Source organism: Dipodomys merriami, unplaced genomic scaffold (genome assembly GCF_024711535.1).
Source record: "Dipodomys merriami isolate MVZ:Mamm:240054 unplaced genomic scaffold, mDipMer1.0.p SCAF_116, whole genome shotgun sequence".
NCBI lineage: Eukaryota > Metazoa > Chordata > Mammalia > Rodentia > Heteromyidae > Dipodomys > Dipodomys merriami.
In genome coordinates, this window is record NW_027202449.1 from 3,140,945 (window position 1) to 3,285,123 (window position 144,179).

The 144,179-nt window shown below is 42.3% G+C and overlaps 1 long non-coding RNA gene across 2 annotated transcripts; it reads right to left on the reverse strand.

Moving 5' to 3' along the window:
• Positions 1 to 28,603: 28,603 nt before the first annotated feature.
• LOC138822804 (uncharacterized) lies at positions 28,604 to 102,253 on the reverse strand. Of its 2 annotated transcripts, none has more exons than XR_011370635.1 (4): positions 102,179 to 102,253; positions 37,165 to 37,227; positions 30,731 to 30,759; positions 28,604 to 28,725 (listed from the first exon to the last, which is right to left on the reverse strand). It is a non-coding gene; the product is annotated as an uncharacterized lncRNA (long non-coding RNA). The 2 variants fall into 2 exon arrangements; XR_011370634.1 differs by lacking the exon at positions 102,179 to 102,253 and adding an exon at positions 80,105 to 80,169.
• Positions 102,254 to 144,179: the final 41,926 nt, after the last annotated feature.

Here is a 144,179-nt window from a genome sequence, read left to right on the forward strand (position 1 = left end):
CACACACACACACACACACACACACAAACCAACTTCTTCCATGTGACCTATGTATTTGGGGCAAATGACTCCATCCAGGAACTCCTGGATTCCTAAATAATCATATTCAGCCTTGTGATATGAAAACATTGGTAGAGATAAAAACGTAGGGTTCTCCAAGCTGTATTCATGGAGTGTTGAAGAAAAGGTAATCATATGTCTAAGGGATGGCAGTGCACAATAAGGTTTGTTACCACTAGTCAGTGCCCATTGAGTGCCACCAAGGGAAGGAGCATGGCAGAGCCGTGACAACACCACATCCCAGCACTGAGGAGGATACTGACAGCACAATGCCATTGATATTGGACAGTTCTGTTCGTACACATCTATTTTCAAATGCCTGCTAAGTACCTGACACACACTCAAACCTTCCACACATATTATTTCACTTAATGCTCCGTTGAGAATAATATCAATTTGTATGCATCCTTTTTAATACTTGGGTTGATGTATTAGAGGATTTTATTCTATACATTTTATTCTAATCAATACTTATTGATGTTATTTCAGCATTTTCTACATGTATTTTCTACATTTTCATCTCATTTAATACTGAAATTGATATCACCCAAGGATTTATTTAGATTGTTTCATGCATTTTGATACTTTTTATTTCATGTACTACTCAAATTACTATGATCATTTCAGCTTTATAGTATAGGCGGTATGAGTTAGTGCTCAGAATCTCTCAGAAGTGAGCCATGGAGCGGGGCTAAAACACAGCCTGTCTCTTCAACCAGCTGTGCTGGTTGACCTGCAGAAGTCCTTGCCTCGTGCCACGACTAAGCACAGCGCTAACTTCCCTTGTGTATGCTTTCTGCATTTGATCTTCACAACTCCTGCAAGTAGCTTCAGTTTTCAAACTCTGTTTTGTTGACTTCATAAATGGTTCCCTATCTGGGGAACAAGTAGGTCATGCCTGTTATTCTAGCGACTCAGGAGAATGAGATCTGAAGGTCATGGTTTAAAACCAGAAATGTCGTTGAGACTCTCCAATTAGTGAGCCAAAACACTGCAAGTGGAGATGCAATTCAAGTGATAGAGTGAGAAAGTCTAGAGTGAAAAAGTCTAGTGAGACTGCAAAGCCCTGACTTCAAGCTCCAGTAACACACACACACACACACACACACACACACACACACACACACACACACACACAAATACAATTCCTCGACAAGGTATAATTACAGGAAATTTCTACTCTCTATGTTGTCTTCATCTGCTGGGGTTCTGATTTGACTATGTCTGGACAGATGCTGCATCTTCTCACACAGTGAGGTGACGGTGGCTAAGGACATGGCCTGGGCCTAGAAAGATGAGTTCAGATGGAGTGGTCATCGACTACATAGAAGTTATGATTTTCCTGAGGTTCTCAATCCTCAGGAAAGAGAGAGACCAACAGCAGCTGTGGCTGTTCAGTGAGGGAAAGTAGCTGTGACTCCCTCAGCAAACCACCACTGCCAAGAAGAACAAAGAATGGCTGTGTGGTTTACACAAGGAAAGCCCGGACATGGAGTTTGGTAAGAGATGTAATTTCATGATCTACAAGGGCCAGAAGATTCTAAAGACTGGGAAGATGAAATCGCAGATTCCCTAGGGAGGAAAGAAAGGGGGTACAGCAGCAAAGCAGACTCTGGTCCTCTTTAAGCATCAGGCCTTACAAGACCTACTAACAAAGGCAGAGCACTGCTTGTGACCAGAGACAAAGAAGACAGGACATTCATGCGGATCCTTAAGAATGATCTAGAGAAGGACAAAGTCCAGAATAAACACAGGCAACAGCCTGGCTTTTTTTTTTTAATTTTTTAAAATTCTTTTGCCGGTCATGGGGCCTGAACTCAGGGCCTGGGCTCTGTTTCTGAGCTTCTTTTTCTCAAAGCTAGTGTTCTACCACTTGAGCCACAACGCCACTTCAAGCTTTTTTCTGTGTATGTGGTACTGAGGAATGGAACCCAGGGCTTCATGCATGCTAGGCAGGCACTCTACCACTAAGCCGTATTCCCCGCCCAACAGCCTGGGATTTACAACACATTTCTTGGGAAGGGCTGAAGAGGGAGCTACCATCCCTGTGGCAGGAAGTTGGCAGAGCTGAGTTGGAATCCTGATTGTGTAGAAATTTCCATAGTGGCTTCCAGATGTCCACAGGCCAACTCCTTTGCTTGCTTCAACTCTTCATCCCTGTCCTCTGTCTCAGCATGATCTGCCATGACCTCCTTTGTTCCCCCTCCCAAATGCAGCATTTCTGACTCCCTTTCCTTGCTCTACCCGTTCGTTTTCCGAAGCAGTTATTTTCTGACATAGTAAACAGTTTTGTTATTATTACGTGTCATGTTTATTATCTGACCAAGCCCATACCTACACTTAGGATGGGAATTTCTGTTGATTGTGTTCAAAGATGTATTTCCAAGTTCTGAATGGTACCCAGCATGTGGTAGTGTTTAATAGATACTTGCTTAGTATTTACCCAACTTTTAAGTAGGATTATTTGTTTTCCTGCTCATTTTTCAGTCTTTTTGTTAAGTCTTTAATGCATTTTGAGTTGAAATGCATTAAATGTACATGGTGTGAGATAAAAGTCTAATTTCGCTTTCCTGAATGTAGATATCTAGCTCTTCCAATGCCATTTGTTAAACAATCTGCTCTTTGCCCATTGTGTACTCTTGGCATTGTCAAAAATCACTTACCATTAAATGTGAAGATCCATTTCTGGGCTCTCTTATTTATTATTCTCTTACATTGGCCTATGGGTCTGTTTTTATGGCAGGAGTGTGCTGTTATCATTCCTATAGTTTTGTGGGACCTTATTGTTGTAATTGGCACATATTAATGGCCTTATTAAGACATTTTCATACATGTGTGTAATGCACTTTGACCATATTCACTCTTCCATTATGCTATCTTGTACCCTCCCCCACTCCCACTGGTCTACTTCCTTGCAGGTAGTGAGGCCTAGCTTTGTTTGCTTTTGTCAGTATCATTTTGGCTATTTGGCATTTCTATGATTCTAGCTGGGAATCATTTTTTTTCTGTATCTGTGAAAAAATGGAGACTGCTTTAAATCCATGGACTGTTTAGACTGTATGGACATTTTAATAATAATAAATTAATCTAACCCACATACATACATAGTATATCACAGAGCTGGGAGAGATATTCAATATAATGGATGACAAAGTCAAGATCTGAAATCTGGCTAAGGATTTAACATGAAATAATCTAAATGAATATGGTTCAAGTTAATGCCCAAAAGTGTATCATCTTTTGATTAACAAAATATCAACAAAGCTTACCTACATTCCAACACAAAATAAAGGGCAGACTGGATTTGAATTTGGCAGTAATTGCTTAAAAACAGTCAAGGATTGGCCATATGCTCCTATCATTCATTCATTCATTTATTCATTCGTTCACTCATTTTGCTTTCAAATACTGAGCCACACTGTTCACTGGAGCCTCTTCAAAGTGCAGAAAGTGGTTTTGACAAGAAAAGCTCTTTCTTCATTTATTTTGTGGGGTTTTGTTCCCCAGCAACTGAATATTATAGCCAACAATGTAGCAGGGCTAGAATCTGATGTGAAGCTAAAAGAAGCAAATACCTTGCTCTTTGGGTTTCAGGAATCTGGACCACAGCCTTGGGAATATACATATGCAGACAGGTACATTACAATACAATGTGGTTTACACTGTTTGTGTGAGAAATACAACTCAAATGCTGGCTGTGAGAACAGAGAAAACGAAACAAAAAATTTGGCCTAGGGTAGTCCAGAAAACTCTTTAACATTTGACCTGTTTCTGGACATTGTATTAGGAGTTTTACTGTCTTTAATGTCTTCCATGTCTTCCATGCCTGGTTACAAGGAAAGAGCAGTGTATATGCTTTGCTTAGCGTTCTAGTTAATAAAACCATTCCTTAGGTTATTCAAAACCACAAAACAATATTCTTCTGATAATGTGAATGGTGCTTAAAATTTGGCCAACTCCCCCTACATAAATTTCAATTACTCTTTTAATCTCTCAGTCACAGAAGCACTCTCTGATCAAAGCCTGAGATGCACAATATACTCAGGGACTTCTTTGGAGAAACGGATGGTCAGTCCAAAAGGAACGTGTTTGAAAGCTGTGGGAAAGAATGGAAAGTCTTGCCCAGAATTATCCTGGCTGAGGGGCAAGAGGGGTAGCCATTCCTGTATACCTGTTTATCACTTAATGGGGGCCCAGAGGAAAGATGGGGGTGGTTTGTTTCAAGGCTCTTGCCTTGAGATGGTGGGTTCTGGAAGCCCAGGTATGCAGTCTGGGATGGGAGGAGCCAGTTGGGGGTAAGGGGAAGGAGCTGTAGGCACCTGGCTGAGACATGAGCAGAAGCTGCAAGGGATATCTGTGTTCTGAGAAATTTTCAGATACTCTCAAGAGCAGACAAAACATCAAATAAGGTTTACAAATGACCTTAAAACTCACTAAAATATATTATAAAACCACATTTCACTCATTGTTTCATTATACTTCTCTCTGTACTTCTGTTTTCTAGAGTTACCATTCTGAGTTTTTATTTCTTCCTACATTTTGCATTGTAAAAGTTGTTTTTTTTTTTTCTGGCATCTTTGGGACATGCCCACAAGGTGCATCCTGCTAGGCTGGTAACACACTGCCTTACCTCCTACGCTGTTGTTTCAATTTATTAATGTTGCCTGTTAGCATTATTAAAATGCATACATTTCTACTCACATTTTGTTATAATCTGCACAGCTTTCTAGAGGACTCATCTCCTTGGAGATGATCAATTACAAATGTGGACTCTGCGCACTTTGGCTAATTAATGAGTTTGCAACACTGGGCTGCAACCCTCCTTCTACTTAGCTGCCAATACATGCCATCAGCACTGACCTGTCCTGCCTGAAGTTTGAAAATAGTCTCATCTGTTATTTCTGTAATTAACTGACTTCTGCGTGTTTGTCTAGCTTATTCTTTCTTAATTTCTCTGATGGAAATAAGCACAAGTTTGTATTTCATGTAAAAATTATTGATTAAAGAAAACAGAAGCGGGTGTAGCTTTGTGATTAAGTACAGAACTTGGAGCCAAATGGCCCGCATTCAAATCTGAGCTCCCCGACTCACCACTGTGTGACGATGAAAAGGTCACTTCATCTCTGGGCTTCCATCTCTTCATTTGTAAAATATGAACCTGCTTGTTTTTTGCAAATATCATATGAGTTATTAGGGAATGGCACCTGGAATGTAGGAAACCATAGGTAAACATTTGCTATCATTATTTGTACTGTAAAGATTATGGTGTGACACTTTCTCTTATTTATTAAGATCAACTGAGGGGTTCTGCCAATCCTACTATTTTTTACCTTGTCAGTCTAAAATTGCTTAATATACTTTACAGTAACTTTTCTCTGTGGAGGAGCATTGACTCAAAGCTTCTTTTGCAGACATAATTTTACCCAACGGATCATAATTATTACTATTTTCCTTTTATTGATGCTCAAATTGCTGCACCTTTGCTGGCAGAAGTTTCTTTACTCTGGTTCCTTTGCCTGTGCACTGAATTCCTAACGCAAACTTGCTTTGTGGCAACAAGAGAATATTCCACAACTTTTCTGTCTTTCTTCCACCCCCCCCCCCCCCCGCAAATGTATTAAATGAGCCTCTTGGTGTTTGTTGTGTAATATTAGTAGCTGAAATCCAGGCAAGTGGGTTTGGTGCTGGGTAAGAATGGGAGTCCGTTGCTGCTATCAATGAGTCTTTCTTCATAGTGGTACTAGGGTTTGAATTCAGGGCCTTAAATGTGCCTGTCTTGCTGGCTCAGCTGTGCTCTGCTACTTGGGACACATCTCCGTTCTGATTTTTGGAGATGGAGTGTGCCTAGCCTGGCCATCTTTGGGCCTCCGTCTCCTGAATGTCTAGTTTAGGTGTAAGCCATCAGCACCTAGCTTAATGATTTTTAACAATGGTAGAACAACATTACTTAAAATCACACATTTACACTTCTCTTTCTTGATAGTACAAATTTGTTTGTGATAGCCTGCTTGTCAGCCAGTGTGTGGTTCCTTGATTACAATGATTTTATTTTAACTTGATAGCCAAAAGGAGGGACTGGGAGAGATTGGGAGGATACGGAAAGCAAAGAGAACAGAATGTACAGAGGCAGAGTAGGAAAAGGCAGGCCATGACCCAGAACTTAATAAAAAGGGGTGGGGGACAATGATTGCATGAACTTTAGACTCCGGAGAGACTTCCTTTTACCTCTGTGTCCAAAGCAAATCCCACTTTCATAACACTACAGGACTCTCCTTGTACCTCCATATCTCAGTAGAAAACTTTTCAGGGATGTTTGATTGATGTTTGAGCTTTCTAGCAAACTAAAAGTTCTAAGGCATGGTTGTATGATTCACAGCTGGTCCTCAGCTGGTGGCAGTATTTTTGGAGGAAACTTTGGTAAGTGAAGATCAGATGAAAGAAGTGAATCACTGGGGGCAGGAAAGAGAGGGAATGGCCAGGTACCTGGTCCCAGGGTCTTCTCCACCATAAGATGAGCAGCCTCTTCCTCCACATGATCCTGCTGCCAGGATCTCTGCCTCACCCATGACCCCAGAATCAACAGAGCTCATAGACTATGGACTGAAATATCTGAAGCTGGGAATTACAACAAATACTTCCTCCTTTTAAGAAGTTTTGTAAAATATTTTGCTATAGCACTGAGGAAAGTAACTAGCAGATGTGGGGATGTATATATTAGGGAAAGTGTGCAGCAAATAAAAAAACAAGGTGTTTTCTCTCTCTCTCTCTCTCTCTCTCTCTCTCTCTCTCTCTCTCTCTCTCTCTCTCTCTCTCTCTCTCTCTCTCTCTCTCTCTCTCTGTGTGTGTGTGTATCTCAAAAATATAGTTGGGCATTTGGGAAAAACCATGTATATACAGGGACCCGGTGTCTCCCATGCAGTAGCTATACTATCTCCTTGGACTGGGGTGTTATTTGCTATATCCCCTGCATTAGACCATTAGAGGAGGGAGAGCAGAGGATCATGAATAGCACATTTTAATAGACTAACCCAGTGATGTGTTCGTCATTTCTATATTGTGTCTATACTATGTCTATACTACATGTCAGGTCTAGACTATGACACTGGCCTAAACATAGCCCATGTAAATGCCAGGAACGCTGGAGGACAGAATCTAGCTGGGATCTCAGGAAGAAGAACATGAAGGGTTTTACCCTAGAGAGCTGAGCCTGGCCTTCTTAATACCCTCAGAGCCTTCTCAGCTCTACAACCTTGAGTAAACCTTTGTGAACCACAGGAGCCGTGGCTAACACAGGGCTGAGAAACAAGACAGGTTGGGGGCTGGCTTTCCTGGTGTGCTGGCCACCATGCTACAGAGCGTAGCCTCTTGTGCCAGCACTGGAAGTCTTCACATGAATAGTGTACCCCGGCTGCTGACAGAAACCCAGGGCCCAAACTTTATCTACTGAGACAGAGAGGATGGTCATGAACTGAGGGAGCAGCTGCTCACCACATACAGCATTGTCCTCAGTTCTGGAAACCATCTTGTGGGAAAAGACTAATGAAGTAGAAAGCATTTGAAGGTCACCAAGAAGATGGAAAGAGAAGCTGAAGATTATTTCCTCTGAAAGTAATGGGGAAAAAATAGACTACTCCCCTAAGGGAAGGGGACAATCTGGGGCGGGGTTGGAGGGTGGGGAGTGGGCGTGGAGGTAGCTGAGGTTTCAGGCATGAAATCTCTAACTAAATGAAACTGTCTAGGAGACCCTTGACAACCCGGACTGAGGGGTAGGAGTTAGAAGCCTTACCAGATGACATAGCAACTGACTTATCCTGTTAGCATCATGGCTTTGGACCACTGCATGCCATAATACTGAATAGTATTCCCTTATATGTATCTTGTTCCTGTATTTATTTTTTGGCAAATATTTCAATAGATTCCGTCCTTTGGAATATATACTGCTGAACTATACACATAAATTGTGTGTTTAAGTCGGGTGCCGGTGGCTCATGCCTGTAATCTTAGCTACTCAGGAGGCTGAGATCTGAGGATCACAGTTCAAATCTAGCCTGGGTAGGAAAGTCTGTGAGACTCTTATCTCCAATAAACTACTCAGAAAACCGGAAGTGGCACTGTGGCTTAAGTGGTAGAGTGCTAGCTTTGAGCTACCATATCCCTGGTCCCCCGTGTGTCTTGTCTGGAGGTCTCTCTTGCTGGGCTCTGAAATATGGGTCCCTGTACACACCAGACCTGAATGTGAGGGGGTGTCTCAGAATTGCTACTAAAATCTCCAGAACTCCAAATCTCTAGTCTCTTCTAAGATATCTGTGAATTAAAACCACAGCTTGTGATTTTAAGTTCTGGTGTTGAGATCAAACAAACCTAGGTTTGCAAACTGGCTTCTGTCTTCACAATCTGTGTGTTTAAAGATGTTAATTTGCTTAGGCCTCAGTTTGTGTAAGTTCTCTCCAAAGACTCTTCTCCAGATCTTTTCTCTCCACCCTGCTCTCTGCCTCTGGGGACCATCCCACTGATTCTCAACCAGGACAATGCTGCCTTGGGAACATGTAGAAGTGTTCTGGCATCTGGTAGGTAGAGGCTAGGGATGCTGTCAAAATACCCTACAATGCATTGATGGCTCTCTACAACAAAGAACCATCCACCCTTGAGTCAATAATGCAAACCCTGGACCTCACCAACAGATGCACTTACCCTCTGGCTTCTGGTTAGCCTAGGCCAATGGCAGATCCAGCCACTGGAATGAGGAATTGGAAGTCAGACTACTCCTTTCCTTCGCTCCCATTCTATGCTGTTTCTGTAGGCTAGCCGAGTCCTTTCTCCAAGGTCTTTATTCCACTCAAGGCAGGCTCTTCTTCTGGGTCCTGAGTTGCTCCCTGTCCCATCAGTGTGAGCTCTAAGTTTCTGTCACCTGGCCTTCCCCTGAGGCTCCTGTGTGCCTTGTCACATCTTTGTAAACAGTCCCTTTCAAAGACAGTCTTCCCCAGTTGTCAAAACTTGATGGCATCATTCATTTCCTTTTGGCACTCTAAGTGGCAGTAGTACCAACTTCACAAGCTGTTTTAAGCTTTCAATAAGATAATAGAGAGAAATGCCTGGCACAGGACAGGGCATATGGCAAATGTCTAGTAGATAATAACCTTTCCATGGTCCAGGCCCAGCCCTGCTGCCACCCTGAGCATTCTCAACAGATGATCCTCCCTTCGCATGAGCCACCTGAAAAACTTTCCCTGTTTTTAATTTACAGCTTACTTGGACCTTAGAAGCAGATTCATTTTTTTTATAGTTATGCTCCAGAATCTTGAGGGATTCTGCTGTTCTGCTGCAGAGTTCAAATATGGCATTAAAATATGTTGTGAGTTGGAAACCCTTTGCAGAAATTCCAGGCCTTTCTCTGCTGTCAGAATGCTAGATATTTGTGTCCCTGTCACATAAATTTGAAAGGAGTGTCCACACTCCTGGCTCAGTAGTGGCAATGGATGAGCCCAAGTTTCATTTCTGGTGGCAGGAGTGGAAGTGCAGGGTCATGGCATCTGCAGATATACTTGGATAAGATGCAGACAAGGCAAGGGAAATGGCTATGCCCCCACCCATGACTGTTGGGACTGAGGTAAAATCCAAGTACAGCATCCGTGTGGTGGTGTGGGGAGTCACAGACTAAGATGAAAGGAGGAGGGGAGTTGTGACCTCACACCTGCTTCCTCATCCCTTTCTCCTTCCAGCATCTATTTTTGCTTCTCCTTTGGCCTGCAAGGTCTTCCTCTTACCTCTCACAAACCTACCTGTCCCTTCTAATCCCTTAAGTCACCGACGGCTGAGACCCCTTTGGGATGACAAGACTGGCTCTGCTCTGGGCTGGCTCTCAAATGTATAAGATCACTTACATGTCTCCTATCCTTCTTCTACCCTTGGTGTTCAAGGAGCATAGGGCAGCGTGTCTGGACAACGCCAGGAACATAGCAGCTGGGAATCTCAGTACAGCTTTCATAACCGAATAAAATAAATCGGCCAGAGGTGGAAGGCAAAATCAAGACTGGAAGTCCAAGAAATAGAAGGCAACAATGTATTAGGATCAGTGGGACCGAGGACACAAGAGAAAGGTTTGGTTCAGTCAACAAGACCTAAGGCCACGTGCAACTGAGAGAAACCTGAGTTTCCAAAGAGGACATGACAGGTGTGACCTCAGGGATATAGCAGCTTTTAAAATAAAGCCAGACTAATGAGAATATAAGCTCCACTATGAAAACCGTCTTTAGAGAGAAGATTTTTATCTTCACCATTCACTGCTGTATCTTCAGAGCCTTATACACTGTAGGCACTCAATGAAGATTTCTTAAATGGATAAATGGACTGATAAGTGAACTTACCTTCAGCCAGACGACAAGGCAGAGATGTGAGCTGCATATGAATGGAGGCTGGAAAGCAACTCTCTCCTTACCACCAGACAAAAAAAGATACGCACCTCTGTGGCCCTCAGCATGGAGCCTAGCTCACTGAAACTTGTATTTCCAATGTCTAGCATAGCCTGGTACCTAGTCATGCTCAATACTGTATTGATTATTTGTGATTATTGTTGTGAAATGGGCATTGGTATTGCTTAGCTTGAAAGGAATTAGAACTCAGAATGCCTTTAGCATCTTCAGGGAAAGTTCCATGTGAGTTCAGTATCTGAGTTTTCTTTTTCAGCTCTGTCGTTAAGCATTGAATGGATTCCAACATATCAATCAAGGTCAGATTTGTCATTGGAGCATCTGCTTTGCTAACATGAGTGTGTTTGCATTTTATTGAGCTTTCTATTTTTACTGTACTATAGAACATGCCAGTCTGTCTCCAAATCACGAAATCATAAGTGGAGCACCAGTGTCTTGTAAGCTATTAATAGGTTGTCTATGAGGGGGAGAGGAGAGGTTCCGAAGAAACATAGTCTTGACAAATTCTGCATTACAGAGAGTTCTTCTATGCCTGATTGCTCAAAGCCTTTGTTATGTTAATGTGGGACTGAAATTCCCTAAGAGATGGTATGACAGCTGTGGTTCTCAAACATATGCACTGATAGACCCTATTTTCCTTTTAGGTGCTTCTTCCTGGGAAACCTTTTTACAATCCATAGGTTGCCTACTTCAAGGACATAGTTGAGAAGAGCTATTTTTCAGAACACAGAATCCTGAGGAGTTTTGCACTTTCTTTAGCACTCAGTTGTCTAAAATGACTGCTCTGTCACAATGAAGGAAGGCACACCCTCATCTATCATCCCTCACACCTCCTACCAGTAGAAGCATAGGAAAGAGGCTGGGCTTTGACACAAGTTTCACTTGGTACCAATTTCAGTTCAGCCACTCACCAATTATGCGACCTTCTGCAAACTAATTACCCCTCAGCCTCAGATCCTCATCCATAGAAATTCATGAAGGGATCTGTCACAAGGTAGGTGATATTTCATCCATGAAATACCAGGCACTGATAGAGCCTCTGTAGAGGGAGACGTAAACAAAGCAGACGTAAATCTCTCCCTTGAGAGATTCTAATACAGCAGAGGAGGAATTGGGCTCCCCAGGTGGTCTTAAGGTAAAACCAAAGGCAGGCACCAGAACTCAGGTAACTGCAGTACTATTCTTGGAGTCTGTCGCCGAGTTTCCTAAAGGAGAGGAAGCTGTGAACAGTGAACAGTCCTGAGTGCTGTGTGTGTGTGTGTGTGTGTGTGTGTGTGTGTGTGTGTGTGTGTGTGTGTGTGTGTGTGTGTGTGTGTGTGTGTGTGTGTGTGTGTGTGTGTGTGTGTGTGTGTGTGTGTGTGTGTGTGTGTGTGTGTGCTGCAGCCTACCCAGCAATCAGAGAACATCTGTTTAGCCTTACATAAGTGCCTTGGGACATTCGTGCCAGACATCCTGGGGACACAAATGAGATTTGGGTCACCATCTCTTATCTGAAGAGGTGTCCATGATCTACAGTGGAGATTGGTCCCACAGATACTTGTGGGCTACAAAGCCTGGCCAGGTGTCCTGGAGCAAGCAGCAGTCTGGAAATGACGGCCTGCATCTTGATGAGCAGAAGCCCAGTGCTCTATGTTGTAACTATGGCTCCCAGTAATGGAGCCAAATGATGAGTGAGCCGCCTGCATCTTCCCCATCACCTACCTCCCAGGAAGCTGGGGGAGTCAGTGTCTAATTGTCCTGGCTTTTGTCCCTCTTTGCTTTCCTCCTTCCCACGGTAGCTTCCTTACAGGCATTAGGCATTTAATTGTGCATGCCACTATTCATTGCACCCATGGCTTACACCCTGGCTTCTCCACTCTGCCGGCTGAGCTGGAGCTGATTCCTATCCTGTCTCTTTCATGAATCATAGTTCAACCTGTTCTCATAATCATCTCATGTTTCAGGCTAGCGAGTAAGCTCAAGAAGAAGGAAAAATATTTAATTTGCACAAAATGAAGAATACAACCATGTGTGATTCTTTTGTACATCAATTAGAGGCATATGGTGAGAGCCCAACACACTGATAAAGTTATAAAGAAATACAAGGGTTCAGGAGGCAATCGCTTCCTCATAGACACAGGTAGCGCGTGCTGCTAACATAATTTCCCAAACAGATTGTCTGAACACCTGCAGATGTTCAAGGGCCCTCCTACTCTCAAGTATTCTCCTCTGTGTCTCTTTCAATAGGATTGTCATAATTCAGGAAGAGGTACGGAGTTCATATTGGAGGGACTGTGACAAGCAAGCTTCATCCTTTGGGGGGGGGGGCTGAGGCATTGTATTGGGGATTCAGAGGCCATGATTAGTTACACTGCTGCCCCCAAAAGGGGAATAAATAAGGCAGGGAGCCGTAGGTGCTCCCACCTGACATGCTTGATAGCAAAAAAGGGAGCCTTCACTGAAACTGAACACACCACGGTCCTGAGGAAGTCATACATGTCTGTGCTTAGCCTCAGTTTCCTGGTGTGTAAAATCAAGATGGTAACTACATTTCCCCTTACGGGACCTTGGCAAAGCCTGCTTTGAGAACAATACGCATTATACAATACATAAGGTGATGTTGTTGTAGAGTATCTATGCTCACACGTTGTGTGTTGTGCATACACCCATGTGTGTGCTTTGCTAGTATTCTAGAGAACAATTTCTGAACACTGGCATTGTGACATCCAGGACCAGATGGATTGGGACCTGGGATGGGAAGCTAAAGGCATTCCAGGTCTGACTGTGCTGGATGCCAGGAATGCCAACACATCCAATCAGTACCAGCATCAGAAGATGTCTCCAGACCTTGTCACCCATCCGTGGAGTGCTGGATGTTTCTGGTGAGTCTACACCAGTGGCTTCTCCTCCGGCTGTACAGTGGGGAAATTTAAAGCAATGTCAGTACTAGATGCTAACCACCAGCAAACAGAAGGCTTATTTAATGAGTGGGTAGGGCACAGCATCTATCACCAGGAGATTCTCACACACGTTCCAGACACCCAAGAGCCTTTCACAAAGCTACATGGAGGCTCTCAAAGAGACGCGGCTCTCCTCTCCTATAAGACCCAGCCCCAAGTGGCCCTCTGGTCTGCAGACTGGTCTTAGACCAAGGGTCCTCCAAAGGGAGAAAACAGGGAGAAAGTTCCCCATACTCTAACCCAATGCAATTTCCTTTCCCCATTCAGTCACAGGAACTCCATTTAATGAGTCTATGAACCATTTATCCTTTAACAGATGATTGAGGGCACGTGATGAAGGAGATAATTAAACGTGATGGATATCCACGCACGTTCATCTTAAAGTAATTTTTCAAAGACAATGGAGGCCCTAACATTCCTCTGGTGAAACGGAGCTAGACAGAAACATAGCAAGTAACATATGACTGGGTACAAATGGTAAAATTAAAGGCAAACATTGTTGATGAGCTCGCTAGAGCCTGAAGTATTGAAGCACAATATTAGCCTTGGTGGAAAATAACTTCATTGAAATATGTCCTTCCTGGTACAAGGCTTTCCTAAGGCTCTGAAAACATTCTGTCTCTCTCAGCACCTCGCTCTCTGTCACTAGGCATTTTCAATAGAATGAACAGGGAAGAGAGCTTGGGAAGAAAAGCAAAGGATAATTGAAGTCTTGCCTTGATCTATTGTTACAACTGAATAGGCAGAGAGACAAATACTCAGTCCCTGCTTAGACTCTTGCAGAAGCCCTTCTGCTCCCGGGGCTGGTATACCAGCCAGTCAATCAGCATATACTTACTGAACACCCACCATCAATAAGTCCCCTGCTAAGCTTTCCAAGGGATACAGAGCTAGATAAGACACAGATCCTGCCCTCCAGCCGCTTGTCGTCTAGTTAGGGACCGAGAAAAACATAATCAATAATTCTGAGGAGTCTCAGCTTAAGTCCAAATGAATGACACCAAAGAGACAATACATGAAAACAAGTGAAAACTGGACACCAAGACCTTGGGGTCCCTGAACATTGCTTCTTACAAATTGATCTGCCAGGGGCTAGCCGTTGCCTCATGAATGGAAGAGGAACCTGGTAGAAGGCCAGCGTGACAGAGGAAAGATGGAGTGCTGTCTGGCACCTCTTTATACCCAGCAATCCGCTATGTCCCTGATAGACTGGGTAGTAGGGAGAAGTCAGGGCAGAGGAGAAGAGGCAGAGGGTGGGCCTAATGACTCGGGCCACCAGAGCTACCTTGGAGGCACAGGTGGGACCTGAGGGCTACTGCTGACTACATGCTCCATACAGCCACAGAATGAGGCATGTGTGCACACGTGCGTGCCCACAGGTCTACGGGCTTGAACTCAGGGTCTTAGGCTCTCATTCGGTTATTTTGCTTATACAAGTACCTATCACCTGAGTCACACCTCCAGTCCAGTATATTTGTTGGTTAATTGAAGATGGAGCCTCACCGACTTTTCTCCCTGGACTGGTTTTGAATTGTGATCCTCAGATCTCCGCTTCCTGGATGGCCAGAGTTACAGGCATGAGATACCAGTGCACAGAATTGTCTTTTTAAGCTGTGCTCAGACCATGGCACCACTCTGCTCAAAAATGTTCTATTACTTATAAATCCCTCCTGCCCCCCTCCAACCTTCTCTGTCCCACCCATTTCACTCCAATGACCATGGTTTTGCTCTGGGTGTAGAGCACTCCTAAATCATTCCAGCCCCAGGGCCTTGCCACATTCTACAATAAGATCATGCCCCAAGTGGCCTGTGATTGTTTCATCTACTCCCTCAGGTGTCTGCCTAATGAACGTATTTCCAGAAGGTTGTTCTCAGAGGAGCTCCATGACCTCCTCCCCCCCCCCCCCACTTTACCCTAGTGCATGTTTCTTCATGGCGCTTATCTCCCACCATCCCATTACAACTCCATACGAACACTGCCTATGGTCTCTGCATCACATGAGCTGTTCCAGGACCACAACCTGGTCCCAGTACAGTGAAAAATGCCTGCCCCATGCTAAGTGCACACTAAATGCCTATTAAATGAAAGAAGGAACAGCCCCTTCCCAAACTATTAGGCAAATTGCTGACATTCTCAGCAACCTTGTGATGACCTCACTTTGGAAACCACGGGCACTGAGCTTCCCCACAAGGGCCCCCAGGCCTTGGCCTCTTTGGTCTGTCCTCATTGCTTCCCTTGTTAGACCCACCCCTCTCCACCATGCTTCACCACTGTGGACTTGGCATCTACTGTTTATTCACCTTTGCTTCTCTCTATCCACATGAGCACCAGCTTCACGGGACCCAGGTCTGTGTCTGGTCTGTTTACAGTTGTAACCCAGTGACACCAGGCAAAGCATAGGTGCTCAGTACATATCTGTGGGACACCAGTCCAGCTAAGCCAGAATCCTCCTGTAATATACTATGTTACAGAGTAACAATCATACTTTGTAACGCAGGGCCAGATTTTACTATTAGTAAATGTCATGGTATTGGATCAACTCCTCTCTCCTCCTGTCTGCTGCACCCCTCAGACCCTGACTCTGTCGCTCGACATATCCTTCTTTGTGCCCATCTGTGTGAAAGCTTCATAAAGCTGCCACCCACACCACCGCCAAGACACAGACAGGAGTGGGTAAACAAGTGGGGGCAGCATTCGTTTATGCACGTGCCTCACGAGTGTGAGTGTTGGCACTGGTGGTCCCCCGTCCCCAACACTTAGTTTCCTTTGGGGTTAGGCACAGGAGTTCACAGTCTTCTAGAACAGTTGTGTGGCCTAAATACGGTGCTCAGTGCTCAGTGCCACGCCACATACTTGATGGAGGCACGAGACAATAAAACAGAACAACTCTAACAAGTCTATTTATGGGGGGAGGAGGGAGGAGCCCAGGTATTCATCTGGGAAAGTTGGGTTTCTTTTTCCCCTTTGTGATGCTGTAATTGAACCAGCACCCAACATATGCTAGGCAAATACTCTACCACTAATCTACATCTCCAGTCTGCATAAGAGTCAGATATTAAGCCAATGAGGGGGAAAAAAAACCAACCTCAGCACATCTCCAAATGAGTCCCCAGTCACAGGCCATGGAGAAAACTGTGGTCATAGGTGTACACTTCCATTCAAGTTTCTGTGATTCACATCCTTAAAGGCAGAGCGGTGGGTTTGTCCTGGAGGCCATCAAAGGCTAAAGCGGCTGTGCCAGTCACCCTGGCAGCCCCTGCCCGGCCTATGCATCCTCCGCACCTCCCCTCCCCACAGCACCTCTACCGCATGGCATGGGCCCAGCTGGTGCCACTACATCTACCTCAGGCTCATTTAAATAATGGGGTAAACTGTAAAGATGGGAGATAATCATAAAAAGCTCAGGCAAAGTATGCAAATAGAAAACTCCACAAACTCAGAGGAGGCTGGGAGAACAAAGATAATCAAGAGCATTATCAACAGGCCCCAGGTGTGCGAGCAGGAGCACAGGCAGGCCGGGAGGAGGGCTGTGCTCTGGCTCCTGTCTGTTTTTATTCAGAAGCTGCTCTCTCCGCAGCAGCTCCGCAGAGCCTGGCAGATGGAGCTCAAGCATATTGGAGAGTGGAGGGAAGTGAAACGAGGTGTTTTCCATAACGTCAGTCCTCAGCCCTATTCCCTTCATGTGTCAGAGTTGCACTGGAAATGATTTCCAGTGTCAAGGACATCTGCTCAAAACCCTGAGCGACAGCTCTTACTATCGTTAGAGATCATTGTGTTGGTGTCACTCCCCATTCCTCCTGTCCACAGAGACGCTCACCCCCTTGTTTCTCTCCTTCCCCACCCCACCGCCTTACTGGCTCAAAAGTCAGGGTCTCAAGGAGCCTCTCGCTGGCTCTGCACACTGCAAATGGTAGACAACCCTCTCCCTGCCACCCAGCCCTAGCCTTTCTCAGGAGGCATCACCATCTCAAAAAGCTCATCTTGTACCTCTGTGCCTTTTAATACTTCTCCCAACTTTACTGTGAGCTCAGTGAGAACAGAGCCTTCTCTCTGTGCTCACATCGATGCCTTCTTTGCCTGGCATGTAATAGGGCTTGTTTCTTGAATGGATAGTGTTTTGTTTTGTTTCGTTTTTCTTGAGTAAAGCTATGCTGAGTTTACTTTGACTCTCCCTTTCTCTTCCTCCTTTCCATCACACAGGCTTGTTAGTCAAAGGAGCCGGGCATTACCCTTGGTACATGACACTAAGTTAGTGAACACTGTCTGCCCTCATTACCGGGGCAAGTTCAGCCGGAGGGTCCTGGTGGCTCACTTCCCACAGGAGCTAACCTGCCCTTCAGATACTAGACAGTTGCGTTTTACATCCAGTCTTAGTCTTATTGCTTTGCCTTTCCTTCATAATCTTTCCTTGCTTGATCTTTTTCCCTTTCCTGTGAGGGAATTCCTTTTCATTCCTTAAAGATTAAATTTTTAATATAAAATTCAGCCTTGTCTTGTATGAGAGTACTAATGAGAGGGGGTGGGCACGTAGAGAGAGTAAAGGAGAGTGAATACAGGCAAAACACTTTATGTACAAAACCCTTTATGTGAAAATGGAAAAGTGAAGCTTGTTGAGTCTGGCTTGGGAACAGGAGGGTGGAAGACAGTGTGATGGAGAAGGTGGGTCTGAACAAGGCGCAGTGTTTGCATATATGGGCGTGTCAAAATGAAATTGCCTTGTACAAGCAATCAATGCTATTTAAAAAGTAAATAAAAACTTCAATTCATCACATCAGTAATAAAAAATAACTGTGGTCACACTAACACAGGCAGACAAGATACTTGATAAAATTTCAAAGCCATTCTTTATATGAGCTATACAATTCAAACAACAGGAATTCAAAAGAAATGTTTACATAAGATATATTTTAACAGAATTTAATCAATATTAAAATGAGAAAACATCCATTAATATCAGAAACTGAGATGCCCACCCCCACTAATATATTAGTCCAAGTGCTCTAAAGGGTTCTAACCAACGCAATAAGATAGGAAAAAAATAAATAATAAGCCTGAAACTGGCAAAAAAAAAAAAAGAGGAAAACTTTTTGATTGCGTATCAAGAATGTCCACACAGGTTATTTCTTAAAATTTGATAACTTGTAAGCATGATAAGGTTCAAGAATATAAGAACAATTTGGGGCTGAAATGTGTAGTTCACTGGCAGTATGCTTTCCCTACATTCACAGACCCTGTGTTTGATCCCCAGCAAAAGAACAAGGAAAAGAGGTTTTTATTTTATTTTATTTTTTTGGTCCGTCGTGGGGATTGAACTCTGGGCCTGGGCACTATCCCTCAGCTCTTCAGCTCAAGGCTAGCACTCTACCACTTGAGCTACTTCTGGTTTTCTTGTAGTTTACTGGAGATAAGAGTCTCATGGACTTTCCTGCCCAGGCTGGCTTTGAACTGTGATCCTCAGATCTCAGCCTCCTGAGTAGCTAAGATTACAAGCATGAGCCACCAGCGCCTGGCCTGAGAAGAATTTTTAAAAAAATAGGAGTAATAGGAGGAGGAGGAGGAGAAATTCTTATATATCTCATCACATCCTATATATACTACCAACAAGAACCTAAACATGGGGAATAGAAAAGAAAAAAATGATAAAAAAATGATAAAAATATGTAGGAAGCCAGTCATTGGGAAGAAGTGTGAGGAAATTCATAATCCATTCCCAGATAATGGTGTGTCAAGAATGGAAGAATGGCCCAGTGGCACATGTCTTTAATCCTAACTACTCAGAAGGCTGAGACTCTTTTATCCAATTAACCAGCAGAAAACCAGAAGTGGTACTGTGGTTCAAAGTGGTAGAGCACTAGCCTTGAGCAAAAGAGCTCAAGGTCAGCACACAAGCCCTGAGTTCAAGCCCCAGGATGGAACAAAAAAGAAAAAGAAAAAAAGAAAAGAAAACAGGTAAAATTTAATAAGAGTCATAGGTACTATATGAATGAATCTATAAAATCTAATTCAATAACATAAAACAGATTTTGAACAAAAGAAAAGAGAAACTAGATTCTTCATTAGGGAAATGTAATATCATAAAAATGTCAAAATTATACATACTAATGTATAAAATTTAATGATACTCCTATTAAAACATGAATAGTATCTTTCCTTTTCTTTGAAAGTAGAATCATGTTCAGTTTATACAGATAAAAAATGTCAAGAATACTAAAATTTGATACAAATGTAAAGATTAAGATTGGGGATTTGTCTTACCAGATATCAAAACACACTACAAAGCCTCTGTAAACAAATCAGTATATAACATTAGCACAAGAATAGAAAAATGTATCCATGGAAAAAAATGATGCAAAAGTGTCGCTACCCGCCTCAACCAGCAAGGAAGACGCGACACCGGACTCTTCTCTCTGCAGTTTATTCCGGACCTTTTAGTAATTTTCTGATCCCAACCCTGGGGAGAATTCCCCACAGCCTTAAGTACCCGCTGGGTAGCCAACCCTGATACGCCACGTGGGAACCACCAATAGGTTCAGGTGCGCGGAAGCAAGCCAGATTCTTTGCCTTAGCCATATCAGGAGTTGTTTACCACAGAGAGCACTCGCCATCGGGAAGGCGGAGGGCGGAAGCTGGCACCATCTTCCAGGTGCGGCCTCTCGCAGCTCTCTACAGTTCCCCCTTTTTTGTTTAAAGAACACAGATGAGAACAGAGGTCTGATCCCTGTTGTGCAATGCAAGGACTGCATACAAGCCTTCTCCCAGAGGGCGCCTTCTCTAGGGATGACTCAGCCTGTCCATTGATTCGTTTTTCACAAGGACGGGAAAAGGCGAATCGAACCCGTGTGCAATCAAACATGCTCTCCTCGAGGGCAAAACTCATGCCTCTCGACTGCAGTACTTTGGCTTTGCAATCTGTGTTCATTGTTTTAGGGTGGCAAGCCACGCTTAGGGGGACTGACCTGCTCCAATGACTGTAAAGGCTTGGATAATCATGGCTGCACTGCGACGCTGAGAACCTCTAATTTGGCAAATGCACCACAGACATACCAAGGAGGCTAACACCAGGAGGCCTGTCAGGACTCCCAAACCCGCCCCCTCCTTGAGATGATTCATAGCAGCGGAGATCCATGAAGATAACCCCTCCGCCAATCCGGCATCCACTCAGGTCGAGTTCACCATGACGATGGCAACCCTGAGCTGTTCCATCAGGCTGTCGAACTCCCCAGTTCAATTACCTAAAAGATAACTAGACAACTGTTTAGACAAATTTGCAGCGTTTTTTGAATAGGTTTTTTCCTGGGCCTGAACTCTGGGCCTGGGCGCTGTCCCTCAGCTCTTCAGCTCAAGGCCAGCACTCTACCACTTGAGTCACAGCGCCCCTTCTGGCTTTTTTCTTTTCTTTTTGCTTATGTGGTGTTGAGGAATTGAACCCAGGGCCTCAGGCATGCAAAGCAAGTGCTCCACCACTGAGCCACCTTCCCAGCCCCATTCTTCTGGGTTAATTGCACCACAGCAGCAGCTAATCCAGCATTAGTTAGTGGTCCGCCCAGCTCTCTGCAAACTTTCATCCATGCTTCTAGTCCCCTATTCTTATATGGGGTTATGGCGGCTCTGCATTCCTTAGTACACTGCTCGTAAACAAGCTGTTTAATTAATGGCATGGCTGCGTCTGGGTCACCAAAAATTCTGCCAGCGGCCTCGACCATACGAGCAACAAAGTCCGAAAACGGCTCCATAGAGCCCTGCAGGATTTTGGTGAGATTGCCACTCACCTCGCCTTTATTTGGTAAGGCCTTCCATGCCTTTATGCCAATTTTATTGATTTGTTCATAAACTTGAACCGGGTAGCCTATCTGCTGATTGGCGAATCTCCCCTGTCCAAGCAGCATATCTCTGTCCCAAGCTGGGTTTCCCCCAGCCTGATTGGCCGCAGCCTCTTCACTAGCAAATTCAATCAAAAAGGCCTTCCAATCTAAATACTGACCTGGGCTCAAACAAGCTCGTGCGAGCCCACTCCAATCACCGGGTGTCATGCAATGTCTGTTTAGGGCCTCCACCTGGGCTACAGTAAAGGAGGCTGTGATTCCGTATGTCCGCACAGACTCAGCTAAAGATTTTATCACCTTAAAATCTAAGGGTTCATGATACTGCTGTCCCTGTGGATCCTGAAATATTGGACAGGCTAGATGTAACTCGGTTCTGACCGCTTTCCACACGCCTGGGCTGAAAGAACAGCCGGGGCTGCCACTTCCAGGGTCCTCCGCATAAAGCAGAGGGGCCGAGGGTGTGGCGCAGCACATGGAAGGCATGCATTCGTCTTTATCTGGGTCCTCACTCTCCTTCCCTTTCCTCCTCTTTCTTATCTTTGTTTTTTCTATTTGTTCTATGAGTGATTGTAGTTCCTCTGAGTCTGTAGACTCAGAGGTCTCTAGTTCGGCAAAATCAGGGTATAACCCCCCCCTGCTCTCCTCCTTTTCACTGTCTGCCCTTTCCGATCTTTCTTCCTGCAGCATTTCTAAGGCGGCCTGACCATTCTCTACCGCCTCACTGCAACGCTGGTCCTCGAGACAGCCTCTTATCAGTTTCCATATTGGTCTCACTCCGCTCTTAAGCGTTCCTTGTTCAGAGGCAAAATCTAGGTCCCTCCCTAGTTTCTCCCAAGAGGCCACCGTGAGGTTTCCGGAGACAGCGAACCACGGGGCAACGATGTCACATTCATTCAAAAATCTCTCTAAAGTACTCTTTTTTATTTTTAACTTTTTTGAGTGCAGTAGCTCATTGAGAGCCAAAAAAATTGGGTGCGAAGAAGAAGCGCCCATGTTTTAAACATTTAAAGCTGGTAAACAAACTTTTACTTTCACTTTTGGCTACTCTACTGACTAGCCCCGGGTTCTCACTCTCTCTTTATCTACCGAGAAGAGCAAAAATCCCCCCCCCCCCCCCGCTCTTGTGGCGGATTCCCCTTTTACCTGGGAACTTACTCCCCGCTCTTGTGGCGGATTCCCCTTTTACCTGGGGACTTACCCCCACTTTTGTCGCGGATTCCCCTTTTACCTGGGGACTTACCCCTGCTTTTGTCGCGGATTCCCCTTTTACCTGGGGACTTACTGGTGCACCACCCGGACCGCAGAGAGTTCTGAGTCCTCGTTGGGGTTATGGCTGAGTTCCCCGTACGGGCCACCATGTGTCGCTACCCGCCTCGACCAGCAAGGAAGACGCGACACCGGACTCTTCTCTCTGCAGTTTATTCAGGACCTTTTAGTAATCTTCTGACCCCAACCCCGGGGAGAATTCCCCACAGCCTTAAGTACCCGCTGGGTAGCCAACCCTGATACGCCACGTGGGAACCACCAATAGGTTCAGGTGCGCGGAAGCAAGCCAGATTTTTTGCCTTAGCCATATCAGGAGTTGTTTACCACAGAGAGCACTCGCCATCGGGAAGGCGGAGGGCGGAAGCTGGCACCATCTTCCAGGTGCGGCCTCTCGCAGCTCTCTACACAAAAGTAGATCATATAAACACAGAATTTCAAGATATGGCAAGAGAGGTGTCTACATTCAATGAGAAAAGGATTTATTTAGCATATAACTATGTATAACTTACTACTGAATTAAAACAATATGGACAATGGGCACAAAGTTACAGTTAGACAGAGAAGTAATTTCTGCTGTTCTGTTGCACAATAAGGCAAGTATAGATAATAATAATCTATTATAATGTATTTCAAAATGACTTGAAGATTTTAAGTGTTATCGTTGCAAAGAAATGATGACTGTTAGACATAATAGGTTAATTTTTCTTATTTGATCATACAATGTACACATATGATGAAACATTATGTTGTTCCCCATGAACATATATTCACAATTATTATGTGTGAATTAAAAATAAGAATATGAAATTAGGCTACTACCTCATGACATATAAAGTAAATCCATATGGATTAAAGAAAGATCTGGGAATAGGTAATTACATTTAAAAATGACAAAAATTTGTATCTATCCATAACCAACGGATGAAAGATTTTCATACACAAAAGGAGAGCACTTCATTTCCCAATTAATGGTATAATACTACATATGTGTCCATGACATCATTATATACTACTAACTATAAACCATAAACTACATAAATACAGTTAAAGGTTGAGTAATTCCAAATTCTTTTGGAAATTAGAAACTTGGATAATATTTGCAATGAGATAACACCTAAAAAATAATATCTATTCCATAAAGTGTTCTTAAAAATTGACAAAGAGAAGCAATCCCATAGAAAACAAAGGAAATGAATAGGCAATGCATAGGAGAACAACTCCAAATAGACAATAAATACATGAAAAGATAGCCAGACTCACTAGTAGTCAGAGAAATAGAAATTAAAGCAAGGAGTCATTATTATTTTACATTCATGTCTCAACCAAAAATTTAAAAGAGAGTTATGCTCCATTTCTGCTGGGAAAGATAGAAGTTATCTTATTACTTGTGGAAATGTGAATTATTTCTAGAAAGCCATATGGATATATCTATTAAAATTAAAAATATACATACTATCAACTCAGAAGCTCCAATTTTGCGATTTCACCATACAGAAAGAAAAGTATCAGTATCTAAAGATAGATGTTCAAGAATGCTTATTATAGTAGTTTTCAAAAATGAAGAAAATAGTAAATATTTGCCAGTAGGGAAATATTTATTACATTATAATATATTCATTGCATGAAATATTATATTATGCAACACAAGAAAATACATGAGAAATAATAACCAGAACAACTAGGGTTAGAACTACTTATAGAGTATCAGATACAAAGGAGTATGCATAGCATATTACTATGTTTTAATAAATAAAACATTTTAAATGGGTCCTACAATATATATATGTAAAGATATAAATGTATAAGAATGGAAACTATACAAAAACTATTAATACATTTCTAAACCTCTTAATTTATTACCTTCCAGTAATTGTAGAGAAGATTTTTACTTCAACATGTCAGTTTACGCATCATGATCATAGTTTTCTGACGTGGTTGAGAGGATCAATTAAGGTTGACAGAGTTGATGAGGGTGGAGTTGGGAAGAGACAGAACAGAGCAAAGCCAGCCCAAAGGGAAAGAGAGTATTAATAGAAATATCACCCCTGGGGCTGGGAAGGTGGCTCAGTGGTAGAGCACTTGCCTTGCATGCATGAGGCCCTAGCTTTGATTCCCTAGCCCCACATAAGCAGGGGAAAAAAGCCAGAAGTGGTGCTGTGGTTCAAGTGGTAGGGCACTAGGCTTGAGTTGAAGAGCTGAGGGACAGCACCCAGGCCCAGAGTTCAGGCCCCATGACCAACAGCAAAAAAAAATCACCAATGGTGATATGATGATATGACTCCATCATATTTGTGAGTTTGTGTGTGTGTGTGTGTGTGTGTGTGTGTGTGTGAGAGAGAGAGAGAGAGAGAGAGAGAGAGAGAGAGAGAGAGAGAGAGAGAGAGAGAGAGAGAGAGAAGTCTTTTAAAGGTAGGATCCAATACTACAGGTCCATCCTTAACAGTGATTGTTATGGTATGATACTGTTCAGTCAATATAGACATCAACTGACCCCATATATTGTTGGGTATGCCCTGCATATGATTCCATTTGCTTGGTGGTATAAAGAAAGGGTTGTGGATAGGAGTAGCTAGCTGGTCTTCTATATCCACAGGGTATATCTGTGGATTCAACTAATAGCTGAGCAAAATATTCCAGAATGAGTGTCTATACTAAATATAGACATTATTCCCTGAACAATGTAACTATTTGTAAAGCATTTACACCATATTAGATATTATAAATAATCTACAAATTATTTAAAGTTCATCTAGGCTGGACTTGAACATCCACAGATGTTCCTGGGATCCTAGCATCAATTTCCTGGAGACATCAAGGAGCATCTGTATTGGTTGGGGAGATGATTATCATTTATAGATGTGACCTACTGTTATGCATTCACTAGACTCAACTGTTAAATATTTAGAAATTTTATGAGATAGTTGTTAAATGTAACCATTATTAAAATTAAATTACACAAACATAATTAAATTGCATTAAACATAGAAGTAGTGACTGGACAATTATTATTATTTCTTAACCATTTTGATCTCTCTTATACTCTTAGGATTTTGTACCTGTAGTATTTACGCTGTAGAAACACTATTGAAAGGGTGGAGCTATGTTTCTCTTCTCAACATCCCTGTGTCTAATCATATCATACTGGCAGCCTGAAATCAGGATTGTGTAGCTGAAATAGACAAATGCTACAAGCCAAGGCTCAAGTTGCTGTTTAAGAAAGTGATAGAGAAAATTTTAATAATGGAAAGTAAACTTAACCAACAGAGAGTTTGTCAATAGCTGTTATACTGTGACTAGCATGAACTGTTAGGAAAATATTCAGGCTTTCAAAAATTATTATCTAATTCAGCCAAACTCTTTACAATGGTATTGCTAAATAAGTGACATCCTGACTCATTTTCAGTTTTACTTTGCCTTGATTAACTTACATCTTTGTTAACATAAATGGAAATAGTAACCATACTTATGTATAGCACACAGTGGCTTGTTAATTGCAACCATCAGTTGACTATGGATACAAACACTTGACAAAAATTATCAAAGCCTCCTGAGAAGTATCAACTGGCCCTGTCTACAAAATTCATAATAAAGAAACATTTTATTACTAATTATAAATTATATGCTGCACATCCTTTATATCAGCAGCATTTATAATAAACTTCTGTGAGTATATATATATTTTTTTTCCCTAAGATTTGCCAGCACACAGCTGGTTTTATTACTTATTATAAGCTTGTGCATCTTGAAAACTAAACAAAAAAGAAATGTTAAATGATTAAACGCTGCATCCTTGAGAGGAGGTAGTGTGTTTCCTGGCTCCTTTATTTTTTCCCTTCTTCGCACTCACAGTCTCCTTCCTGTAGCATTCTATCAGTAGAGTTTGTCCTTGGTTCAGAGACTGTGTCCAGTCCATTTTCCCAGACTGCCACCTCACAGAGTAGCTGCTTAGCACATGAATGCCTCAATCAGCTGGGACAAAGGCCCAGAGACCAGATTCAGATAGGGAAATGGGCATAGCTTCCTCACAGTGCTTCCTTGGGACCCTGCAGCATCAGCAGCAATTCAACTTTTAGCTGTTATTCTGCAGCTGAGCCTTCAGGATTAATTTCACCAACAGAACTCTCAGCTCTTGGATTATGGTAAAGCTCAAGATTACTTGCACTGTTTTTACCTTCTACCTGCTTCCCTCTTTTAACTCTCACTTCAGGGTTGAAAAGCAACTCTATAGATGAAGAGGTAATCTCATATTCTTGACAGGAAAAGGTTCTGGCTTCTGGTCGGATTTTCTTATCTCTTTCTGATGGGTAAGCTAAGAAAATAAGCAGTAGGGATGCTCACCTTGCCCTGGGAGAGCCGAGTGCAACAGCCAATCTGGATAACCATGTCATGGAGTCAAAATAGGCAGAGAAATACATTCTTCTAGAGAATATTTCTCCAGGTGAGGGCATTCCCCTCAGCATGGGGGCAAGCCTGCACAGGGCCACCACGCATGGCCTGAGGCCCTGCTGCCTGTGAGCTTTGCGGCGCCCCCCCCCAGTCCCGGCCCTGGGAGGACAGGCACAGCCTCCTCTACAAAATGAGCACTTGGTGGCCACTTGCTGGTTGTGAAGCGTAAATGAGGGCTGTACACACAACACAACAGTTTTGTGTCACAGCAAATAAGCCAACTATCCACCAGCATGTGGACAGATACACAAATTGTGGCATATTCATATAATGGGATACTACTTAGTAACAAATAAAGGAATAAACTATTGATGTGATCAGAATATGGATAGGTCTACAATAAGCCAAATTAAAAAAACCTAAAAAAGTATGTGATTATTCTTTCATTTTCATAACATTGTAGAAAATACATAATTAGAAAGCATGTCCTTATATTTCCTGGAGACAGAACTAACTGGGTGGGGTAGGGAGGAAGAGAGCAACTAGAAAGAGACACAAGGCTAATGCATATGTTTATCATCTTGATCATATAATGAGTTGAGGGCTGTATTTATATGTCAAAATTTATCAAATTATATGTCCTAAATTTATGAAGTTTAATAGGAGCCAGTCACACTTCAACAGATTTTTTTATCTCACCATTTTTTGTTTCCCTCCCCTTCCCTAATTCAGATAAACATATATACCATACCCAAAATCAAATACAGTGACAACAGGGGATAAATCATAGGGGGGAAACATACACACACACACACACACACACAAACTATATAGAATGACAGTGTAAAGTACATTAGAACTGTTTCTGATATGTACTAAAGGTTCAGAACATGGTGATTGTGATGATGGAGGTGATGATGACAATGATAATGATGATTACAATGGTGACCTTCTTGCTGCTGTGTGGGATGGGGAGCAGGACAGGAATCTAACATCTTGCCTCAATCCCTGGAATATTCATACTCCTTCTCCCTCCATCAATCACTGACCAGCTAAGATCCAGCACTGTGCTTGGGTCCTCAATGTCCCAAAGACATTCCCTTCTCTGACAGCCACGACCTGCAGACCCAAACTTTTCTCTTTCACTGTAAACCAATGGAGAGCCTTGCCTTTGGGTTCAGTAGATATGAGCTGACTGTGGTTGACTTATGATTTCCCAGCCTAGACAAGCCTCAGGGTTCCAGTGTGCAAACTAGGGACAGTAATGACCTTTATCTTGTAGGCACATTTAGAGGAGCTGGTGTGGACAAGCAGGACTCAAACTCACCCTCAATACATGCTGCCTATCTCTTCTCAGTGCGTTTTCAGTAGTTCCAGCTCCTGTTCCTGAACTCTGAATACAGGGAGGCATGAAGATGAGGCTGTGGCAGATAGAAACCACCATTTCAAACCAGCCTGCTCTGGAGGACAGTGAAAGCAGACCCAAATCTTAGCTAATCTGTCAGCGCAACGGGCCCATCCACGTGCAGTGGTAAGGATGAACCTGCACAGCATCCCAGCATGTGGGCTCATGAAGAGTGTTCAGGGCCTGGAAACCATGAGAGGAATTATGCTTTTGGTGGGCAGCTCACTCCTACAGAAAGAAAGAGTGGGGACAAGTTTCTGAGTAGACAATGTTAAGTTTATTGCTCTTTAATTTAGATAGGATTCCATTCTCTGTCCTCCTCCAGTGGTGGGAAGCCCACAGAGGGGCACACTGATGGGGTTGGGTCCCCTAGCTCTCATGAGGGAAACATCAGGAATAGAGAGCCAACGTCCTTCCCCTAAAATAGAAACTTCATTTGTGTTATCACTTTACTAACTACATCTTAAGTATAAGGCTGAGCACACAGAAAAACTGAAGAAAGTACTGAAATCATCATTTCAGAAGACAAGACTGAGAAAACAAGCTTCTTGGGGTGTTTGCCTCTCTACAAAATGTACTGGAACTCCTCCAGAGTTAGGGAGCTACCACAACACATGTCGGTTCAGTGCCCAGCTTACCACCACTAGCCTAGCAGACCATGCACCTGTTACCAATGATTTACGGATCCTTCCATTTGGAGCTCCTGCAATAGCTACAGAAAACTATCTAGATCACTCTGAAATCTCCCTGGCTACAATTTACACATAGTCCATTCCTTAATCTTTTCCCATATATTATTACTATATAAACTCTTTCTCACCTAATTCCCCTCCAAACTGTAAGTGATCTTGAAATTATCCTGGAGAAACAAAGTGACAAATGAAAAAACCTATTAATAATTACTGATGGAAAAGGATCTCTGAAGAGTAGGTACTGCCCATGGGAAAAACTACACACTCCCCTGACAAGCACCATAGACATAGTTGTGTATACATGGTGTACTATGCACTGTTGACTTACTGAACATGTAGTCTACAAAAGCCCGACGATATCTGTTCACATTGATTGCTGGCAAGCCAGGGGTTCCAAAGCTAGTACTTGTACTTTTGATTTTTTGAATCAGAATTCCAGGATTCCATTGTACCCACAGTGTCTTAGGAGTACTAGTTGGCATTGGGTAGAGCTACCACAAGCCCTGGGGTGATTCTCTTAGCTGCTGCTTTCTCATCTACAAAATGATAGTAGTGCTACCTAAGTCCTGAAATTATTGCAAGGAAAAAAAAAAAAGGAGACCATGCGTATAAATGTCTTAGCCCAATTCCTGACACAAAGAAGCAAGTAATTAAATATTGGTTCCTATTAGTGCTAAATTTAACACCTAAATATTTTCATGAGAAAAAATAAACAACTATGTGACACAGAACAAAACAGGGATTTTAATCACCATAAAAATACTTTAGAGCTATATGTATAAGAAATAATTCTGAACATTTAGTTATTTTAACTGCATTTTAGGAGTTACATATATATTCCCTAATGTGCTTATAGTAAGTAATTATTGTGGCAATAAAAAACTAATACAGTCACCCCCACACAAAACTGTATGAACTATGTCTAAAAGACAAAGAAGGAATAGGTAGGGAACCTCCCTCCATTCCTTTCACCCTAATATAAGCTTCAAGTAGTAAAGAAAGCGCAGTAAGGGACACGTATATTCCCATCTAAATGGCTGACACCAACCATGGTCAAGAGTCCCATCACCTTAGTCTGCAGGGAGTAGAAACTCGATGATTTCCTTGAACATAAAAAATTATCCAATTCCACAAATAGACACAATCACGGGCCACAGAGACACAAACACTCAGTTTGACACTAATACACTCAGAATGGATGGCTTGTCTCTTCTCTGTCATCCAGAACAATTTTACCCATCACAAGCTTGCTTCTGAAATATGAAATCTTGGGAGAATTACAACTTTCTCTGCAGCTTGGAGGATTTTTTTCTTTTTAAGAGAGCTATTTTAAATACCCCCATACTCGTGTGGGAGTGCCAATCGGCCACATTTAATTGGCCAGATTGTTAGCCTCAGCCATGCAGCAATCTTCAGAAAATTAAACATAGACATGATTGTTACTTTGCTCTGTTATTGTGGCTACAGAATGGCAAACCAATCTGTTGAAACTGAAAAATCCAGCCGCTCAATTATCTGTCAGGCTTACACAGCTAAATATCCCATAAGCAGATTTTTTCATACTTAGATGAAGCATATTTTGATTGACTATATTGTGTGCTTAGCAATGTTCATGACCAAGGCTCAAGGTCTTTGGAGCGGCCTGCCTATTCCTTAGGAAAAGAGTGGTCTTACAAAGACAAATCCTCATTCATTACACATTTGCTTAACCTATAAACATTGATTACATACCTGCTCTATGGCAGAAACTGTGAGAAGTGCTGGAAAGAAGGAAAAGGAAAGTAAGAATGAGTTAAACAGTTACCAAGAAAGTAAAACCAGAGTAGAAGCAAGGTTTCTGACTCCAAGATAATGTTTTTCAACCAGGGGCAATACTGACCACTCACTCTTCCAAATCAGGGACATTTGCTAATACCTGGGAATATTTGTGATAATAATGTGGGGAGGTACTACTGGAATCTAGTGGATACAGGCCAGGCATGCTACTAAGAATCCTACAAGGTGCATGGAAACCCTCAAAACAAATGACTATTCAGCCCCATATGCCAATGATGTGGAGGTTGAAATTCTATTCATTACAGCATGCATTGAATTAGAGACTCTGTCTTATCCATGCCTATATCACTGCCCCAGCAGAGTGCCATACACTGTCATGTAAGATAGATAAGACCATGCTCATAAATGTCTTAGCCATCCACTAATGGATAGGGAAGGATGGATGGATGGATGGATGGATGGATGGGTGGATGGATGGATGGATGGATAGATGGATGGACTCACATCTTGTACCTCATATCAATGGGTGCTCCCAATAGACATCAAATGAATTGCTTAGGATATCAGAAACTAAACAGATGGTTTTATTATCCACTAAACTTTAGGTGGCTCTGAGGAGAAAACTGATCTAGAAATTTTGACATGAATTTGACTGTGCTAATTGATAAATTTGGCGCTCCAGAAGACCCACAATTCTGACCTTAGCCTGTTTCTGAGTTCTTCTTGTAATTCAGATAAGATGTGGCAGGCTGTTTCTAAGAACCTTTCTGGCCTGGAAGGAAGGTAATATGTCTTCTTTTATTTTTTAACCACTGGAAATGAGAGTGAATTTGTCATACCTAACATTCTGAGGACTCATTTGGCCAATTATCCTACTTCAGGTCTGAACTCATCCCTAGTAATGTACAATCTGTTTTAGATGTTAATTTTTAATGGTGTGATTTCAGCTTGTCCTTCAAACGAGTTGAGTAGAAACACTGATTTATTTTTATCTCTTTCATCAATGCCAGGGAACAGAATAAATTACTCAGGAATATGTTCTCTTAACTTTGCTTCCCTCACCACAGGAGACTGGGAAGGTAAGTCTCCAGGGAGTTATTTCCAGCTGACTATTTGGTGCACCCTAGTTGTGAACAGGCACTCTGTTGGGTGCCATGTCAGAAGACACCCACGGCCGGTAGGATCCTATGCCTTCCCTTTGGAAAGCCACAGCAAGGGGGCTTGATGGTGGAAGCTGCACTGACTGCTCAGAATGGAAGCTCAGATAAGATGTTATATCACCTGGTATAAATCACTTAAGGAAGGAAAGATTAATTTGAGATCATGGTTTCATAGGTGTTAGTCCATCCCTGCAGGAAGAAGCATAGCAGAATAGAACAATTCACCTCTTGGTAGCCAGAAAGGAGAGAGGAAAAGAGAATAGAAAGGGGCCTGGAACAACATATAGCCCCTGAAAAGATGTTCTACCTCCTTCAATGAGGCCCCATCTTCTGAACTTCTCAGAACCTCACAAATACAGTGTCACCAGCTGGAGATGAACCCTTCAATCTAGGAGCCATTTGGGGGAACATTTCATCCAAACAATAACAGATCTTGAAAATCACTGACATGTACAAGTCTGCCATTGGATTATTTGGTCCTTGGAACTGAGGCCAGGCCTTATAGGAGTGGGAAATGGAAATGTCTGGTCTACAGACCATCTAAGGCCCATAAAATCATTTGGTACATGACAAAACAAACACTTATGCTTCTCATCAGCTTCCCACAGCTGTCTACCTGTACTGATAATTGTGTACAGCCTGTGAATAATGTCATGAATATCCAAGATGCCCTTGGTAGCAAAAAAGCTTCCCAGCCCTGAAAATGTAGAGAATTCCTCTATCCATCTTAAACTTGTCTTCTCATTATAAAATCCTCTGAGGAGAATCACATATTCAAGCAAGAATCTGGAAAACCTTCCTTTCCTCCTAAAGCTTTGGAAGAAATGTATGAGCTTTGCTAACACAGTACTGTCCAGCCAGGTTCTGCTGTCCAATTGTCTTTTGGCCCCTGAGACTGTGTGCTGTACTTAGTACACTCTTTGGAAATTCACCAAGAAACTGTCACTGCTCTGCTCTGATGAGCTGCATAGACTTGGCCAACATTAGAAGAGGTGAAAAGAAAGATTCTTTTGTTTGTTCAACAAACACCTATTATGCCAAGGCACAATGCCAGTCAGGGATGATGACACAGAGCACGTGGCAGGTGCTTCTATTGCTTTCAACTTGCTTCCAGTCCTGGGGGAGAAGACAGAGGTTTATAACTACTCTTTCTGTAATTCTTTTAATCCAAAGAGAGATACAGACATTTTGACTATGTCTTTCCTTCCCTCCATTTTTGGTTGCTTTCATATATGTACCTTTTCTCCAAATTTCTGGTATTATCTTTGAAAGGGCACAAATAAATCTTAAGGTAGCTAGGTGACATTTTATAGGTCACTGTCAATGAAGGGCAGGATTTCTGAGATTCTCTCATTCTTTGTTCTTGTGCTCATTGCCTTGTATTACAAACTGGCTGTAAGAACCCTAGGCATGGGGTCTACAGGATATATGAAGAAAAGGGAGAAGAAAAAGTTGATGATCAGTTCTGACCGAATCTAACTTTTCAATAAGAAACGAAAAAGCTTACTGAAAAAAGCTACAAATGTTGACTTTTATCTAGTTGTATCTAATTTTCCAGAATCCTAACACACCTGGTTATCTCCAACTATAATAAAGAGCTTGTCAAGCAGTCTATCCAGAAAGTGCTGATGAAGAAACATGTATAAGAAAGTCTTTATCATCACCACCCTGGTGGGCGAGGGGCAGGCCCAGTCTCGCAGCCACAGTAACTGGCCCAGAGCAGACCAGGTGACCTAGTTGGTTCAGTAAGTCTCCATTTGTTAGGACTATGTGGAATTGAAGGCATGTGAGGCTGGATTTTCTCAGGGCTACCACTTATAAAGGACTTAAGGGGATATAAAGCCAGCCTGAAAGTGAGGAAAGGATCCTGAGCTATCCGTTAACCTTCTGGACCTCACAGTACTTGGATTTTGAATGGACTTTTAAGTTTATATGATACAAAAAAACTTAATCCAGCTTCAGAGACATTTCTCCACCAAAACAGCCCAACACCCCAACAACACACACTTCTTCAGGGACACATTTTACTTGCCACAACTAGGACATCCACCTTGTGGTGAATTTAAGTATCTTAGAAAGGCCAGATGTGTGTGTGTGAGAGAGAGAGAGAGAGAGAGAGAGAGAGAGAGACAGAGACAGAGAGACAGAGAGACAGAGAGACAGAGAGACAGAGAGAGACAGAGACAGAGAGACAGAGAGACAGAGAGACAGAGAGACAGAGAGACAGAGACAGAGAGACAGAGACAGAGAGACAGAGGCAGAGAGAGACCGAGAGACAGAGAGAGACCGAGAGACAGAGAGAGACCGAGAGACAGAGACAAAGACAGACAGAGACAGACAGAGACAGAGACTGTGACAGAGACAGAGAGACAGAGAGTCAGAGAGACAGAGACAGGGTGTCCCAGTGCTCTTAGCTATACCTACACAGAGGTGTGCAACAGAGGTCTAGACCTTTCTCTAAAGGTGCTGAGTGCATTTCCCATGGTCCTGCACTGGCCACCTCAACAAGTATCCTTAGGAAGTTGTTCTTTGCACAGCCCACCTCCTTTAACTGAACAAGAAAAGAGTATAAAGTCTATTTCTTGGGGCGTGAACAACTCAACTGCAGATTGGCAGAATGGTTGACCTGGCTGCACTGCCCAGCCTCCGGTGCGGTGATGCTAGTGGTTATCTGTGGCTGATTCCAGCCTCCGTGAAATAGAAAATTGCTGCCAATTGTCAAGGATGGGTCTGGGCCAGACTGCATCCAACCTGCATTTGGTACCAGGCATGAGGGTGTCTTGTGGTACTGCAGTTCTTGGTGCAAAACCAAGATACGCCTCTTGGGAGCACAGCAAAGGCTATTTCCCAGGCAGTAATTGTATAATATACAGAATGGAACAAAAGGGAGACCCTCGAGCTCCATTACTTTGAAGGGTCTGTCAGTGTTTTCATTATAACCATTTTCTACAGTGATTTATCTTCAACCATGAGGCTGGGCAGACAGCTGGGGCTCAGCACCCACACACCCTGACCGGGAAAACTTCACCTAGTTTAATGCAGTTGGAAGTGTTTGGCCAAATCCATGCTTGGGATTTGCAGATTACAAATTAGGTCCAACTTTGGGTGTTCTTGTGTTTTAGTTGGCAGTTCTTATCTGAGCATCTTCAGTAGTTCACCTGAAAACTGCTTTCCTGACAGCCCAGACTATCTGAGGCCAAGAACAAAAGCAGATGAGTCATTTTTTATACTGCTCAAAGAGCTTATTTTCTTTGTAGGGGTGGATTTATAGTTGAGATCCATGAATGTGTCTTGTAAGCTCAGACAATCATTTAAAAATCGTCTCATCTTCTCTCTATATATGGTCCTTACATGACCCCTGTTCTCAGCTTCAGGCTCTGAATCCTCCTAGTAATGGCAGGATGTGACCACAATGCCTCAGCCCCAACACAGTCATACGTCTCCTGGGGAAGTGGAAAAGAGATCCAGGGCCCACATCTTGGTGCAGGAGAGCTAAAACTTAGTGATAAAACCTAGAAGGAACCAAGGAATAGCTTCTTGATTCACCAAAGCCCAGTTTGGAGCCTGGGGCTCAATGGATATCTGGATTGCACTCAAGACACAGGGATGCAACCCAGAGCCCAGCAGTAGACCTTCTAGATTCAGGTACATTGGAAAAGGAGGTATAAAATCAGCCTGAAAAGGTTCGTCCCCGTGATATTACTCTCCATGGTACCAATAGTAGAACAACCTAGAAGCTTTCTCCATAGATTGCCTTCTTTAGGGCACAGACCCACCCACAAGCCCATTGATTCTTATACCCTGTCCTTACCTTCATCAGCATCCTATACATCAAGAGCATTCATTGGTACCCTCTCTCCCAGATCACTAATCTTCTCTGTAGCAATTAGCAAGACGTTTGCCTTCGAGAAGGCAAGGCTGCATTGTGTCCAAGGTCACTGTGCTGGGAATGCAGACTCACTCAAGCCATCTATCCTGGACCCCCACAGGACGTCACCCATCAACTACACACTGTCACAACAGACAAAGCCAGTTCAGAGATCCGCATGTCTATGAAAAAGTGCCCTTGGGAACACCTGGGAGAGGCTGGGGGGAAGTGGGCAGAGGGAGAAGCTGGGCTCTCACAGACACAGAAAGCACGCTGGTTCACGGCACAGAGAGCTCATGAGCTAAAAGGACCTGCTTCTCAGATTGCTCTGCCTTGGGTCAGGATGGGCTGGGCTTCCAATCCCTCTTGCTCATTTCCTGTGGTTGTGTAACACTTACCTTCTCAGTCCAGGGGCCAGAAGTACAAAACAGGTCTCACAGGGCTAGGGTGAAGGTGCCATGGGGCTTTAGGCTCTCCTAGAGTGACTTGGCTTATTGGAGTTTCCAGCTTCCAGAGGCTACCTGTGTGGCTTGGTTGTACTCCCTTCCTCCATCCTCAAAGCCATCACTGTAGCCTCTGTTTTGTCATCACATGTCCTTTTCTGTCTCTACCTCTCCCGCCTCCCTCGTACAAGGTCCCTTGAGATGACATAGGACCCACTTGGAAAATTCATGGTAATCTTCCCTTCTCAAAGTCTTTATCACATACGCAAAGAGTATTTGGCCATAGAAAAGCAACATATTCACAGGTTCCAAAGAACCTATGGGGAACCTTGACTCCATCTGACACATGTTCCCCTAATGGTGGGTCCTCAGTAGATGGAGTAAATTTCTGAAGACTGCTTTTCAACCCTATCACCAGGCCACAAATCTTTCCCGAGGAGACCTAGAGAACATGTCACAGGGAGTTCATGTCTACCATACACCACACCATCCCAACCCTTTGTAGGAAAGGCCTACCTTTGCCCAGCTTTGAATCCTAGCTCCAGGCTCCACCTCTGGTTTGGTTATTGGCATCTGCTTTCATTTTCCTCTCCGTGAATCATAATGCTCTGATTTTGTATTTATGACCAACTGTTTAAAGTATCTCTTGAGTGCCCGACCATGGCTCAATTGACCATTATTGCAACAATCATCTGTCTCTTTGTATTCAGAGAGCAACCCAGACTGGGAAATGCAAAGCCTGATTTGTACATTGAGCAGTTGTGTTTTGGGGGGTGTTTCTCCCTCTGCTGTAAATGTGTTACACTGAAGCATATTTCTCTCCATCTGCAGCCATGCCATATTGCAGGTAACTGTGAACCAAACAAGCAATAAAACTGCAAAGGGGTGGCTGCTTCTCGTGCATATCACCCCGGGTACCTGTGCTGATGGCAGGGGCTCCTCTCCTGTGGTTCTTCTTAACTCGTCAGCAGCACCTGTGACCTGAAGACACATAGGAATGTTAGGGAGAAGTGAGAAGAGGCAGAGAGGTGCTTTTTAGAAAGGGGCGATGCCTGAAAAGCAGTCATAACTCAGCCACTCTCTTCTGATTCTGCCTCTTAACAACACCTATGTGAGGATGTGCATCCTACTGATGGCTGCTGAGCACTGCTCTGTCCATTAGTGTGGGTGTTCAGTATAGCTCTGCCTGACTTTCTTGCTTGCCATTGGGAAATGCTACCCTGTCAATCCATGTGATTCTGCAGGGGCTGTCAGCAGAGAGACTTCATCTCCCTGTTCCTTTGGTGAAGAGTACGGACCCTGGAAGCTGTGGTTAGAGCCTCCCTATCTCTCTGTCTCTCTCTCTCTCCTCCCCCATCTCTCCTTTTCTTTTTCTTTCTCATCCACCCATCCCCAGAGGTTTCAAAGCAATAAGACCATAAATTTGGGGCTTCTTACAGCCATGATCTCTGTCTGCTGAGGCGATGAATGGTTGGAACCACGGAGTCTCTGTGAACCCCTGGATCCAGTCATGCCTGAAGGCAGCACTATATCTTGCTTTGAACATGTTATTTTTCACAGTTTCTACCATGTGACAGTGGAAGTATTTTGTTATCATTCTTGTATCTCGCTCCAGATGCTTCTGAGCAGCCTCAAACTCAAAACGTTTCACAGTAAATTCAGAGCGTGTGGCAAGATGCAGCACTCTCTGTGCCCCCATGTCACTGAACTTTGCTGTCTGTCCCAGAACTGCTTCATTCACCACATCCCTAATACCCATCTTCCCCATGTGCGCACATACACCCCCTCACAAATACTTGAAAGCTCTTGTCTATAAAGCCATCCCCTCCTCTTGTCTCTTTCCCTTTGTTCTGGTGTGAGTAATCCTTCTCATAGCAAGGTATAGTTTTCTGCATCTACTACCCTTCTCCATGCCCCTTCTTGAATACTGATTTCACACCACGCTTAGCTCTGCAAAAGATCTTAGTGGTCCCATGGAGTACAAGATAGGCCCTATTTGTCCTTGCTGACCTCCAAAGTGGGCATATAGTATATGTACGTTTAGATTTCAATGCCTGACCAGGATTCCAATCTCATCTGATGCTCCTTGGCTATGTGATTTTGACAAAGTTACTAAACCTCATTGATCCCAGAATCAATTCTCACTTTTAAAAGCAAAAAATTAGTGCCTACCTCACATGATCAAGGTAAGAATTAAATAAGTTACTGATGTTCAATGTTAGAAGTATAGAGACCGAGGCAGTAGCAGCAACAAATAATTAATTCAACAAGTGTTTACTGAGCACCTATTAAGGATTTACTTAGACACAGTTCCTGTGATGATTATACACAACACACACACACACACACACACACACACACACACACACACACACACACACACACACACACACAGAGCGGTAATTTTAGCATCAGCATCAACTAAAGGATGCCTTCACTCACTCATTAATTTAGAAAACACACTACTGGTGCTACCTTCAGCCCTAATGCTGGATGCTGATGCAAGAGTCGGGGACGTGATTTCAATATCCAATAGGTGAGAGAGGCAGCAAACACATAAACAGACAATTTCAATGCCATCAGATATCTGTCCTGTTGTATCCCCTACCTGGAGATTCCAGGAACCTTTGTTTCTAAAATTTTATGATTTTGTAAATCATGACTTTCTTCTCTAAAATCAGAAAGAAGTTGTGTGGAACCAAGCTGAAAACGTCACCAATCCCATTCCACCCTCAGGTTCTCCTTCGGCCGTACCCTTCCTGCACCCTGGCCCAGTGAGGGGAGCTCCTAACATAAAGCCAGCAGTAACTCCACAGAGTAGCTTGTCTTGGGTCCTCTTTCAATATCCTTTATCATAGCCCTGAACCTGGAAAAGTCCTCCAAAGAGGAATGGCCCGAGCTTCTGGTCACGTCCTTCCAGGAGGGCTGGGGAGGGTGCTCTGGGAAGGGGAAGGAAAGAGTAAGACTCTGGGGAACACAGCAGGTAACTCTAAATCAGGCTCACTCGTGGTTGGCACCACTGACACTGACACCGCTATGGGAGCTGTACACTACAGATGTTGAGCAGAATCCCTGACCTCCACTCATGAGATGCCACTGGCATACATACCCGCAATAGCCACACACATGTCCTATTATCACGCCCGGGTAGCAAGCTGATCCCTGATTGAGAGCCACTGCACTGAATCTGGTGCTTCCTGGAAGGGAAGGAATGCTCCTAACCACAGAAAGAGTCTAGTACAGAGATTTTAGACACATAAAGAAGTTTTAACAGTCCTAACTGGTAGTGGTGTGAAAAGAATAAAGGTAGGTGAATAAGGTGCCTCCAGAGACAGAAGACAGTGGAAGTGGGGGCTCTATAGAATGAACAGACACAGTCTTAAAAGTGACTCAACAGTGTGAGCCTAAAGGCAGAGAAGTAAATCTCACATGTATCAGAACTAGTCTTTAAATGCTACCCAGCTCATCAGATTCCAAAGTGGTCTTTGGCTTTGAGTCAGTCTCCTGAATTACAGTCTTTCTTGGCTACAAGTCTTCATTCTCTGCCAAATGAGGAGGTTGCACTGGTCCAGTAATAGAGCAAAGTTCTTAGCTATCATTCTCTAGTCCCCCAACCCCAGCTACCAGGACAGTGACAGACATCATTAATCAATCACTGTGCACTTTTCTTTGGTGCCTGAATGTTACCTTCACACCCTCCTTTCTTCTGAGTGCCCCACAAATGAACTGTTGTCACTGTTATGACAGCATTGTTTACTATTCTTACAGCCATCAGTGATTTTTCAAACTGAGTTCTAGGAGCTTCTAGAAATCTTCCCCAGGGCTGCTCTGGGGAGAAGGGAACAGGGCACTTAAGTCCTCAGGCTCTCAAACCCCACTTCACTCAGAGCTTTTATCTGCTTTACATAACAGATTTCTCATCAGATTTCACTTGAGCACAGAAATCCCCTAGCTATAGAAAATCTTCACCAGTTTGCTAGGGAGGCTGTAACAAAGTAATATAAACTGAGTGGTATAGACAACAGAGAGGCATCGCTTCCCTTCTGGCAGCCAGAAGTCCAGGATCAAGGTGACAATAGGGCTGGTCCCTTCCAAGCTTGGGACAGAGTCTGGTGTCTCAGCTTCTGCTGGTTTGCTGACCCGCTCTGGCCAGCAGATGCATGATGTTTTATTGCTACCTTTATCTGCACAGGATGTCTCCTATGTCTCTGTATCTAAATGTCACCTCTTCTAAAGACAATAGTCGTTTTGGACTATGGCTGACTAATGACCTCACTTTGACTTCATTACCTTTGTGAAGACTATCCCACACCATATGTGATTGGGGTCGGGATTTCAACACATAAATCAGGGTAAAGGGCTACAATATAATCTAACGTTTGCCCTTCAGTTTACTCCAACCTTGCATCATCTTCATATTAAAAAAATACATTCATTCCTTTGTAGCACCTCTAAAATACTGAACACATTCCAACATCAAACTTAAGCCTAAAATTTCTAAAATCAAGTAAATCACATACAGGTGAGATATAGGACATGATTTCTCCTGAGGCAGAACTCCTCTCTGCCTATGAACCTGTGGATGAGATGACTTAGAGAATCTTAAAAACAATGACTCTAAAATACAATGGTGAGGCATGCTTGGGATCAACATAGTGTTCAAGACAAGACACAAGTGTTCTCCCTGGAGTGTAGATATCCTGCCTTTATCAGGCCTCTGAGAGAGAAGTTTCCTAATATGGAAGCACACCCCTACACATCTCTAAGAAGCTCAAGTTTCTTAGAGGTCAAAGCGTCCCAACAATAGAAACCTTAACAATCAAACAACGATGAAGCATGGAACATGGTTCTGAAAATCTGACAGCTGATTTCTCCTTCCTCGCTTTTAGCTTTCTGTCTAAGAAAAACACAGCTAAAGAGATAAATGGCAAATGTTTTTATTCCTAGCTATACAAGGATCAAATGCAGTTGTAATATTCCTGTTATATAAGAGTTCACTTGGCACTGTCCTTATGAGTTGTTATGTTTACGCCTGTCTCCCCTTGGATCTGATGGCCCTGGTATTCATTGTTCTCAGAGTTGTGTGAGGACAAAAGTCCTTGAAGATCAATGACTTTCAACGATCAGAGAACTCAAGAGCCTTTTGCTCGAATTGGATAATGCACTTAGGATTTTAATCAACCTTAACGTGTGGATTTTATACATTATTCAAGACCTCCTCGAGCCTCCCCTGGATCCTCCTGTTGACAAACACCCAGTTAGAAGCGTGGGTTGTCTCAGTGCGTACCCAGTTGGTATGCATAGCAGCAGCTCCCAGAAGAGCTGAAGTCAACACCTATTTGTGCTCGAGCCAGATCTTTGCAAATTGGACATTTTCTGTTCTAAAGAAAACTCCCCAAGCTGTTGCCTGTGCTTCAGCATTAATATCAGTTTCAATGTAAATGTTGACTTTTGTGGAGATGGAGGGGGACATACATGAAGAATTAGCACTGGTCAGGTATGGAATGCCCTCAGAGGCCTTTGTTCCCATTGCTCAGTGACTGGGAGGACCCATCTCTGCCTGAGATATCCTAATGAGCTCTCTAATTGGCAGCTGGCTTTCAGACTCATTCAGGTCTCTAGGCAGAACAGAGTAGCAGAGTGCAAGCTATAATGTCTATATACCAGGACCTAATTTGGCAAAATACAAGGAGTATAGGACTAGGAGTCCAGAATCGGACATAATCCTAAAGGTTAAAATCCTGCCAGGAAGCATGTGTGGTCAGGGGGAAAATCTGGTTACTTCATATGTAAAATGTGGAAAGCAGCTGCTCCAACCTCCTAACCAGGCTTGGGATCTGGTGTGAAAGTGTGTGCATGGCACACACCTGCTGCACAAGTACAGGACATGCTCACAGTGCAGATGGCCAGGGTCCAGGAAATCTATGGAGTTAACTTTGCTCGTGTCCCCAGTTGGGAGCTTAAGATGAATTTATCCAGACCTTATGGGGACTGTGTCTCCATCTTATAGTCATCTCTGGAGCTGCAATTCATGAACCACATTACACAAGAGCTCTGTAGCACTTTAATTTCTTTGTGTCTCAGATTTAACTGAAGGTGACAATGCCTGATTTAGAGGTGATAGAACTGGGCATTATTTTTAAGCACACAAGAATCTAATGAGGAAGTTGGGCATTTGTTATGACTAACCATAGCCTCCCGATATCCACAGGGGACTCTGTGACCCTGCAGCTAAGGAACTCACAGCAGCTTTTAGGATAAGCCCACCTGCAGAGGACAAGAAAAGCTGCCAGAAGATCTGCTTCCCAACAGGAAATCGGGGTTCAGTCCCAAGCAGTCAGCAGTCGGTTTTCCTGCTGACCTAGAAAGGTGGAGTGGTGGGCAGTATCCACCCACAGATATCCAGATGACGTTTCTGAGATTATTTTCTCTCATACATGCATGGTAAAGGAGACTTTGAAGACATAAACAAGGTAAGAGGATCTGGATATGAGCAAGGGGCCCTGAATTTTCTAAAGAAAATAATCACAACATAAAGAGAAAGACAAGAGAATTAGAGACAGTAGGAGATGTAAGAATTGGAGAGAGACAGAGACAGAGACAGAGAGAGAGGTTTGAAGACACTGTACTCCTGAAGATGAGGGATAAAACAAGGAACATAACAAGTGGCCTTTAAAAGCTAGAAAAGACAAAAAAGCTGATTTTCTCTTGGAGTCGCCAGAAGAAACATAGTCCTGGCCTCCCATCTTACACTCTTGATCTCTAGAGCTACAAGAAAAAGTAAAGTGTTCATTGTTCTAAGCCACTAATTTTGTGGTAATTTGTTACAGCAGCCGTAGGAAACTAATACACACTGTATTCCCCACAGAGCTAAACAGACTTCAAAACAAGATCCAACTGGCACAGGGAGAGAAAGACAAATCCCTTTCTATATTGAACCATTGTGAGAAACTCTACAGCTGGGCTTTAACACAGATTCTGTTTTGTTCAAATCTTGTCGTTAAATATTCAGAAGGAAAAGAGACATGGCCCCATTCAGAAAAGAATGCCAGTGTTTTGCATGTGGAGAAAGCCAGACTATAAAACAGGATGATATAAAATCCCTTTGTACAATTTGACGTGATAGACATATGTACTGGATTATTATTATCAATATGAATTTTAAAAGCCGAGAAGCAAGTTCCCAAAGCCGCACTCTGCATGCTGTTCCACCCCCCTCCCATCCTTGGGAGCAGAAAGTACAAGGAGAAGCTAGCAGCCAAGGAAGAAAGGAGACTCAGGCTTTCTGAAAACTGGGAATAGTTGTAATTGTCTAGAAGCCGGTCACATCAGACGATGAAGCGTGAATCACTGAGCAAATGTGCAACAGAGAAAAATCACAAAAATAAGCCTAGAGACAGAATGCTAATAGTCAGGCAAATAAGGGGAGATGAGTATTTGAATATTCATGAGCTCCTAATCAGGAGCTGTGGATGAATGCAGAAATGGTCCCCGTGGTGATAACATGCTCTATTGGGAAGGGGAATCCTGCCCAACAAGGCACCAAGAAGTGTGGGCCCGACCAGGTCCTCTGTCTAGGCATCCTGGAACATCAGCTTGGGTCTTTATATACTGGTCCCACAGTCTGGCTTCTTTCTTCATCTGTCATTCACACTCTACTGCATCTGGTCTCTTTTTGCCATAGAACTGCCTGCTTTAAGAACCACAAAGAATGTAAAAGGAATACCACCAATATACCCAGAATGTCTTCCATGGGCCAGGTCTGAGCTGCATGCCTGTACCTATCTCACATACTCACAACCATGCTTTGATGTGTTTCCAGGTGAGGAAACTTGAGGCTCAGGGAAAGTACCTACTGTCCATGTCAGTTAATAGTGACACTTCAATTTGAATAACATAAAAGCAATATATATATACACATATATTATTCATTTATTTTTAGTGTGCCAATATTAGAGCTTGAACTTAGAGCCTTGCACTATTGCTAAGCTTGCTTACGCGTGCATTGTGCTCTACCACTTGAGCCATACCTCTAGTCTCATACTTATGCTGGTTAATTAGAGATAGAATCTCTCAGACTTTTTCTGCCTGGGCTGGCTTGAAATCATCGTCCTCAGATTTCACATTCCTGAGTAACCAGGACTATGTGACCCACTGGCAATTGGCTTACAGCCTATATTCTTTCCTCTCCATCACACAGGGTTCTCTCTAGAGCAAGGTAATGGGATAGGGGCACAGTTCCAACATACCCAACCCCATCATTCTTCAGAGGTCATGTATCTCTGAACATGTTTCTACAGTATGTCTGTGCAGCATCTCTAGGGAGCTAAAGGAGAAGGGGAAGAGATGGGGCTGGACAATAAAGAAGAATGAAATTATGTTGTCTCCAGGAAAATGAGTGGAATTGGAGATTATCATGTTAAACAGAAAATCCAGGGTTAGGCAATAATCACATTTTCTCTCGAATGCAGAATCTAGATTTTAGGAGATACATGAAAGTAGAAGGTGACCTGGCTAGGGTGCCATGTCTACAACCCCATGAGGAGGATGGTGGCTCGGGGAGGCACCAGGAGGAAGAATCCCATCTGCCCTGGCGATGAGGAATGCACATCCTCCCCCTACCCCCACCCCTGGGTACAAGGCCACCCCATCAGAGTTCTATCCAAACCTATTCATGGGTTCTGCCTAAATTCAGGGGCAGGAATTACACAAGGTGAGCAGACCAAGGGCAATCATCCATGGTCATCTCAGAATCCAGTACTTAAAATGGGTCATCATAATCACAGCTGCCTTCCCTCTGGCACCTCCTTTGCACTGGGAGCTGTTCAGGTGACTTGATATACAACTAGAGCATTGTCACAGTGGCTGTAAAAAATAAAAATCCCCACTGTTAAGATGATGACATTGAGGTCAGGGAGGTTAATAACTCAGCAAAAGACACAGATCATGACAAAGAAAAGACATATTAGACCCAAATCTATGTGATTTCCCTGCCCAGCCTGCTCCCTCGAGGGTTTTGTGGTCCATCTTATTGTCTATGAACCTGTCCCAAGGTCCTGTCTCCAAACAGTGGATCGCACAGTCCCTGAGAGGTGAGCCCTTCATTCTTTGAAACCCTTAAAGCTATGCTCCAGAACTGAGGCAGAAGGACTGTTTGAAGGGACATGGAATGGTCCATCCGGTGGGCTACATAAATGTAACAGGAATCCTGGCATTGCATCATGGCCATGATGCCCAACCATGTCATAGGAAGCAAGGCACCTGGGCTACCAGGCTGTCTACCTAGGTCCAGAGTGTTCCTGTGTGTCCAGTAGCCTGGAAAACCTGCAGGGTGTGCAGACTGGGCTGTGGAAGGAAGCATCTCATAGCCTGTCGGGTACACAGAGACACGGCACCCACCCATGGCCTCAAGCAACCAACACTGCATCTATTTCTAAGGCCACCTGCTTGGTGTCCGAGCCTTCCTCCCCAGCAACACAGGCTGGAGCAGATGGTCCCGAGTCACTCCAGTGGAAATTAATGGAGTCAGACTATCCACACATTTCTTTTCAACCGTAGAAAAATATTTTCCATGAGTCAAACACCAGATGTATTTTGTTTACAGGGCAATTTAGCACTTGCGAGGGTAAGACACTAAAATGGGAGGAAAGTCACGCTTGCGTCCCAGGCAGAGTCTGAGCACACTCCAGCCGCCTGCAGTAAAAGTTGGGACATCATTTCTGAGGTGGAACCTGCACCTGGACCTCGATGCTTCTGTGAAGAGAAAAGGCAGGGCTTCTGCAAGTGCCTGATATCTTTTCCCTGGCTACATGAGCAAGATCCACCTAAATAGAATGGGGTGAAGAGAAGGAGGAAAAGCAAAAGTCCAAGAACAGGTAGAAATGAACCGAAGCAGTCTTCACTGGGACTACTACCTTTTTGAACATACAAAATCCTGTAAACTAGTAGTTCTTAGTGTGACTTCCAGAGCAACAACATAAACATCAAAAGGAGATCTGTGAGAAATGCAGATTCTCCAGTTCTACTCCAGACCCACTGAATCCAAACCTCCAGTGGGGAGGCCCAGCACTGGTCTACCAAGCCTCCATGGGAGTCTGACCCTCCAGAGAAACACTGAGAAACCAGGACCCTAAACCTACATCAGGAGTACACTTTATCTATAGCTCCCATAGAGGGTGATTTCTCCATGACTTGGTCTCCTCATCTATAAAACAGATAAATGGTAGGACTAACCCCAGAGAATAGCAGGATTGCTCTTTTTATGTCCCAAATACTAGTTGAAAGCATCCCATACCACTAGAGCACTGAGGGCAGGGCACATTGGGCAAATGTGTAGGCATTTGAGGTGAAGAGACCTTATTACACTGACAGTTTAAGTGGTGTGCTCTACATGCACACGGGGAACCTTACAACTTCTAGGCTCTCATTCACTCTCACGAGTGACATGATGCTTAACTGTCCAAACACCTACACAGACTCTTACTTACTTATATTTTCAACTACTTTTCATGTCTTTCTGCTTCTAACTGGAACATCAGTTATATAAGACTTAGGCCATTTGGAACCTTGCTTCTAGATACCCACTTATACACACATGGGTAAAATAGAGGTGTGAAAGTTAAGGCCCTTGGGCCAAATAGAGTCCACTGCCTGTTGGGTAGATAGTTTTATTGAGCCACATACACACTCTGCTACATTTTATCTTAGGCTACTTTTATACCACATGGGCAGAGATGAATAGGTTTTTTTGTGTTGTTGCTATTATTTGGGTTTTGTTTTGTTTTTGGGTGCCAGTCCTGGGGCTTGAAGTGAGGGCTTGGGTACTATCCCTGAGCTTTTTTGCTCAAGGTTAATGCTCTAAAACTTGAGCCACAGCACCACTTCCCGTTGTCTTTTGTTTGGTTGGTGTTTTGGGGGGTTTTGTTTGTTTTAGCAGTTAACGAAAGTTAAGAGTCTTACAGACTTCTGCTCTGGCTGGCTTTGAACCTCAATTCTCAGCTCTCAGCCTCCTGAGTAGCTAGGATTACAGGCGTGAGCCAGCAGAGCCTGGCAGAGATGAGTAGTTTTGAGAGACCATCTGGCCAATAAAACCTAAAATACTCACTATCCGTTCCTTTAAAAAAAACATGTTTACCAATCCCTGGTCAAAATGGCAGGAAGAGTTTGTGCAATCTGCTTTAGGGAAAGTCCACTGTAGCCTTTACACTGCTCCGATCAATTAATTAAGTTATAGAACTAAAATAAAGCAACTGACTGTTTCCTGTCCTCTTCCCTCATTTGGTCGTCTTGGCTGAGACTCAGAACAAGTGCTTCAATCTAATTATGTAGACATAATTATAACCAATTAATGTTAGAATTTAATCATTAGTTTAATATTTAATAATAAGTGAGTTTCTTAATGAAAGATTCACACAATTTCATTCAACATACAGAAATGTGAATGAAAACACAATGAGACTCCATTTCTCATCTGGCAACACATGAAGAACATGCAAAGAGCTAGAGACTCCAGGTCTAACAGTAATGATTCCAAGACCAGCTCCCTTTTATGTGTTTGGGGTGGGGTCCAATACCAGGGTGCTGTCCACCCAGATCGCCCTTCCCCGCAGCTTCATGAAAGCAGCATCTGGACCCAAGAGCAGTCCAGCAGTCTTCATCCCATTCCCTAACTTGCAGATTCTCGGGACACTGTGCTCACAAAGCCAATGTTATTAAAAAGAAAGAAAAATCAATAATCCATCACTGTGAGGGCTTTGAAGTCAGCCTCAGAGGTTTGCATTCTGGCAAGGTCCTCGCAGGTGTGAGACCTCCAAAAGAGCAACGCAGAGCCTTCTGGCCTGTGTCCCAGACCCCTGACAGTAGGGACCACACTGACCCCGCCAAGTGCCCCGAGGATGGGCTGGCCGTCACCCTGCACATGCGCCCTGTCAGGTCCTATGGAATAGGCCCTGCCATATTTGGTTCCTACATTCTTTCAGATGGTGAAATCAAGACTCATGGAGCCATAAATAAAGGCCCACAGGTTATCCAGTGATTATGGCAGTTGGGGTATCAACCTAGGCCTATCTGCTTGAGCCTGTATGAACTACTACATTTTACCTTTCAATTTAAGAGACAGAATGAGCTCATTCAACTGTAACGTCCTCTTAGGTAATAGCTACTCAACACAGGCCATTCCCACAGATTCTCAAGCACAAGGACAAAGGTACCCAAGCAGCAGGGCTCAGAGGAGCTTTGGAAGACTATTTAGTTCATGCCACTGAGAAGTCCAGAGGCACATTTCATCAGTTAAGGCTAAATTTGGAAACTCAAATAATTTCATCAGGACTTGCTTTGGGTCTCTGTTTTGCCTCTACTTTCCTAAGTGACTTCATTCTTGAACAGAAAAATACATTCTGTAAACAGACTAAGAAGTTAGCCACTCCTTCCCAACAGTTCCAGGAAATGTTAGAATTAAGTCTCTTTGCATCAACTTGGGTCCCAAGCCCAAGTCTGAACTAGTTATTGTGGCTAGCAGATGGAATGTGCTCATTTGTTGGGCATGGAATGAAAGGAAAATGGACTATTGTCAAATGGGAACAAGAACAAAGGCAGTATGAATGCTCAGTGAGTGAAAAAGGAACTGGTCAGGAGCTATGTAGTCCGTAAATCTGAGAGTTATTCACCCATCCATTCATCCACAGATCAGTTCATTACTTAGCTAGCAACTCCTATGAACTAGGACAGAGAGGTTCTAAGGCTGAGTTGGTCAGGGGGTCATGGTACCTGCTCTTGTGAAGTCTAGTCCCATGCAAAACAATGGATAAAGGGAGAAACGCAACAGCAGAGCAACAACAAAAAAGTAGGTGGGTATGAAGAGAGAAAGAGGGAAACAGGTATGAGAACAGGAAACGACAGTATCAGAGCATACCACAGCCCCCCTCTATTCCAATAAGGTCAAAGGGGTTCTTTGTCTTGAACTAAACCACTCTTAACCATGGAACTAAGTTTTAAAAATTCGAGACTGACAGCCCTATTCATTGCCCACAAGACAGTTTTGGAAAATGGCAATTTTTAAATGGTGTGGGCTTCCCACGTCGTTACTGAATTCAGGCCAGAAAGTAGCTACATTTGGCAGGGGGGAGCATTGCATTAAAACAGTATAAAATATCTCTACACCACAGTAAGTACATCATGTACATACAGCGTTCAGTGTACCCAAAGATACACAAGAATGCAGTTAGTCAATGTATTTACTCAGTGAAAGCCCAAAAGAGCTTAGGGTGTGGCTCACCTGCCTAGCGAGTAGAAGGTCCTCAGTGCCACCAAAACAAAGTTAAAAATCAAAGGCTTGGAGGCATGGCTGAAGTGGCAGAATACCAGCCCTGGGTTCAAACCCCATGATGTAAGAGGGGCTGCAGTTGCCTAAGTCAGGTGATGAGTACATTTCTTTTGGGACAATGTCACCCCTTCCCCAGTGAGGCAAAAATGTAAAAGTTCAAAATAGCAACCATGTCCATCTCCTGGTTACAGGCCTGTGAGGGCACCAAGAATAGCTCAACACTAGTCCTACAAGGAGCTCCATTCCTTGAAAATGCCTGAAGTACACACACCTATATACTATACAAAGGACAAACAATCTCAAAGTTATACCCATGCACACACATCTATACACAAGGAAACACACACATATTAAAATACATATGTCTGTTTTCACAAGAATTCCACATATACATACACACACACACACACACACACACACACACACACACACACACACACACACACACACACACACACACACAAAAGCAGGCACACACAGGCAGAGATCACTGAAAATTACTTTATGGAGTACTCCGTGCCAAGCACCTGCAAGAGCAGCAACTTCATGAGTGCTCATCAGACTCCCAGCAACACTGGGAGGTTCAGGGCCTGCTTCAAGAGAAATGGCTTGTCTTGGCCACACCTCCAAGACATGGGGATATGTGGGCCCATTTCTGCTGGGCCTCTCCCCTCTTTAGGCAATTTCCTGTGTCCTGCCATATGTGGACAAACATGTGTCGCCCAGCAGACTGTACATCTCAGGGTATAAAATGGTGTTCTCTGTTTTCTAGACCATGGATACCACTCCAGATTTATTGCATTTATTTAAAAACAACAAACATTCTCAATTATTTCCACCCTGCTTGGGACCATAATTTACTCAGAGGTATGAGCTATCAAGTTTCCCAGGGATTGCTTCAAAATGTCAGATCTAAAAGATGACTCCCATGTTAGTGAATGTGAAATGCCCATTTATATTTTTCATTTTTACTTTGATTTAATTTTCAGACAATTCAACTTTCTCCCCATGCCTGAGTGCCTAAATTCATTTCACTTGTCAAAAGAGACAAATTTTCATAATTACAAAATAAAACATGGTGGCCCTTCTTGGGTGACCGCATATTTCACATTATTTTTTCTTTCCAGATGAAAACGCCTTTCCTGGTCTAGTTGGCTTACTTTTGACATATTTCAATTCAGTCCCTGCTTAGAACAGACAAGGGTATGGGCTAAACACTCGCTAATGTTTTGTTATGTTAATGAACGTCTGTAGAAAGGGAGATGAAATTGCCCAGCCCAGCCTATGAAGCTCACATCTTCTTTGCTATAATTTGCACTGAAAAAAAAGTCAATGTTTTGATTTTATGAGCTGTAGCATGAAATATGCTCTATTCTCTAATGGTTCTTTCTGCCTTGACCAAAAAGCCTCCAGTCTTTCCACAAGGCTCTGTCGGGTGTTCATTTCAGAGAGGTCAAAAACATTAGGGTTTTTGTGCTGTAGCTGCCAGGGACTTGCACAGGGTATAGTAAGGCTTTTACTTAATAATCTGTCATTTTTTTTCTTTTGCAAAATAATATATGTTCTTTATATAGAAATTTTGGAAGAGAAAAAAAGAAAAAGAAAAACCACAGAAATTATAACTACCAGGAAAACATGACCCATAGCCCCACTACCCAAAGCAAAACACAGCCAACATATTGCTATAACTTGGGATTTTTAAAATTAAAATGTGTTCCCAATTTGGTTGGGTTCTTAAGTACTTAAAATGGATTTTTTAATAATTAGGAACCTACATAATTATTTGAAAGGGTGTAAAAGGTAAAGATGGAAAGAAAACATTTCATTCTTTGAATCTGTTCATAACTTCAAAGTTTTTAACTCTAAGGTTGTCAAAATACCCAGTGTAATCACCAAGCCCACTCCTCCACTCTCTGCCTCTTGTACCTGGAAAAACAATCCCTTTTCTTAGGAAAGCGATGAAGAGTGGTGGCTAGGAAATGACAAAGGTACAGCATAATGACGAGACTGTAGAGGGCAAAGTGGGTACCAGAGAGGACTCAAAAATACAGAACACTGGAAATAGTCCTGGTGCGTGTGCGTGTGTGTGTGTGCATGCATGTGTGCGCATGCACGCACGCACACAAGTGCACTTTTATATAGACACCCTTCTTTTCTTAGGTTGTGGACTCAAAACACCTCAAAGATTTTCAGTAGTGCTTGTATTGTTCCTTCCCACGATGGGGTTGTGGGAGAGACAGGAAGACAAGACAAGACATGGAGGATGTAGAGCAGTAGCCATCTCAACTAGGATCTTGGTTAACCCTCTGGGGGCATGTATAACCATGATGAATGAATAACCAGAGTTGACCTGAGATGGTGTGAACCAGGCCTGGGCTCTGATTACATCTCCGGGTAGAACTGCCCTTCAGATAAGGCAATTCTCCAAGGCAGCTATCATGGAGGGCTGTGTGTCACTGGTCCTTTGACAGTCCTGAAGGAGCTGGTAGCTCATCACAGCACTACTGCATTAGTAATCTATTGTAGCACTACCTTTCCCCAAGTTAAAAAAAAAACACAGACAGACATCTGAACTCCCAGGACACATTGCTGGTAGATGCAGGACACACTCAGCAGGTAGATGCTCAAGTCAGAAAGTCACAGTAGTGAAGAGTCCCAAATTCTGCACCCACAAGCTGCCTACAAAACACAAGAAAGAAAGACACAGACCACTCTGAACAATATCTGACACTCTAATCAAGACACAGGCACAGGGGATAGCTTTGCCTTGAGATATCTTAAATCTGTCCTTTCATATGTCTGTCCAAACTCAAGCTTTTTCCCCCTCATTTGAAGAGATTCCCATTGGCTCAGTGGGGTTTGAAGGTAAGTTTAGGTTAATGTTAACTAGAGAACTAGACATAAGGCCACGGAAGAACATTCTGTAAGCAGGCCCCACATGTCACCACCAAATAAATGTTCCAAGAACTTCTATCTCACTCTGATACCTACCTGATAAGATGTGTACCCGTTGTTATCATTTTACAAGTGAGAAAACTGAGCACCCTATTGGGGGCTCCAACAGCGGGCACATTTCAATATGCATGGCAGCCTCTGTCAGCATGATCATTAATTAGGCCATGTTTATACCCCATCACCAATGATAACACTTTTCAGCAGTTTGAGTGGCAGCTCTATATTATTGCAATCATGACTGTCTATTAGAGAGGGGTGTGCCATTTCTGATAATGGTGGGTTGGGAGCCATGGTTCCTTCCCTAGCAGGGAGGATTAGTCAACAGCTAGAGGATGACAATGCACAGCTACAGAGTGCCTCACTTCAGCTTTAGGGAGACAAGAGAAAACATCTTTTCTTTGGAATATTAACTGCTCTATTAGCCCCCACACCCATCTATGAGAACAGAAGGCTTGCCTTAAACCCCTGCTCCTCTGGACTTTTTTTAAATGTTAATACATCCCATTATTACTGAACAATGGGTCTTTTGACCCAGTCTTTGCCACAGCAGAGATTAGGGTTGGAGAATAAAGTCCCCGCTCACACAAGACTTCCCTGTTGACTTAAACTCTACTTCCCCTGATGTGACCAGAGCCAGACCATAGCAGAGTCTGAATTTTAACAATATCATCAAGTTAATTTGCTAGTGTAAGCCTCAGTGTCCCTAAAAATCTAAGGCTTAAGAAGTTTGAGCAACCCACGGTCAGGAGTGACAGATCCTATTTTATTCCGTGTCCTAGTAAACGCCAGAGCAATATAAAAATAACGCCATCACCACAATAGCATTTCTCTCCACAACAGCAGCAATGACAACCACAGTGACGAGCCCCCTGCAGTGTCTGGTGCCCCATAACAGAACACAGTTAGAAAACGCTTATGTCAGAAGTTTTTTAAAAAATGTCCTTGTTTCACTATGGGTGCAATAATGGAAACATTAGCAGACAAAGACCCAAAGCAAGCTATAATACCCCCCAAAGCTCATTGCAATGTTTAAGCTATAAATTGAAATTAGAATTACAAAAATGACACCCTGGAAATTATTTTTAAAACTAAAAACATCGAAAAAACTTGAAATGGCATTCCGACTCAGCGGTTCTGCGGGCACCCCCAAGTCAGAATGTCTCAATTACGGCTGCATCCTCGTTACCCTCCCAACTGAAATTGCATGTGAGAGCGGTATGATTTACATCTGCAGTTTATAAAATAAATTAGGCAGAAAAGAATCTCATAATCTCAAATACATTTAGTTTAACAGATTCAGGAAGGTAAATGGACAAAGCACATGGTCTTTGAAGCAGCAAACAATACTAACAATTCATTAATACCTTCATTAGCAGAAATATGATAAATGCATAATACTCCAAACAACTCACAAGCAAAGGATCTGCAGAACTCTTCAAGACATATTTTCTCCTGAAATCTGAACACCACGCTTAATTACATGTTCTTTGGTAGGCATGCAAAAGACCAGCCTAACAGCTAAGCTGCTAGGGTTTCTGACCCGCTGTTTCTCAATGCTACAGTCATGAAGTCAAGTGCATTGCATCTGGAATCAGGGAGACCAAGTATGTATGAACTACAGCGCCACTTTGGCCCAATTGCCATCCTCTCCCACCTCTAGTGCTCACTGCCTTCCTTGCCCCATGCCTTCTCTCTACAGCAGCCCTGTGTCTTACACAGGTGCCTTAAAACAGGAAGTCAGTTCACGCAACTGCTTGGCTTGCCTTCAATTGGATAGAGAAGCAGCATCCAATGTCCACTCCATAGGGCCCATCTCATCTATCTGACCTCATGTCTCACCTCCGTCACTCACTGTGACCCAGCTTTATGGGCCACTGTGCTATTTCTGAAGCTTTCTGAGCTCCCACCTCAACACTTTTGCAGCCATGATTCTTGTCTTTTCTCCACGGTTTTCCCACTGACAAACCTCAGCTCCTTGAAGTCGGCTCCCGGTACCCTGTCCAAACCACTTATTTTTTGTCCGTAGTTTGATATTTGTAAATCTTCAGGAGGACAGAAATGTTTGTTTTGTGATATTGTGTCCTAGGTCCTAAAAGAACACCTGGAGAAAGTCGGCAAAGAATACATATGGGAATAAAGGGGGAGGGAAGGATGAAAGGAGTATATGGTAATAAAAATATGCTGTTAGGATATTGGAATTATGCTTGTTCATTTGTAATATTTTTATGCTATTATTAAAGTATACTTTAAATTCAAAACAACTATACAGCAAATTATAGGCATTTTTGAGTGGCATGTCTTAAAATGCTTGCTGTTGTTTTCTTTTCTTAAGTCACTAATTTACTTTCAGTGTGTCATTGAGAATTGTAAATAAGTACCTTAAGCCCAAGAAACCCATGAAGTACTCAGTTTTATAAAAATATAAGTCAAGAAATCCTGGAACTAGTACACAGATCCAGAGTGGTGACAAGGAAGGTGGGAGCTGGGAAGATGACAAGGATGTGTGCTCAGGTCCTGGGTACTTCCTCCTCTCCTTACTCATCATCCTTGTTGCTCAGTCATCTCAGGACTGTGGACAGGGACACTGCATACATGGACCTGCAATCAGACAGCTGCTCTTGGATATCAAATCAAGCACTCTATGTATCTCCCTAACCTTGTGACTCATGAACTCATTTGTATTTTCGTACTTCATAAGTTTTGATCTTGAGGTTGGTACTGGACAATCTATACAAATGTAGATGTGTGCACTTGAATAATGGAAAGGGAGAGAAGAGATGGAGGAATGGGAAAATGGGAAAAGAAAGATGGTAGAGGGAGGGTGAGGGAGATGGCTGTGGGTGGCTCATTGGAAACTTCTGTTTAGATCCCCAGCATGCCTGAAGCAGATATGTACAGAATGTTACAAGAAGCTCAGAAGATGGTCAAGGGTCATTTGGACAGATATTCACTTGCTGCTTTGATTTTAAGAGTATGTACCTGGATTTGGATTTTACTCTGCTCTCCTGTCTGTCTCATCTACCCTGGCCACAGTGCCCCGGGTTTACATGTCAGTGTTTGTAGCAAACCTAGCAGTTCATTCCAGAGTATGAACTACACCTACCTAACCATCATTAATTACTATAGCAGCCCATGGCACATACAGCCCAGAACTCTAACAGTCTGGAAGGAGCAAGATGTCATATAATTCTACATGGTGAGGAAGAAAGAGGACATCTGAGAAGAGACCAGCTGGACAGCAATTTGTCAGGGAATTTTTCACACACTAACAACAGAAATACTTAAGCAGAAAAACATACTCATTGAACATCTTTAACTCAGTGCCAAAGTTCATAAATGAGTCAACAAATAAGTGAAGGATAACAAATAATCAATGAATAATTAACAGAATGCAATCAAGCTGACGTCTATAGCTCTTTTGAACCAGTTCTAGTTCATTCAAATGATCTCCAGAACCTCCAGCCAACCACTTTGGAGACCCAATGGTATCATCCACCAAGGTTCCTTGACCAAGAAAGTTGCCCTGTAAGTTTGAGTGCCCATCCCCAACATCATTCAGGAAGAATGGCTCACATATTCACTCATTCATCTGCTTGTGGATGTATTATATACAGTATGCAATTGTAATTTAAGCCCACACACATTCGGATGAGCTGATGTATTCAGCAAATATCCATAAAGCAGCAATTTTATGTTTAGAAGTTGTGCCAGAACTTCTCTTCTGTGTACAAATTCAGGCAATTTCTTCCTCCTAAGATCAACAGCCTAGTGATGGATGATATATCAAGAAGTGTGAGAGTCAATCAAATTTTACCGTACATTTTCTTTGCTCTTTTTCACACATACACACACACACACAACAAAAAAAGAGAAATATCTTCTTCAGAAGAAAAGCACAAAAGGACCATCACTCCACAATCCAAATGTACATATAAATATACTATTTCACTGTCTTGTCTTTTCCATCGTGCATGTTTCTCTCTACTTAGAAGAATTAAATTTTAAATTTGAAGATCAAAATGAGATATGACAGATACATGAACATTCTTAACCAGTCATATGGAGATGGTTCCTAAGCTATGCCCAGAGGACATGTCACATAGATTTGGCCTGCTCTTAGGACCCCTGAATAGAAATGAGACTGCATACAGATGATGAGATCAATTATGTTAGAGAAAAATTTAAAAAAAAGTTTGGTGCTTTTCCTTTCTTTTTTCTACATGGCAAAAGATGCTTCCCTCTTCTAAAATGAGTCATGAGTGACTCATATTCTCCTGGGAAAGTCTGAAGTGACCAGTGATTTGATTGCTTTTTCTTCTGTAAACATATTCAAGAAGTGAAACTCAAGAGAGAAACAATAAAGGACCCTGTGAAATTCAAACAATTTTTTTCATTCCCAATGGACATCATCATTTTTAATGCAAAATATGGACTCACTTTCCTTGTTGGAAATACTAAATGAGGCCACTGCATCAACTAATTTGCACTAAGTAAAAATTCTACTTGGGGACTCCTTGTCCATTAATGGGATTTCCCATAATTATTGATCCAATTCAATCACTTCATGAATGGAAGTCCCAGGATGACTTTCATTTTTCCTTTTGTCTTGGTTAGATACCATTCTGCTTGCATTTGGGTTCCTTTTTCTCTCCAAAACCTCTTTCTAACTACTTTGATAACTTAAAAAGCAAAGAAATGCTCAATGTTGAGAAGAAAACACCAGAGAACCTTTTGAAATTCATTGTACCCCAAAGGCTGATAGCAAGAATATACTTTCTGGTACGTAAGAAAGAAAAATGTATTTGGTATGACTGGCTGTTAATATGTCATCAAGATAAATCATGACTCTTATTCTTGGGAATCTTAATAAAAGAACTCACTTGAGATGTGGAAAGTACAAAAATAATCACCAAGAGGCCCTACCTTTGACTAGAACCTGGGGAAATTTTCAAAGTGTTCATTCATAGAACACTAAAAAAGACATTGCCTAAATTTATCATTGTCATAAATTCTTGCTGACTTAAAAAGTTTCCTCTGAGTAATTTATAGTGCCAATCATAAAATACTTCATCAAAAGGAAACACTTAGATTTAACACAAACCCATAAACTCCCAAGGACTCAGAGACAATGGTTTCAGCCATCCTCCCCAGAGGATGGAGTGGTCGTTGTCCCCCATAGGCCTCAAGACTTGGTACTGATTTCATTGTAAAGTCTCTACCCTCTGAGCCGTCACATTATCTTCTGTTGCGATGCTTTCCTGTCGCTACCGCCTCGACCAGCAAGGAAGACGCGACACCGCAACTCTTCTCTCTGCAGTTTATTCAGGACCTTTGAGTAATCTTCTGACCCCAACCCCAGGGAGAATTCCCCACAGCCTTAAGTACCCGCTGGGTAGCCAACCCTGATACGCCACGACCAATAGGTTCAGGTGCGCAAAAGCAAGCCAGATTCTTTGCCTTAGCCATATAAGGAGTTGTTTACCACAGAGAGCACTCGCCATCGGGAAGGCGGAGGGCGGAAGCCCGCGCCATCTTCCAGGTGCGGCTGCACGCAGCTCTCTACACTTTCCTTCTGCAACCCCAGAAAGAGACATACTTTGAAATAGCACTTTGGGTCTTTGTTGTCTATAGGAGGGAGCAGAAACAGGAAGGATGCTTTACTGTAGATAGACTAACTGGGTTATCAAAAAAAAAAAAAAAAGCAGGCTGTTCTGGGCCTGGTGGCTCAAGCCTGTAATCTAAGCTATTTGGGAAGTAGAGATCAGGTGATCAAAGTTCCAGGCCAAAGTATATGAGCCTCTACCTCGACAAATAGCTGGGCACAGTGATATGCATCTGTCATCCCAAGTTATGGGGGGAGTGGAGGCAGGAGAGAAGAGAAGGAGAAGCAGAATGTCTGCATACAGTAGTGCACACCTGTCATCCCAGTGACAGAGGGAAGCACAGGCCAGCCAGGGGATAACGCAGGACCATATCTGAAAATAAGCAACACAAAAGAGGATTGGCAGAGTGGCTCAAGCAATGGAGTGGCTATTTAGTATCACACACACATACAAAAAATGCAGCCTGTGATTAGTAATCCTAGCACCTCAAATCAACATCAGCCATATGCCTTATCACTCCCACAGCCATTGCTTTTGCTCCTTTTTAAAAATGTTTTTATTATCTTTAGTTGTACAAAGGAGGTGCAATTTATGAATATCTAGATCAGTGGGTCCCTTTCAGCATCCTGCTCCTTTCTTGACACAGAAGGATCTATTTCTGCTACTACCTGCTGAAATCCTACCTTTTTTCCAGATTAAAAACCATCATCTTTACCGAGGATTCTTTTCATTCTGTCTCCTTCATTCTGTTCTCTTAGAAAAGTTGTCTCGTACCTCAGTCATTTGTATGCTACTTACTGCATTTGCTCTTTTCCACAATTTTTGTTCAAATATTTTATCTCCTGTGTTAGGTGGTAAGCTTGTTGAAAGCAGGAAATTTGCTATGATTCAAGTATCTATTATTGAATGAACATCTTATTATTGGCTGGCTGGCTGAGAAGAGTTCACAGGTTGTACACCTTAGTTTGGTACCAAAACCCATGAAACACAGAGGTCTCTATGACATATCTCTGGCTCCAAGTAAATAGTGCTCACCATGCCCATAAGCTGTAGAAAATTCCTGTCTAAACTGTGATATCTGTAGCTAAAGAGGATGGCAAAAAAAAACCCCAAAAAACAAAAAACAAAATGGCCAAGAATAAAGAGATAAATGGAACATGGTGAAATATCTAAAAACCCTAGAGGAATGTGTCATACAAAGCAAGATCTGAACTCGGTGATGGACTGAAAGATGGCCAAGTACAGAGGACTGAAAAGAAGAGTTGTTCAAACAGACAAAACAGCCCCCACATATGCTCAGAGGTTTTGAGCCATGAAGTGTTCAGGGAAATGCAAGTGGTTAGAGATTAGAGTTCAAGGAGCTAAGTGATGAGAAATAAGGCTGAAGATGTAGAGAGAATCATTAAATATTGACAGCTTCCCAGAAACCACTCCCTTGAACAATTCACACCTCTTGCCTGAGCCTGGGTTGTTCCTCTTCAAAGATGAGCTCTTTGGCGGATTCAGTGAGCTCTATGGCCAGGAATACCATAGCCAACGACTGTTGGCAACAAGAAGTGAGAGAAACCAAAATGAACCTAAAGCTCCAAATGCTCACTGGGGGCCTTGCAGCTGCTGTTGGCATTAAAATGGCTGTGGGCTCTCACTACAGCCTCATAACTAGAGGTAGGACAACTGAAAGAGTGCCAAGAGAAGGATGGTAGAGAGACAGGTTCCCAGAAGCCGCCACAGTCTAGCCAGAATCCCTAATGGCAAACTGATCTCACTTTTTTCAAAGGAACAATGGAAAGAGAAAAGATGACAAAAGCAAAGCAAACCCTGACAGGATGCCTGGAACAAACGTTGGACACTTGAGAGTCTGTCCTCACCACAGCTGGACTGAAGAGGCAGTACTGTCCATATGTGACAGAGAGGGAAGTGAAATGTACAGAGATCAAGAAACTTGCCTGGGTCCATATAGATAGTGCTAAGCTGAAGTTCAAACCCAAGCAGAGGCCTGACCTGGGCTTCCATAGCACATCCTGTGGTCATGCCCACCTCCTCTTGGCTCATGAAGGCTTGACTCCAGAATTTATACAAGGTCCTGGCAAGAACTGAAAAATCAGGGTCATAAGGAAAAGAGATATTAAAAGGCTATGCCAGACCCTAATTATAAACACTCAAAGAAAAGAATCAACTCCAAGTCTAGAAACCTACCCACAGACCCAGATTGCCTTCAAAGGCTGGCATGTGAGAGAGATGGGGCCATAAATGAGTCCTTGTAGTGACAACAATCATTATCCTGTTCTTTAATAATAATGAGAAATCAATGAACTAACACCAGGCCAGCAGCACACTTCTCTGCACCCTAGGGCCTCAGTTCCCATGCACAGGAGCCAGCAGCCTTGGAGCAGGTGGGTGGGAAAGGCAGAGGGTCAGGCCACGTTGGCTTCTTGGAAGAAGGAATTTTGGATGTGGTTCTTCAAGGGAGTGCTAAGCGTGGCATGGCGATAAGGGCTTAAGACTGCACAGAAAGAATGAAGACAGGATGGACCTGATGACAGTCTCTGTACAGCAGGGCCCACCTCCGCATCCGCAGACAGCTCAGAGCCAGAGCTGCAGCACCCTACCAGCAGGCTGTCCACATGGTGACGGACGCCAGAGCAGCTGCCAAGGTCTGCCTGCTGGGCACGATGTGATGCTCCAGCTGTAGGGAGAACTGCCAGTGGCAGTCTTCAGCTGTCAGCCTTCTCAAGAATGTCCTCACCCAGAGTCACCTGCTTCCCAAGGCCGCCCCCATCAATGGCAGATAGAGACAGGGAGATAAAGGCAGAGCCACTATGGCCCAAAGAGGGGACACCGATTGACAACATGCCTCTGCTTATCCTCCCTCCCCCCTCTGTTTCTCTCTGTCTCTGTCTCTGTCTCTGTCTCTCTCTTTCACCCCTCTCCCGCCCCCCCCCTCCACCACAGGTATGGATCTGAAATGCAAGTCCTATAAACAGGTTGCTGCCAACTCTGTCTCAGTGACAGCTTCCCAGGGAAGCCAACTTGAGACAGGCACATGCCTGGGTCTGATCATATCCCTGGATCCCTCATCTCCCCATCTTAATTTTATATAAGCCTTACATATCCCTCTGTATTAGGCAACTAGACTTCCAGATCTTGGGTGATAAAAGAAAACAAAAGGGGAGATGGGGAAGAAAATGGAGGCTAAAAATCCTAAATTATAAAGGGGCAGAAGGAAAAGAAGGGTGAATGAGGGAAAATAAAATCTTGTATGGACTGGGAGTTAGGGGTAGTTTTCAAAGATTGATGGATGAGAGTATCTGGGCCAAATAGGATGATATTGACGATAAAATAGGATTGGAGAGGAGTCACTAAAATTATGAATTGTATCCTCACTGGCATTTTTCAAGAGACACAAGTAAATATTGGAATCACTTTTTTAATTACTCATGAGTACTGAGCTGTGCATTTAATATTCGACTCCACACCAATTTTGAGGGCCTGATTTTTATTGGGTGTATTAGTCAGGGTAATTAACACTTGCTGTTTTAATACACATCCTCAACTCTCAGTGGCTTAGTAAAAGTCTGTTTCCCACTCACATCATCGTAACTTGTGGATTGGGCAGCTCCTTTTGGCAACTCTCTTACAAGCCTCCCACCCCCTGATGCTGCTACTTAAAATATGTCTCTGAGATTGTCACCCAATCTCCTGATCTCTCTGCTACCCAGATAACTCCCCCGCCCCTTCCTCCACCTTCCAGCAACCTTCCCCACCTTTCTTATACTCTAGTTTTATGAACAAACTGCAAATCAAAGACAAGGGATCTTAGCCTCTAACTTCCAGTTGGAGTTGGCCCCTGGGGATCAAGGGAGCATGGAGAAACTGGACCTTTGTTTCCTGCATTTCCTCCCTATTGGGTCATCTGGAAAAGCCTGACTTACTGGGCGGTTATCTCTCCACCTCTCTCATTAGCTCAGTTCTTTCACCAAGTATTCCACTTTACCTCTTCCAATTAGTAAAAGCCCTACTGTCCTTAGTAACTTGCCCTATTGTTCTTGTGTAATGTCCACTGTAGCACCCCTAAACCCTACCTACTCCTGTATGAACAGCCCTTTGATTAAACTTCTTTGGATGGTAGGAACTTGGATGTATCCTGGGAATGACTGTATTATTGGATTCTCATTCTAGGCAGAGTCAGGAAAATTGGGATTTGGCACATTCAGCATTTTCTCTATCACAACCTCCCGTTCCCACCCCACCCTCCATCTCTCCCACTCCCCCATCCCCACCATCAAGTTCTCAGCCTTTTCTGTATGGTTTACTCACTCTGTAATTCTATTACACATAAATTCTGTTTTCTACTTTATGCGTTTATTTTCATTCAATGTATTTTTTAATTTCCCTCGATGCTTCTTTGATAGATGCATTACTTCTAACTATGTTGTTTCTACATGTTTGGAGGTTTTCCTATAACCCACTTTTGAATTTGATTCCATGTAGTCAGAGGAGCTGTCCTCATGATTTTGATCCTTTCACGTTTGCTGAGGTTGGTTTTATGAGACAGGATATGGTCTATCTTGGTAAAAGTTCCCTAGGTACCTGAAAGATTGTACACTTTGCTGATGTTGAGTGGAGTATTTTGTAAACGTCATTAGATCCGGTTGGTTAATGACTATGTACAGCCTTGATGATTTTCTACTTATTCTACCAATAATTAAAGAGAAGGATAATGAAATCTCAAACTATAGCCTCGTCTATTTGTGTTTTCAGTTCTATCCATATTTTTGCATGCGTATCTGTTGTAAGGGATCCTGATGACTTAAATGTCCCCTCCAGAACTTATGTTGGAATTTAACTGCCATTGTAACAGTGTTGAGAGGTGGACCTAAAGAGGGGAACAGGACTTAAGGGCTCTTCTCTCACAAATGGATTAAGGCCATTGTAACAGGAGTAGGTTAGTTACAGAAGAGGGGAGTTCAGCCTTCCTTTTCCTCTCTCTTATGTTCTTTGCCCATGTGATGCCCTTCTTTCATGATATGACCCATCAAGAAAGCCATCACGCTGATATGGACCCTTGATGTTGAACTTGCAGTGCTCTGAAATGTGATCAAATCATTCCTTTGTTTCTACTTTATTCAATCTGAGGTATTCTGTTATCTAAAACAGGTCAAGTAAAGTAAATACATTTGGGATTACCATAGCTTCCAGGTTGGCTGACCCTATTATTATTTGCAACTTTTCTCTTTTTTTTCCTGACAGAAGTTGTTTTTGTTTTGAAGTCTGTATTATCTGTTGTTAATATAACCACTTTTGTTCTGCTTTCTTTTGATCAATGATGTATTATTTTCCATTCATTTACTTTCAATCTACCTATAATACAGTTGAAATAAATTCTTACTGACAACACAGGGTTTTATCATGTTTTGCATCCACTGTCAGTCTCTGTACTTTAATTGGTATGCTTGTTTTTAGTTTCCTGGTTTACATGTCCTTTTTTTCTAGGTTTTTTTCAACTAATTTTGATTCATCTGTAATCTTTTCCTATGTATCTCCTTGTATGTGTTTGTTGATGATTGCTTTAAGTATTACACTTTGGACATACAACTTTTCACAATCTTCTGGTATAGATATTCGTCAGTTCAAGTAGCATGCAGCACTTTATGTCTCTCCCCCATCTAAACATTAAATATTTCCTCTTCATACACTGAAAGCCACAGTAGGAAGTGATATAATTTTTTCTTCAACCGTCACACATAACTTAGAAAAATTTCAGCAAAATAAGGAAAGTCTATTGCATTTTATTACATTTTTGTCTGTCCATTGGTCTTTTCTTCCTTTCTTGAGTTGCAAGATTTCTTCTTTTATTGTCTCTATTTGGTTTAGAAAATTTCTTTCAGCCATTCTTTGAGAATTGATCTACTGATGACAGACATTCTCTCAGATTTCCTTAATCTTCACGTCTTGATTTCCCCTTTATCCCTGAAGCAAATTTCCATTGGATACAAATTTCTAGGCTGAATCAATCTCTTCTTTAACCAGATGAAAAATATTGTGCATTTCTTTCTGGGCTCCGTTGCTCCTGATAAGAAGTCAGCTGACATGAAAACAGTTTTCCTCCTGGGGATAAAATATGGATTCTCTGACTCCAAGAATGTCTCCCGGCCTTTAGTTTTCAAAGTTTGGCTATGAAGTGTCCTGGCATGGCTATATTTGGTATTGTACTCATTGGAGTTTTCAGTTGCTTAAACAAGAGGTTTATGTCTTTTCAATACTTTGGAGATGTTTCAGTTATTTGAAAGGTTTTCTCAGATCCATCTTCATAGCATAGTTTCTGGGATTTCTGCAACTGTATATTCTTCTTTAGACTATTTTCACTCTATTGTTAAGATTAAGTAATTTTTGCTATCCAGTCTTTATGTTTTCTGATTCTTCTCTCATCTCTCCATTCTATTGTTAAGACCATCTATTTTAAAAATTCTAGTTATTGTGTATTTCAGTTCTGAAGTGTCCATTTGGTTCTTTCTTTAACCTCTCTTGTTTTCCTCTTGGGGGCATTATATCCCTCCACTGAGACTTTGTTTTACCATTTGCTTCTAGCATGTTCGTGATTGTTCACTGAAGCTTTTTTTTTTTTTTTTTTTTTTGGGTCCGGTAGTGGGGCCTGAACTCTGGGCCTGGACGCTGTCCCTCAGCTATTCAGCTCAAGGCTAGTGCTCTACCACTTGAGCCACAGCGCCACTTCCGGCTTTTTTCTTTTTGCTTATGTGGTGCTAAGGAATTGAACCCAGGGCCTCAGGCATGCAAGGCAAGCACTCTACCACTGAGCCACCTTCCCAGCCCCCCTCACTGAAGCATTTTCATGGTGGCTACTTTAAAATCTTTGTCAGATAATTCTAGCATTGGTGCCACCTGAGCATTGGTATTTGTCACTTTTCTTTTCTCATTCTAGTTGAGATTTTCCTAGTTCGTGTTATAATGGGAGAGTTTTCAATTGAAAACATTTCCATTATTTTATTAGCATTGGGAACTTAATCATATTTTAGCAGACTGCCACTAAACAGATTACGCCACTTCATTTTTTCCAGGTAGGGATAAACATTCAAACTCCTTACTCTGCATTTATTTGGGGATGTAGTTTATTTACAAAAGGTGGGACTTCAGGCTCCCTACTAGCCTGCACTGATACCACCTAGCAGCCAAGAAAGAATTTCTTATCTCATTGCTTTATTGCTACCACAATATTCCCTGACCATTACAACCATGCAACACAAAGCCACATGTGGTAGCACATACTTGTAATCCCAGCACTTAGAGTTGGAGGTGGGAGAATCACAAGTTCCATGCTAGCTTGGTCTATAATGGAAACAAGACATTGTCTCAAAACAAACAAACAAAAAAGCAACACATTTAAATTTTTTTCTGAACTTCACAGGGTTGTACAAAGGGGGTTAGGATTGACAAGTATCTAATACTTCTTGATCAGAGTCTCCCCTTCTTTTGTTCTCTCCCATCCGATCTGTTCCCTCCCTCCTGACTCATTTCACATTTCCCACTTTCTTTATCCTGTATGCACACTGATTATTTTTGCTGTACTTGTCCCATTTCCTTTTCCATCCAGCCCCACCCTTACAATCTAATTTAAGCTTCCTGTGTATGGTGCCGCCACAGACCCAAAGCAACAGGACCAAGTAACCTAACAGAAGCCTCCCACATCTTAAGCCAAAATAAATCTTCCATCACTTCATCCCAGGTATTGTTTCACAGCAACAGAAAGCTCACTAAACCACTACTCAGTCACATCAATTTTGAAAAAGGTCCATCCTTCTGATAACAGTCTAATATGTGATGAAACTTTGGGAAAGACAAACTCAAAAGCTTGTTTGCTGTGTGGTTTTGGTGAAAGACACCTTATCTGATCTGTATTGTTGGCTCATGAACAGAGAGCACACACCAATAGCACTCTAACTCCTGTCTGAATGAGATTGGTTATCTAACAAGCATTTCCCCACAGGGCTTGCCCACCACAGCCTGTGTACACCCAGGACCACTCACTGCACTTTAGTGCTTTACAACAGCAAAACCAACAAAGAACACAAAACTCAGAAAGGTGGGCACCAAATACACCACAAAGAGGACATTTGCTCACAGTGAAGAAAAAAGGGAGGTCATGATCTCATTCAAAATTTGTATCAGATGACCCAGATTTCCCATTGTTTTGCATAGGTCCCCAGCAACTGTGTAATGTTACAAGTATTGACTCGGGTGCTTACAAACAATTTAAGCAAGTATGCAAATTCACAAACACAGAACCTGAGAATAATTAGTCAGCTTTGTGTTGCTGGGATGCCACTTCTCAGGGCAGGGTCAAATGAGAGGCCTCTAGGAAGAGCTCCATGAGCACTTATTTAAGCTAGCAGGGAGATGGAATGCAGAGGACTGGGCACTGTCATAGTCCTGGCCAGAAGTGCCTTCCTCTGTGGAATACACTGGAACAGTAGAAGAAAGCAAACTAGTGCCGTGCACAGGTGTCTTTGAATTTGCTTTTCAGGAACGTGCTACAGTTTGGATGGAGGCTTCAGTCATGTCCAAATATGACTATTCCGCTGGAAAGTTAGAATGCAGTCTGTCAGGGGTGGTATTTGTACTTTTGCTTCAGGGCACCTCAAGATCTACTCCCTGGAGACTAAGAACTGTGAGAATAAGTGGGAATTTTGCTAAAGAAGCGCAAAAAGAACTGCTAGATTGAAATACAGTGTGCTTGATACAATGTGAGGCTTATAGTAGACACTGCTTTAATAAGTGTTTTAATGGAATTGAAAATATCCAAGAAAAAAGACAGCTCTAGAGTTTTGCTACGGATAGATCTCCACTACAGACAAAGTGTCGGTGAGGTCAAAAGACAGGCAGGACTGTGAACAGTATGTTCAGGTCTGGCATGAGTAGGTGAAGATTTGGGAAAGGCTCCAACCTTTCTTCAGCCTCCATCCCCTCCCACCTCTCCTCACTCACACTAGACTTGAGCAGAACACTGGTGCTGTCCCAGACAAAACGCCAGGGTGGGGAGTGAGAGAGACCTTTGGGTTATGTGCCCCCTGGAAGCACAGCATGGAGTTTTTCCAATATGGACACCCACTTATGGCAAGCTTCCCCTCATCCATTTCCCACATTAGTCTAATCTGATTAGCTGCCTCTTCTTCCAGGCTGACATCATTCTTTGCCAGCTGCACAAGGCAGATATCTTCCAAAGTCTAATGAATGAGTTCACCTGGATAGGCTCTGTGCATTTTGCCTAATTTCTCATTAAATCTTTTGATAAAGTAACACCATATTTATTGTTCTGACAATGAAAGGAATTGTAGTAAGTCTCAAAAAGTCCCTTCATGAGTCAGATTCTTTCAGTAAATGAGCTTAACGAATGTCCATTAGTTAGGCACTCCACTTGGTATTCTTCTTGCATGTGTCATTTTATTTTTATCATATCATCGTACCAAGAGGGCTAGTGGTACAGTGTGTATTCTTCAAGTACTGAGTCTGCAGGTTTCCTATGGGACTGAGTAGCTCCAGTGACGCTCACATGAATCGATAACTGTTCTGGTTGGGAGTGTTGAGCGAAGGGCCCTGAGAACAGAAACCACGTTCATTTCAACATGTGAGCTGCCACACGGTGTCTGTAGGTATGGGTCACCTGTACAGCCAGAACAGCAGAGGACTTATTTACATTGGTAAAATTTTTACATATTCTTATCTAATGATTTTCTACAAAAACAGAGATCAATTGTAAAAGCTGCCAGGATATTTCTACTTGATTTGTGATCATTTTTAAGAGTGTTTTGTTTTTATGTCTCGCTGTAGCCTTCTATTTTTCCATTTCTGTGGTAGGTGTAGCTGTGTACATAAAGCTTCGCTTCTCTGGAAAAGGGCAGTAAGAACTAAGAGTATGCATGGTGACGGAGAAAAGAAAATGTGAAGGAAGAAGTTTTAAAGAGGAAATCAAGGGGGGCAATTTTCAGGTTTTAAGCTCTTTTTCCAACATGAGATATGATTTTGAATAATGACGTATTTCTAATAACTAATAACTGAACTAATAAGTTCAGTTATTAAGTTATAAGTTCTAATAACTAATAACTGAACTAATAAGTTCAGCTCTACGTCATATGTTTTTAACAAAAGAATATGGACAATGTACAACAGAGTAGAAAGCTTTCGTGACAGGTTTTATAAATAGACTTCTTACCAGATTACTTTCTCTCTAGCTGTGATCTTACCACTTCAAATGGATGTGACCTGAATAAATTTTATATGGTAAAGAATCAATAGAAATGATTTTTTAAAAAAACCAAATAAAAGCCCCAGACCAAGAGTTCCTAACCAAATAAAGAGGTCCAGATTTGGTGAGGAACTCCCTGATTATCAGGGACCCAGCCTCTCTCTATTTTGCTGTTTCATCAAGCTGCAGTTTTACCTCATGCTTTAAAAATGGCTGCCCACAGTCTGGTCCTTGTGTGTACATCTCAAGCTGAGAGGGCAAAGGGCTTTCTCCCAGTGGAATCCTATCTCCCCTGGCGGACTCTACATATATCCCAGATATAATGATATCCACGACTGATTCTCCTGGTTACGTTTAGCTACACGAGAAACTGAGAAATGTGGTCTTTTATCTGTACATGTTTTACTCTGAGAGAACTCAGAGCTCAGTTGCTAAAGTAGGAAGGAATGGTGAAGGAAGGAGCTAAAAGTTACTGCTAGAAAGGAGAAGAAAATGAGACTAAAACTCCCTGCTTTCACTGGGTTCAATAAGAAGACATGCACTAACTGACAGAATGTCACCTGCACACAGGCACAACTACAGTGAGATGGGCTCGCGCTAGAGAGTGAGGGACTGTGCTGAGTTCTACCTCCAGAGACGAATGGAGAGAAGCACTTTCCTGGGACAGAAGGATAGACAGATAGGGACAGAGTGGTGGACAGGCAGGGCCCTGATTCCTCCAGAGCAAAAGTAGTCAGGGTTCCTTTGAGCTCCATCTTGGGCAGGCTGAGGGATCCCACACTTGTACTGCTTCCTTGGGAGCGTTCTTGATGTTGAAGGGATGTAGGCTCATTGCAGAAATTCACACCACAGGTGGTTGCTCTCATTAGGGGAATGGAGATGACCACAAGGGATCACCAGTGGTTCCCAAAAGAGCCAGACTGCCCTGAGATGCCCAGCAGACGCCTTCTCTGGGGAGAGGCATGCTGTGGGAAATGCTTCCTGCAGGCAGGAGAAACCATCATTTTCTGATCTTAAGTTCCACCTATTTAATCCTAGTTGGCCAGGCACATCCTGAAGAAATTGGGTTGAATTTAGACACCCAGGCTCCCTGCTGGCCACAGCATCATCTAATAATATGTCTGAGGACGACCTTGAGAGAGAAACTAGGCTGGATCTACCTGAGGTGGCTGGCGATTTCACTCTTTCTGGCTCTTGGCTGGGTTTCTGATGTTAAAGGGAGTCTCAGGCAGGTGAGTGAAAAGCCTGGCAGGGGTCTGTGTGAGCCTGCTGAGACAGAGGTGTCTGTTGCCACAGGAGGTAAGGGACAGTGGGGACCAAAAAGAAGGGATGCTCATTATTTTATCTGCAACAATCTCCTGGCCTGAAGCAAGCCTGGATGTACACAGCATTATTAAAGAAGCAGATCTGTGGGCTCATTGTTCCATACGCAAACTGGAGAAGGAGCAGGGAAAGAAGAAGGGAGGTACTGGTGTGAGAGGAAGTCCGAAAGACAGAAAAAAAAATCCGCAGGCGGGGGGAGAGGGGGACATCACATCAAGCCTGCTGGGCATTCCTGCCCAGGAAGAAGCTGTACATGCAGCCTCTTCTCTAGATCAGGTCCCTTCTTCTGTGGGCTCCATTTCTGCAGCTCAAAGTATTGTTTCTGGCTTCTCTCTTCCTCATTGTTCTCATTGACAGCCCTTCTGTCAAGAGTCCTTCTGTCTGCCCCTGTCAGCTCCACTCTCCTTCCTCCAGCTCAGCTCCAGGTCTAGAACACCTGAGAGCCCAAGCTCTAATAATGAAATCTCAGGTATCAGCTAGAACAAATCTGAGCACCCTGAAGGGCAAGCAGCTCATACATTCATTCAGCCAGTATTCGTGGTATTATTTACAGTGAGCTTGTGAACAAGACAAAGATCCTGCCCTCACTGAGCTTCAATTCTGGAGGAAGAAGACAACCAATATTCCTATCAGAAAAGTAGAAAGCACATATTAGGTTAAAGGTGATAAGTTGAGGTTGCAGTTCCTCAAGCTCAGCTGTGCATTAGAATCACCTGTGCTCATTTTTAACATCCAGATTCCCAGCTCACTCTCCAGACCAGTGAAATGGGGCTCTGTGGCAGATTAGATCAGGTTACTGTAATGTACAGCCAAAGCTCTGAACTGTCTTGGTCAAGGGAAGTAAGGCAGTAGACTTAGACAAGCTGGTTGTGATAGACATCTCTGGGACAATACTTAGCCATGACCCAAATGCCAGGAGAAAGTAGACATGCAAAGATCTGGAAGAAAACCCTTGCTAGATTTCCTAAGAGTTTCCGTCAGTGACCACTATACTTATTTTCTCCTAGCAAATAAATAGTGTTACATTCCAGAGTACTAAGTTGTAAGTAACAGAAAATAGATTTTGCAGTGTTAAGCAGACAAAATTTAGAGGATGAAATTGAGGTTCACATGATAGATGGAGGACCAAATTGGAAAGTAAGAACCAAGACAGCCTCCAAGGACTCACAGGCAGTATCTTTTGGTAAAAGCAGCTTAATGAAGATAGCAGACATCGTGGTGCTATGAGACACTGTGGCAGCTTCAATCGAAGAATCTCAATTGTCCCTTTGCCTGGTCCCACTCCATCCTGATTGGACAAGCCTGGGACTAGTGCCCAGTCTCTGCATCTAGAACATCTTCCTGCTGTGGTTTCTACATGGGGTACCAGCTCTTACCAATACTACAAACTTTGGAGAGTGAGTTGTCAGAAAATGGTAACCATCCACCACAGACCACATCAGAATGCCCTTTCCAGCCCTGTGGGATATAAGGATGTGACTGTGTATTGTCTTATTGACAGTAAGGGTGTTTCTGTCTGGATTTCTTTCCCTTCCTTTCTTTTTCCTTTACAATCTTCTTGCCCCACACCCATTGCATAATATTCCACTTTGCAAACTGCACATCCAAACTAAAGAGTTGTTGAATGAACAAAATTGCTTTCATCTGTCATCTTGCAAATGTGTTTATGGAAAAATTTAAAAAGATGCTTTGTGGCTCCTTTATCTTTCCCCTTCTCCCATTCACCACTCCCCACAAGTTTAAGTTAGTTATTTCCCTAGGCATCGTTCTAGCCTTCACTCAGAGTGAAGGCCACAAGTCAGAAGGACCCTGACCCAAGACCCTCCTCCAACTCTACTCCAGCTCCTTGATGCAATTATACCACCTAGAAACTTATCCTCTTTCTGTATGATGCTTGAATAACTTGCATTTTAAATGGCTCTGATTAAAGGATGAAAGAATTGCATTCTATGTTTTGCAAATTAATAATATTCTTGAGGAAATGAACCTTATGATGCTAAAGCTCTATTAAAAATATACCCCCAAAGACCTACATGTTACAAGGCCAATTTTGATAGACAGTTTCTACTGCTGTTGGCATTTCAGTAATGACCCCAGAATTGCCACTGACCTGCCAGTGTGCTCAGTAAAGTGATAGTTTGTTCTGTTCCATCATCTATTAAAACATGGTGGTAGTAAGCATTAGGAAGAAAGGGAGGGAAGGAAGGAAAAGAGGAAGAAAGGGAGAGAAGAAAGGAAGGGAGGGAGGGAGGAAGGAAGGAAGCGAGGAAGGAAGGAAGGAAGGAAGGAAGGAAGGAAGGAAGGAAGGAAGGAAGGAAGGAAGAGGGAGTAGGATAATAGGACGCAAGATGTGATACCCATTATACTGACTCCCAAAGATGCCCATTTATTTCTCAGAACCTGTGAATATTTTGTATTGTACAGAATTGCAGAATTGAGGAATTAAGGTTGCTAGTCAACTGACAATAAATGAGAGCAATTACCATCTATCATCCAGCTGGCTCCTTAAAAGTGGAATCAGAAAGCAGTCTGCTGTTGAATGGAGACTATGAAAGAAGAGTCTGAGGAATACTACACTGCTGGTCTTAAAATGGATGAAAGTGACACTGGGCAGCAGGACACTATCTCATGAAAAGACTAAAAATGAGATCAAGCCACGTATTATGAACAAGACAGGAAAAGTTTCTTTATTGGAACTTCAGCTCAGACAGCCAGTGCAAGTCAGAGACAGTTATCACTAACCAGGGGTGACCAGGCAGCTTTCTTAGCAGAAGAACAGCTGGCTTTTATAAATGTTCTAGGATGAACTAAAGTTTGGTAGCTATCCATCCGTTACAGTCACAGTTTCAAAAGATGTTTTCCATTTTGGTCTTGCACTTGATGGAGTAATAGATAGACAACTCTGTGCAGAAACTGCTGAGTTAGAACTGGCATCAATCTTACACAAATGCCCTGGACTGAAGAACTTTCAGAGCTTGAGCTGCCAAGAAAGCACAGGGCAGGGTAGAAGAATCCAAAGGGACAAGAGGCCAAGTTAACTCTGCATGAGAGTCTGGGATAAAACATTTCTGAAATGATCAACATGTCTACACTGAAGCCAGTAGAATCTGAATCAAAGGTGGGCAGTAAAGAGAACAGGAACAATATAAAGACAGAAACACCAGCCTTTAACGCCATTAGGTATGATAGCATTAGGTATCAGTAGGCTCTAACAAAGGCGAGATACTTTCAGTGAAAGCAGTTAAATGACTCTTATAAACTTAAAAGTTGTGCAAAGTAATCTCAACAAGTGTACTCATAATCTACACATTAGAGTTATTTTCTCCAGCAAGCAAGAAAGAAGTAAATAATGATTGCTCAGTGGTGTGACCTCCAAAATTAGTGATTGTTTAACAAAGAGCAAATACTGTGATTTTGTTCACTTTGTCTGATATCCTGAGTTAATTCCAGGCCTTTTGTGTGACAAGGATTTTCCTGGGTAACAATTCCCCCGTTGTCTTTGTCATTTGTGTAGTCATCTCAAACTGTTAATATTGATTTAGTCATAAAACTAAGCCTTCTAGCCCCTAAATATTCTGGCTTTGTGGTCTAATCTGGTGGTTTTTTGCAAAACTATCGCCAGCAGGTTGATAGAAGGGACCAAAAGCCAAAGAACATGAGGGGCTTCTGGAAGTAGGAAAAGTCAGCAAGCAGATTCTCTTCTGGAGCCCACAAAATGAACTAGCTTTGTCCAATCCTTGATCTTAGCCAGTGAGCCCCAAATTGGATTTCTTGCCTACACAACTGTTAGTTAATACATATATGCTGTTTTAAGTCACAGAGTTTGAAGAAATTTATTACAGCAGCCATGGGAAACCCACACAGAATCTGCCAAGAGGAAGGCAAGCAGCCTTTCCTAGCACATCGGCAGGCTACCTGAAGCTAAGAGAACTCACATGAGATACTTCACTGGGTTTTGTGGAGCATTAGGGACAGTTGAAGCGATTATCTCTTAAACAGTGGTAGATGCTCAGATGTGGAAGATCACAAGATGAGAACAAAAAAGTCTTGTTTGTGAGGCGGAGAAAGAATGTTCCTGGGAATGCAAATGTGGAAAAATATCCCCTTCACCGAGCCACACTGTGTTCAAGCATTTGCCATGAACCAGGCACTTGGTGAAATGCAAAGATGGGAGGCCTAGAAACTGCTAAGTAGAAATTCAAGTTTCAGTGGTTAAGTCCAATCAGGCCTCAGAGAGATATCATTTCCTGTCCACTGGGATAGCTCTAATTAAAGACAGACAACAACAAGTGTTGACAAAGATACAGGAAAATTAAAACCCTCATATATTGCTGATAAGGTTGTAAAATGGGGCAGCCACTTTAGAGAATAGTCTAGTAGTCCCTCAAAAGGTTTCACAGAGTTGCCATATGACCCAGAAATCTCACTACTAGGAATACACCTAAGAGGAATAAAGACATACCCACACAAAATTGGTACACATATGTTCAAAATAGTGTTACTCATAATAGTTAAAAGGCAGAATCAACCTAAATGTCCATCAACCAATGAATCTTAAATCTTATACATCCACAGAATAGAAAATTATCCAGCCACAAGAAGTAATTATGGGGCTGGGAAGGTGTCTCAGTGATAGAGCGCTTGCCTTGCATGCCTGAGGCCCTGGGTTTGATTCCTCAGTACCACATAAGCAAAAAAGAAAAAAACCAGAAGTGGCGCTGTGGCTCAAGTGGTAGAGTGCTAGCCTTGAGCTGAAGAGCTGAGGGACAGCACCCAGGCCCAGAGTTCAGGCCCCACGACCAGACCCAAAAAAAAAAAAGTAATTATGTACTGGTAGATGTTGCAACATGGGTGAAGCTTGAAAATATTTATGCTAAGTGGAAGAAGCCAGTCACAAAAGGCCACACCTTGTATGATTCTATTTGTATCAAGTATAGGCAATCTACAGAGACAAAAAGAAGATTAGTTGTTCCCTGCCATTGAGGACAATTGAGGGACAGGGACCGATAGTGAATGAAGAAGAGATTCTGTCATACATGATGAAATTGTCCCAAACTTAATTGTAAAAAATGATTATGCAACTCTGAGAATGGGTGGAAAAATCTATTTAAATATTTAACTGTGTGGTATGTGAATTATATGTGAATAACCCAGTTTTTACCAGGAAAGGAAATCTAAGCAGGACCTGCACAAAACAGCAGAGTGAGGATCAAAGCTGCGCAGGGGAGAGCATGTACGAGTGCTGGGTGCTAGGGGGGATTAACTAGAATGGTTTTTGGTACAGTGGTTGCTGATAGCCATAGGACACCTGCTTCCCCTCTACACACATTAATCTGAGGCATTTAACAAATTCAAGTCAGTGGCTCAGTGACCCAACTGCACGGCATCCTTTGGACCCCAGGATTCTGTTCATTTTGAGTCTATAGCAGGGTCTGACAAAGCCTGTGCTGTGTTGCATGGTTCTCATTCACCTCGTCTGCAAAAAGTGCCTCAGTCTTCCAGATACACAGAGACAGCCTGTGGCTGCTATGGTGAAATGGGGCTGGGCTTACAGCAGCAGCAGAGAGAAAGGCAGTCTAAGGGCCCCATTTCTAGTTACTTCGTAAGCTCTAGTGCCTTAGGACCACAAAGGAAGGAGGAAAGGAAGAGTGGAAAGGAAGAGGAAAGGAGGGTGAGTAGGGGCAGCACTTGTCTCCTTGTTATCCTTGTTGGAGGCTGCAAGGGGCTGGATTTCCTGGAGGAAATGCCTAGCCTATGCCCACCTGGTCAGTGCTCAGGCATTTAGGAGGACAGTTCAAGGTCACATTAGGCTGCTGAGCATAAATAGGATAGCAACTCACTTCCAAGCCCTCTCTCCTGACAGCTGCATGGTGCTATCGTCGAGCTGTAGCAGCTCACATTTGTCTCCTGACAGCCAATGCCCTTTCGGACTTCACACCCCATGCAAAGCTGTGTCATGCTGCATTGCTTCCAAATGTCATCAGCCACTCTACTTCCCTCAAATCAAGTGTATGTGTGAGCACACACACACACACACACACACACACACACACACACACACACACACACACACACACAGCCCACTATGTCACTAACAACACAGGGGGCCTTCCACACAGCAGGCCGCACATGGCACTGTCTTTGGGAGTTTAACCAGCTTAAATGGAAGCAAATGTTTGAAGTTTACCAAACATAAACCAAGTAAAACCTAAGTCAATCAAAAGTGACTAAACATTGCTTTAGTCCAAATACACGTTTCTAAAAGGTCACAGCTGGTGTAATTATCCATGCTAGACTTAGCACGCATTCAGCTGTGTACTTAAGACTGCCAAGAACTGGAATACATTTAGAATCCTTAAATAAGAGTCACCTTGTTTTCAGAAAATGCTTGGTTAAGTGCGGCTTGGGTGAGGGAGGGAGTTATTGAGGAAGCTTATTAGAGTTTAATGACACTGAAAAAATGTATAGGGAAACATCTTTAGAAAAGGAACAGAAATACATGTCAGAGCCTATTTCTCATAATGTGTGGGGTTGAAGCCCTTTTTCCTCAAAGAAAATAAGTCCTGACAAGCACAACAACAACAACACAAAAGAACACAATGACAAAATGAGCAGCTCAGGAAGTCAGGCAAAAGGAGGCAAAGCCAAATAACTGAATTCAGCTTCAGACTTGGCCCTGGCAGGCTGTGACCCTGCTTGTGGGAGGAAAGAGGAGCAATCACCTCTGCACCTCCGTAGGCAAAGCCTTGACCAAAAGCACCCATCCCAGTGAGCACAAGAGTCCTGTTCAGTGTGGGTTATTCCACTGTGCTCCACAGTACCCTGAAAGTGCTGTCAGGAAGGAGTCCTGAGAACTGCTACAGGAAACAGGGAGCAAGGGAGGACAGGGCTGCAAGCTCTTCCTCCCCACCTGGCTGCTACATTTATGGCATGATATCTTGGATTTCTACCTCTGTTTTTGTTTCAAGTCAGGATTGTCCTACTAAATGGATATCTAACTTAAAACTTCAGCTTTACACAGTGTCCAAGGGTCATGCCTGCTCTCATGTTCTGAGAGGTGTTTATACCTTGACTTTCTTTCTGGAGAAGTAAAGGCCAGAATATGAGAATCATGACTGAGTGGAAGAGACCACCGGGATGTAGGCTATGGAATCTAACCAGCTCCAGAACAGCTGGCATCTGCTCAAGTGGAAATGGGGTCAGAGACAAGGTATAGATGGAACTTTTACTTTTTCCCTTAAAAAAAGGAAAGAAATATTTTAAATGCCTGGAGGCCAGACTGGAAAAGAACAGAATCTCTGAGGCCATCTACCTGGGCTGGAAGCTTGACTACTGCTTGTTAGCAGAGAGTCTTTGGACAAGCAACTTTAAGCAGTTCTGAGACCAACTTTTCCTCTGTAAATAGGGAATAATAAGAGTACCTCTCTCCTTCAGTTGTGTGGAAGAAAATAAATTGTGTCACGTAAATCCTTTACACAAGCAATGGTTACCTTCATGGGCATATGGCCGACTACGAACATTTGCTAAATGCAATGACTGGTGTGAGTGGTGTTCATTATGGTTTGCTTATGTTTGAAATGATTAAAATTAAAAAGCACTTCCCACAACCCAAAGCATATCCTTCTAGTTATGTCATTGGTCCACAAAGAAATTTTTCCTTATGAAGCCTCCAAAGAAACAGAAATGGAGAGGATCAACATGGCTCAGTGATTCTCAAGGACAAGCATTATCAGCATCACTCAGGCATTTATTTTTTATTTTTTGGTCGGTCATGGGGCTTGAACTCTGGGCGTGGGCACTGTCCCTATGCTCTTCAGCTCAAGGAGAACGCTCTACTGCTTGAGCCACAGCACCACTTCTGGTTTTCTAGGGGTTTATTGGAGATAAGAGTCTTACAGACTTTCCTGCCTGGGCTGGCTTTGAACCATGATCCTCAGATCTCAGCCTCCTGAGTAGCTAGGATTACAGGTGTGAGCCACCGGTGCCCGGCCCTACTCAGGCGTTTATTAAGACATAAAAATTCTCAGGCCCCATCCAGACCCACTGAATCAGTAGTTCTGGGGCTAAGGCCTGGCAGCTATGTTCTAACACAACCTTTGGGAAATTCTGAGGCACTGCCAAAGACTATTACCCAGATAACCATATGTCTTCAAGTAACCCCATGGAAGAGAAGGGGCTATGGTAATGATTGGGACATCTTTGCTGGATTCACTCTCTTACAGCCCTAGTAACTCCACAGGTAATCCTATTAATACTGTAAAATTAGTAAACAAGAATGTCCAGGAAAAAATACATACTCTTCTTGACTCCAGCTGGCATGGTAGATCCTGACTATGATGATGAGGATGAAGGACCCTTGTGAATGTCTCCCTATAGGAAAGCATTCAGCCATGGCTCCGACATAATTTCCTTGCTCATGCACAGTGACCTTAATCCCCCACATTCTCTCAGTGCCCCTGCACCCCTTACCCTGGCACCCCTACCACCACAAGGGCACACCACACAGATGCCAGAAACAACCCTGAAGCCTCAGAAGCAGTGTAGGACAGGAGGATTTATCTCACCCTTGCCCTCAACCCAGCATTCCCAGGCAGGAATATCTAATCATGATTGTTGGAAATATGAGAGAACTATCAAAATGCCATAAAAGCATCTTTGTGGATCATAAAAATAGATAAGATAAAAATTATAGAGTTTGTTCTACCATGGTGTATATATTCTGAAAATTTATCATCATGATAAAGATTAAAACAAAGACAAATTGTGAACATATTTGCCATGGAAAGATTATACAGCATTAGGAGTAGCAGGAAATGATTTGAGATGATTTAGTCCCTTTACCAATAAATATTCATTGAATGAATCAATAAAATAGACCTTTCACAGCACACACCTGGGTTTCGTGTCACTCACACACACACACACACACACACACACACACACACACACAAGACTCTGAATCTGTCTATGCTTGGGCATGAGATCATGTCCTTCTTATTACGGAAAAGATTTTCAGATGTCCACAAGCTGCCACACAAAAAAATTAGAAAAAAAGGGTAAAGTATACAAAGAGAAAAGAGTCAGTCTCCAGAACAAATAGAGAGGGGAACAAAAAGAATAAAGTGCTGTTGGTTGAGCAGTGATGAAACTCAACTTCCTTCTAATAAAATTAATGATAATGGGCTGCTGGTCCAGAGAACTGGGCTGCTTGCGTCCAGTGAGATGACGCGAGGGGTGGGAATCTCAAATGTCAGCAAAGTTAACTATAAAGAAGGACTTTAAGTGGATCAATCAGAGTTTAGAACTACTAGATAGAAGGATTAAGTGGCTAATAAAAGGGATGTTCTACTGACCTCTAACACCGGAGAAAGGAGATAATGAGATAAGTAAAGCTGGTGAGGATAATAAGACTGTAATTATGGCCAAGTTCAAACTACTGAATGTACATTAGAGAGCCCTCCAGACAACTGGAGAGAGAGAAAATCCCAGTGCCACCCTCCATCCCCCGAAGCTAATGCTGCCTCCAGCACTGGAGATGCTGCTGTCTGCATCTGCTTCTGACCAATGTAGAAATAAAACCATCTCCATGGACATTTCAAATGACTAGAGTGGTGCTTATGGGTCACTGCTGAAAGGAGAAGGCTGGGAAAACAAAGCTCAGTGACAGAGGCGCTTACTTACACTCACATGTCAGACCATAGCTGTTGTGCCCTTCTGCTATGCATAGGGTGGTAATGTAGCATTGGGCATTGTACAGTGAGAAACACACATGCGCACACATATACACATATGCATACATATAGAGAGAGAAAAACACATATTTAAATATATAGAGAGAGAGAACCACACATATATACATACATAGAGAGAGAGGGAGGGGGATAGTCAACACATAGTGGCTTCCCCAGGCTGGAAAATAAAATGCAGCAAATTTTCTAGTTTATTCTTTCTGAATGAGGAATTCAAAGTCTGATAATAAAACATCAAAATAAATAAATAAATGTATTAGCAGAGGAGCATTTGGTTAGGGACAAGAACACAGTCCCCTTTTGCCTCTGGAGCATTTGGATTTTCTGCAGAATGCGTTATATAATTGTTCGCTTAATCTCTTGGGTGAAATAAACGTATGGCAGCTTTACTACACTATTGATTCAAATTATTACTGTAATGACAGAGCTTTCCAGGGAGTTGTCACTGAGTTTTGCAAGACGTCCTGACGGCTGTGGTGTGCATTATTAAGGAGCACTCTGTAATGAAAGCCCCTCCCGCATGTCCTAAGCCCGAGTCACTGATGGCCCACCCAGGCCTGCTTGTCAGAAAATAAAAGGTATATTTGCAGCAGCCTGCAGCAGTAGGACCAATGTGCCCAGTGGAGTGACCCTAAGGGACTCAGCTTACCAGTTTTGGGATCTGCAGTCCTTAAGATACAATTGGTGGTTCACAAAAATAAGCTGGACCACGATTCACAGGACAAGGCCCCTGTGGGAAATAAAACATATTCCAAATGCTGAAGAGAATTTAGGAAGAGGTCTACATACAGGTAAGGGAGCTGGCAAGGAATTATCAGTCACCAGAAGGACAAACCCAGCAGCCAGTGGGGAACAGGGCACAAGAGTACAAATGAAGAATTACACTGTGCTCCCCTTGGACCTTCTCACCCACCAATAGCTAGATCTGAACGGGAGCCATAGGGAGCCCTCCAAGGTCAGCTTCCTAGGACTTTGGCAAAGTGGGGGTGGGAGGAAATGGATACGGAGGTGGAGCTAACAGTAAGGACCAGCTCAACAGCTCAAAAGTTCTATGTGCAAGAGGAAGCATGAGGAAGCCCTGTATGGCTATGGCTAGAGACAAATGTACAACAAAGTCATAGTTACAGCACCTCACGAGTATCTTGGTGGCAACTTGAAGGGCAGGAAAGACTCTCCTAAGAGAGAAAGTTGCCAGGACTGATAATCATATGAGCTGGGATCCAGACCTGGCCCTGTCTTTTACTGGCTTTGCTACTTTGGGCAAATGACCAACTTCCCTAAAGCTCAGTTTACACTTCTAGAAAAAGTAGTATCATATTATTTGATTATTGATTATATTAGATTATTTGAGATTGGATAATGCTTATAAAGAACCTAATCCATCTCCTAGTTTGGGGGGGGGGGAAATGCTCTAAAATAGAAGTTGTTTATATAAATTAGGGAATCACAATTCTACTAATTCCACCAAAGACGCTTGTACAAACAGCAGAGAGATTACTATAAGAACTCAAGGGCAAGGCATGGACCATCTTCAGAAAAAGAGACCACAGGCAGGGCCCTGAACAGTGTCCATGCTCTGCTGCTTGATTCTGTGTCTTTCTGTACATCACACAACTATTGATTTACTGAACACACAACGGACTGTAATCACCTGACATAGTTTCTGACGACCACTGCAGCATAATCATTCCCAGTCACCCCCTGCCAGTCCCTGCACGCTCCTCAGCCCTGATTCCAGACTCCCAGGAGAGAGAGACTCGGTTGCTCTGATTCAGGCCCAGTCCTCCCTGTCCTTGTCACCTTTGTGTGCTGACTCCCTTCCACCCACCCTCCATTGTTTTTCTAGCTATTTCCTGCCCTGGGAAAACTGCATCCATGAACCAGCCTGACTTCAGCTTCTCCTTGGGTTTGACCCATGGACTGATCAGCACAACACCAGAGGAGAGGAAGTAGATTCGGCAGGAGCTCCCTTCCTATAGTGTCAGTGAGGCCTGGGCGCCGATCTCCTCCATGGCCACAGCATCACTCCAGCAGATTCTCTCATCCTTCAGGACCTAAGGCTGTTAAACAGCCTCATTGTTACTGACTAGAGAGGACCAAAGCCCCGCCTCCAACTATCCTTTGTGTATTCACGTACTTGCTTACACATGTATGAACCGCTATTTGTCAGACATTTCTAAAACTGATTTAAATGTTATCTAATATCTTGCTGAGACTTGGAAACAACATAAGTGACAAAAGAAAGTGGTAAAGACTCTTAAATAAAGCAGGGTCTTGAGTCCTTTACCCAGCAGGTACTCCAGTGACGGTAGAAAGGCCCTCCAAGGGTAGGGATTTCTCAGAGTATTTTCTGTGTTGTGGTTGTCACTGCTGTTAGTATAAGCATCAGGAATTGTGTAGACTTCTACTCTTTCTCTTGAAGTTTGAGTATTGAACTGGAATCAGCCTCTATCCCCCACGTGGTTCCTGTGTCCAAGACCTCTGAGAACACAGCCATGTGCATTTTTGAGGCTTGTACGCTGTGCTTCTTCGTAGTAAGGGGATGTCCTCTGGTCACTGGCAAGGGTGAGCATACAGCCCCCTCTGTATAGCAGGACTTTCAGGATCATCACCAACCCACGTAAAATCATCACCAGCGATGTAACTGGAGTTGCCCAAAGCTCTAATCCTGGCCTCCGCTGCTCTAGTTGATCACACCCACTCTTCTCTCCTTTAACCCTGCTGTCAGTTATTTAATAAGCTCACTACACACTTCCAAGGCTACAAAGGGGTTATTCCTATTTAAGTGTTTATAATGCACCAGGAATGCTTGGGGCACTTGGTTCAAAATGCAATCCTGGCTCCCTATTCTTTCATTCTTCTCTGAGGTAACAGGCCTGCCATAATAAAATGGCATGACCTCCCACTACTGGGGCTAAACGCACACACGCTTGATGACAAAATACACCTTTCTACATAGCAGAGGTCATTCTTCTAAAATTAAAAGCAAACATCAAGTGGAATAATTTTTCCTGACCAAGAGGAGGTTTATAGGATGAAAATGAAAAGCGGGGAATATAAAGATTAGTTTGCCAAGCCAGTAATTTCCATTTTTTCTAGCCTGTTTAAATATTTGTGATTCCAGCATGGAGTCCATCTCTCTAAGAGCAATGTTTCCATCCACTTGATCCTACAGCAGAGGCTCTGAGTGGCCTGTTGTCATGGAAACAATTGAGAAGCCTCCAAGCACCCTACACAGTAAACTTTTGTTAACTTTAGAGAGAGTGAAAAATCTAACTCTGTCACATAATAACTGTGTTGGACACACACACACACACACACACACACACACACACACACACACACACAACCTTGGGCACATTAGTGTACTTCTGTGAGTCTCATTTTCCTCATCTGGTAGTTGGGGTCAATGGTAAGAGTTCTCTCTCTGAGCTTTTGTAAGAATCACATGAGAACATCAAATAAAGTGTTGAGGGCATTTCTAGGTGCTGTATGTACCTGGAAAATACTAAGTGCTTCTGCTATGATTCTCCATTAGGAACTTAGACCATATATCAGGGCTAGGTGCTAAAAGCCTACACTGGAAGATAAAGTGTGTCATCCCTTGTGAAACTCTATAGAAGAACCCAGATGCTGGGGGAAAAGTTTTCTGGGATTCCTGGGAGCTATTGCTGTTGCTTGCTCACTGCCCTAAAGCCTATTTAGAATCTGCACAAGAGGAATGGTGCTCATTGCTACCTGACATGTTCTCCACACTGCAGGCTCTCCTTCCAACAAGACACCCTGCCCTTGGTTAGTTAAAGAGGCCTCTTTCCACATAGAGTGGGCACTGGATCCCTATTGTCAGAAGCGCCTGCTGTGTGATGGCTCACAAGGACCTACCCACACTCCTTGGCCCAGTTTCCCCTGTGACTCAAGCTCTTACCAATGGTTTTCCTCCATGAGAGCTCACTGACTCTAGAGAGATTGTTGGCCTCAATAGCACTGTTTCTAACTGCAGAGAGTATTTCCCTAGCCAAGATGGCAGCTGTCAGATTCACCTCATTCCCAGCTGTATAACTCTAAATCTCCAAATCACAATTGAATAGAAAAGCAAAATCTGCTTATCAAGTATAAGCTTGTAACTTTCAATTAAGCACTATTGGAAACTATCATAGAATGGTTAAGCAGCTGGCTTTGAAGAAAGATTGGTTTTGAACCAAGCTCAACCAGGCAGCATGTTTGCTCAGTTTCTTCCTCTGAAACTGGATGGAGGAGTGACAGAAGTCACTTCTTTACAGATAATGCATATAATGAAATTTGGAAGTCTTGCAAAACGTTTGTCATTTTTGTCCTTACTCTTTTCCTGTGCACAGTTGTATTGTGTGTTATTGCAACAGAGAATATCTTCAGATGATGGGATCCATTCTTCAGCCAAAGGAATATGAAGAATGGCATTCCCAGCTAGTAGCAACAAGAGATAATGAAGATGATAACACTGAACTTCGGGAGGTCATGATAAGAGTGAAACGAAGCCAATATATTCAAGATATAGTTCTGAAAGAGGGTCCATGGAACTCCATGAGCCCTTATGTACAAGAGGAAGGAGAAAGACACCTAAAGCCTCTAGTCTCCGTTCTTACATGAGTGGCAATCTCTACATTCCATGGGAGAACACAGAAGGATTCATGAAAACAAACAATGAATTCAAAGGCACTCTACAAACTTTGAAATACTCTATACATTTGTAGTGGTTTAGAACACAGGGTTAAACAAACACAAGGAAGTATTCCAAAATCATTAGTTATGAGGAAAATGCAAAGTACAAGTACAAGGACGTATTAAAATGGCTAAATTTAGGAGAAGTGACAATACCAAGTATTGATAAAAAGGAACCAAAACGCTCACTCACTAAAGGTAAGCCACTTAGGGCAAAATGTTTAGAAATATTTATTCAATTTAAATTAGGTGAGCAATTTCATTCCTGGTTGCAGACACAGCTGAAATGAATGCTTACTACATGAAAACATGCATGAAGATATTCATAGTGATAGTGCCACAAAAACTGGTAACAAGTCTATGTGAAATAAGTTAGCATGTCCTCATACTATTGTATATAATTATAACCTAATACTGCACAGCAATATAAAAGAAAGTTGACATACAAATATCCCTGAAGCAAACCTGACACAGAGAAAAGAAAGATAAGTGGTGAACAGTTGGTGCCCTCCCTTATGACAGCCTCCAGCTTTTGCCCCATAGGACCATGTGCATAGGCTCAGAAACACCTACTCCTCCTCTCTGCACCCTTCACTTACCACCAATATTATAGATAAAATGTTGACTAAAAACACCAAGATATAAACAGAAATAAGTTCTGAATGATGATAGTTATATGAAGTGTGAAAGCAGGCAAAACTAATCAGTAAAACACTCAAAAACCATTGAGTCATATGCTAAAAATTTACACGCTTATTTTGTGAAGGTTATGCCTCAATAAAAAGTAAATTAAATAAAGGATCACAGGGATAAAATCATTGAGGAGCTCTTGGAAACAACACACATAAGAAAAGCTAGCAGTTACGGAATGTACTAGGATTATAAACTGAACTGTTGCTTGCAAAATGACTATCAGATGCTGGTTGTGGCATTCCCTGAATTAATAGTAATTTTGGTGTTTGTCATTCATGTCCTAGTGGAATCTGTAAGAAGTGTCCAGAAAGAGCTGGAGGTAGGTAGACAAAGGAGAAAAATGTGTCCCATAAACTCATTCAACTCCCTGGAGCTGTGAAGAGCTGTATATGCCACTAGAGGGCACCATATGGAGCCTCTGCCAGGATAGCTTTGAGTCCCACAGCCCTCTCCCAGAGGTTGCTCTTACCATGCAGTTCAGTGGTGACCTATGAACTTAAAGTCCCTAGCAAGAGCTACAGGTGGCATGTCCACCTGAGGTGGGCCTGTGATGTGAACTCTTCTTCCAATATCTTCACTTGAGCTGCTTCTTTTCCTAGGCTTTGCCTTTCTCTGGGGCAAGGCAATCACCACCACCAACAACAACAACCAATTCTAGCTTTTACTAGTGGCATAAATTCCAAGATGTCATAAAGAAAGTAGCTTGTGTCCCTCTCCTTGCTAAATGCTTCATCACTAAATATTTGTTGAGTGCTGACTATGTGCCCTGAGGACTGAACAAGCACGATGAGAATAATCCCTGTCAATACAAAAGTTAGCTGCAAGTAGGGGAAACGAGATGCCTTCCAACTATAGCCACAGATAATGTGAAAGGTCACAGGTATAGATAGGGTAGCAAGGGGCTGCCTTTCCTTTGAGAAACTAATGGCTAAATTGAGGCCTGAATAGCTGGAAGGAACTCACCATCCAAACAGCCATGTATGAGCATGACACAAAGAAGGATAAATGCTGGGTTGACTAGAAAGCATGCTAGCTCCCTGCCTCCTGCCACGGGCCCTTGACAGGGCACAGACTCAGTGCTCTGTACCCTTCACTTACTATCAAGACACAGTACCATCAGTCTTCCCTTAACAAGGAGCTGCAATTGCAGTATTTCATAGCAGACACCAGAATTGGAGGATTAACCAACCCAGGAGTGAGAACTGCACTTGGGAGCAGGGAAAACTATTGGATTTAGAACTCATTGGCTCAAAAAGCAGCAGACACAACAGGAGCGAGACCCACTGGGAAATAAACAATGAAGTAGCAATTATATGTTGGGTTCCCCAGTAGAATCACACGCACCAGAGCAAGGAGGAATCTAATCCTTCCCCACGCCAAGGTAGCACACTGGGCTTCTACCACCACTCAGGAATTGTCACACGGGATTGCTATTGTTAGCACTTTCCCTCTACTAACTGCCTGGGAGAAGACAATGCCCAACTGCAGCACCTAGGTAATTAGCTTCTGGTTTGTATACACACTGTAGATTGTGGTGAAATGTGTGTGTGTGTGTGCTCACAAGTGTGAATTTATCCATCACCTCAATCCAGTAGGCATTTTGGGCACTTACTATGGTGCAGGTATGCCTCCAAATAGTGAGGATATGGCAGGAAGTAGAGGAGACAAAAATTCTTGACCTAGCACAAGCAGCCTATCAGTGAAGAACAGGGGTCAAGAGACAAGAAAGTAAACAAATAGGGAGGGGGGAGTTTGCAGTTGAGTGAAGGTGAGCCAGGTGACAGTAGCAGAAGAGAGCAGAGGGTTACGAGGCCCCTTGTTAGGGCCATGTCAGACATGTTAGGACCTGATCTTGACTCGGGGGGAGCAGAGGAGCTATCTCTGAACATAGGTTGGTGTGACTCAACATGTTTTTCAAGGACTAGTTTTAGATCTGGGAGCTGAAGTGTCAGCCCTGTTCAGTTATAAGCACCATACCTAGAGGCAAGAATGAAACTGACCAATGGGAGAAGCTCTCTCTAAGAGCAACATAAGCCGGGTGCTGGTGGCTCACACCTGTAATCCTAACTACTCAGGAGGCTGAGATCTGAGGATCGCGGTTCAAAGCCAGCCCGGGTAGGAGAGACCGTGAGACTCCTATCTCCAATAAACCACCAGAAAACCGGAAGTGGCGCTGTAGCTCAAGTGGTAGAGCACTCGCCTTGAGCTGAAGAGCTGAAGGACAGCGCCCAGGCCCAGAGTTCAAGCCCCACGACTGACCAAAAAAAAAAAAAAAAAGAGCAACATAGACAACACATAGTCTGAACAATGCACTAGTCAGAACTACATTATGCTGTGATAGCATCTGAACCCTTGCAAACCGTTTTGAGGTTTGTTTTTGCCTCATAGTTGCTATACTGAGCTATATCTTGAGCCTTGATTTTTACTGATTATTTTTGAGGTAGGCTCTTGCTTCCTTCCTGGAACATGCCTGAATCTCAATTTGCCTGTTTTCTAGGCTTTCCATTGTAGCTGGATGACAAGTGTTTGCCATTGTGCCCAGCTTCTTCCACTGAGACAGAGCATCACAGACTTTTCTGCTTGGCATCGACCTGCAACTACAATCCCTAGTTCTCAGCTTCCAAAGAAGGTAAGATTACAGGCATGAACCAACTAGCACCTGGTTTAGTTCTGAGTTACTTCTTAAAGGCATCTTGATTTTACAAATGGATTGTTGTCATATTTATATATATATATGCAATATACTTTGATCATATTCACCCTTCTAGTACTCCTTCCTGTCTCTTTTTTTTTAGAATTTAATGGGGCTTATTCTATTTCCATACATGCTTATAATTTATTTTGATCAATTCACTACAAACCTTTGCTAAAAGGGAAGAGTTGCAGGCTAGATAGTGAGCAATGACCAAGCTGAACCCCACCCAAAGCACCCAGAAGCTGGAGCTCTCTGTGGACATTCAGGGGCATTCAGAGCCTAGGCGGACCAAACATGAGAGTAAGGGCAAAAGTGACTCTCTGAAACCCCTTCCACAGTCTGGCCCAGGAGGCAGGGGTCAAAGACAAGGTCATGTCATTAGCTCACATATATCCAAAAGAATGCCTGTCCTGGCCCTCCACTTTCAAGAAGCACTTAGTCCTTCCTCTATTTCTTCCTATCCCTTGAGTCCCTGTCCTTCTCCATAGATCTCAACAAAACTCTGGATTCTCAGATCTCTGATGCCTATAATTGATTTCCTATAGTGGTTTTGCTTCTTTAACTGCCTCTATTGGGCAGAGAGAAGCCTCCATTTCTTTCTTTCTCTGACCCTCCTTAGAACCGGAAAGTTTGTGCCCCAGGCATGAGTTTTACAGAGGTCTTCCTGCCTCCACCTCCCACATGCTGAGATCACAGGTGCATGCATGACCTTGCCTGGCTTATTTGTAGAAATGGGATATCACCAACTTTTTGCCTGGTCTGGCCCTGAACCATGCCTCTCCCACTCTCTGCCTCCTGAGTAGCTCAGATCACCAGATATGAGTCACTGTGCCCTACCCAATGTATTATTACCTTTTCTGTTAGCCACTTCAGGCTGGAAATCCATTACAATGGAAGGAGTTCATAATATGTATTCCTAAGTCTACACAATCATCTAACTTCTGGGGAATGGACATACTCTAATATTAAAGTTTGTCCAATCAGAATCATAATTTTCTTATGCCACTTCACTATTTTTAATGTTAACTGACATCACAGACCAAAGTTTGGGAATGGAAATTTTGGATTCAGGCAACATGGGTTTGTCTACATTCTGACCTTTCCACTTACTATTTAAGCCTCTTAAACTACAATCTGCTTGATCTGTCAAAGGCTGATAACAGAAGCATCTGCTTCAGCTAGTGATGGAATGAATTACATGAGATAACGAATGAACTATGATCACACTATCAGGGCAATGCTCGATAAATAATGCTCTTTCCACCAGCATGGCAGACATGACTCCTTCCACTTGGTATTACACCAATTATTCATACAATGTGTCTCAATTAATTGCTGCATTTTTATTAGCTCCTTTAGAAATGAGTCTAGACTCAACAAATGAAACTCATTGAATCACCTTTATTTTAAAGGTGTCACTTGCACAAAGGGGACAAGCAAACTAAATTTTCAGCATCTTAACATCTCTCCTTTTTTCTCTCCCTTGGCCGCGGACATCACTACCTCCGAAGCACCCCTACTCCGTCTGCCAGGTGTGTAGTGCGCAGCCAGTTGAGGCAGTACCTTCTTCATATCTATGTAATTGTGTGTTTTCCCCAGCTTACCAATAACCATGATTTTTGTGATCTTATAGAGGAAAAACATGATTACTCCTCCCTTATGTGAAATTCTACTTGTCACTCATGTTCCAGTTTAACTCTGCAGAAATTATTTCAGCCCTGTGTTTACGGGGCATTGCCTTTGTGTGTAAATGCCACCCTGGACAGAGGCGAGGCAAGTTTTGGAAGTTGGCAGTCCATGCCTGAATGACAAAACAGGGAACAATTGGCAGTGATCCAACTGAAGGTCCAATTTGGTGGACTTGGGCCAACAAAGGGCAGTCATCTGACAGATGCTACCACTTGTTATCAGGCAAGGTAGGCTGTGTGGTAGTTTCAGGGTATTGTACAGCCCAGATGCAGGTGAACCAGATGAAACATGACAGGAATTTTCTAGAGACAAATAAATTGATGCTGAGCTTCTACCCATACACTATTTATCTGAACACCAAACTTACCCTCTCCCACTTCAATCCTAGTGAGGAACTACTTTTACAGTTACCCCTACAAGTTTAAAAGTATATATTTCTTGTAGGCATCCAAGGTTCACATCTCTATATAATCCTAGCTACTCAGGAGGCTGATATCGGAGGGTCACAATTTGAAGCCATGCCAGGCAGACAAGTCTGTGAGATTATTATCTCCAATTGATCAGACAAGGCTTAGTCCAAATGATAGAAACACCAGCTGTGAGTGAAAAATCTGAGCTAGAGCATAAGACCCCAGCATCAGCTCATGAGCAAAGAAGTGTGATGAAAACACAGTTACAAATTAAATGTTCCACACAAAGGAATATACGCTTAGAAATATGCCACAGGCTATCCAGTACAGAAGTTGGTCTACAATGAAGAAACAGGCCAGGGCCTATATCTCACCAAGGAAAATTCACTCCCTTGATCAATTTATTAACATCTGAGAGCTGGCTCTGAAGTCTTAAAGACAAAAAAAATGACTTTCCTAGCACAGAAAGATTAGTTCCTGTTCTCAGATATGGAATCATATTACCAAACCTCATGAGACTTGTTATAAAAAAATTCAATGTCAATTTATTAACATAAAATGATAAGTAGCATAGGAAGTTTTAAAAGATTTCCCAATTAGTCCACTCTTGTCCTAGAACCCAACTTCGGAAGGAGATACAATCTATTTATCTGAAAGCTCAGGAGCACTGGATTCACAGGAACATCACACAAGAGACTATAGCTGATGTACTCTGAAAATGGCCTTTCTAGTAACCAAGATCAACTGACTCCCTCCCTTTAACTATCTCTGGGGGAGGAATGTACGCTGGCCAATGGACAACCCAGGCAAAAGATTCATGAGGTCCCATCTCACCCAATAAAAAGCTGGCTGTATGCACCTGTCATTCCAATTTCACGGGAGAAATCTGCTCCAGACCAGCCTTAACAAAAAAGCAAGAGTGCCACGCCGACTCCAGTGGAGGAGTCTGCTTAGCATGGGAAACCATCTATCAGACCATGATAGGGGCTTCAGAGACCTATCTCTGAGTTTTGGGACTTCACCGAAGTCTACCTCAGAGAATGGGGCTTCACAGAAACCTATCTCCAAGTTTTGGGACTTCACCGAAGTCTACCTCGGAGAATAGGGCTTCTAAGAGGCCTACTCCTGGAAAAAGGCTGGCAAACCCCTGGGAAAAGATGTGTTTCTGTCTTTCTTCCCTCATAAGAGTGCCTGTTAATCTTTTACTGCTTCTGCTGCTTTTTGTACTTGCTCATTGTCAATGTCCCCTTATTCAAAGCTCTTTCTTAAGAGTGTTGACGACTCCAATATCTGATGAGTGTCTTAAAAAATATGACTAACTCACCAGAGTTAAGTGCTAACCTGAAACCCCTCTTATGAAGGCTAGTAGACAAGTTATAAGTAAATATAAAAGTATTGGGGGTTTCACAAAGTCACTTCAGCAGAAGGAATTGTTTGTAAGGGACTTACAAGAAGCTATAGGCTCAGTTAAAACAGAAAGAATGTATGGGCAATTGCTGAGATAATTATTTAGGAGAGAGAATTTCCTGCTATTTACTAAGAGAATTGCTAGGTCTCCTTAAAGTTTACTATTAAAGAAGAGACAGGAAAGATCTTATGGGAAAGTTAAGGCCTCTATAAAAATAGGTAATGGTTAATTGGTGACAAACATCGAAACCCAAACCCATTGTATTCCTTAGAGATAAGCCGGAGACAAATGCCTATCAGGTGCCCAGCTGGTGACCACCCAAGAATGAAGCCATGCAGCAAGATTGTGTAACCTTTTGCCCTTTCTCATGGAGACTTCTGTTATAAAAGTTTGCTATCCTCTGCATTAAATCGCACTCAGCACTCAGCACTCAGCATCCACTCCTAATGTGTGTGAGTTGTCTGTTTGCCACCTCCCCATCCTATTCCAGGTTCCTCCCCTAGGTATCCTCCGTCGTCCCGACAGAACCTGGTCCGCGGCACAAGAGCCCAACAGATAAATAACTAAAGCCAAAAGGCTAGAGGCAAGGTTCAAATATTAAGGCACCTGCAAGTACAAGACCCTGAGTTCAAACCCTAGCACTAAAAAAATAAATAAATAAAAGTATAAAAATAGTAGAAATCCTTGGAGGAAGCCTCAACACCCTGTGAGTACATGTATATTGCATATGAAAGGAAATATTAAAATGATATATTTGGTCATCACAAGCAGATATGTTGAAATACATTGCACTGATAGCCAATAAATTTCAATGTGCTTCATAAAATGTTGATGTGGTTATATGTAACATACTTTCATTTCAAAATTTATCGCTAAATTATTTAACACTTTAAAACTGTGTGCATAGGTCACAATTCTTACCAAATGCAAAAGTGCATCCATTAAATAATTATATTTTGTAATCTTTTCTTTCTGGGTTTGTCTGGAATGGAGCATGGAGGGCAGTTATATTCCATGCTTCATTTTAGCCATAATGCCACACATCCACTAACGAACCCACCATCTACTCTTTTATCTTTTCATTCAGCTCCTTTCCCACACACTGGAAACCAACACACTTTGACTGACATTACATCACACAGCTATAAGAGACCTAATTAGGAAATTAGTTTAGAATTGTAGTTCAGTAGTCAAGAGCTCAAACTCAAGAGACCAAGAGTCTGATGATAAACATCAGTTCTGCTATGTATTTTCTGTAAGCTCAGGTGAGCCCTGATTTTGTTTTCCAGCTTTCTCAATTGAAAAATTGAGATAATAGAAACATCAACTTCCTCAAATGGTTCTGAAATTAAATGAGAAAAATTCACAAAATATAGCATAGAGCTTGAGTTCTTCCCCTCTTCTAGTACTACCCTAGGCTAGCTGAAACTATACAACTTTCTCTCACTGCTAAGACTATGCATACCATCTAAAAGCAAAAAAAATCTTCTGAAAGCAAGTAAATCTTTATGTTAAACACTGCAATGTAAACATCGCCTATGCTAGGTAACAATCAATTGCAGGTAATAGAATCTTAATTCACAAGAGATCATTTACTAGCCCAAATAAATGACAGCTTGATAGATAATGATGATGGTGATGAAGATGATGATGGTGATGATGATGATGATGGAAAGATGAAAGGCTGGGATCCAGGGACTCAATGATTCCATGAGAGTACTATATCTTTCTGTCTGTCAGTCTGTCTCTCTCTGTGTGTATATATGTATATGTGTGTTTGTCAGTCTAATTTCGGGTATGTTCTTTTTATATGATATCAAAGACGACCATCACCATCTCTAGGCTTACTAGATAACCAATACTGGAGGAAAGAGAATAACTCTTTTCCAATAGTTCTATTAAAATTCCCAAGACTACAGCAGAAAAGGCTCCCCTACAAGAGACCTAAATCAATTCACTGAGTCCACCAAGTGACGTTTCCTAAGGAGTCGTAACATTTTCTTTGCCATTCTTACAACAGAAAACTCCCAAGGAGCAAAGTGGAATCATGGAACATATAACTGTAGAGCTGAGAAGTCAACCTCAACTCATAAATGAGAAAACGGAGCAATAGAAATGGGTAGGGTATCACTAGGACTATCAAGGTGATTAGTGAAAGGGACAAGAGAAAATGGAAATTTTAGGGTACCTGTTCCAATGTATTATATTAACTCAGTTTTAACTGTATGTGGGTAATGTTTGCTGGCATCCTTTTGCTTAGAAGAGTCTCTCTTGATATGAGCAGAAACCATAGATGGTGCTCAGCAGCCACATACAGTTGAACACAATGGATTCCTCCAAGCCCAGGGCAAAGCACTCATAGTATCTACCAGGGGCTGTGACAAGGAGAGAGGAGACTGTAGCCGAATAAGTTTTTCTCCTAAGACAGGAGTTAGATGATCTGCCTTCATAAACATGGCCCGGAGAGAAGGATTTGAACGTGGCATTCTCTGTCCTGTGTAGACAGTGGAAGATGAGGGCCCCTGAGATAGAAAGGAACTTCAGTTCCTACAGAACCATGCTTAGCTTAGGATGGACTTCAGGGCAACTTTGGAGTCAGAACTTACTGAGGTTTAACTTCTTTGAATTCAATTAAATGCATCCAATAGAGAAAGAGCAGGAAAAAAAAAAAACAAGTAGTATACGGGTGATTCTGCAGCTTTTCACTAAATGAATACCTGTCCCTGGTTCACTGTTAGAGATGAGGTGTAAACTTACAGTAAATACTTTCATCTGGTACTCAGTCCATGACAGTACAACTGGAGTTAATACTGGCAAAAAACTGGCTGGGCTGAACTTCTTAAGAAACATGGTGGAGAGTCTCCAAGGGAACACAGGGGTGGTTCTGGCTCATGCTAAGTGCTCATGCTGAAAACTACAGGCGATGTATCTCACTATGGAGAAGGAGGGAATGTTGACAGCAGTATAATTAGCTGGTAACAACAATGGCTAGCATTTGTACAGCACTGTTCTAAGCATGTTTAGCTCTATTAACTCATTTACTGCTCAAAATGCCCCTAAGAAGTGAAAAGGCAGATGTTTGTAGAAATCCTCAATTTATAGATGAAGGAAATAAGACCTGACTAAGATCACCCAGCTAATAAAGGAGCAGCAAACGAAAGACTTCAGATGTGTGGGTTTTCTCCATGGCAGTATAGGATTCCTTCACCCATATCAGAAAAGCAGCTCTTGCTTTGGGTTGCCTTAGTGTTTTAGTGGTCTCAGACCAAAGGCAAACACGCCATTCAAGGAAGACAAGGGTATTTCTAGAAAAATATTCCATAACTTTGCCTTGAGAAGTAAAAGCTTTTTGTACAAGCGAGTTGGTCTGTAAACACACTGTGGATGCATATTAATGTCCCTACAGCCAATGAAAAGATATTAGGAGGTAGTCTGTGGGAGGTGATGTGGACATAATGGTGGAGTGTGATGGTATTAGGATGTCAGGAGGGTGGAGTTTTCCTGAGTGAAATTAATGTCCTTATAAGAAGATAGGACTCCTATAATCCTAACTACTCAGAAGGCTGAGATTTTGAGGATTGAGGTTTGAAGCCAGCCCAGGCAGGGAAGTCTGTGAGACTCTCATTTCCAATTAACCACAAAAAACGCCAGAAGTGGAACTGTGGCTCAACTGGTAGAGCACCAGCCTAGAGCAAAGAAGTTTAGGGACAGTGTCCAGGCCCTGAGTTCAAGGCCCAGGGCCAGCACAATATATATACTTGCACATATATATTGTATATATATAACAAGTCAGATATGGCATGGTCAGATATGGCAGTTTTCCTTTCTCCACTTCCACCACGAGCTGGTACACAAAGACAGTAGGTTACAAACCAGGAAGCAGGCCCCCACAGAACATGACCTGTCAACACCTTGATCTTGGACTTCCCTGCCAGCTGGTGGTTCAAGTTGCAACATCAACAGCAGTCTGTTGTTGCGGCCTGATTAAGATGTTGTCTTAGATCAGGTCCTGCCAAGTTGTGCAGTGGTGTTTGTCAGTGGTAATGGAACAGTCAATGCTTTAGCCCTGAGAACTATAGGTGTTTGAGTTCAGCCTCAGGACTTAATATTCAAGTGAACATCAGGACTGGGACAATGAACATGTCTTGGGTAGAGAACTCTTTTCTGCAAAGTGTCATTTATAATATCATTCATTGGCCATACAAAGTTATCAATACAGGCAGATGGCTATGGGAACATGAAAAGTATACATTTCTGTCTCATCATGTACCGATTTTTCAAGGGCCTTTTAGGGCCCATGGGCCAAACAGTGAGCTGTAAAGGTTAGAGACAAAGTAGAGGCCCCTTAAAAAGGCTGTGCTACAAGGACATCAGGAATGTGCCCCACCTTGTAGGGTTGGGTGGGCAGTAGAAGAAACTCCTCAAAGGAAACAGATTGAATTTTCTGTTATCCCAGATTAAACTTAATTTAGATTGCTAAAAGAGAATGTGGCATTTCCATCCCCTGGTGCTGTGGAATAAAATGCATAAACCACTACAAAGATAAGGACTGAATTTCCTGGGAGGGGAGTAGAGTTGACCTTGGTAAGAGAGCCATCCTGAAGGTCCTGGGGAAGTGAAAGAGATGTTCAAACAAATTAGGCCTGCATATAGATAACATTCTGGAGCAGGCCAAGATAAGGGAACAAAAGCATATCCTTTGCTGACTAGAGATAGGAGAACAAAGAAGAGACCACTGTGGGTGGCCTCTAGAGAGGGTGATGGGCAGGGGTTGGGAGGTGAGGGCCTTTAAAATGGAGGGGAACGAGGGGAACACCTGGAAGTAAAGGGGCCAAGCATGCATACTAGGAGTTCTTCCTGTAAATCTGCTTACTTGGTGTGGTCTCTCTGTCTCTTGCCCCGCTCCACACACATACACCTTGTCCATCTCCAGCACTGGTAGATTGAGCAGATTGTTTACATGAGCTCATGCTGCACCAGGATTGCCTTATCACCCTACAGTTGACTACAGGTGGGAAGTCCACCTAAGACCTATAAGTGGTGTCATTATATGTATCTTGCATGCCAGAATAGGAAAGCAACAATAGGATGGGTAGAGAGACCCAATGATGCAGAACAGAACTTGCACAAAGAAAGAGCTACCCAAAAGGAATATGGTGATCAGTAACCTCTGTTAGTGGCTTTTCCCAGCAGCCAGAATGAAAACAACCACTTCCTTAGAGGGTCTTATATCAGTTGTAGGGACAAATTAAACCTAGAGTAAGTGCTGCTCTGATCCCACTATGAATCCCACAGATTAAACTGGCTCCCACTACTTTAACCATGTTCCAAGAAACACAAGAATTCTGGGCTGGGGATGTGGGTGTGGCTCAAGTGGTAGAGTACTTTCCTACCAAATGGCAAGGTATTGAGTTCCTGAATTCAATCCCTAGTACTGCTGAAAGAAAAACAAAATAAGAAAAAAAGAATATTTATATGAAAACAAAAATCTGCTGACTTAGAATTCTTTTGAAGTCATCTCTAGACATCTTGTTTTTTTTTTTTAAAAGAAGCTTTTATATAGATATAAAATCTAAAAGAATTTACTACCAACAGACCTGCAATACAAGAAATATTAAAGAAGGCCTTTAAGGCAGAAGAAAAATTATTTCAAATATAAACGCGACTTGAAAGAAATAAAAAAAGCACATTAGATATAGTAACTATTTGAGTAAATATACTGGCTTTTTGTTTATTATTTAATTTTCTTATTTAAAACTCTACAAAAAATACCAACTACATATATATATGTACACATATATGTAAAAATAGAAATTTAAATAACATTAGCCCTAAAGCACATCAAGAAATTACCTGATAAACCAACAAAGAAAAAAATAGAATCATAAAAAAATATCCAATCAATAAGAAGGCAGAATTTTTTTTAAGGGGAGTGTAATACAACATGTGAGAGAATCCAAATAAATCTACGGTAACGTTGATAATCTACGGTAACGTAGATTATCAACACTAATCATTTCATGATATAGGTCAATTCAGAGGCCAAAACAATTCTAAGTCATATTTATACATCTAAACACAAAGCTAAAGCCTTAAAATACATCCTGAAGTGACAGAATTGTAAGCAAATAAGAGAAAAATGGCACATAGTGCAGGACTAAGGCTGGGAGGAACAGGCAGAACTATCAGTGCAACCTTAGGGGAATGGGTCACCTTTCAGCTACTGTATCTCCCCTGTATACACAGTGGCTGTGTACTAGCCAGCTGCATGGGGTGGCAAGGAAGATGACATGAGCTGGCAGAGGGAAATATATGCCTTGTATACAGAAGACATGTGGCAGCTTTTATCACAAGTGGGGCTGGGAACAATAGGAACTGTCTGGGCAAAGGAGCCTGCTGGCTCAGATGTTTGACTGGAAGAGACTGATTCACTGAGGCAGTGGGTACACTTCAGTGTGAGCCTCAGGAACCAGACGCTCACTAAACCCAGAGAGGATGGATAGGATTTTATTGGTTCTGTTTTCAGGATTAAGTCATAACAGGAAAAACAGTATGAGAGCTTTTTCTTTTCTTTTTTAATATTCTAGGTAACTGAGTTGTTAATGGAATGATTCCACTGGCCACATCACGCACTTGGCAGAACTGTGGCTGATGTTTAGAAATCAGAGGCTCTCTCTGTCATGGAGGGTCATGTTATTCCTGGAGAAAGGGGCATCATGGGACAAAGGTGCCACAGGGACCTCAGTGGACACAGGCTGTACCAACCTTCCGAGGCCAGTTCCTTTATGTATCAGCTTGTCTGCCTGCCTAGTAGTGTGGCTGTCAAATTACAGCTTCTCAAGAAGTTTAAAATGCAATTCTCATATAAGGAATCCATGAGGATAGCTCAAAGTTTTACTTGAACTTGTCAATGAGAGAGCCTATAGGATAAGAAGCTAGTCCAGGACTGCTAAGATAGACTCTAAACTGGCTCATACCCTACAAGGCAAAGGAGGAGGAACAGAGTTTTCTATGGTCCATAAGTCCTAAATGACAAAAACAATTTGTACTTTATCAAACAAAAGTCAATACTAAGTCAAAGTTATACTCCCTAAAGCAAAAGTTAGAAAACTATGACCTAAGGGGGAAATCTGGTCTGCCTCAAGTTTTTGTAAATAGAGCTTACTGAAATCCTGCAGCGATTTTATTTATGTATTGTCTGCGGTGCTTTGATACATAACAGCAGAGGTGAGAAGGGCCAGCAAAACCATTTGATCTACAAAGTGTAGAAACATTTATCTGCCCTTTTACCCAAAAAGTTTGCTGACCTCTGTCCTAAAACAGCAACCCCCACCTGCTCTTGTTACTATGTTAGCAGGACATTGAAATGGAAGGTTTTATTCTAACTCTCTCTCTCCTCTTTCCTCTCTCTCTCCTCTCTGTCTCTGTCTGTCTGTCTCTCTCTCTCTCTTTCTCTTTCTCTCTCTCTCTCTCTCTCTCTCACACACACACACACACACACACACACACACACACACACACACACACACACACACACACACACACACACACACCTCTCTCCATGTGACTGCAGACAAAGATATCTTTACTTTCCCCTGGAGAGGGTCAGGTACACCATCACCTTTACCAACACAAACAAAAGACCCTCAAGCAAAAAGAGTATAAATGTCCCAGAAAGCCCTCTGTGCTCACAATTTCATGTTTTGGCTCCACTTTTTTCATTCAATCAGATCCTATCCACCCTGAGCTAAGACTGGATCTGACCTCTGGCCCTACATATGACTGAAATGACAGCCAGTCCGTGTGGGACCCTGGGTTTTTCCAGGGGCTCCCACATGAACACAAGGAGGGAACTGCAAAGTTGACTGTTACGTAATTCTTTAACTCTTTGGTGGATTCAGAATATGATTGACATCACTGGGAGATTAGGAGAAGTAGGAGGTAGAGCCCAGTTGGAGAATGCAGGTTCCTGATGGAAACCTGCCTCAGGGCTATAACTTGTCTTGTCCCTCTCTATATTCCCTTTCTCAACTTACCGGCCACCATGATGTGAACTGCCCCACTCTGCCATGCCCCTCCCCTCTGTGATGAACTCCTTGGAAACCATGAGTCGAACTAAATCCTTCCCTAAATTTTTCCCAGTTGTTTTGGTCATAGCAATGGTCATAGCAACAAATATAATGTTCTTGTACTCAGATAAACAAAAGAGGAGAGAGCTAAATGCATGTACAATTAGGTTTAGACAATTTATATTTTTAAATGCTAGTTGATTTATTCACGTGGCTATGTGAATGCATTTAAAAGAAGCCTTGACAAGGCAATTGGGAATGTGCCCTAAGGAACTATTCCACAGTGGAAAATTGTGATGGGCCTTTTTTCAGCCTGACATTAGTTTTTCAATGAATTAATTGCAAATTTCAAGAATTATGAGATATCCTAAGTTATTTGTATTAGGAAATGAACAGGAAAATGTAATTATTTTTCCTCTTGAATAATGTTTGAGGTCTAAAAAGAAGCTATGAGCTATGTCATATTTCTTGTATCTTTCTGACAGTTTGTAATTACTTTTAATGCTGCTGTTCTCTAAATTATTAATGTTAATCTGTCATGACAGGGGCTGAAGAGAACCAGAGATTATGTGCCTTTTTACTAGCAAGGATGGTCTTAAATAAATGTCTTAATCACAAGAAAATAGAAAAGTAGTTATTTTAAAAGAAATAGACTTGTACCTTCTTCCTGTCCCTCCAATATGCTAAAAATAAAAGAAATGCATGTTGACAGTGGTTAAGGCAGGATGGCAGTCTCTGTAACCATTTCTGCCGGTGCCATCATGTGATGATACCCAGTGATTCACAGACTCACAGAGTTGTAAGGTATCTTACAAGGTCATCTATTGAAACTTTCCTATGAGCATCTGAACGATACTGAGCATAACTGAGGGCTGCTTATTTTCTCCTTGATTAACTTCAGAATGGAAAGGAGCTCATTCCCTCTAAAAACATTGTTTTCTGCTTTAAAAAGAACTTTTAATTGTTATAATAAAGGTGATGCACAGAGGGGTTACAGTTACATAAGTCAGGTAAAGAGTGCATTTGTTCCCTCACTCTCTCCCAGTTTTTCCCTCCCATCCCCACCCACAAGTTGTATAGTTCATTTTCCACATCATATCCAGTGAGTACCATTGCTGCATCTGTTTATCCTTTGCCCCTCCACTTCTGTGCCTCCCTTACACTCCCAAAGACATATAAACAAACAAACAGAACAGAACAAAAGGAAAAAAAACCAAGAACAGTAAAAAAAAAAAAATTTTAACCCTCATTTCCATTTCCTGGAGTTCATTGCGATCAATATTATTTTGTATGATCAGATGCACACAGACATTGTGCCTTTCTGTTCCTCTCTTAAGAGTGTCTTTTGGTCTCACTATGTGTGAAGGCCTAGAGACCGGTATAAGGTCTCATGTCTTGATGTATTTTAGCTCTTGCTTCTGCATATGAGAGAAAGCACGTACCATTTGTCTCTCTGTGCTTGGCCACCTCACTTAACATGATTTGTTCTAGCTCCATCCATTTCCTGCAAATGACATAATAGTATTCTTTCTAATGGCTGTGTAAAATTCCATTGTGTGTCTTCTGCTTTAATTGGAGTCAGTATCTTGCTTCCTAAACTATCTACTAGTCTTTGCTCTTACTTTTTGAAGCATATAGATCAGATAGGTACTCTGAATGACATGTTTGACAATCCTTGAAATATTTGGCTATATCTTAGCCATATTATTTCCAGGCTAAACACACTAATTTCCTTTAATAAAGTTTCAAGAGAGCAGGTATTCTCTATTTTACTCACCTCTTTATCCCCTACATTCCATACATGCTCAATAAATAATAATTGGATGGATAAATGTAAGATTCTATTCATTGAGTGCTGAGATTACAGGTATGTACTAGTAGATCTGGCTGGTATTGCCAATCATATTCTATAGAAATATTTTGTGTGTCCCATATAAAATTAAGAATATTTCATTGATAATAAAAAGCACAAGCAAGAAATAGGAAGTATTGCCTGAAGACTTTAGGTCCTTTGTATAGTGAGAATGATCAGTGAGAGTAGACTAATAATAAAGTGTCAATCAACTGAATTCAGAGATATACTGAGGGTTAGGACAATGTTATATTTTCTAATAAGTATTAATCCTTTGGGAAGACCTGTTATTGTCCAACATAAACTCACATTTATGCAGATATTGCAAAAAAGCTTATCTATTCATGACTATATTTTTCTTAGATAAACAGGCAGAATTTTAATGGTCTAAATTCAGTTGCAAAGCCCAGTTAGAAATGTGTCTTTTATCTCTCTTTTGATTGTCAACATTAAATAATAATAGATCTAAGCCAGACACAGGTGGCTCAGACCTGTAATTCTGCTACTTGGGAGGCTAAGATTGGGAGGGTCACGTTTTGAGGCTAGCTCTGACAGAAAAGTTCATGAGACTTCCTTCTCAACTGAGAGCTAGGTGCAGTGGTATATGCCTATAATCCTAGCTAGGATGGAAACTTCGGGTGGACTTGGCCCATGCACAGTTCTATAGGAAGTGAGACAGTATCTCAAAAATAACTAAAACACAAGAGGTCTTGAGAAATGGTTCAATGATAAGAACACCTGCCTTGCAAGTATGAGTTTATGACCCTGTACCCTGAGTTCAAACCCCTGTACCAACAAATAAATAAATAAAAAGAAAGAAATTTATATCTCACTTCGATTTCCAGCTTGGATTCCTAAGATGAAAAATCAAGGCTTTAAAAGACAATCTTCTGTTTGAGAGTCACTAGTTCTTCACAGTCAGTAAAGCAAGAAACTAACATGAGAAGGTATATCAAGGAATGCAGACTGTGAAGAACATCTGACAATCATTGAAACTATGGGAATTTATTAAGCCCTAGAATAACTAGATACGCACTATTTCCTTCAGTGCTGCCTCTACTTTGCATCTGAGGAGAATGAAGTTCAGAGAGTAACATACTACAGTGATACAACCACTAAGGAGCCAAGTTATGATTCATACATTCACTTTAAAACTAATGCTCTTAACCCCACCACTTTTTTCTTTTCTTATGTGTTATTTAAACTCACCACCTAAAATTGACAAGTAGTACATAAGAGACGAGTAGCTAGGCAAGCTCACATACAATTTGTAGTAAGAACAACGTAGGTCACCCATTGGGCCATACAACATCTAAGACCAAAAAATGCTCTCCAGTCATCTCAACTTATTTATCAGGTTCCTTTGTCTCTCGGAAACCACCAAAGCTCTGACTAGGGAATTGTGATGTGGTCGGAAGTGACAGGAAGAGAGGACAGGAGCATGGGTTCTTGGCACTCCATTTGTCCAGCTCCTTCAGCTCTGCTCTGCACATGTGAATCTCACATGAGAGGCAGAGAAGAGCTGAGTAGAAGCCCTGCTGCTTCCACCTTCACCGACCAGCCTCAGCAGCAGCCTCTGTGCCCAGAGGGCACAGCGAAGGCAGCCAGAGCACCAGGTCCTCTGGTTACAGAGCAGTCAGCCAGGCAGCACAGCACCTTAACCTCACAGATACTGGCTCCTCACCCTACCCAGAGCAAAAATTACCATTAAATGAAAACAAAAAGCTGCAAGAACGATATCCTTGCCAAACCCATAGAGAACACTGCTGAGTTATGCAAGGAGAAGACACTTTTTTTGCAGAACACATTTGCATTTGAAAGAATGCACATATCCTGAATATGCAGTGTGTGTACAGATCTGTGCAGGAGCAATCAGGAACAGAAATAACCAGTGCAGGGGAAGTAGACTTGATGAGGTGTTAGTGTTTAAGATAGCTGGTTCCTTTATATAACTATTCCCTGGGGGTCTTAGATAGGATGTTAGTTTTTACACCATGTTTTTCCAGACCCCTGAAGCTAAGTCATGAGTCTTCTGATGTGTTTTATCTTCCACTTCTCCTTCCCATCACATTTATCACTTAGAGCAGTAGTACCAGTCTATCTAATCTCCCTCAGTAGAATACAGCTTTGTGAGAGCTGGGACTACATCTGTCTTCTTCTACTTTGTATCAGTAATATAGCACACAATGCTCAGAAAAATGTAGTTGTTTAATGAATACTTCTGAGTGTACTAAGAATAAACAAACAGAAATGGAGTATGGAACAGTTGCTTACTATATCTGACTTGTGTAGCAACTTCATTTGTCAAAAGTCACAAGACTAGGGCATATTGCAGAAAACAGTGGACATCTAAGTAAAACTATAGAACCACAAAGTAAATAAATAAGTAAAATAACAGGCCAAATTATGCTGACACCACTACATTCACTCCTGAGTAAGAATGCTACTCAAACCCTAACTGTGAAAGCATTCCTAACTACATAACAACTGTGATCTGCTATTAATATAACACATTATTGTTATCTACCCATGTGTCAATCTAAGGACTTATTACCTATCTACTTATTATCTAGTTAGCAATCTACCCATTCACTTATTATTTATCTATTTTCTGCCCTCTAATTTTCTGTATATCACTCCATTCATCCATTCATCAATCTGTGGCGAACATAATTTGAAAGATGCTCTCCATGCTGTTATTACTCAATTACAAAGCTAGGTATTACTAGAAAGGGAGTTTGAAGACAGAATCAATGTTGTATTTTAGTTGTCCTTAAAAATAAGGAGGAATAAGGAGGCTATAATGGATTAGCAATGTGGGCCCAAATACAATAACAAGAGCCCAAAAAAAGCAGAAGAAAAAGTAGGGATGCAGTAAGAAGAAGCCAAGGGTGCCAGGGGCAAGCTTAGAGGAACTCAGGTAGCTTGGAGGAGCATAGAGTATACACATTTTACCAGCAAAGAAACAAGGAACTAACTCTAGGAAAAAACTGAATGAGCTTAGTTGGGAACTCATCTCCATAGGCATCAGGAAGAGACAGCCTGGCCAGTACTTTGATCTTGACCTTATTGAACACAGACCTTCTGACCTTCTGATCCCTGAAATTGTGAAATTAAAACTCATGTTGTTTTTGCCAACCCTACAATTTCAGCACTCAGGAGGCTGAGTTGAGAGTATCACTTGAGCCTACAAGATCTGCCTGGCCAACAAAACTAGACCCTGTTCCATAATAAAATGGCAGCAACAAAACCTTTTAGCTGTATTAACCCACTATATTTATAGCAATTTATTACAGCAGCAATAGAAAACAATAGGAAATTAACTTATTGTTAACATCAATTTATTAACTATGTATCTAGAATTATCGATATAGTATCCATCTGTCTGTGTGCCCATCTATGATCTGAGTGACCTCCTATCCCTCCTTGGTCACCACCAGAATGCCTGGATAACAAAGGCCAGTTGTGTGACTTTCTATAACCTACATTTGCCTTGTCCTCCACTACTCCCCCAATTTGACCTCTCTAATAGCCTCCTGGGCTCTGGGTTATGATTCCACCTTTGAATGTTCAAATGTTGTCAACTACCCCTACACCATCCAAAACCATCCCAGGCTCAATATTCACCCCAGTCCTAACCAGCACCTTGAGGCCACAGCTGTCTGGGAAGAACCCCAGAAAATCATCAAGACACAATTCACTCACCTACATGAATTGGATTATTTTCTTTCCCAATAGATGTTTCTTTTCTATTTATAAAGACTTAATTTCAAATAACTCTTTAACCTTTTATTAAGAGATGCCCAGGCTGGTGTCGGTGGCTCATGCCTGTAATCCTAACTACTCAGAATGCTGACATCCAAGGCCCACAGTTCAAAGCCAGCCTTGGCAGGAAAGATTGTGAGATTCTTATTTCCAATTAACCACCAAAAGGCCAGAAACAGAGCTTTGGCTCAAGTAGAAGAATGCTAGACTTGAGCAAAAACTTCAGGGACAATACCCAGGCCTTGAATTCAAGCTCTATGACAGGGACACATTAAAAAAAAAGTGCCCAATCAGGAAACTCACTTATATCTGCCATTCTGGAACTAAGAAGCACCACCTTTTAGAGAACAGAACCAGCAGGGCACTGAGGAGCTACTGAAATGTGGTACCTCTCACAGCAGCACTTAGGCAAGATTTCTTTATAAAAGATACCATACTGTCCTTCCAAAATGACATAACAATGCCAAAATGGCCATATAAATCCAACTTCATAAAAGTAGTCAGTTTTAACTATTGAAGCCCTTGGATATACAGGCCTTACAGCATAGTATGTACATACTATATGATCATTTTATATGTTCATATGTTTTATATAAACATACACCTGTGTGTACTAAAATACAATAGATTCTGAGTCTTCGTTTCATGCCAGGCATTAGACCCACATACTGTTACTTACACTTTCTCCTATAATACTTAAAACTCTATATAATATTTCCTGTAAACTTGCCCATGGTCACATGGCTAGAGAGGGATGAAGCTGGGATATAAACCCGAGTCGTTTAAACCTAAGGCGAATTTTCCCAACTATAACTCTATGGTGTGCTGGTATTATGGTGCGTATCACTGGAGTATGATGGAAGATGTATATTGGCTTCTTGGATGAATCACACCACACCCATGGGCCTGATTAATGAAATGAGTAAGACAGACTATATGTTTCTTAGGCTCCATCTGGCCCTAATGATCTATTGTTTCCTAAAATGGTCCTCACTCAGGTCTCTAGCCATGGTATAGGGAACAGATGCCTAGTTAGCATGTATTATTTCTGCCCTTCCTCCTTTCTGCACTCACCTCCTGATGTCATGCACATTACTGTCTTTCCCTTTTGTAAAAGATCACTTAATGCCCCCAGTTGGATACCTTTGACAGTGCTTTTCTGGTTTGGTTTTTTGTATTGTTTTGTTTTGGTCAGTCGTGGGGCTTGAACTCTGGGCACTGTCCCTGAGCTCTTCAGCTCAAGGCTAGCGCTCTACCACTTGAGCCACAGAGCCACTTCCAGTGCTTTTCTTTTATAGTGAAGGGAGCAGCTTTCAAGGTTTTTGTTTTGTTTTGTTGTTTGCACTGGGGTGCTCTGGTGAACACCTAGTCAACATCCTAGTTCTAAAATGGGAAGGTGAAATAAGGTCAAATGACAACAGCAGAAAGAATCCAGTCTCATAAAAACCACACATATTAGACAGTTTTTTATCAAAGAAGAATCTGACCCAAAGTACTAGACGGTGCTGACAATGCTTGCATCCAACAACACCTTTTAGGAAACATCCACTCCAACACCAAAACTCTGGGAATAGGAACTGCAGGGTATCAGGACAGGATGTAAATTCTATATAATTCACCACCTCCAGTCACTTATGAGTGGGATCCTGGAGAGTTGAGATAAAAAATGGGTCTCAGCTCAGCAGGAAAGCATATTGTTTGATTAGTAATGTCTTCCAGGAGCAAGGGCCAGAAAAGAAACACCAGACTCACTGTAAATTCACAGACCCTTACAAAACCAGTGTCAGAATAGGCTTTGCAATTAAATCAGCGTAGGTTCAAAGCTACTAGTGGTGGATATTATCAGACAAAGTCCGATAATATCCACTACATTGGACAATGTTCTTCAATTTTCTGAGTAGTAAAATGGAATAGTTCTGAGTATAAAGCTCCACCAACTCATTAGCAATTACCATAAGGTTTCCCATATAAAAATAAATTCAAATAACACACTAAATGTAGTCAGGCAGAAATGTCTGCCCTCTTCTTTAGAAATCACACATGCTGGTATTCGTCAGCCCAAATCTCACCTTTAGACCTGCTTTAGTGGATCTACATTGTTAGCTTCCAGTATCTAAAAAAAACCTTTGAAATTAGTTATCACTTCATATCATATTTTTTTTAAATCCTTATATCTTCTTTTAGAAGCTTAGTCTGGGGCTGAGCCAATACTTATACTGAAATTACAAATCTCAGCAACTTGGAAGGCAGAGATAGAAGGCTGCAGGTTGAGGCCAGCCTAGGCAAGAGCACAAGATCCAGTCTGAAAAACAAACTAAGCAAAAAGGGGCTGAGAGTGACGTACACCGAGTTCAAACCCAACTACTTGGAACAACATAAAGAATCCTCGCCTGAAAGCATTGCCCCATTGCACTTGGCCAGAATCCAGAGGAGTTGAGTAATCACCACTTCCTCAGATAATTGTTCCTCAAACCCTTTTATGTTTCCCTTTTTCATTGTAACATATATCACCTATTCAGGAAAGTGTGCAAAATATACCCACGGTTTGAGAAGAGTAGTTATGTAACCAACTGCCAGGTCACCTGATGGCATATAGGTGGCCAAGGGCTCTGCCAGTCTGCAGGGCTTACTTCTGTCCTGACTTTCATCGCTGTCATTGTCTGCTCTTATTTATACGTTTACCATGTGAGTACATATCCTTAAATTGCATAGTTTTTCCTGTTTAGAGAGCTGTATGCAAGTGAGGTTTTGTCAGATGCCTTCTTTGGGATCTGGCCAACTTTTGCTTAGCATCATGATTGTGATTCGGCCAGGCTGCTGGATTTCACCTATTTTCATTGCTTACAGGTCATGCATTCTTCAGTTTCACTCTATCTCTTCTTCCCACCTGGCCCCATCATAGGTATTTGGATTTGTGCTTTTATGTTAGGACATACAGCTCCCCCAACGCAGAGTAACTGTTACTATAAAAAAAAATGCCCTGCTTTCTGACTGCTCCAGAGTCACATCTCTCCACCCCACCCCCTCACTGCAGCTTGTCCCACAGCCTCACTATGAGCCTGGCTTCCATCCTAGGGATGGTCTGTCTGTACAGCTCCTGTCCTTCCTCAGTACCTGTGTTTCTGAGGCCTGCCATTTAGTGACCCAGCAGCCAAGGCTGTATTTATTGGTCCCTTCTTCTCAATAAGGAATTCAGAGATAAAGTGAAGCCAGGGCCAAATCATCCCTCCAGTAGCACATCGGGCAAGTCATAGCAGCTCCATCCATGGCTGTTTGTCATTACCATGGCTTTATGAGCCTTCGTCCAGCTCTCAATCTGTTCTGACAACTCCTCTGCCAACCTAATTTGAATTAATTTGTCAAGCAAAATTCTGTGAGATAATATATCAGCTGCATTACTGAAATAAGATCTATGACTTCTACTGCGATCCTTTCATCTTCTAATTTAGCCATTCTATCAATAAAAGCAATCAAGTTTTCTTGGCAAATTTTTCTTTATAAATCAGCTTTATGGGTCATGGATCCACATTCTTCTTGATGTTTATGGATTTTCACTCTTAATAGCTGTTCCATTGTTTTTCTACAATGTAAGCGAGACAACTAAGACAATCAGAATGAGGGAGCTTTCCAATATACTTCTCGCTATAAACGTCAGGCTCACAGTTTCAGGCAGGCTGAAAAGGCTTATTTCCACCAACGATGCAAGGTAGAAAGAACACCAAGGTCCAGCCACCCCAGTTAGCAGAAAAGAACATTGGCCGCCATACCCCACCAGATTCATCCCCACACAGAATGAACATAGCTCCAAGATTCATAATCTCTAATCCTTTTTTGTTCCCTTTGTCTATTATGTTGGGACTCCTGAGGTTGTGAATGATAGAGAGCCAAGGTAATAACTTCAGGTATTATTTCATTAGGACTGCTGTAATGTGCTCATTAGCTCTTGCTTGTGTGTGCTCTCTCTCTCTCTCCTCTCTCTCTCTCCTCTTTTTTTCTCTTCTCTTTCTGACTTTTTCTTCTGTCTTTTTCCAAATCCCTTTGAAATTCTGACCACCTCTATAGTTGACATCAGGACTCAGATTTAAAGGACTTCGTGGTTCCAGATGACATTCTTATCCTAGGCATATAGATTTGAGGTATATTTATATCTAGACATCTCTTTTGTTATATAATACAACATAATCATGACAGTGGCATCATGTTCACAGAGGGGTGACTTGGTTCACTCCCCCACCCCGTTTTGCATTTTCCATTCCCCTCCCACAAAAAAAAAAAGAAAGTAAGTCTCAGTGGTAAACTGGATGAATTTTCTAAAATTTTCACTCCTACAGAATTATATCTTTAGAAGTAGCTCTCAAGTAAAGGTAATTTTCTTGCCCCTCCTAAAATATTTGGCAATATCAGGCAACATTTTAGCATCACAACTCAAGAGACATGCTACTGGCATCTAGTGAGTAGAGGCCAGGAGCGGACATGCTACTGTGTGTAGCACAGCTCCAACAACAAAGACTCATCTGACCCTGAATGTCAGTAGCACTGAGGTGAGAATTCCCGCTCTATGTCCTTTGCTTTGTGAATTCAGAGTGAATATATTTCTGTCTCCTATTAGGAGCAACAAGATGCCAGGGCTTCTGTGCAAGCCCAGACTGGCCTCTGGCCCAATCCCTATCCCCACAGATACATGATTTATACAAGGATGCTGTACTTGATTGCACAAATATGCCTGACTTAGGGCAGTCAGGGCTGACTCTAGGTCTGGTGGACCACTGAGAGAACAACGCACACAGAACAGAATCTGTCTGAAGGAGATGACACATTTTCCCAGTTGCCGTGATCCCTCACCATGGTAGAAGCCGCCAAGCCCTTTCCTACATCTCTGGCTAGGTTTATATTTTCACTGATTAAAGTTTTCAGATAGTTTTAAGGACACAAGGAACCACCAGCTGCATTAGTAGGTTGATCCAGAGGCATCCTGGTAATCAGTCTCCATGCATTCTTCCTCCATCCCCACCCTTCTCACAACCCTCACCAAAGTGCATGGCCATCTAAGAAGGACCTCAGGCTGCGGTCGGTGGCTGTGAGGGTCTTGATCAACACCACTGTGGTAGACAGAAGAGTCCAAGATGCCCCACAAGTCTCCCATGCACTGATCCTCGTGCCCAGGAGGTTCCTTGGGACTGTGAACATGGTGTCCCTCCCAGGATTGTGTGTAGACCCTGAGGAAGAGGGTTCATCTGAAGATAAGGATGCAATCTGGAACCACATTAAGTCCTTTAAATCTGAGTCTTGATGTCAACCATGGAGAAGGTCAGAATTTCAAAGGGTGTTGATTTGGCCCACCATTGGTAACTTAAAGAGCAAACTTTAAGAGCTCAGAGTGGACATTTTGATGACTGCCAGCAAGAAAATAGGAGCCCTGGCCCTACGGAAACCAGGAATAAGACTAGAAGCACATTAGCTCCTAGTGAAAATTTAGTCCAGTCAACAACTTGATTGTGTATGGTCTTCTGAGCCACAATGCTGAACAGTAATAAATAGGAATTGTTTCAAAATGGTAAAAATTTTAGTCATTTTTTTATGTAGCTATAGAAAACAAGTGTGACTGTGAACCAACCTCTGGTCACAGCAAATACCTCAGGCCCTTCATCAATCCCAAAACATACAGCCTCCCCTTGTTCCCACTTTCTCCCCACACCACTGAGAGTACAGCTGATTTACTTGAGATCTTGCAAGCTCAGTCACATCTGAATAAAATTTTCAGCATCAACTAGAGGAGTTTTATTTTTCAAAGAGGTAAACCACAATTTCCTTTAACACATCATCAATACTCAAGATTGCCCCTGACCTCAATCACCCAGTAATGCTCATTTTAAAAGAAATACTATTTCTGAAACAAGATGCAAAGATAATATCAAGAAAAAGCAATTGTCCTAATGTTGAGGTTTTCCGGAGCACGACAGGATTTCATGGTGGGCCCTCTTGATTATTTAATATTCTCTTCATCTCCACCGGAGGCTGTGAGGCTGAATAGAGATGATGCCTCAGGATTGTTAAACATAACTCCAGAATGCGTGCCTGAAACACATTCTGGTTGCTAGAAGATGTAAGATGTAAGAAGCAAAGTGCTGTATGCGGCTGTAACTCTTCCTACTGAATCTCTCAGCTTAACCACAGTAAGAATTTTTTAAGTATTTAGGGCCAAATATTCATCTACTTGCAATTTAAGGGATCTTTAAAGCATTATCCACCAAGTCCCACTATAATTTGAAAGATATATTGGAAAGTGGTATTGGGACTTAGGAAAAGACATTTGGATCATGAATTAAAATTTCATAACATCACTATAGCAGTTTTGATGGTACTTTTGTCTGCCTGGGAAGCATTTCCCTTGAGTTCAGCTGTGCCATTTGCATTTTTAATATTTAGTTGTTTCTAACTCGTGCTCAGACTTTTTGACCATGTTGATCTTAGTCTTTAAAGGAAAGTTCTAGCAATTCCTAATTGCTATATAACAGTTCTGTAAGATGCCTTTAAGTAGATTACTACACAAAATATATTACCGTTCTTTTACAAACAAAATTTTATAAAAGGTTCCTGACCAAAGGTAAGTATCAGAAAAGTTATAAGAAATGAATTATAAAGGAAAAAATACATTCTTTTGAATAATTAGAAACAAAATACTGTTTGGTCATAACATGAACTGTGTGTGTGTGTGTGTGTGTATGTGTGTGTGTGTGTGTGTGTGTGTGCGCTCGTGCGCACGCGCACACGCGCGTACACATGCGTGTGTTACATTCAAGCTAAACAATATATTGGCTATAGTTTAACATTGGACTTAGGATCAGAAAAGCTTTCAAAGAAGGTTGTGAAAGGTCTGCTTTCAAAATCTCTCTGGAATTGTCAACTACTTGCCAGTGTTCTTCCCTTACAGGTTTACTGGAACAAGGGATGATGTTAAGTCTTATCAGCTGTCACAAGACGAGGCTCAACTTCAGGATTTCTTTTATAAAAGCTTGAATCAGCTAATGCATGTGTGTCGGCGTTCATGTTACAGATGTGTGTTTTTATGTGGGCAGATATCCATGCAAAGAAGAACCAGAAGTCTGTCATTTTCTGACTGCCCTGTCCTCTTCATGCTCATTCATCCACCTCTCTGTTCCTCTTTGTCTCCAGGTCTCACTAATTCAAGTCCTAGTGGAAAGTTATGAAGAAGTAGAGAAGAATGCAAGATGATGTGTGTTGACATGGAGAACATTTGTGAGGGATAAATGAAAAGGGGTTTTCTACATGCTAATCATGTGTATGTTACTATTTTTGTAGGGAAAGGTATTTTCTCTATCTCCAGCTTCTCCTCTACTATAGATGGACCCAATAATAGATCAATATAGTGGGAAATGAGATAGCCACACTAAATAAAACTGAATGAGCTGCGTAATAAAATTGTAGATGTGCCAAGTGGGACTGATCCCTGACTATATTTCATTTTCACCAGTCCTAGAGGTTTTCTTTGGAGTTGTGCTGATATTAGTGTGAGTGAAGGGGTATGGGATGGAATATGACAGCTCTGGTGATTAGGTTTGGTGATCCTGGCCTAATATTCTTTATTGACACTTCTCTGGTCACAGAGGTGTGCATCTGACCTGAGATTACTTCTAAGAATATCTTGTTTTCCTGAATGCAGGCACTGACCTAGGGTGGACGTGTAATTCAGAAGTGGCCAGGTTTCTCAACTAGAATCAATGTACAGAGGAGAAGAAAGAAATTCCTTTCACATTGGGGAGTAATCTAAGGTTGTATGTAGCTCTTGTCCTCAACCACAAGGAAAGAACTTGTCTGCTAAGTGAGAAGAACCCAGAAGAGAGGACAGAAATGGAGTGTTTGGTAGATAAGTGGTTGGGTTCCCCCTGGGCCACTCAATTTTTAAAGAGGACAGAGGTGTTAATACCTGTGGCCTAAATCTCTCCTGCTCTGAGAGTCTACTGACAGACCATGCCTTAACCGAATTCATCCGTTATTTTGGCTTGGATTCCCAATGCTAGAAACTTGAATTCTTAAAGTCCCTTCTCAAAGTTGAGTAACAGGAAATGTGTCCTTCACCTTCCACCCCAAGGCCATGGTACCACATACTTCCAAGATGTGAATGGTCCATATTATCTCTTCTAGGAGGTCAATGGAGTCTACTGGTGTTGGACGAGGTGATAGTCAGCTCCATTCTCTGATCCTCTTTTGTACAACTGTTTGTCCCTTGGTCTAAGTATTTTCCCAAGTGGATCCTCAGTCTCTCATCAACTAGGCTCTCTGGTGGTAGTTGTGAAGAAGTACTTAAGACATGACCAAATTTTAGGATGAACACGGCTTAGGTCCAAGCTAGGGTCCTGGCAACCTGAGCTCATCTCATTTTCTACCACCTGTGCCTCTGGTCTCCACTGCCAGAATCTGGCAGATGAGGCACTTGCTGGGCCAATCACTGAGCTGTGGAGAGAGGACACAACGGCCTCAACCCTTTGGCATTTATGAGGGGATTTCTGAGTCTAAACAGGACAAAGCTTGCTGTGCACAAAGAATGGTTTAGAATCACCTGCTCAGGGTGAATGAGGATGAACAGAGTTGAAGCACTTTATATACATGTAAAAATAGTACAGTAAAACCTATTGAGATTTCTTTAAGAAGTGGAAGGATGAGAGAGAGTTCTAGAAGGGGTAAGTTTGGGGTACACTGCATGTATGGAAATGTCACAATGACATAAATCCATGGTAATAAAATGTTAATAAAAAATAAAGTCACCTTCTCTGAACACATCCATCAATCATTATGTATATAGATTAAATAGGTATTGTATACTGAACCAAATGAACTTGTAATTAAAAAACACTCAAGGAATGGAACAATGGCTAGATATTTGATGCTAATATAGATATTATGCTTTTCTTATATATGATGTTGTTGTGGTTATAAGAGTTTTTAATCTTAGCTGAATATACATACTGAAGTATAGATGGACAAAATGATACAAAAATGGGACTTGCTTCTAAATGGGACTTGCAGTGAGAGCAAGGGAATGAAGAACAATGGATGGGAACATTCATTGATAATTATTGAAGCTGAGTGATGGTTACACAGACTTTTGTTGTACTGTTCTGTAAAGTTCTACACATGCTTGAAATCTTTCATAATAAAGAATTAAAAAATAACTTCAGGCATCTCAGAATCTCAGAATCTCTCCTGAGTCCCTTTAATGTAACCAAAAGGAGATACCTACACTAGCATTTACCAGATGCATAACTACATGATTGCAAACTGTTTTGAAATATCTAGTTCCCACCAAAAATATAAATGACTCTGCATATAATGCTAATGTAAGATAGAAAAAAAGATGCTCTACCAAACCACAAAGATCTAGAAAATGTTTTGGTTTTGTTCAAACTAAACAAAGTTTCAGTAGTATCCCTAATCAAGTCAAACCACTATCTCTCCACCTTCTGGAATAAGAGTACGTGCTTTTCTAATCAGAGACAGATAGATGGTCTGTTGGCTACTCAACTCCTTCTCAAGTGGCAAGTTTAGTCTAGATCTCCATAATATGGACTTTTGAGCCATCAACCACTTCTTACATATTACAACCCCAAACACATCCATCATATTAGGAAAAATCAGTTAAGAATTTTTTCATGCACTGTTCAGAGACATGAAGGAGTACTTATTTTAAACTGTTCAGTTATGGGTCCTTGTAAGCAGCAAAATTGTCTTCATGGAGAGCTCGGAATAACTAACATATATTTTACCTGTTCTTCACCTATCTCTACCAAATCATGGTGACTGTATCATTGCTGCCATCTCAGAAAAGGGAGTCTCTGCTTGGTTTTACACAGTCAATAAAAGCAATCTTTGAAAATTGTGTTCCAATAACTCCCCAGTCTGCCATGAGACATTTTTACTGACTGTAATGAGGATGCCACTTGTGTGGCTGGACTAGCATCTGAACATGGCTGGACATACAGCCTTTCAGAAATGTTTAGATTTATTCTCCACTTCTGCCCCCAGTATTCAGTGAGGGAGCAGAACTGGAAGCTCAAGCCTGGCTTGAAGGAGAGTGCCTGAGCGAGTTACATCTTCCTAGCTTTTGTCTCACTCATTGCCAGCTTTTTTTCTGTCCTCCAGTCCCAAAATGAGGTCACACTCCTACAGAACCAAATCAGAAGAGTGTCTCAACTCGTTCCAGCCCTGCAAACTCCAACCTTAAGCTACCCATCTGGCTCTGGTGCCTGCACTGCTGACTTATCTTTTCATTATTACTAGCTCTTCTAGAACAGAGAAAAACCTCTGTCCAAGCCCAACAACTAACTGGGAAAAATTCAGTGAAATGCTTTTACTCCTCTGAGCCCTTCAGGCCTCAAAAAACAATCTACAGATACACAGACTCTGCTTGCAGATATTCTGATTTCATGGGCAAGGAGGCTTTGCCATTTTCATCATAATGTGTACCCAGTGCTGAGACCCTCAAATAAAAAGACCAAGATGCCAAGAGAATAGTGACTTACCAGTGTTTTACAGGAAGACACTGGCACCTAGCACTGCGATTCTGGACTCCTAGTTCCTAGTTCAAAGAAAGACACGTGTGGAAATAGAAAGACAGGCCAAGTTCCAATTCCTAGGCAGATCTAAAACAGCGCAGGAATTATCCAACCTGACTGTGCTACAGAATACTTATAAAGCTCCTTAAAAATGGAGATTTGAGTCCCACCTCAGACTTCCCACTGCAAGGCCATCTCCAGGAAGTTAAGCAAGAGGGAGACTGGAGCTCCCCCTATGGGTGCGTGACATCAGCATCCCGAAAGCCTCGCATAACTCCAACCTGCATGGATTTGCCTTGTGGATTTGCCCTTTCTTCTCTGGTTTGTGATGTTCCAATGTAAGCTCACACCTAATTCTGATGTAGATTCCAGTTATGTGGTTCTATCTCGACATTTTAGCTTATGACCCTAGCATCCAAGTGTCCTTTCCCTTGCAGTGGACTTGGTTCTGACATACTTGGACAAACCTTCAGAGGCTCCAACCTCCCCCGGCAAAAAACCTAGTCTCTCTTCTCAGGGGCTGGAAAACTGGACTCATTATACACACTATTAGCCATAAAGGCTTCAGGGGATATTAGAGAGAAACAGAAGTTCTCCCACTGGCTTCCCTAGATGCTCTGAAATGTTTGTCATTATCCTCAAACAACAATATGTCACAGGGACATGTAATTCGGCAGAGTCTGAGCAGGCCCCTGGCTCCTCACTGGTTTATTTATGTCATTTATTGGGATCTTTTCAAGAATTGTTTTTCCCAGTAAGCTTAATGCACTAATGGAAGCACATTGTCAGCCTTCAAATATCAGAATCACATCGTTGTCCAGTAAATATGTTCCTGCTCTTTTATGAAGGTTTAAAATTGTGCTCCATTGAGAAGAGAAAAATGGTGTTCATGTAAGAGAGTGCAGTTCAAAATGCCCTCAGGCTTAGGGGAGGGTCAGCTAGGGTTCTGTATCTTTCAACAAAATGTGGTAATTTATTTGTAGAAATACCACAATAGCTAATAGGAGTTAAGAACTATTTAAAAAGATAAGGATGTGCAGCCATTTGAAGATTAAATTTGTGAAATGCACTCTGCCAAAAAAATAAGGGGGGAACAAATTTTGCAAAGGACATCACAAGTCTGTCTACTCATAGCAATTCAACTCACATAAGACAATTAAAACTAAATGCTTTTAAAATTTCTCCTTAAATATATCAAGCTTAGATATGTTCACTACTAGGAAAACATATGTTACACACTTAGAAATCAATGAGTGTTCTCAGGCATCCTTCTTTAAGCAAAATAATTGAATGAAATTTAAATTTATATAGAAAAAGGTATTTCTATACTTTATAGAAATGGAAAATTTAAATACAACCTTCCAACAGGGGTAAATTGTATTCTTGAACTCTTCTTGTTCAGTATGTTTGACAGTATCTTGGGTAAAGACATAGAAAGAATGCTTTTTTCCAATTTGCAGAGAAAACAAAACTGAGTGAAATAAGTGATCCAATAGAGAATAATATAAAGATGATTCACATTGATTTTGACAGCCTTGAAAAAATTGTACCCTTTACTAAAGCAATTCTATTCTACATCTGGAAACCGATTCTAGGGGAAAAGGTCTAAATACATTAGAAGAGGAAATTTTAAAAAAATAAAAAGAAACTATATGCATAACGATGTTTAGTATATTCTTATAATAGGGGAAGAACCATTGTACACTAATATTGGAAGAAGGTTGCAATACATTGCAATATACTTATATAATAAAACATAATGCTATTGGATGAGGGGCAGGGGGAGGATGGGGAGTGATGGGAAGGGGAAACAAAGGAGGAGGCTACAATGCTTGATAAGAAATGTACTCATTATCTTGCCCATGTAATTGTAACCCCTCTGTACAGTATTTTCACAATAAAAATAAAATAAAATAAAATAAAACATAATGCTGTGATGTGATATTTTTGAAAAAATATATAGTAACAAAAGAATGTTTATCATTAAGATTCAAAACTCAGGATACAGAATGCAAGAGCAATTGTTATTTTTAATGAAAAATGTGTGGGAATGGAATTCTATGCCTCCATCAGAAAGAATGACATTGCCCCATTTGTTAGGAAATGGAAAGACTTGGAAAAAATTATATGAAGTGAAGTAAGCCAGGCCCAAAGAAACATAGGTCCCATGGTTTCCCTTATTTGCAGTAACTAGTATATGTCTGAGTCAAGCAGAAAAGGTCAGATAAGTTGATGTTAGTGGAATGAACCCCAAGATAAGTATTCAAATGGGTTTTTTTGGGTTTTTTTCCTTTCATGCAATTGTTTCTATCATATTTATAAGATGATTTCTATGTTGCTTTGTATGTCCCTCCTCCACAGTATAACCCATACTTTCACTGTATTTAATGTTGCTATAATTTGTGGAGGGGAAGGGAAAAAACAAATTGTTTAACTAGGGATACAGGTGGACCCATTGCAACAATGGTATGTATAAGTCATTATGTCGAAAAACGAACTTAACAACTTTGGTGGGGTATGGGGGGAGGACCGGGTGGGGGAGGGGAGGAGTATGGGAAGGGATAGGAAGGGGAAACAATGAGGAGGCAACAATGCTTGATAAGAAATGTACTCGTTATCTTGCCCATGTAATTGTAACTCCTCTGTACAGTATTCTCACAATAAAAAAAAAAGAAAGAAAAATGTGTGGGGAAAATGCAGCTATAAAAACATTGACCCACAATCATATCAGTTTACTCGTTCTGCCATAGTTATAGTTCTCATTCAACACAATCATTTTCTCTTTATATCACCTACCATTTATTAAAAATTTTCTTGGCCTAACACCTGGGGTATGGTTTTCTTTACTTTCTTTCTGCCTGTTATTTACTATTTCTTTGAATACATACTCAAGAAGAGCCAGTTCTAGTGGAATCCTCTGACTGAGCTTATAAACTAATACTGGCTCCCTCTTTCTTTTGTAATGAAACCCAGCCCTATTAGCAGCTCCCCAGTTCACTTGAGCATTCTGTTTTTTCTGCTGTTCTGTTCTGGGAGGTACTCAGACTAGTCAACTAACTGTATGGGCGCAGATGTGAAGGCCTGGACCTCTACAGACTTTTTTAGCAAGCACTACGCAGGTTTGAATCCCCTTTCTAAACAGTCTATCCAGATCAAACCTCCAATGACAGGTATGTGATCATACTTGATAATGCATCATCCTTGATAATGACCACATGGGCTAATATGTGTAGGAATGGATGGCTCTTACTTCACATAATTTCTAAACTAGCCATTTCCCTACAAATCTTGGAAGTCAGGGCTCTGTGAGTTTCAAGTGAAGCACTTTTTTTTAACTCAACCTCATGGTCTTAGCACACTGCAGTTATCCACTGGCAGAGGTCTTCCCCCAGATACCCTCCAGCTTGTGCCATCGTGCCCTCCTCAAGATGTGCCCAACCACACCATTGGAGCTGCTTAATATGCTTTGTTCACATTCCAGCACCTCTGTCTCTTCCCCTACTTATTTCTCCATCACACTTATCCTTTTCTTATATACCATGTTTTACTAATCTTGTTTACTGCCTTTAATTGCAGAATACCAACAAGACAGAGATAGCTCTATCTTTATTTTCTGATGCCACAACCCTATCCCCTAAAAGAGTGTCTTGCTGTTATGTCGAAAAATGAACTTTACAACTTTGGTGTGAGGGAGGGGGGAAGGGTTGGTAAAGGGAAACAAAGGAGGAGGTAACAATGCTTGATAAGAAATGTACTCATTACCTTGCCCATGTAATTGTAACCCCTCTGTACAGTATTTTCACATGTCTTGCACATTATAGGCACTCAATCATATTAATAGAATAAATGAATGATGCAATTTCAAGAAAAATATTAAGCCATACAATCACTTGTTCAACACCTGCCATTTACAGAGAATGTTTTGTGCTTATTGTTTCATTCACTTCTCTTCAGAACCCTGTGAGATGAGTAATATCATATTCATTTTACAGATTGAGAAACTGAGACCTAGGGAGGTAAAATGGATTGCCCAAGATTCACCTAGGTAGTATATATGTTTGCTGGGTCTGTCTAATAACAGTTATTTATGGATTAATAATACATTTATTTTCTCAAAATTCTGGAGGCTTTAGGTCCAAGATCAAAGAGGTGAGAGGATTTGTTCCTTCAGAGGCCTTGTGCCTTGGCTTGAGATTATGTGTGTTCATACGGTTGTGTAAGTGTGTGCATGATCTCTTCTTCTTATCAGGACTGATCTTGTCTTCTTATCAGGACTCCAGTTAACCCATACCACCTTACTTTAGTTTAGATGCCTCTTTAAAGGTCCTATTACCATGTACAGTCACATTCTGAGATAACAAAAATAAGAATTTAACATATAAATTTAGGTGGATATCTCTCTGTTCATAGCAGGTTGCAATCAGGAGATAAGAGCTAGAATGTGAGTCTCCTGAATCTAACCCACATCCTTCCCACATCACTGTGCTTCTCCCCCACTGGGCTAGCCCCAGACTTTTACACATAACAACCGCATCCTCGTGTGGACAGTCCACACCACTCTTTCCTTCTATGGCAGGTAGGGTATGCCCCCACTCCTCCACACATGCGGTTTCGCATTTCTTGGGACAGCATATGGCCCAGTTTCTTCTCCAATCTGGAATCTTTTTCTCCCCAAGCTTTGAATCTTATTCATCCAATTCCTTCAGCGCCTCAGATTCCACTGAGAGTCACATGGGGACCATCTTCTGTGCTGTGTCATCTGCGTAAAGCATCCCTCTTCCAAACAGCTCCCAAGCCGAAAAGCAACACTGCAGAAACCCACATCCCAAATGGGCCTCAGGGGAGCACACAATGCCGTGCCGACAGGGCAGGTCAGAACTTACCCAGAGCAGGACCTGAGCTGACCAGGGCTCCACCTTCAGCCACTCTCATCCCTCTGTTGCTGCACAGCTTTTGTGTTCCCTCTCCAGACAGATGATAAATAAATGCACGCTTTGTACTTTCCCTTTAGGCCTATTCTGTGCTCTCGCAGTGTGCATTCTGTCCTGAGCATTCCCATTGGCAGTCTCTCTTAACCAAGGTTCCAACAAGGTTTCAGCAATGGCTCTGCTGTTTCACTGCCGCTTAGCTCAGACCCCTCATTGCTATTAAAAGAGCACAATTACTGTACCACCAAGCAGCCTCTTTCCACCATCTAACTTGACAACCAAATCAGATGGATTGAGCAAACAGATGACCAATCATTATGAAAACTTGAAAGAAAAATCCATGAGGTAGGTACAGTCAACAGTTTGAGGACATGGTTTCTATGTATAAAGGCTTCTGGTTGGAACATGCATAAAGAGAAAACATCCCATGTGTTTTGTAACCATCTGAGTCTCAGGTACTTGCTGAGTTCTGGAGTTGCCACAGTAAACCAGACACCGTTGAAGGCATCACAATGTTTACCACACTGTAGAGGTGACAGGAACACAAGGTGGTGAGGCAGAGTGTCCCAAGAGAGACTGTGTTTTCAGATCACTGCCTGTGAAGGGGAATTGTTAGGTAGAAAGGGGCTTTTTTCATCACATTTGGAGAGATAGACAAAGAACTCCCCAGGAATGAAAACTCCAAAGCCAAAGTCTGGCCCGCCTTTTTCCTTTAACCCCTTTCCAAGGATAAAGCAGCATAGCACAAAGCCATAGACATAATATGCCTATATTTTATCTGGCTCATATTATGTGCAGCATAATTAATGTTTAAAATGCGTTTCTGCAATAAAATGTCTCTGTGCTAACTGACATGTATCATGAGGATGCTGTGGCTGTTTAATTTGATTGCAGAAGAGGTTTCTAGTTAGTGGAGCATCACTGCCAATGGCCCCTTACTGGACACAGCTAAACATAGCCAAGTGATTGCATTTCCAATCAGATGCAGAACCCGGGAACACCAAGTCCCCTGTGAATGTGTTTCCTGGCCGAGAAAGCCCTTTGTTCGCTGTCTGGTTTTGCAAGTGTGCTCTCTCCAATGTCTCATGATCACTGGACTGTTTACCAGCATCTCCAAGGAGGCTCTTCTGCATGAATGTTATAAAAGAATTCTCAGCTGAAATTGTCTGATGGCAGACCTCTGTCGAGTCATTCTCTCAATATGGTGAACTGATGAAAAGCATAAATTATCTCAAAGCTCTAAAGTTTGACAATTTCTTTATGAAATGAATGTTTTAGTCCTCACATAATAATAGAGACAAAATGAGTTGGGATGAATGGTAACTGGACACTGGCACAACTGATCTTCCTCTGCCCATTCCATCCCACTTCATGCTTCCCTCACTGCTTCATGCAGCCTCCCTGAGGATCATTAAGTGTGGGTATTAGGGGATAGGAGGGTACTTGGTTGTCCTACCCATGAATTGGCAGGAGCACTGCTGGGCCCAATAAAAAATAAAGCAGATTTCTAGACCTAGAAGACATGATCCACCAAGCTAAAGGAAACATTCCCTAACCCTAGCATGGCCTAGGCCAAACAGACCAATTGCTAGATCCAGTCTTGTAAGTTTAACTGCAGTACCCCTGTACATTGCTTTCTACTTAATCAGAACATAACAATCTACTACTACAAGTGAACGATTAGACATCACACATTATTTATTCCTCTATAAAGGTATGAGTTTGATCAAGTTACTGGTTTCCCCTATTAAAATGTTATTTATATTCACATTCCAACGTGTTTTTCTAAACCAAAAGTGTTTTTGCATGGTTAAAAACAGGCTTGTGCTGGGCACCAGTGGCTCATACCTGTAATCTTAACTACTCAGGAGACTGAGATCTGAGGATCACAGTTCAAAGCCAGCCTGGGAAGGAAAGTCCATGAGACTCTTATCTCCAATTAACTACCAGAAAACTGGAAGTGATGCTGTGGCTCAAGTGGTAGAGCGCTCGCCTTGAGTTAAAGAGCTGAGGAACAGCACCCAGGCCCAGAGTGGGGCTTGCCCTATGACCGACAAAAAAAAAAACAGGCTTTGAGTCAGAATGCTGGTTTCCATCTCTTACTCTTACTATATCTATGTTCCTAATGCAGACTCTGTTCTGTAATAGGAAATGTTCCTCAATTTTTGCTCCAAGTACTAAAAGTAACACCTTCAAGTACATGTCACACTTAAAAGTTTGCAAACACCCTAAATATATATTATCTCTTGGAAATTTCCCAGCCCCTTGTGGAGAATGAGAAGATATTCCCTCCATTTCTGAAGCCCTGACAGTGATGCTTTCCCGACTCTCCAGGTTAGTGTTTACCTGTTGTTTAGGTTTCAGCCTGTGCATCTTCCTCTAAGCCATCCTCAATCTAGATCCTGTACATAAGCTTCCATTGAACCTATTTCCTCTGCTGCTGCAGTCAGATATCACTGCCATTCATTGTTAGCACATCTGACTTTCTTACAAAACAGAATGCACCAAAGGCAAAGAGTAGGTATTTCTTGCTCACCTTTACATGCCAAGAGCTCAAAACAAGAACTAACCTTACAAGACATGTACCATTCAGTTTAATGCATGCAATTATTCAGTTAATAAGTTATTAGTTTTATGATGTAGAAACTGAGACCCAGTTGTAGCAGACAAAGTAATCAGTATTTCCTACCTTCTCTGTGTCAGCTAAGGGCATTGATGAGGTCTTGTCAATGAGCTCTTAGCAAATAAAGCATGTGTCCCTTCCAGATCAACACTTGAAGGAGGGGGTGTAGGTGCTGCCTGTTGTGTTTTCCCAGTTCCATGGCTGGAGAAGATGCTTGCTGAGATGCAGAAGATCCCTAAGATGGATACACCTTGTAACCCAAATGGTATCTTGGAAAAAGAATTGCCTTATTTCACAAATCAGGCCTTGGATGTCAGAGAACTTTCTGTGACTAACTGCAAACACATGGAGATGGAGGGGTATGCTGGTCACTTTAGCACACAGCCTATCCTAATATGACTAGCTGTAAGGGCTTGTTTCTTCCTATAGCACAGCCTGGCCTAACTTTACTCACTGAAAGGACTACAACACACCTAACCTAACCTAAAAAATTCACAGGTTTTCCAGAATTACACAGCACACAGGAACTCATACTCAGATCTCCTGAATTGAAAAGTTTCAGACTGAGTAAATCAGAAGGCTTTGCCTTTAATTCCTTGCAGTCTAATGTCTATTTTTCAACTTTAGATCCAAAATGACAAAAAGAAATATTTCATAAACCTCCTACACCAAACATTCTGAGGAAAATGGATAGTCATTTACTTTCCGTTTGTGATCATTTTTCTGTGTGTGTTAGGTGGATGGCTCTTCACTGGAATGGCTCCTCTATTTGTTGACAAAAGGAGCCATCGGGTGGAAGGAGCCCCTCTCTTTGTGAATGAGGCCACCTGCTCTTGTGTTCTGACTTGACAGGTTTGCCTCTCTTCCCTGTGAGTAGGCGGGCAGTCAGAGATGATTTGCTGCAGAGTTTCCTCAGATGGGATTGCAGCACAATTACACTGATAATTGGCTCAGTCTGTGGTCAAAATGTTTTCTAACGAAAAAAGTATTCCTGTACATGGAAACTGGAGTCTTTAGAGAGTAGGTAATTTATAGGGTAATGTCTCCTTACATCAAATATGACTGCAAAGAACAGTCTTTTCTATGAAGTTTGGCTATTGAAAGAGAGGCAGGTCAAATGAGCAAGGATGAAGAAACTCAGTCTTTGAGCCAGAGTGAGGTTTGGTGACTGCCCTCACCCCATCTCATCAAAGAGTGCTTTATTCTGCATGCTTTCCCATAGGCTTCCATCCCTTTCCCTCCTACTCTCTAGTGCTAGCCTAGTGCTAGCCTAGCCCAGCAGAAAAAAGTATCGGCAATTAATGAGCATCTACTCTTCATGGTTATTTTTATTCATTCTCATTTAAACTACCAGCTCCTTTGAAGCAGATATTTCCCCAGCTCAGCACTTTGTGCCTGCATGGCCTTGGGCAGGTCACTGAAATTCTGGCTGAACATCTTAGCATTTGTAAATTACATGAACCACTTACAAAGCCTTCAAGACTGGAAAGGGGTCAAGAATTGGGGTATCGCTGATTTCCTGAGAAACAGATGACTGAAGCTGAGGAGCTTCAAGTGTGCTGAGTGGAGGCAAGGCGAGCTTACACCACCCCACCCACCCCACCCCCACCGACACACACACAATCTTAGGAGATGCTGGCTAGTCACAGAAAGGGGTCATAATTTCAGAAAGGCAATTCCCTACAGCCAAGGCAATGCTAGCGAAGAATTCTGCTGTAAGGCCCCAACAGAAAACATACTCTGAAGACATAGGATGATGGCCAAACCCTAATAGGAAAAGGCATGGTACACTGCAGGGCTGACTTCTTTGAGGACAGGAAGCCATTCCCTCTTAGTCTTATGGTTTTGTGAGATTTGAAAGGAGAGGAAGGATGGACAAAGAATATACAGTTACAGAGCAGTGGTCCCATTACAGACCCACACTTACTTACACTATTTCACAACACATCAGCATCAGATTGGGTTCTTACACCATAGTTCATGTGGGTTGTGGCTTTTTGGGATACACTGTGTATCACAAGGAGAAGCAAATGACTTCTTACTAGTCCAGCATTTAATCGCTCCAGTGAGGAGTGCAGGGAGAGACAGGCAGGCTAGGTGAGCTTGAATTCAGGTTTGTCTGGCTCACTCAGAGCATGCTCGCTGTGTTATTTTGTTACCCATCCATAAGTTACTCCAGTGACTAGTCTCAAGTCACCATTGGAGAACCCTTCCTCCTGGGGTTTACAGCAATGTCACAACACTGGAGGCCTCCCAGCCTTCCCATGACACCTGCTGCTCTTTCTCTTACCATAGACTCCAGGCTCCAATGTGATAGGCTTCCTGGGTTCTCAGGGACAGGTCCAGTGTGATCACTTGCACAGCCAACTCCAGTTACTGGACTCAGAGGTTACAACATACACACAGCAGGAAGAATAGCTGTCACAGAAGAAATGGCGAAATCCCCAGACATTCTCCTTTAAGTATCGTGTTACAGGTAGGTGCTCCCTAGTGGTGATCACCCTGTCTGCTTAGCCCCTAGCTCTCTCTGTTACTGGCCAAGAAAACAGTGTATTAGTTTGGCAGTTTCTTAAAAGATAAATATGCCCATTTCATATGATACTATAATTCTAATGTCAGGTATTTACACAAGAGAAATACAAACATATATGTGTATGTATGATATATACATATATGTGCCATATATGTATGGATGTGTGTATGTCTGTATGTGCATATATATATATATATAATATTTGATTAAATTTATTTGTCAACTCCAAAAAGTGAAGATAATGCCCATACCCATCAACTACCGGATAAACTGTGGCATACACATTGTTTTTTTAATATATCTCATGAATAAAAAGCTATAGACTACTGACATCTACAATAACAAAATGGTTTTGATCATAAGAGCATTATCCTAAGCAAAAGAAAACACATGTGACAGGATGCATACTGCATAGTTCCACCTATATGACACTGGGAAAAAGGTAGACCCTATGTGAAAATAAAAATAGCCACAGCCAGGGGCTTGGATCCAAGGAGGGGCTTGACTAGAAAATGCCATGAGTGACTTTGGGAGGAGATGGAAGCAATCTATGTCTTGACAGTGAAAACCCAGGGCTTATGTCACTGCATGCTTCACTGAAATCCAGAGAATTTGGTTAACACCATTATGCCATAAAATAAACAAATTAAGTGGTCCCTGAGTCCTCTCCAATTCTCTCAAGATAAGGAGGAGCGGAGCACAGCCTTGCTGTTACCTGTGCCTGCGACCTTGGGATTTGCGTTCAGACAAAGGCTCTTGCCCAGATCATCTAAATCAGAGCCTCTGAGATGCTGATACAATCTACATTGTTCAGCAACTTTTCCCAGTAATTCCAAAACCTACTAAGCTCTGTAAACCACTCAGGAAGAATTTCTGTCTGGTCTGATACCTATCTCTTTACCCCAGCCCTTGTCATTTCTGTGATTTTTCCACCCGTTCATGTCTGCATGCCAGCCATGCTAGCTTACTGATGGTCCCCTCCCCTGGGACTGTCACTCAGCTTCCTGAAAGCCCAGCATAAATGTGACACCCTAAGGCCACCTTCCAGGACATGCTCTGAGTGGGCCAGACAAGCCTGAATTCAAGCTTACCTAGCCTGCCTGTCTCTCCCTGCACTCCTCACTGTAGAGATTAACTGCTGGACTAGTAAGAAGTCATTTGCTTCTCCTTAGATACTGTCACTCAGTCAGGGCAGAGTTCCTGCATTTCTCATTCTCTGCTCCTAGGTTAGGATCCAACCAACTTGTAAGATCTATATAGAATTAATGTAACAGCAAATATGTAACTGTACTCACCAGATACCAGCAAAGGTTCTTCCTATGTGACAATATAAACTTTATCCTCACAACAACCCTATAAAACTGATCCTTTCCCGTGCCTATTTCCTGTGTGTGTAGAAACTGACACACAGAGAGAGCAAAACAATTTCTTGGAACCTTTTAGGGGCTAACCAGGGTGCAAACCCAAGAGAGATGGTCTGAGAATATCCTAAGACCCACTATGCTTTGAGTTCAAGATATGCTGGTTAAACGAAGATCAAAGAATAGGAAAAAAACAGGTTACCAAAACCACATGGTTAGTGATAAACTGACACCCAAGGATGACCCTTTGGTCCTGCTCCCTGTCTCCACCAACCTCCTTAGACATTTTAACCACTACAGTTCACCTTTATACAGAGAACAGAGGAGAGGAACTGGTGCCAGTCTTCCTCAAACACAAGCTTGGAGGTTCAAGTCTCAGAAAATCCTGTGTCCTAGGGATGGAGACAAAAACAGCAAAGGAAAGGATTTGCTGGCAGCTGGCAGAATTTCCAACAACCCACAACTCCCACTACTCTACCATGTGTTTGCTTGAAGAGGATAATCAAGTCCATTTATCAGACATTTGAAAGAGCAAGAATGCTTTCTCTAGACAGATAAGCAAGGCAAAAACAAACTAATTTGTGCTTCCTTTTTCAATACTTGGATTGCTCTAGCTGAATCACACAGAAAAGCAATGGAGAGGCTTTAGACCACCACAGAAATATCAACAGTTATAGCAGTGGCAATTGATACTCAATGGGACAGCAGATTTGTAAAGAGGAGGAAATAAAGTCAGGCCAAAGATATTAACATCAGGCAAGTAGATAAAGAAATTGCAGATGCAGAGGGCAACGTGTCTTTTCCATGGATGGTCTTCTACAGAAATGTGCTATTTCTTCTCTCAAGTCACCCTGAGACCAGAGGCACCTACTCACTGCCTTAAAAGGCTGAGGCTAAGCCTGCTGATTTCTGTCAGAATCACAGAACTACAGAATACTGTTGACCCAACTTTCCAGTACACAGAAATCATGAGGATTTGAGAAGAGCGTGCATGTTCCAATTTCTAAAATGGGACCTGGGATTCTGCATTCCCAGCTATTTCTAATCTTGCTACTAGGGGACTATTCTTTGACTACAAAGTTTACAGACTCCTACTGTCTCTACAGGGTGTCAATTCCATCAAGATATTTGAAGGGGTAAAAAGATCAATTTCTTCAGATAACTAAAGATATAAAACAAACACCCAGCATACTCTTTTCCTCCTGTTTTCCAGGCATGAATTTTTCTACCTGGGCAATCTGTCAACCAGCACGTACCAGAGCAATGCGAGACCAGCTTAAAATCAATCCACTGCTATGATGGTAATGACCCAATGTGATATGTATGGGGGAAAACAGTTAAAGGGAATTGAAACCGTCAAATAACAGAAGAACTTATCTGTAGTACAACTTACATCTCAGCTCTGAATTTTTGTTGAGAACTGTCCATCCACTGGGCCTCCTCTGAGTCCTCAGGATAAAGACTGAAGTCAGCCAGTGATCAAGGTAGTAAAACTGCTTTAAAAAGTTTTCTATTGCTATTTTTTAAAAAAGTGTGTGGGGAAAGTTTGGATGAAAGATATAAAAGGCTCTTTTGAGATTTAATTAGAGCACATGTGAGATGGGCAAAAAAGAGAAAAATGAATATTTCAACATCCACCATATTTCCTGCAAGAGAGTTCACATCTGCCATCTTCTAGGCTACTCAAAGTCACTCTGAAAGTAGACCCTGTTATCATCCCATTCCCCAAGAGAGAAGACAGACTCCAAGAGGCTAAGTGGCTGCTCCTTTTCACTCTAACCAAAGTGTCCATTGCTTTGCCTCACAAAGAAGTCTGTAAGCCAATAGCAATTATGGAGTGAATAACAAAGTACTTCTATAGGGCTTTCTATGGTTTCCCAAGTACCTTTCACACCCATTGTCTTAATTTCAATATAAAAAAAATGAATGAGAAGTTCATTTCTCAAAATGTCATAAATCATACTTTGTGGATACACAGCCAGTAAAGACTGGTACTTGGAGAGAGGTCTGGTAGCAAGATGTGAAGGTACAAAGTAGAAAGAGGTGTGGTGTCATAACGTCACAGGAGGACATGGATATTGGCAACAATCAGTATCAGCACTGATGATGCTGAGCAAGGCTGAATGCTTAAGATGGACAACCCTTCTTAACAGTGAGTGAAGGTCAAGAACAAGGTCAGGGGCTTACAAGCCACAACCCAATTTCCTGAACAACCCCCAGCAACAGGCATGACAACCAACACCATTATCCAGTTGAGGAAGTGAGGCTCAGGATAATTTTCTAAGAGAACATGATTTGATCAAGAGAAAGTTAAGGTTCGAATCTAGGTCTCTGGACCTCACTGTTGGTGTTCTTACCTACACCACCTTCTGAAGATGAAGCAGTTTTGGGGGAATGAGTCAATTGGCACAAAGGACATTTTGTCCTTTGTCATCTACTCAGAACCTCATGGATGCTCATGAGTCCTGGGTGGAAGGCTCATATATGAGATCAGCTCTGAGGGGTGCAGAGATTGGGAGGATCATGTTCAAAATAAACCAGGGCAAAAAGTTAGTAAGACTCCATCTTCTAGCTGCATAGGTGGTCACAGACAGGAGGATCATATGGTGCTGGCTTTTCTTCCTCTACAATAAACTTCCCTTCCCTAGCTGGTCTCAGGAAACCACTCACCTCTGACAAAGACTAGCATCATCTCTTACCCTTGGCCTTCTCAGACAGCCTTCTCTGCTTCACTTGGCACCCAAGAGAGATGAGAGGCACATAGGAAATATTCAAGGATTCTACAGGTAGTAAACCAAAGCATTTTGGCTAAGTGGGCCCCAAAAGCAGTGTTCTGATTCTCAACCCAGAGCCAGTGGTGGAGAGGGATAAAACAAGTGAGCCTGAAATGTGGAATTAGAACTAGGACCTGTGGTTCAGAGAACAGGAGGAAGCAAACACAAAGCTAATTAGTGAGACAAAAGAAGCAAAGGGGTGCCAGCACAAAAACTTGAGTTGTCTGCGTAATCAGTGTTAATCAAAATCTTTTATGGGAATTGTTTCCCACTTTATTCCTAATTACTACTCACTACAATAATGATAAAGTATATCTCTAAATATAATCTCAAATTAACTTTATAGCAAGTTCTATTTGATTATAACAGCAAATTCTAGACATGTCCAAGAGGTGATTAAAAAGTGCTGAGTGATGCCAAAATGAGGCCCTCAAAGCATGCTCCCTCTTTGCTGGTGGTGTGGGCTCTAATGGACTGGCTCTGGCACTCACTTCTACATGGTATCACATGCCTCAGATTTTCTCAGAAGGTGCTCATTTAAGAGGCACTGGGTTCACATGGTCATTCAAATATTAGTCATAATAGGAATCATAATTCCTACTATGGGTTCAAAAGCTTGGTCAGTTGGCTTAGTCAATGAGAATCAAACTTCAAGTATAGGCTGGAGTTATGGCCCAAGGTGCTAAGTGTACCTGCTAGCAAGCATAAGGCCCTGAGTTCAAACCCTAGTATCACACATACACACACACACAAATAATAATAATAACATTAACAATGGGGAAAACACACTTTTAGTCTTAGAAACGGCAAGCAGTATATTCCAGGTATCTTTGAAAGCCTTGCCTTCCTCCAGACAAGTTTAGGATAGATTCCTGTCATTGCTTAAGAAACAGGTGCATTTATGCTTTCTGCTGTTTTAAAGGGTCGCGTCTTCCCTAGGGTTAGCACTTGGATATCTCGATATCCCAGCTCAGCGAAATCCAAGAACCCTAAGTCCCGTTTCTCTAATAGGCAGGCCCACATTCACTGGAGGCCAAAGCACGGAATTACTGGTCCCAGTGAGGAAAAGGCTGTTTGATTGTACCGCCACTTGCAGTCTTGCTCAGCATCCAGAGGGAGATGCCCTGCTGCCAAGACAACTAACTAACATAACTGTAGTCAGATCCCATAAAGCCTGGGCATTTTTTCTTAGCCAGCAGGGATTGCCTCCTTGGAAATCATCCAGAGCGACTGGTGATGGTGGTCTGGAAGTCCACCTGTATCGTTCAGCAGAAAGCTGCACACCCTGTGGCAGATCACACTGTGGTCTTGGCAACACTTGGAAGCTGCCCACAACTGTTGCTAGCTCCTTCCGCACTTCTCCCACCAGGCACACTGGCCCATCACAAGATGTTTTAATGTGGGAAGACCCCATTGATGTATAGGCAGATAAAACTGAAGAGGAATGTTTATTATCTCAATGGATGGATAGAATATCATGCCTTAATGACTGGCATTTATTATGGCCTATTTAAGGCCTGTAATGGGCATGGAATGGTACAATGGTCTACACCACATCTTTTTATTAATTTTTGAAAAATCTCATTTGAGAAAATTTTGAGTTAACATATGTTTGTAATAGAGGAGGCTTTGTGGTGGTATTTTCACATATGCACACAATGAACTTAGAACAGATTCACTTCACCCCTCTCCATATTCCCACTGTTACCCTTCTGCCTCCCTGTTTTTGCCAATCCCATCTCTCCAAGAGCCAAGGAGTTAGAACTTTGCATGGCACTACTGAAAGAGGCTGAATTCCTTCTACTATGTTTGTTAAGAGCATTCATCTGTCCAAAGTAAGCATATAAAATGTAACAAGTTTTGTAACAATTTGGGGGTTCTTTTATCGCCTCCCCCAACATACTTGTCTCAAAATATAACTGAGCTTGGGCCTATACAAAACTAAGAGTTCCTATCCTATAATAAACACATTACTCATTTACATACTACTCAGAATTTTCCATGTATTATTCTAACTCACACAAAATTGCAAGATGAGTACTATTATTTCCATTATTCTGGTGATATTTATTAAGAGGTGGGTAATATGATTTCTGATCTACAGATGGGTTGGGAGGAAAATATTATTTCTATAATATAGATACAATCATGAGATGGTTAATATATATTCCTTTTATGTAGGTGAGGTTGGGAGGGGGATATAATTTCTTATTACAAAGATGAAATTTTGAAGATGCTACTACAATTTTTACTACATAGTGGGTTGGGAAGTGGTGGTGTTTTTATTTGAGTGTGTGTGTGTGTGTGTGTGTGTGTGTGTGTGTGTGTGTGTGTGAGAGAGAGAGAGAGAGAGAGAGAGAGAGAGAGAGAGAGAGAGAGAGAGAGAGAGCAAGTGCATTCCTTGTTAGTCCTGGGGCTTGAACTCAGAGCCTGAGCACTGACTCTGAGCTTCTTTGCTCAAGGCCAATACTCTACCACTTGAACCACAGCTCCATTTATGGCTTCTGTTGATTAGTTGGAGATGAGTTCTCATAAACTTTCCTGCCCAAGCTGGCTTTGAATCACCATTGTCAGATATCAGCCTCCTGAGTTGCTAGGATTACTATACCCAGCAGTGTGGTGTTTTTTGTTTGTATGTATGTGTATATATATATATATATATATATATATATATATATATGCATATATAGATATAGATATAGATGACAAAACAGAAACATAGCCATATTAGAAGCCTAAGATGGCACTGTTTGCACAGAGAGGCAATCAGCTCTGCAGAGGCTAGCCTAGATGGAGGTATGCAGAAGTCAGATGTCAGGAAGCTGTTTGTTCAGGTATGGGTCTTATGGCCCAATAGAAGTAGGAGGAGGAAGAGGAGGAGGAAATCACCCTCAACTTTCATGGAGAATTTATACGAGCTAGCCTGTGTCTTTTTATGGGTGTCCTGCCCCGCCCCCACAGGCACAGGGAGTTCTCTGCTGCCTCCATCACCCCAGCACCTGTCACAGAGGTGCTCCTCTAATGGATGGGATGGGCCTTGGCTTTCAAAGCAATTTTGAAAAATGAATCTGAAACAGTACATGTCAAGGTTGCAGACAGGGATGCTTCAATGACAAGCATCCGTAATAACATGACAGCATGGCTGCTAGGATAAGAAGGAAATCTCGAAAACTTTCATCTCTCTGCTGGGAACACTGTGGGCCTTTCCCACAGAGGTCTGTGAACCTCAGTCCAGAAGGTACTACGTACACCTTACCAGGTTAGGGAGAGCTGGGCTCCATTCCAACCTACCTGTTGTTTAACCCACCTACTTTGTGGCCATTTGTTACAGTACACCTAGAAAATGAACACACTTGCACAGCCTCACTTAATTATCATAATAACCACAAGCAGGAAGGCATTATTATTTTCCCTACTTTATGAGTGAGGAAAGCAAGGCCGCAGGTGGTTAAGGATCTGTGTGAACCCATAAGGAGTGAACTTCTGAGTCAAGTTTGAACCTAAATGGTCACTCCCCAAAGTCTTATAGCTGCAGGTACCTTCCTTCTCTTGCTACCTTATCCCCTCCTCTCACCAATGAAAGCCCTTCTGTGGATACCAGCGAACGGTGAGATCTCAAACAATCAGAAAAGTCTAGCACAAGCCTTTCTGGGTCCAGCTCAGAACATCCACCACAGAAAGAGGCCTTCCTCCAGTTTCCAGCCCAGGGTCAGGAGGGCCAAAGCGAACATGGTAATTTTTCTAAGTGTCTTATTAAATCCCTGTCAAGTGGCTGAACATCTGTTCTCTTTTCTGTTTGTGTTTTGAGGAACAGATCTAGCCCTGAATCACAGGGCTTCAAGGGACCTTGGTTCGTGTATAATCATACTAGAGCTTTCTCCCAGGCCCTTGCCAAAGCAATTAGCAAAGCTGCTTTTAACCAATTAGGCCCATCTTTTTCAGCTCCCTGCAGCAGAGGCTGCCTTCTCCCTCCCCACCACTTGGCCTCCTAGGAGTCCATTTCAAAAGGCACAATTTGAGCCAATTATGCCTGTCTTGTTATTATAATCATTAATCATCATCATTCTAATGACAACTAATAGGCTCCTTCAAATCTCTTTCTGAAACATGATGGGGCCTACATAAATACAAAACAAATATTTTATAGCATGCTTACAAGTTTAGCCTGGTCTTTTAACATCTATGATCTTACTGGATCTTGGAAGCTAAGAAGTTGGTTATTCATCTCTGGGCAACGCAGCCTGGCAAGAGCTCTCAAGTCACATGATCAGGCCACATCCAATTAGTAAGCTACAAAAAGCACTGGTTGAAAGTAGGAAATGTAATATGCTGTGGACAGAGAAAAAAAGAAAAAAGTAAGGCCAATAGGTTTATGCTTGTACCATGATTCTCTCATGTTTCTCATCAGTGAGGGAAGATGATGATATCAGACCCATGGAGTTACCGTGAATACTGAACACATGGCACCTGGGGACCATGTTGCATGATAGACTACTAGCTATAATGAACTAAGGAAAGAATTTTGACCTTCTGCAGTGTGTCAGGCCTTGTGCTCTACCCACTGCACGTTTTGACCCTTATAGCAGCCTCACAGAGAAATGTCCTTGTTCTACTGCTTTTCAATTAAAGGAAAGCACCAGACTAGGCTGCTTATAGGCACAGGTGAACACTTGTAAGCTAGTCCCCCCAAAATACCCGAAGCACTCAGTAAATGGCTCCTTTGAAAGACCACAAGAAAATATTTTTTTGAGGGGGGGGAACAATCCGGTCGTGGGGCCTGAACTCTGGGCCTGGGTGCTGCCCCTCAGCTCTTCATCTCAAGGCTAGTGCTCTACCACGTGAGCCACAGCGCCACTTCCGGCTTTTTACTTTTTGCTTATGTGGTGCTGAGGAATTGAACCCAGGGCCCCATGCACGCAAGGCAAGTGCTCCACCACTGAGCCACCTTCCCAGCCCCCCACAAGAAAATCTTATGTGGAAAAGGCAATGTAGTACATAGACAAGAACTCATGTAGAATTTGCTCACCTAGCACTATCAGGAAGGATGGGAAAATGTATTTGGTTATATGATATGTTTGATCACTGTACAATGTGACATCCTAAGCTCCCTCCTGTAATTCTCACAACAGTCCTAGGGCACAGGGAAACACCAGCCTAGTAGGGTAGACCAAGACTCAAGCCTCCCTACCCCCGTTCTTGTCAGAGCCTATGGTTCCCCATGGATGTTTTCCTGCCTCTGTTATATCTGGTACTCTTGTCAGCATATGCCTCAGTCTTTCAGCCCCTTGGCTGATTTCCACCACAGAGTCATTTTCCACCAAACTCAGGCTACATGAAAATTAGTGTGTTTCTTTCCTCTGGTTTCTACAGCAGGGCCTTCCATCTACAGGACTGGCTTCAGTTCATTTCTCCCTATCCAACATAAGGTACACACAGCAGCCATGATGCACCCAGCTACCCCTCTCCCCTACACCACACTGAGTGCCTCCTTTTTGCCTCTGTGATTTTACCTGCTCTCTTCCATATTTAGAACTTACATCACCAGCTGTCATCAAGCTGAGTGACTTAAAATGGAGAGGTCAAGAAAGGAGTAAAGACCTGGAAACATTGGAGATGGCCAGCCCTAAATTCAAAGCCTGGCTAAGCCATTTGCACTTCTGAGACTCAGTTTTCTCATCCAAAAATGGAAATAAGATTCATCTCATAGAATCACTGAGGAAATAAAATGAGCTGATGCCTGTAAATGGCTTAGCACAAAATCTAGCAGAAAATGATCATTCAGTAATGGAAACTGGACTCATAGATCACCCTGGGCAAGTCCAACCCTTCAGATTCTTCTTACATTATTTAGGAGTTCAGTGGGAGAATTTTTCTTTTTCATCTCAAGCAAGCAACTGACTTGCATGTCCCTGTCCTTTCCCTAAAGTTGAAATTGACCCCACTATTAACCTTTCCCCTGGGAACCTGTATCTATGTCTAATCTTTCATCAGCTGGATTGATGAGAACTCACCTCTAGAGAAGGAAGCCCACACTGAAGAAACAGCTTTATCTGACTGGTGACACTCTATCTGGGAACCAGATGTTTGGATGCTGAAGCTCTTGGGAAGGCAAGCAATGGTATACACAGAATGGCTGTTGGCTCCCAAGAGCCAGTCATAGAACCATTACCCCGGATCCAGAGCTTCCATCTAGGTCAGTCTGACTGGAGGGATCTGAATTTCCATCCAGTGACTTAACATATATCAATGAGAATGTCAATGGTGGAGGTGGTCAGGGATACTTCCCATGATGAAAAGGACACAAAATTGAGTTCCTCTGAGAAGTGTGACCATTGTAACTTCTTTGTTCAAGAGCCTATCGTGGCAGCCTGCATCACTGCAGCCCAGCAGCCTGCATCAGTGCCTATCAAGCATTTTGATCTCCGTATTCTTTTACACTCTTAAAAAATATTGAGAGTCCCAACCAGCTTTTGTTTATATAGTTTATACCTATCAATATTTACCATTTTAGATATAAAAAGTAAAAAACTTTTACACTTTTATTTATTTTAAAAAACAATCATGATAAGTTAATTCCCAGTGGTTCTTTGCTCACATATGATTTTGCTACATCATGAAGTGGTCATTTAGAAACTATTGGTTGGATGAGCAACATGGCAGGAAAGAAGCCACTATGTGGTTTTGGTACCAATGCTTTGATCTAGGTGGAAGTGTATCAGCTTTCACCACCACTGCTACCAGTACAAATATCAACATAGTAGAAATGACAACAGTGAATTGATATCATTAAGAGATGTTGGCTCCGTGGACCTCTGCAAGAGGGCCTCTGGAAAGCCCTCAAAGGGATCTGTAGACCAAAGCGTTAGCTCTTCTTGAATCAAGTGAGAAGACAAGAGAGATAGCTCTGGAGTCAGGCATCAGAATTGTGCCACATACTATGACTTGACATGGGACACATTGCGTAACCTCCCTGGGCCTCACTGTCCTCATCTGTACAACAGGAATTACTCTGAGAAATGAAAACAAGGATGTTTTTTTTCTTTTCTGCCATTTTTATTTTCTTTCCTTTTTGTACTGTTTGTCCATTTATGTTTTAGGAGGGCTAGGGAAGGGACAGAAATGGAGGGAAAAAGGGTGAATAAATGCAGCAATGGTTCTCACTAGACACTATGCTGAAAGTGAACTATACAACTTACAGGTGGGGATGAGAAGGAAAAACTGGGAAAGAGCAAGAGAAGGGGTAATGTTGTCCAAAAAATGTACTCTTTACCTGACTTATGCAATCGTAACCCCTATGTAAATCATCTTTATAATAACAATAAAAAATTTTAAAGAAAAACTATGGCACACTGTGGTAAGGGTCATATGAAATGCTCCATATGAAATTTCTGCCTGGGACAGAGTAAAATACCCTAAAAATGGTACATGAATTTAAAGTAAATTTTTATAGTACAATGTAAGCTTGGCTAGAAATGCATATACAATAAATAAAATACAGGGAAAAGCCAATATATTCTACTTTGTGATTACACCAAATAGATAGGTTTTTAGATCCATGCCAGTGCTCCTCATTCTATTTCAGTCCTGAAGGAAAGAAGGAGCTAAGTACTATCCTGAATTAATATGTGCTATCAGGTAGAAACACACCTTACTTGGCCCACGGAGACTATCAGTGCATGTGTGTAGCTAATGCTCATTATCAAATACAAAATGCAAGCAGAGAAATGCAATTTAATACAAACATATTTTCACCTAGAGCTGGAACTTTTTCGTGGTATTTTTGCCTCTTATTATATTAACTATTCATCCATTATACCAAACTGACACTAATATTGCTTTTACATGCTAAGGTGAGACTCCAATCTTATATACCAAAAGTTCTTAAAAGTCTTCCTCACTGTAAAAACAATATGCCTTATCCTCTTAGAAGTCAGATCAAAGTAAAGAACAAACCTTTCCCCTAAAACCAGCAGCACTTCTTGTAGAAGAGGCAGTGATGAACCTCTCTGCACAGCTGAGAAGCAAGCTTGCTGTGTATCTGGTTCAATACAAGACAAGGGAGAGCTGCAAGCTTGTCCAGATCTTGAAATACAGACATGCTGTTTTTCAGCATCTCTACAGGGCACTTATTAGCCAGTTCCTGCTCAGCCAGACTCCTGTTCCTTACACACCAAATGGACTGCCTACCATCCAAGGTGCTATGGCTCTCAGCCTCCCTATTGCAATCTGTTTATGGGCCTCCTCAATAGTCCAGCATCCCTACAACAAAGGAAAACCTATACCTCACCCTTGTGTTGTAAAAAAGTCAGCACACATGGCAAAGAAAAAACTGGAGTTCCTTCTGGAAAATTCTTTGGCCTTCACCTGACCTAGACAAAGATGCCTCATCTGGGACATCACTGAAAAAGTGAAGCAAGTGTGTGGCAGCCATGACCAGCATTGTAAGATGAAAGGCTTGGTCCGGGACAAAGTACTGACATTCTTTTATTTCAATGCCTAAAGTAGATTTGCCCAAGTGGCGAAACCTTGGGGCTTTTCCAATTCCAGTGTGCTCAGAATCCCCTGAAAAGGTTGCTAAAATGCAAATTCTCTGGCCCAGCCCTCAGGATACCATAGCAGAGGCCCCAGAACCCCTAGAAACTGATTTTCTACCAGCCTGGCTTTCTAAGCTAGACTACTGAGGTGATTTCGAGCCAACCTGATTTTTTATTCCTTCGTTACTATGTACATATCCTTCCATTTGGAAAACACTTATCAAGAACCTATCAAAGCTAAACACAATTCAGAGTATATATGTAAATGTATGTATATGTATATACCTACATATATATATATATATATATATATATACGTGCTTACATTTTAATGAGATGAGGCAAACAAATCACCTATGTGATTGTGCAAATGTTCATAGCAGCATTATTTATAAAAATTAAGTGATGGAAACAATCCAAATGTTTATCAGTAGGAGGAAGATAATAAAATGTGGTATAACCATACAATTGAACACTATTTAGCAATCAAAAGGAACAAAATAGTAATGCATGGACAATATGAAAAAAATCTTAGTATGTTCACAATAAAAAGAAAAAAGAAAAAAATCTTAAAATCATACTGACGTAGAAAGAGCACAAAGTGTATGGTTCCACTTGCATTAAATGCCCAGGAGCATGAAGTCTATACATACAGAAAGTTGGCCTCTGATGGCCATGGGCTGAAGAGCTACAAACAGACACAAGGGATCTCTATCTGAGGTGATACAAATGTTCTAGAATCAGCTTATGAGGATTTTTGCTCAGTCACACTTTTCAGTCTGTTATGTACCAGCACACATCATCACAAGTACAGGTTATATTCCACGTCTCTGTGTTTAGGCCTTAGAAGAGGGTCAGGCCATGTCAGGGGCTCGAAAGAAATATAGAAAGAAGCTAAAGTGAAGCATGGTGGGAAGAAGAGATGAGGGTCACTCAGGAACAGGATGCGCTGACCCACCATCAACCCAAACTTCAGAGAGAAAAGAACATGTAATTGTCAGGAAGGCGATGGAGCAGACAGATGGCAATGAACTCCAGAGTCTCCACCATCCCTTCTGGTGAGGCAGCAGGATGACATGCGAATGACTGAGCCATGCAATGGATAGCATTTAACAAACCCATCTATGTGTCAGGCACTGTTTTAAGCTTTGTATATGTATGAATTTATTTAATCACCATAGCCACTTTCTGAAACAGATATAATTGTAAGAGGTATAGATATAATGCCAGGGTCCTGGCAGGACACAGATGGCTCATTCGAATGAGGCAAGTGATGAAAGCTTAAAAAGACACTTAGAAAATAACATACCGAAACCCATTATTTTGCACAATTAATATACACTAATAAAAATACATAAGATAAAACCACTTACAAAGATGTGGGCAATGGCCCCAGAACCAACAAGCACTGGCGTAGGACTTTCAAGGCTAGGGAGGGCAGGAAATCATCAGTCCTTTGAGGCTGAAGGAGCTTGCAAATGGAAGGGTACTGGCACCTGAGGAGGTACCCAAAGCAAGGGAAAGGGATGGGACGAATTCTTAGTGACTGGGAAAGAAGGGGGTGGGGGATACTCTGACCTTACTCTCTTCCCTCTCTCTAATTTGTTGCTGACAGCCCCCATTGCACAAGTGTTCAAGACAGAGAAGGTGACGCTGCCCATTTAAATCAGCCTCCTAGGCACAAGATTTAACCTGAAGCAAAGGAGGGTATGGCACTGTCCAAAAGAGAAATGTATGCATTCCCTGAGTTATGAAATTGTGCACATCTTAAAAATAACATTATATTTTTAAAAATAATTAATCTGCTAAGATAAGTGGAAAATATCCAGTGTAGTTGTATTATCATTTTCTCCTGAGAGATGAGAAAACTGGTCAGAAATGGCCAAGGTCATATGTATGGAAAGTCAGAGCAATGCTAGGATGTAAGCATTCTGGCAGGTCTTCACCACCACCTGAGGCAGCAGATGTATCACTGAATTCTAAGCAGGGTAGAAGATGACCACTGGACTCCGGAAAAGGTGAACCACATTCCTCGGAGTCCCAGAGTTAGGGGCAACAAGAGCACCTAGCACTGAGATTGAGCCACAATGACTGTGCTCCCCACACCCTTCAACTAAACACTTCAGTCATGCTGCTCGCTGGGCAATAACCCTTTGGCCAACTGATGGCCCAAATACAAGCCAACAGGAAAGAGGCAGTTTTCAAGCTTTTCAGGTGGGTTCTCTGCTGCATGCAGGCCTCAGGCCTCTGGATAGTGAAGCAGCAAAGCCCTTGCAGTTCTAGCTTGTACCATGGCCTTTGGGAAAGCCCAGGGAGATGATTCAGTGTGGATGGGAAAGAACTCACCAAATCTTAAAGAGAAATAAATATGTCTCCCTACTCAGATTTTAGAAACTTGTAAGATTTGGTATGCAAAGACACAGGTAATAGGGTCTCTGAACCCCGACATGGACCTGGTGTGGAGGAGTCGCCTTCATTTCATCTCTAAGACCATACTTTTTGGAGCTGTGGGGTTTCAGAGCTGTCCTGAAAAGACTGGAGACAGCTGTCACCAGTACTCTCCGGCTGGCAATCTCCACCCATTGAGGTCCTGGCGGTCCTAGGAGAAATAAGTGACATGAGCCTGTTGGTGTAGGCTGAGCTGACATCTGAGTAGTGGGGCTGATTGGAAGGACAAGTCTGCCTTCCATTCTGAGCCTCTGTGGTCAAACAGCTCCTGCAGAGTGTGGCAGCAAGCACATTCACGTACATGCAGTCAGCCTTTTAGAAGGCATGCAGGAAACTGCCATCAGCCAAGGCAATTGGAGGCCCCAAGCCCCCCTATTTCATCCTTGATGCCCAGCTTTATTGCTCTGTGATGAGGGAGTGGGCAGGTTCTCCCTGTGTCCATCTTGTCCATCTTTGCTATCATGCCCTATGATGGTCTCTACCTCCAGCAGGTTGAACAACAGAGCCAGCTTTATGATCACTTTCTCCTTCTCTCTCTAGTCTGTAGATCTTCCTGTCCTAAATAAATCAATGTTACTATTTTTCCTTTCCCTTCCCGCTCTCAGCAGGCTGCTGCTCAGGCCATTTCTTTCAGATAATGAGATGGACATGCTCTGGAACTAGGCTGGTGTGAAGCCCAGGCCAGAACAGAAACAAGAAAGATTGCACTGTACAAAGGCTTCAAGTCCAAAGGCTTCTGACCTGCTGCACACATTTCCCTCTGGCTGGGCTGGTCATAGCCATTTCTTCTACTCATGATGGATGAGGTGTATGGAACAGGAAAAAGCAGCAAGAGCAGGGTGATGAGATGCACACTTGGACTGCACCCCAAACCACACTAAGTGGACCCTCAGTCAGCCCATGGACCACATTGACTTTATGTCTGAAGATGTCCAATCCACCTCCACTTCAGACACTGAAAGATGAGCCTTAGAAGCCCTTTCACTAAGCAATTTTCAATGCCAAGACTTGTTTTCTTTTTAAACAAACTATTGCCTGGAATCATAATATATAAAAGAGATGACAGTAGCATTGCACTGGCTGATGCTGGAGAGAATGCAAGATCATCTCCACTCTCTTCCCCCCAGCAACCTAACAGGCTCCTCAAGGAGCTGTGAAAACCCACAGCTCTGTCAAATGTGGCTGGCAGACCATGAGCAGGTTTTCAGGGGGCTGAGATCCCTGTCTCAGCATTGATCTGTGTTCTCACTCGCCATCTGTGGCCAGCCTCACACTCACAACCATGCAACTGCCCTTTTCTGACCTCTGTTGCCCTCCTTGTTAGCTCTGTCTGCCTCATGCCCCCTCTGGAGGGGCCAGCTATTATGTGGCCACATCCCCAGGCCTGGGTTCCCAGGCCTCCTGATGGCTTTCTTGATGTCCCCAAAGACTTCGTATTGACACGATCTGAGGGTTCAGGATGCCCTGCTCTTTATAATGACCAGGTAGGCCCTTCTCAGATTGCATTCTCCTGCTCCCTTACATGGCCATCTTCTTGGTACCATGGAATAGCATTACAAGTATGAGCACAAGGCAAACTTCCCAGGCTCAATTCTCCACTCTGCCCTTTTCTAGTCCTCACTTTCGTGACCTTAGGCAAGTCCGTGAGCCATTCAATGTATCAGGTCCTCACATGTCCATTAGGGACAGCACTGCCTCCAACTTCCCCGCCATTGGGAGAATTCACTAGATCACAACACCCCAGTTCCTTATGGGTGCCAGGAGTCGAACTATGCTCAGTGGTGGATGCTTTCCCGCTGTCTCAGATTTTACCCATCTCCGACCTGGTCCTCACAGCCCAGCTGAAGCTTCAACAGCCACTTCCTCTTCCCTGTCCTGAATGCACACTTCAAACCACACTGCCACCTGCTGGTAGCCTGAGCATGCTCCTGGAGATCCAGCCCTAACAAAACTGTGATCTTATTTATTTTACAAAAATGCACTTGAGCTAGGTGCCAGTGACTCACGCCTGTTATCCTAGAAAGTCACAAGGCTGAGATCTGAGGATCCCAGTTCAAAGCCAGGCTGGCAGGAAAGTCCATGAGACTCTTATCTCCAATAAACTCCCAGAAAACCAGAAGTGGCACTGTGGCACAAAGTGGTAGACTACTTTGAGCAAAAGAACTCAAGGACAGAACCCTGAATTCAAGCCCCATGACAAACAACCAAAAAAAAAAAATCCAATCAGCAAATATTTACTGAGGAACTATGTTATATACTAGAGATGTGACAGAGAATAAAGTTAACAAGATGTTTTTACGCCTGGGAAACTTACATTTCTAGAACTCTTTCTCATCATTTACCCCAAAGGAACCCAGAGGCAATGGCTGACTCTGAGAGCTGACAAAAGACTCAAAAAAATACTCAGTTCCGCAACCAGTGCTGTGAGAGTGTTTAGTGAGATCTCCTAGGCTGCAAAACCAAAGGGCAGACACATTACCATGACTAAGTCCATGTTTCCTCTACCTTTTGCACACACAGCCTTCCTTGAACCTGAGAGTAACCACGGGACTGAGTTCTGGATCTCTAGATATGAGCAGAAAGGATCTGAATGGCTTAAAAAACTGTCTGCTGGGACTAGATATGGTGACCCATGCCAGCAATTCGATCTACATGGAGGGGGGAGGAGGCAGAGATCTGAAGGTTTGTGGTTCAAGACCAATCTGAACAAAAAGTTAGTGAGACCTCATCTCAACTGACAAAGTAGATGGTAATCCCAGCTAGGTATGAAGCATAGATACGAGGATTAGAAGCTGAGGCCAGCCTGGTCCAAAGTATGAGAGCTTATACAAAAAGGAGTTAAAGCAAAATGAGCAAGGCATATTGATTCAAGTGGTAGAGCACTTCTCCGGCAAGTGAGAGGCCCTGAGTTCAAACCCCAGGGCTACTAAAAACAAACTAACTTCCTCGTTGCTCTTGTACACTCTTGGCTGGCTTGAACGGAGCATGCCTCTGTGGCTGCCTGAGCATGATCATGGCAGGGGAGTACAGAACTGACAGGCAGAGGAAACCTTTGCCTTCAATTACCACTGGGAAGGAAAGCTGCTCGATCAGGAGGACAGAGGCACTGAGGAGGGTGAGAGTGAAAAATAAACTTTGAAATGTTTGAATTACATCTTACCATAGATTGCACAATGTTAATGGTGGATGGGGTATGACATTGTAGTGGGCAATGGAAGCTGGATGAGAAAACCAGATGGATGATGTGCAGGATGAACACTCCATCATATTCTGGTTTCCTTTTAGCCTGTGTTTTTCCACATGAAAAAGTAAATATGGTTTGTTTTCTCTGAGCTCAGTAATAAAACATGAGCCCCAAAAGGGAATTACAGACCCACTGTTTTAGAAAAATAAAAACATAATTCTAGTTTGACATGTCTTCTTTTACAGAAGAAGAGTTAAAATAAGAAGGGAAAATTCAGAGGAAACTCTGAAGTTGGTTAGAGAATTAAGAGGCAGAGATTCAGGCACACAGAAAGAAAGGGATCTTAAGAACTTGGAGACAGAAGGCCAGGTTCAAAGGCTGAGAAACTTCTCAGACTGAAGAAGAGATGCAGCCTTCTCAGTCACAGATGGGCTAACTAACAGAAGACAAAAGCAGTGTCTTCTTAATGCATGATGAGGGTAAGGAAGA